Here is a 117,783-nt window from a genome sequence, read left to right as displayed (position 1 = left end):
CTATGTATAAATTTTTAATGAAAATATTATTTTCTTGTTTGAATTAACAAGTTTACAATGATATTTACCATGAAGCTATTATGTGTTTTTACCTCTACATTTACCAGTAGATTTTCTGAATTTTGTCAACACAAAGTTATATAATTAATCACAAAAATGAGTGTTATATCTATTTTCATTTAAGTATTTTTTTATGATGATATATTTTTAATGCAACTGTAGCATTTAATGGACATTAATTTTTAGTAATTAATATAATATGCTTAAAACTTAGTTAACTTATTCGTAGTTCATATAAATTTACATTTATTTAATTATTGTAAGTTTCTTTAAAAAAGACAAAAAAAGTTAAATTATTAAGTCTACATAAAATGAATATTTTAATATAAATAAATATAGAATAAGATCTACAACAAATATATATAAAATAACCAATATTATTTACTGAATATTGAGAACCTTTTTATTATACACAAATGTAAGAGAATATATAGTAAAACAGGTAAAAAAAAATATTAAAAATAAAGTAAAAGTAAAATTCTTCGTTACATATGTATTATTGAACCTAATATTAACCACAAATAGTAAAGTATAAGAATATGTATCATGAAATAGTATTAGTAAATCTACTACAGTATAAAGCGTAATAAAAATAAGCAAAAAAGACGTTTATTTTTTATCTTCTTTTTAAAATAATATAAATGTTGAATACCTTTTTGTGTCTTACATAACATTTTTAGTATTAATTAAACAAAATTTTTCCTAATAATAAAAAGACGTTAAAGCAAAATTGATAAAAATTATCATATATATTATAAGAAATAACATATATGCGTTAATTTATTGTAGTCCTCTGGCTTCCTTTTTTTAAATTTATTCTTATCTCATATAAATTTCCAGTAAAATTAAATGTATGATGATAATACTCTTGCAACGTAAAATACACTTGTTATATATGTTTAAACTAAGCAAAACATAATATTACAGTATAACGATATTCATTCACTCTGTTCATTCATATGCAAAACAAGACGCATTTATCTTTAATTTAAAAATAATAAAACATTTTTTTAATTATGGTAACAAATAGTCATTTTAGACTAGAAGAAAATAAAAAAATAGAAAGTAACATTCTTTACAGTTACAGTATAAATTTCCATACAAATTCAATAAAATTATGTGAAATTCGCTTTTTTACATTTATTTTAATGGATAGATATATTTCATAATAATCTAGTTATATACAAAAATGTAAATGTGAAACCACAATGTTGTATTAAGCTCAGAGAATAATTTAAAATACAAATTAAAAAATATTAAATTATTCAAATGAACATAAAATTTAAAAGAGTATTTTTTTACTGCTTCGGACCAAAAAGGCTATGCACATGCAGGTGACTTATGAAACCTACGTATTTACAGATATGTTTTTTATTCGTGTATATCAATAAAAAAATTACAGAACTTACCACTAATAAATTAGTACTTTACGTAAAGAAGCATAGAATCACTCATTTTATTTTTTCTAAAGGTACCAACTTACTACATATTACAGTTTTTTTCTATATATAAATAATCGCTGCCATAAATATAAACGTGCATATTACTAATCCTATATTGAATGAATGAGATGTCGTTAATAAAAATTTGTTAATATTTATACCATTACATACAATTTAAATATATTACAACCTTTAGTAGTATTATAATTGGTACAAGGAAAATAGTTATAGCATTAAATAAGCCTTCTTAAAATTGTAACTTTTTTGTTAAAAACATAAAATCGGCTTTCATAAAATCTCTAACTTTATATATTTACTTCTCTTGGATGTTCTTGTATAAAAATATGGATCTCCCATGTTATATACAAAAGATTTACTTTTCCTATCTCATTTATGCCTTTCTGCATTATATTAAGAACTTTCAAATGATAGTTTATTTTTTTCTTTGGTTACTTTTTTTACGATTTGATGAATCTTTTTTTTTTGTATAACCCATCATTTGGTACCCCTTCTTTTAATCCTATAATATTTCAATGCTTTTCTATTTTTTGTTTTGCTAGAAATCGATAAGTTCTTACACCTATTTTTTTATAAACAGTGTGCTATTCATCCAAACATTCATTATAAATTCTATAAAAAAACAACTTAAATATTTATTATTTACAAATATATTTGTTTACACAATAAACAAATGTCACTTTTAAAAATAGGACGTAAGGCAACATGCAAAAAAAAAAAAAAAAAAAAAAAAAAATCTTTTGAAATGTTATTGTTAGACCAAACTGTTTTATTAATTGCATACCCCATTTAAAAGCATAAATGTAAAAATTTACAGAAAATGGGAAACATAGAATTTTCTTTCATAGAACACTTTTCCTACATTTCATTTACAGTTACTACATTTTTAACTAAAAATTTAAGGTTTCAATGATTGAAGAGTTGTTTGAGTTATTATTATTATTTTATTATTTTCTTCTATTTCTTAATAATTAATAACTACTTTACATATATATATATATATATACATACATACATAAATATACAGCGAACTAAATTGTAAAAAAGTAATAGCAATATTAAAAATATATATATAAATTTTACATATTAATTATTTATGGATTAGGAACTATAGTTAAAATACATTAATTAGAATTCAAGAATACACATTCTAAATACATAAATTAATCATATTATAGTTAAATGTAAAAATTTTTTTTTGCAATTGTTTCTCAAAAAAAAAAAGAAAAAATTATAAATATTTGTAGAACTGGAAAATATATATATTCAAAGTATGTACCTTTCTCCCATAATGGGAGGTTGTTTCCCCATTGTTATTTGGGTCAGCTTACAATACCTTAAATGAAAGAATAAAATATTTTTGTTATTTAGAAAATATGAAGGATGTTACTAAATTATTTTAAAACAAAAATTATAAAAAGAAAACAACTTAAAGTTACACATTGACATATTTATAGATGGACGTTATAAATGGACGTGCAGACACAATATTTTAATTTTCGTAAAACATAAGTAATATAAAAACAAAATATTTATACTTATATAAAATGGAGATTACTATTATTCTATTATATAATAGTAGAAACGAATTTATAAACATAACAATTATAGCAGAAAAACACAATAATATGAAATTTTCTAATGGAATTTCACACTTATGTTTTGCGGTCTATTATAAAACTAATGTATGAATATTTTCCCTTTTTTCAATTTATACGGTACAGTTAAGGCAAGAAAAAAGGGTTTTAATAATATAATCATAAATAAGTATCCATATTACGAAAAATATTTTTGGAGATTTATATGTTGTGTGCTAATATTTTGATACCTAATTTTGAGACTATTTGTGAAACATCATGTTTATATTTAAAATATAAATTATGAGAGATATATTCGTGTTATTTCCTTAATACATTTTTATTATTGTAACTATTTTATCTAGTTTATTTTTTCTCATTCGTTGCACATAATTTATATGTATTGCATGAGTACATAATAAATAGCACTATTACTATGCATATATATATTTATTTTTTTTCGTAATGACATGTCTTGTTTATACAGTATATGGACCATTCGGATAAAAGGTATTATGAAAATGCGCTCACACTTCTTATTAAAAGTTGGAAATTACGGATATTACATGTCCTTTAATATAAATTATTTTAAAATATTTTATTATCTTATGTAAAAACTTACAAAAATGAAAAATTTTCTCCATTAATAATTTCATATATGATTTATGCTATAAATAATAATGGTAATTGTTTAATATAGTTAAAGGGTCATTAATGCACTTGAACTTTTGTGATATATATGCTTTTTCCATTATAAATTAATCTCAAGTTAGTTTAAAAGTTAATATGGATTAAAATTATTAATTGTTTTTTTATATAATTTAGTATTAACCCCCCGCTTTATATGTGATGTTCATGAAAATGGGAAACATTTTAAATTGCATGAATTCCAGAATCAAACATGGCTATTAAATCCTTGTTATACTTTCTTATATGAAATTTGGATAATCTTCTGAGATTATATATATATATAGCAATTTTGTAGAATTATATGAATAAATATTTTAAACTAACAATAATTTTATCACTACAAAAATTTTATGGAAGATTATCTACTAGTAAATCAAAATTATCATTATCATGAATTGATATTTGTGTATGTACGTATGAAGACATTTTATTTCTATGATAATTCAATGAATATCATTAATATTACGAAATTTACAAATTGTATATCATCGTGGCCCAAGGGTAAATAACAATTTTACGCTGTTCAGATGGTCCTCAGCAAGTTTCGTTCTAATGCAATATTATGCGCGGAAAAACAAATTACCAACATTTTATACATTATTATATCTCCATTATTCATTAATAATTTGGCATTACAAATATAATTTATGGAACAAATGGTCTACTATAATTATTCATTCATTAGCATACAATTATCCGCGTATGGATTCATATAAATGGATTAATTAAACGTATTAAAGCATGATCACTTATAAATGCATTAAAAGAATTAGAAGAGGGTTTTAATTATTCGAATTCCTATATATATATATATATATATACATGAAAAAAAAATTCGTAAACTATAATAATATTAACATTTGTTTAAGAAAATACAAAAAAATATTAATATTTGAATAACCATTGAAAAAAATTTAATATGCTGTTTGTTATTATGTCTAAATGTTCATTAAATTCGCTATATGAATAATTTTTTTTATATTTACTGGTTATTCATTTTTCTTTTCTAAGGTTCCATGAGCCATAATTCAATTTTTTCTAGAGTTATAGTGGAAAATTTTCATTTTTTATATGTATATTTCTTAATAATAATTTGTACATTTTAACAGATATGCATGAAAAAAGATTTACCTAGAGATTTAAAATTATAAATATATTTTCTTTTATAACATCGTCTATTTATATTTATATATATTTATTTATTTATTTTTATTATTATAATTAAATTTTCCTTATGGAATACAAAAATGCTTATAAAAAAAAAATATGAATATAAAAATTTATGGTTTTAACATTTTTTTTCTTTTTTACATTAATAGTTTTGGAATTATTGTATTTATGTATAGACACACATATCTAATCCTTAATATAAATATATTTTGTTAAAGTTCTTTAAAAAAATTAAAAAATAAATGTGTATTATGTAATATATCATTGAAACAAATGTTTATTAAATAGCTAATATTTTATTTTCATTAATTTTAATTAATAATTTTAAATTAAAATATATGCCATTTTTATAATGTGACATTATTATGCACTTCGCCTAAAAGGGATTATTATTATCATTGTATAATTTATATGACTTTCTTAGATAATATTAGCATAAATAGTTTTAAAAAACATTATATTAAATATAACGTTGGAAAAGTTTTTAGAAAGTTAACTTACTATTAATGCTGCTAGGGAATTTAAAAAACATAATTTCCTAATTTAATATATGTATAAAATGACAACAAATATTATCATTTTTTATTACATTAATGCACACCTTAAGAAAAAACAAAAATGTCAATGCGCATGTTATTTTTTCTTTTTCTGAAATAATTTATTCTCAAAAATAATTTGAATTATCCTTATATAATTATTCCTATATTCATAATATTTAATGAATACTATTATATTTAAATTGTAGATAGTAATACACGGATTTATAAACGTAATTCTTTTATATATACATAAATATAATTTTTATATATATATATATTTGTTTTTTGATACCGTATTATACATTATAATTGTACTTAACGTAGCTTCAGAGTAATTTAAATTTTAAAAATTTATAGAGTTAAAGAATATGAATAAAATATTATTAAATATTGTGAAAAAAGTTCCATTTATTTAAAATTATATTTATATGCTAAAGACTTAGTAATTTTAAAGAAGCACAAATATAAAAAATAATTTATTTTCCTTTACAATTAATATATCAATATTTACCCCTTCATTATTCACATGGGAATATTTTTATGAGATTAAATGTGAAATATACTTAAGAAATTTTATACTTTTAATTTATTTTATATTTTCCTTATAAAAGGGAAATTTTATCCTTATAAAAATGAATTTATTTTTTTAAATATATGATTGTTTATTTTGAGTCATTATATTTTGATTAAATTTGGAATAAGAACATAAATCCAAATAGCGCATAGATGGAAGAATTAGCAGATTATTTATGGAAGGAATAAAATATAACAGAATATGCAATTATAAAAGAAAAAATAATATATTTATTTTAATAACATCATAATAATTTGGAAATAATTAAATACATTTATATGTAATACATTTTTCGAAAACCTTATAATGAGTTATTGAATAACGACATATTTGAAAAATATATTAATACATTATACAGTATTATAATTTTGAGAAGCTAATTAGGACATTTAGTTATTATGTCCCTTTTGAAAAGTTATATGAGCCACTCTATTTTAGTGTTAATTTTGAAAAAGCGTTTCACATATTAAACGGTTGTTACTGTTTTGACAAACATTTTATAGTTTTAGTATAGTGTAATAATTTTGGCATAAAAATTGATTCATTAAAATAATAACATAGTTATAATATATCATATGATAGAAAAAAACATAAGTATTTTAAAATGAATAATACAACATAAAAAATATGAGTCATCTTTTAATGCTTCAAGTTCTTATGGAACTTTAGGCGAAAAACCTAAATATAAGAAACGTAAAATTTTTAATTAAAATGAATTCTTAGTTTGAATTACAATTATTATCTTAATTGAAAATTGTTCCAAATGAGAAAGACTATTTTGTTAAACATGAAAATAAATTTAGAAAACGTTTATATTTTATTAAAAGAGTTAGAATGTTTTCTTCGTTTTTATTATCGATATTGTTGCTTATATTTTATACAACTTATTGTAGATATGGATGTTAGTCTTTTATCCGTTATTTTACTTATGTTATTTCCTGTATTTTTCATATATACTTTGATACTTATTTGTAAAATAAGTCTTTAAATGAAATGATCTTATTTGTACAAATTAACAAAATTGTAGTTTATTAGTTTCATTTTTACAAGAGTTTTTGTCATCTTTATAAATATAAACAAAAGCAGCATACTAAAAAGATACTCTTATAAATCTGTAAATTCAGTACAGTAATTTTTATGTAATCTTGGTTATCTATATATAAAAGGAAAAATATATGTTAAAATAATGCATTTGTAACTTTTAAACTTATATTTCTTATTTTTTATCTGAATTATCTTTTCATAAATTTGCATGTCCACTAATATGAGCAGAACTTTTAATTTTTAAATATTAATATTGTTAATTCTGAATAATTATATAAAAAATACGTTCGTTAAAAACGATGTCTTTTTATTTAATTTTTATTTTGTAATATTATGATAATGAATGATAAACTTTTGTTTTAAGTAATATATAAAAGGACATATAATATAACTGTATAATGTAATGTATTCCCCTTGAACAAATCATATCGTAATTTTTATTTTTCCATTTTAAAAAGTTATTTGAGTTTTTATTATTATATATTTATAATTTTTATTAAATTCCGTATAATTATTTATTAAGTAAATATATTAGTACTAATATAAGTATTCAGTCCAATTATCATTATTTTGTAATTTACTACGTATATGTATATTTCTTGGGATCTTTAAACTATAGAACATATGTACTTAATCAATATCTCATCAGTTAAGAATTTGTTTTACTGTAATATATATTATTTATGTACATCAATTTTGTCAATTCCTAAAAATCAATTTATTTTTATGCACATTGTATCTTTATAAATTAATACTTAAATATTTGTTCACATTTAAATAATATATGTATATTTCACGTTTTACACACAAGATAAAACCTTAAATTTGATATATATATCAACCTTGTGCTCTTCCATTTATTTTACGAATTCAACTGTAGAAAATATAATTCATAAAAACTTGTTAACTTTCACACATGCACAACAAAAAAAGTAAGATGTGTAATTATATAACATGGATCAAATAAAACTCAGATATAAATTTTTAACTGTTTTCTTAACAGATCAATATTATGTACAATTTGTAAATACTTGAAAAATAAATATACATAAGTATTTCCTTAATAAAAAATTAATCAATCTTTTTAAATATTTCATTACATTAAGAAACATCTAAACATTTTTCTTTTATTATATATTTTTACATTATTGTTCAGCAGTAACACTTTAACAAGTTTATATATATAATTTTAAATTTAGCAATTATATAAATATAATTCTTTAATTATCTAGTATTGAATCACATATTTTATTATTTACTAAGTAAACGTTTTATTATTACATATATAGTTACGTTGAAGCTTAAACATTTTTGGCTTTCTTTAATATTTAGGATATTTTCCTTACAAATATTTTTACATAATGATATGTACCCGAATAACAGTCATACTACTCCAGTTTTAAATATAGATAAACTATTATAAAAGCAACCCTTCTGTAAGCTTATACAAAAAGTATATGAAAAATGTAGTACACTTTATAATTATGATAGCTCCACACAATAGTAATTCTGTATTATGTAATTGGTATATGTTTTCAAAAAAGTTAATATTATAAAATAATATTATGATAATATTTGTTTAAATCCTTTTTCAGGTATTCATAAAATAAATATTTTAATGTGATAATTTATATATTACATGTATATCATTTAAATCTAAAATGCTTTGGACCTTTCTATTATCTTTAGTTTACAGTATTTAATTTGTATATTTCATATTTTTACGGAGATTTTATTATTTCTATTTAACACTTCTCATTTTTCTTTCTTTTCTTAGATATAAATATAAGCGAAAAATATAAATAAAATTGAAAAATTAAAAGAACTGTTAAAAATTAAATATGCACATCACTACTATAACGAAATAAAATTTAATGTTCTAATAACATAAATGAAAAAAGAAAAAAGAAATTTCAAAAAATAATATATAAATGCAAAAATTAAAAATATATAATTAACAAAAATTATTCTAACAAATTTCTTTAAATTGATATATGTGTATAAATTATTAATTTTTTGACATAACATTATTTTTTTGTAAACAAATTTTTTTATGTAATAAAAAAAAAAAAATGGACATGGGTGCAAATTACTTTTTTTACAATTATTAATTGTTTATATGTATCAATTAAAATATAGATAAGAATACCGAAAAATATTTTATTTTTGAATAATAATTATATTAAACTTTTCTTGTTGAATCGAATTTATAATTTTATAATTTATTACTACTAATTATGAATGCATACTTTCAGAATATTTAATTTAAAAAAGAAGAAAAAATTTTGTTCCTTCTTTTTGTTTATTTTTTAAACGTCTTCACTTTATAGTTTTAGTTATTAATATATATATAATAGTTTAAACTTAATAATGCATTTTTTTAGTTTTAACTAAAACATTTGTTATAGGATATTTCATTTTCTTTATTTTTTCTTTTATATGGTATAATTTTATTTTTTTTTTTTATATGCACTTTTTGGTTTTTGTTTTATCTATATTTAAGAAAATTAGTCCTATAAAATGTGGTCAAACAATGACAAATACAGTATAACACAATAATAGTTTTATAGCTTTAAGTAAAAAATAAACTAATAATATATTTCATAAATAAAATATTTATTCATCATATTTTATAATAATATCCAAAAAAAAAAAAAAAATGGAGAATTGTAGCAAAAAAACGAATTCGGTTTTAACCATAACACCTCCATTTTGGAATATAGAAAAAAGGAAAAATTATGTTAAAAAAACGTTAAATAATAAGGAAACAAAATTTAAAAACAAAAACGTTACAGCATATATTTTTTCTACCTCTTTTTTTAGTGCATTACTTCTGTCTTTGTTTTATCTTTTATTACAAGTATGACAATTTTTAAATTTATCACTATATATATATATATATATATATAAATATATAAATATGTATATTGTTTTTTCCCACCACTATTTTAACCTATTTAAATTAACATGTAGACGGTATTTTTTAAACGGTTCATTTTTTTTTTTAACGTTACGCTTTTTGTAGTATATCCATATATCTAAAGGGAACATATACTTGCAACTGCAGCTAAAAAATAGACATTCAAGGATATTGTATAAATACAATCCCTTGCTAATAAGGGGAATCAAAAATCATAACGCAACAAGTCTAGAGAAGAAGGAAATTTTCTCATCGCACCATGAAGAAAAAGATACTACTTCTAAAAAATTATCTAAAAAGATCAATGAAATGGAAAATACATTTATAAAAGATTATCTCTCGAAAAAAAACATAGGAAATCATGAAACATTTAAAAAAAATGAAAACCTATTTAAATGTAGTAATTTAAAAAAATGTGAAGATGTAACAGATGAAGAATTAAATGAAAAAATAAATAATTTAAAGGGACCCGTGGATCCCAAAACTATGTATCTTGTTTGGAATTTTGTGTATGATCATGAAAAAAAAAAATATATTCGTATGCAAGGAGACACACTAAAGTACTGTAAATCATTAGCAAGCGATTACAAAATACCAATCAATTATGAAAAGAAAACATGGAAAAATATAAATATTAAAATGACAGAAGCTTTCTTGAAAAAAGGACATTCTGATTTTAAAAATATAAAGACTTTCGCTGGTGAAGATTTATGCGCAAGGTGGGAATTTCAAAGGTACATATATATGAAGAGAAAATTATGGACAGAATATCGGGAAAAAATTAAAGAAAAGTGCATAAATAAGTTAAATAATACATTTAAAAAGTATAATGAAAAAAAATAAAAGTGAATATGTTATAAAAGTATAGTACTGTGTGGGTTTATTTATATAAGTACAATGTTCGTCTCATGAATATATATGAATAAAAGTAAAGGTCTAATTAAATAAGGTTTATATATACTAATCATAATAATTTAAATTCTAATAGTTCTTTTTGAATTTACAATGAGCGCAAAAGTAAAATTATTAAAAAATTCATTAACTACAAAATATAAGTATATTGTTACATTACTACACTACATTTTGCAAATATATTATTTATACAGTATGGGTACAAAATTATTTTACTAGAAACATTTAACACATATATTCTTAATCTACATATTTTATTATATGTTTCGTACTATTATTATAATGAGTAAAACAAAATTGTACTCTTTATAATTATTTTTATATATATAAATCATTCGACACTCATACAGCATATACATACAATATAAGGTTATAAAATATTTTATGTACGTAATTTTTGTTGGTTTTTTTAGTTATTGTACACTTTATTATTTTACATTATATAATAAAGAAATAATATGTGTATTATATAAGTGTAAATATTGTATATCTTGTATTAAAATCATAAATTATACATTAATGAAAGAGAACACAAGAACTTACTAAAAATATTTGGCATAACACGTTATTTTAGTAAAAAGTTATTACTTAAGCGTATATGCATTATTGTTGTTACTCTTAAATGTGTTACTTTGCAACTCTTTATTATCTATGCATGTAAATTAATGCCTTATTAAAATTATCGAAACAATTTTTTATTGTATATATGTTTTCTGAACTCTTAAAAATATACTGAAAAATAATTATAAATTTTTTTCTTTTCTTTTTTTTTTGATATTGCAGGAAATATACATTTACTTCAATCTTTTCTTTTGCTTACATATTTATGTGCCTAACATTTATGTTTTTTAATTTCATTCTATCAAAAATACATTCATTCCTATTAATATTCTAATAATTTTTATTTATGATATAATAAATGCCGTAGTTGTATTTTCTAATATGTTTTAATTCTATAAACATTTTTAATAACATAATATGCGTTAAAAACATATTAATAACGTTAACGAGATGTACTCTTTATTTGTACGACGATAATTTTTAATTTCATAATTACACTACTGCAAAAACATCACATTTTATGTAACCACGCATTAATTATTTTGTATACCCATACAAATAAAAAAAATTGTACTTTTATACAAGTTGTTAATTCGTTTTATATTAAATTTTTTTTAAAAAAAATTTTAATTCTTACAACTATTGAGTACCTTCCGCTTTGTACTGATGTAAACTTTTCTAAATTTAATTTGCCAAACATCCAAATTTACATAATTTAACCTATATTTTAAAATAATACACGTCCTCATTTTTTGCTATTTAATGATAATCCCTAAATAATAATATATGAGTATGTGCATAACAAGGATGATGACTCATTTACAATGTATCCATTCAGTTGGTTTTATGCATTATTTTCATTCTAAAGTTTATAAATTTGTTTATACTAATTTAAACCTTAGAAAACTACCTCATTTCATTTTTTACACCTATAAAAGCAGGTTTGTACATATCTAGTTTTCCTATATTATTATACTTTATATATAATGTGTCAATATTCTTTTTCTTCTTTTTTCTTGATATAATATATTCTGCTTCATTACATTTGTTACTCAATAAAAGCGAACTTGTAAAACCTATTTTTATTAGTAGAAATAGCTATTTTTAATGAATTTTTTTTTTTTTTGTTATACATGTTTCTGCATTTTTCTATTTTCACATATTCATTTATGTTATGGGTATATAAATACATTCCTTTAAATATTGTGGCTAATAGTGTTTAGTTTTACAAATTATTTGAAGATACTATAACGCGTACATTTATGTTCTTTTTTAAGGCTTATGTAATAATAGTACTTAATACTTAAATATATAACCTAATAACTCCATTACGAATAAACTAAATAGGCATTTTAAAAAACATATTAAACTGTACAACGAAATAATCACATTAATGGTAATATTTCAAAGGTTCTATCATCATGATACATTTAGAATACAATAAACTAATTACTAACATTTTATTTATCTTACAATATTTGATATAATGTAGCAAAAATTACTAAAGTAATGTGTAAAATATTTTACATAACAAAATTATGTTTACTTTGTATTATATGTAATTATATAAGGTTTTTGAATTATCTGAATGATTCTGTTTATCATTCTAATTTGGGTTTATGTAACTATATAAATATATATTTATATTTATTATTTTTTTTTTTTGTTTTTTCAGTTTTAACATGTTTTTGATATCTCACATACATTGACACTTTAACATTTTAATCCCATTTGTATTCATTATGTAAAATATAAAAGAGCTCCTCAGAATTATCCTAATTTTTTCTATTGTTATATATTTCACTTTATTATAAAATGCATGATTAGAACTTAAATGATCATTGGTAGTCGGTCAAAACATATAACAAAGAATTTCTAATTTAAATGTAATAATAAATAAATACGTAAAAACCAAATGTCTAAGCAAGCATTTTTAAATAAATAATATTAATACATAAGTTCTTAAATATCGTTATCATTTTTTTATATTTTAGAAATGCACGTGACTTCGTTTAAAACATGCTTAAGGAAAGTGATTAAGAAACTTGTAACATTATTTCCTCTGTTTATGAATGATAACCAAAGGGTATTACAATATCAAAAAACATATTAATTATTTTATGATTTATGTTGTTAATTAAATATTATTAAAATTAATTTATTAATTATACTTGTATACTTTTTTCTATAATAGTTAGAATTGTATATCTTTTGTAATATTTCCTTTATGGAATTATTAGCTAGTTCTACCAATGCTTTCTCTTTAAAAATAACTATATTCTCAATTGTATTTAAATTATTATATTTATTTCAATCCCTTAATATATTTCCAATTATACACATATAAAAATTTAACTAATTAATGTTTCTCGTTTAACATCAGCTTTATTATTCCTGTTTTTTTTTTTTTTCCTTTACACTGTTCAACACAAATCACAAGATAAAAAAAAAAAAAATAAAATGACCTAAAAAAATATGGAATATAGCACAATTATTATATTTATTTTTTCTTTTTAAACTATAATAACTGTAAATAAATTTTCTACTGATAACAATAATTAAGAATTACAATACAAGATATTCTATATAATTTATTTAGAGATTATTAATTCTTTTTATTTTTGTTATTTTAACTTATATTTATAAAAAAAGAACATTTTATTTTCTAAGGATGAATAAGTTTTTATGATGATCGTTTTTCCTCTCTTCCATAAATTTCATTATTTTTTTTTTTTTATTGTATATTCCTTGATGTGGAAATTGTACAAATAACTTTTTAATAATTATAGATAATTTATTCACACCAGAACGTATTCATCTACTTCTATTAATTACATATGGAATTTTTTTATAAAAACGCTTATAGTTCAATCTTATAATCAGAAGTTCATAATATATTTCTGAACTTAATATTCATTATTTATTCATGTCTGTCTCCATGTAATGGATTATCACAAATATTAAAAAGCATTTTTCTTATTATTGGATATTATTATACTACTATACTTAATACTTTTTTTTTTAAATATGCATATTATTAATAATTAGCTATTTTGTATAACTCATTATTATTTGTAATCTATATCCATAATATAATTATATTTTTCCTTTCATTAAGCTACCCTATTACATATCTTCGATGTTTTATATTCATATTAATTTAAAATCATCACACATATATTTTCACATAATTATAATTTATTTTTGCCTTTTTTTAGGCTTAATAGTATTACTCTCCTTTGATCACCTTTACACAAATCCAGACAATATAAGAAAAATTTATGTAATATTATGCACTAACAAAAGGGAATGAGGTATTCTAAAAATTTTCTCTTATATTTTAAACACTCAAAATTGGATAACATTACTTACAAAATAGAGTAACAACATCTAATAAATTTATAATATCAAGAGTGAATGAAATAGTATTCTTGTTATCCTGACAAATATATATAAGTAGTCTTCTAATGTAAAAATTACACATAGAACAATCAAGAAATAAAATAATAAAATAATAAAAAACTAGAAAAATAAATAAAAGTTAATATCTTTGAAAATTTTACAACTGTCCTAAAGATATAAAATAGGGTACATAACATAATAATAGACACGTCTATGTATCTTTCTTAAAAGCAAAGAATATATAACAAACATAAAAAATAATATAAAGGGATATTTGGGAAACTCTAAAAACTATATAAAATATTAATAAATGTACTATATATCAAATGAAATATCCTATGAGTTGAATCACTTTAAAGAACTATCACCTACTTATAGTGGCTATAAAATACGAATACACAATAAAAAATATAAACTTTTTTTCTTTTAATAAATTTACTACAGAATACAAATTACACTTCATTTAATAAAAATGTTAATAAGATTATTTATTAGTTTAAATAAGATTTTAATAATTAAAAACAAAAACAATCATGTATTTTTCTAAAGAATACATTAATTATTGGTTAAAATAAGATCTTAAAAATTGAAAACAAAAGCAGTCATGTATATTTTTAAAAGATAAAAAGCATTAATACTTCAATTATAAAAGTAAATTCATATATTTACAAAGATATACATATATATGATACTTTATCAGTAGTTTTCATATAAATTGTACACATAAATTTTACGAAAAAAGAAAAACTAGAATATTTTTGAGAGTATATTTTGTTATAAATGAATGCGCAATAAATAAGCTACTTAAATTAGCAAAAATGTTAAACTGTTTTAAAGAAATATATATACATATATATATATATATATATATATGTTTATAAATAATCCAAAATTTATTATTAAATCATAGGTTTTATTTATTTTTTATTCTCGAATAAATATAATTCGAAGGGCACTCAAAAAATTATATTAATTTTATAAAATTAAAAATACAATTCTTTTACGAAGATACTATATTTTAAAATTATTACTTTTACTAAATTTTTTTAAAATCCTTTTTATTCTATGGCACTTCAGTGATTTAATATTATAATAAATTAATATTACAATAAGTACACATATTAAACCGAACGCTAGTTCTTTATTACCTGTCACCAAAGGCGCACCAGCAACGAAAGGTAATACAAAAATTGGGATAATTATTTTATATTTGCTCAAATAATATAATATTTTTGTAATTCCTGTTTCACCCTTAACCAAAAACAAATCACTTGGTTTATGACGTTTCAATAAATATATAAATTGTAATTCAAAATTTGAATCTAATTTTTTTATAAAATCGTAAGCTCTTAAAACAAGAATTTTTTTTTTTTTTTAAACTTACAATTTTTATCCTCTTCATACATTGGTTCTTTTATTCGTTTTCCCCTTTTAGTATCCCCTCTTATTATTATATTATATGAATTTCCACTACGCTTAGGACTATTTAAATGATCTGATGTTTTCACTGTTTTACCTTCATTCTTTAATTTGGCAGATTTCATTAAATGATCCGGTTGTTTGTCCGAATTATTATAATTTTTTAACGTGGATTGTAAATTTTCAAGTTCACCATCCTCATATTTTAATGAATCATACAGATCGTTAAAATCAGTTTCAGTACATTCTAATGCCTCATAACGTTTCTCAGAAACATCATCCTTTTTTAATTCAGTTGATGGCTTCTCAGAATCAGCTTCTGATGCATCAATTCCATCTTCATAATTTATATCATCTCTTAACCTATCACATTGCCTATTAATAGTATTATCAGTTTGGGGTTTATTATATTTATTCCTATCATTATCATTAAATTGCGAATTATTACTACCGTTCTCTTCATTATCATAAGTTTTTGATTTATTTGGTTGATTCTTATCATTATCATTAGATTTATGTTTATTAAGTTGTATGTTATCCTTATTATCTGGTCTTATTCTACCGACGTTGTTCTTAAAGCCCTCTTCAAGTATTGAGTTATCAACTTCTTTTTTAAACTCTTTATAATAATTTACTGCATCATGTCGTTTGTCATCATCATTAGCATGTTTCATTATCGTTTTATATTCAGCACTAAAGTCAATATCGCATTGTGATTCATCCAATGTTTTAGGTGAGCTCCCGTTCTCTATTAACTCATTATGATTTCTAATGTCATCAAGGCTATATTTAAATTCATCAAATTGCTTCTTCGAATTTTCATTATCATTTAAAGTATCAAATTCACTGCCAAATTCATCATTATTTTCAAAATTATATGATAGATTCTTTACATTTTCTTTATGTTTTTTTTCACCAAATTGATTTTTAAAATCTTCATCAAATTTTGATTCATCAACCTGACTTTTAAATTCATCGTAATGCTTTAATGGTTCAACCTCCCAAACAGAATTGTCATTATGTCTAAATTCATAATCTTCTGTGTCATCATCTTCATTGTGTTTTGTTCTTTTAAATTTATTTTCAAAATCATTGTCCATTTTTGATTTACCTTTTTGATTTTTAAATTCCTTATAGTACCTTAACGCATTATCTTGATTAACCAATTTTATATTGTTTTTTCCCATTACACTTATTCCTTCCTTAAATTGATCACCAGATTTTGATTTATTAAATTCATCATCAGAAATCTTTTTATACTTTAAAAATTCAGAAGATATATCATCATATTTTCCATAATATTTAGATGTTTTAGATGATTTTTTATTATTATTATCAAGAATATGTCTGTTTTCCAAATTATCCTTATTCATAGATTTATTATTATAACTATCCTTAAAATGATCATTTTCTAATGATTCGCATGATTCATTTTTAAAAGTGGAATTATTTTTTAATCTTTTTAAGTTTTTTAAAAGGGAATTATCATCATATTTCAACAACCTTTCTAGTTGTTCGTTTATATATTCATATCTTTTTTCAATATCTGAGATTCCTTCAGTTAACTTTCTGTTACATCTTACATTTAATTCATTATTTAAATTTGTTTTCTTAAACCATGATTTACCATCGTTCGTAGCCTATACAAATTATAATGAACAATTATGTCAAACAAAAACATTTATTTTTATATTAATATAATATTTGTTTTAAAAGGAAAATATACATTTAAGAAATTACGTAAAAATTTTTATGTGTTACTAAAATTATCATATTACTTCATCATCATAATTAGATGAACAAATTAAAACAACAGTAATAACTTTAATAAAAATAAAGAATATTTTGTTCGTTTTATCTTCCATATGATACTTCTTTAAATCTTCTGAATCCTTTTTAATAATAGAGTTTCTATCTATTTGGTAGCTCCTTTGATAACTCTCAATGATTGTTGAGTTATATTTTTTTTTGGTCATTTTTTTTTTCTATTATTTTAAAATTTAAGACATTTTAGATCCCTCGTACAAATATAATTATTATATAAATATTCACGTAAAAAGGAAAAAATTGCATTTAATTAAAAATTTTTTCCTATTTAAGTTACATAATTATATTACTAAAACAATAATTATTAAAAATGTAAAACATATTCTTATTAATTTTAATTCATCAGTACTACTAATAATTCTCTACCAAACAAAAAAGAAAAAATTTCTATAATGCAATTACTAAACAAATTTGAATTTAAAAATAAAAAAAAATGTAGAAATTGTTTCATAGTATTATCCTTCATTATAAAAATTAAAAACAAAATAATTTAATCTTTAACAAAAAATAAAAATTTTTTTTCTTTTAAATTTTATGGGTTTTATCATCTTATAATATGTTATGAAGTTCATTTTCATATACTCATTTATAATATATTTACTATAAATTCAATAAAATATGCAATCATTTATTTATTTAATTACAATTATATCAATAATAAATTAGTACTATTACGAAATAATAACAATATATAATCAAAATATGTATTTTTAAAATAAAATGTAAAGAAATAAAGAATTTAACATTTAAAAATAGGCATATATAATATTACTATTAACGCATTAATATTTGTTTTTTTTTTTTTTGGTAGAACAAAAAAAAATTATGATTTTATATGTTATTACATAATTCAAGGATTTAAATTATGCTCTTTAATTTCTTCAATATAAAAAATACCATTTTGAATAAAGACAAAATATTAAATCTCATATATGGGCAAATTCTACTGTAAAAATAAGAAATCTATGTTTCATTAATATATGCATAAAAAAATAAAAAAGTGGGGTTAAGCATCATAATAAAACTACGATATCATAAAAAAAAATACGTAATAATTCTTAATGTACCCATTTTCATTTTATTTTTAGGATTAATTTAAATTCTAAAAATTTTATAATAAAATGAATAGAAAATAAAATATAATAGAAAAAATATTTTTAAATATAAGATAATAGAACAAAAAATTTTTTTTTTTAATTTTAAATTTTCTATAAAATTATTCAAAATAAATTCACATTTTAAAGTTTTTTTTACATTTTTGTTCCGTTAAAAATGTCGTGTATGTGACATATAATTATTATTATTAGCACATTGAATTTAAATTTATTATATAATTATAAGAAATCGCTACTAAATTATAAAAAAATTTTAATTTTCTTCCCACATATTTATGGGGTTTTTATAATAATTTGTTTTATTAGAAAACGTACATTTTTAATTGGAAAAGTTATTTTCACACATAAAAAATTTGTACGAATAAGAATTTTTCTAATTTTTTCATAAACCAAGATACGAAAATATTTTTATCGTTTTTCTTTTAAAAAATATATATAATTAAAAAATATATATATTTTAATTCTCTTGTTTATGGTTAAATACAAAATTAAAATGAATTTTTTTTTAAGCCTAATATATAATTGTGTGTTGATGCAATATTCTCTAAAAAGATATTTTGCATGAAAGGAAAACTAATTTATTTTTTATAAATATATTTTTTATCCTTTTTTCACTGTTCTTTTTAAAACTACCTCAAAACATCGGAACGTCACAATTTTTATAAAAAAGTATAGTGCTGGAAGCTTAAAAGTTGCTTTTATTTAATAAGATGTATTTTATTAATTTTTTTGCATTTTCATATATCAAAAGTATAAGATACACAGTATACGATTTTTTTTTTTTTTTATTATTTTTAGAAATAAAATTGATGGTAGAATATTTGATTTTAAAAATTTGTCTTCAAAAATATAGAAACCTTATATTACGTCTACCTCCTAACCCTATCGTGCACTCCTAATTTTTAACCATATAAGGCGTACCAAGTTTGGGCATTATATATTGTAGTGTATTTTCTATTACTTTTTAATATTTATCCTTTAAGTACTTCATTTTAATGACAAACCTTATTTAGAAATAGATAAAAATATAACGTTCATAATTTAAAATTTTTCCTGCGAAATTTCTTTTTCAAAAAATCTCCAAATGAAGAAGCTGAACATCACACCAGTTGTAAATTTATAACAAGTATTAAAAGTTAAAATATAACATTTAGTTTATATAACAAAAAATTCATTTTTTAAATTATAATAAAAAATTTGCGATTTTGAACGAAATTTTATTTTTAAATTTCATTTTTCTTTGTACATTTTTTTTTTATTAATATATCCATTTGTTAATGAAGTTATTTTTCTATTCTTCATTTGCTGAATGGAAAAGATTTGCTAAAATATTATATTTACAATAAAATTGATAAACAATGTAATATTTTAAAAGCATACATTTTAAATAACTCCAAAAAAAAAGTAAAATAAAATATGGCACTTTCTACAAATAAAAATTAAATTTCCTTCTTTTATAAGGGTAATTATGACACATACATATGCAGAATTAATCTCATAAATTTTATTTTTTGGTAATGATTACATTATTTTACATTATGTAATTAACATACAGAACTAATAAATTTTTTAATAATCCATATTTTGACAAACTTTATATAAAATTTTAAGTTATGTAAAGCTTATCTTTTTTTAAAAAAATTACACAAATATAATATGAACTATTCGAGTGAATAGTAGGTTTAACATAACTGGATTTCCATATTTTGAAATTACTTGCATTTACTAAGATAGATGTAAGAGCGTAAAAATAAAACATTATTTATCATTGGATATTTTTACTCCTTTCTGTCATATAAAGTCCACTTTTTTTCCCATCTTTGAGCAAGTTTTTAAAAAATCTAAAAAATGAAAAAATTTAGAATTTTTCTTATAGAAATATTACCATATTGTACACTAAAATTAAGCAGATGAGTAATATAAAAAATATATAGTTAAAATTTTAAATTTCACTTCATAGACATTTTATAATACAATGTAGTTTATTATGTCTATAAATCAGTGTGTACAGAGGTACATAAATTAACTACTATTACATATTACTTTCACATAAGTATACATATATATATATATATATATGCAAACATTTTTAATAAGAAGTAGCAAATGTAACCTAAAAAAATAATATAAAAATAATATCTATAAAAGGTAAGAAGATCACACAAAATTGTAATAAATTAATATCTAAACTTAATTATTACTTTAAATACCATATATATTATATATGTACAAATTGTCTACATACTAGGAATAAACATATGTTTTTTCTCTCGAATACTCAAAATACTTAATTATGCTGATACTCAACTTAAAAAATATGTAACAATAATTGTTATTTGGGTAATATAATATTACTAATCCCAAAAAAATTTATAATTACTTAAATTTTCCATAAGATCTGCGGAATATATATATTTTTATATGTTTCAGTGTAATATAAAATATCATCGGATAAGATATTATTCCAAAAAATAAACAACCTCCCCAGAAAATTCAGTATTGAAAATACTACTAACATAATGTCGCATAACAACGTAGGAGAAATGTATCCGTTTCCATATAGACACCTTTTTGATTTTCTATATATATTTTTTTGTGCGTAAAATGCGTACTTACGTTTCCATGCTTCAATGCACGATATAATTCAAATTAAATGCATTTATCGTTTTTCTTTTTAAATTTTATGTAATGGGACATATATTTTATAAATACTTCATAATAAGATTTTATATTTGTTTAATGTTCTAGTATTGATCTATCATATTTTACTTCTAAATATTTTTTAACATTCAGTTCTTATAATTTGCTTATCAGCTTAAAATGTTCATAAAATGTTAAGTATGCAAGCCCATTATACCATAGTTTGTCATTAAACTTTCAATCATTTTTACAAATTAGTTGTCACATTCTTCATCTTACACATTCACCCTATCTTCTACATATTCCGTTAGTACATCTTTTTCTAAAAGTTTATAAAACATACTTCATGTATGTACTCAGCTATGTGATCTGTTACATATCAAAAATAATTCATTATATAGATTGTTTTTGTTGTTCTTCTAATTACGAAGCGCAGTATACTATTTAAATTAATATATCCATTAGTTATTTAAAAAAATATATATTTATTTCCATATTAATAAAATTTCCTTTTTGGAGCTAGTAAATTATAATATAAACAAAAAGTATAAAAACAGTTATTACGCATATAATTGATGTCTTACATTAGTAGAATATTTACACACCCAATTTAAACGTTTTAAAGCAAGAATTTTAAATAAACATAGGGATATGTTATACACCTTTTCTCTCTTATAACACTTCTTTAAAGTGCCCAAAATATCCTGTGTATCCAAAATCCTTTCATTTACGAGACGATGATTACTGATATATGTAGTGGTTGCGCTTATAATTACTTATCTTTATCATTCATTATTTTTACCTAATAAAATATATAAAAAAAATTAAAATTAAATAACTCTTTTTTTAAAAACTATTATTAAATAAAATAAACATTAATGATAAAAACAAGAAAAGGTACCTCTAGGTATTCTGCATTACTAAATATATCTTTTATATTTAACTAAAATAATAAAAAATTTATTCTTAAGTATACTTCTTTAACACATGTAAGAATAATATATATTAATTGTATTGATTAATTTCAATTTTTCATGCTTTGAGTTAATTCAATTTTAAAAAAAAATTGTTTCTATACTTAAAAGTGTGTGCATAAATTTAAAGTAGAAACCCGTTAATCCATTCATTTTTATTCCTTTTATACATTTTTATTTCTATTTTTGTACTTTTAAAAAAAACAAGAAAAAAATTATTTATTATATGGCACCCGGTTAATAATTAAAAAAATTAGTTTAATTTTTCTGTTGAAAATACCAATTTTTTAAATATTACTTGATATTCTTAAATATATATAATTATTATTTTAAAATGTTAGTTGTACATCCAAAAAAAGAAAAAAAAATTCAAAATTTTTTTTCATTAAATTTAATGATAAACAGTAAAAATGTATGATAATGTTATTATAATTATACATACAAATAATATGAACATATATTACATGATATTATAAATTATAAGAATAAATAATTTATTACTATTTTACTTTAACATTATACTATAGAATTAAAAACTAATGCGAATTGTTATTCTTACAATTTTGTTTTTTATTGAAAAGTGTAAACAAAATACATAATTTCAAATTTTGCTGAAAATTGAAGCAAATGAAAATGAAAAAAAATAAAAAATAAAAAAAAAAAATAAAAAATAAAATAATAATAAAAAAAATAATGTTGTAAATAATAATGAAAATAAAAATTTAAAATTTAATTTTTTCATAGAAATAATTTTTATTTTTTACGAAAATAAATTAAATTAATTAATAATACAATTATGTAAATTGAATAATGCAACATATAAAAGTGAAAAAGAAAATATTTAGCCCCCTCTCCACTAAAAAGAAAAGCTGGAAATGTTAAGGGAAAAATAATGAAATAAGAATATAGCTATTTTATGCATAATTTCTTGTGTGAGCAATAAGAAAATTATATTTTTACAAACAAAACATATGAATAAATCTACAGTAAGATAGGAAAGGACAATATAAGTAAAACGTAAAAATTTTAAGTCTGTATATTATTAGATTAAATTCGTTCATACTGAATGCATAATGAAGAATGATTTGTACATTATATTATAAGTTATATATAAACATGTGAATAATCCAGCAAGTACCTATTTTACTTCATAATAGCATTAACTTAAAATATAAGAAGAGTAAACAACAAATAAATACATTATAAAAACGTATTTATATAATTACCTTATTTCTGTCTTTTTATCGTATATAATATTGGTATGTATACAACAAATGATTTTGGTGGTACGTCTGTTATAAGATAGTTTTATATTTATATATAGATATAGACAGATAATTTCGCGAAATACTTTTCTGCCGATACCAAATAAAAATTATGTGCAAGAAATTATAAAATAAATAAATTGTATAATAAAAGTACATACGAAAGGTGACTACTTAAACAAAATATATATAATCTTCGTTTACCTTTTACAGAAAATATTTGTGTAAAAGTAAATATCCAGATATACAACTTTTGGTTGTTTTTTATTACCAACTTAAAAGATAGTGCTTTTCTTTTGTTTTATTTGTCCTTTTAAATTTAATTAATCTCCTTATAACTATATTTTTGTATAAATAATGTATAAAATGTAATAATCTCGAAAATATATAATTTTTTTTTTTTTTTTTTGTTATTAACTCACCACTATATTATATACCATGGATGCTTTAATCTTAAAAAATTTATAACAATAATTTCATTATTATCATATATATATTTCAAATTTTAATATTGTGTATATTTTCTTTTTTTATTTTTAATTGTTTCAAAAGCTGTAAGCTATTAGAAGTATGCATTTAACTAACAAACCTCACATATTAGATAACCATCAATTATCATAACCTTGGTTATTAAATTTTATCTCTTTTTATTTAAAAATTATAAAATTTCTCTAGACAAATCATCTTCTCTAATTCATATAGTATTCATTATGATTTCTTTTCTTATGTCATGAGTTATTTTTTGATTACCAATTTTAAATGTAGTGAACAAATATATGTAAGAGATGATATATAGTCAGGTACTTTTAATAAATTGCACTTCCTCGAAATTCTTATTCAGTGTACACATTAAACTAAAATATTCGTCATGTATGCTTATTCTATAATTTATAATATACAACTTTATAACAGCTTAAAAGGTTTACGTATAATATATATTAGAAAATAAATAAATAAGTAGGTAGCTAGATAAATGAATCTGCTTTAATATAAACACTGTATTCCTGTTCTTTAATTCATTATATATTATATATCAACATAATGTAATACACGATTAGAAGAAAAACAAAAAGAAAGTGTAATCATCTCAAATACCTTTCTTTTATTTACGTATTAAGATATGCACATTCATCAAATTTATTAATAAAAACAAGAGTTCACTTTTCATTTTATAATAAAAAGCGCTGATTCTTCATGAAATGAATATATATTAGATTAATATTCTCATAGAACTATTATGTTTGTTTCTACATTAGGAAATTGTTCTTCATGACGAAAAATAAGGGAGCATTTCTACATAAAATTTATTAAAGTTCTATTTTTTACTAAATATTGTAATGAATTAATATGCCGTTATGAAGATATGCATATTAAAATAGAATATTGAAAAACATTACATTATACTGATATGTGTAATGCTTAAGCTATGTTAAAACTCTATTTTATATAGTGTAAGTAACAGCACCATTAAACGAGTTCTCAAATGAAAGGTTATATATAATTATACAATTTTTAATACGCTAATAAATTATTTATTCGTGGGATAAATAATATTTGAGAAAATAATTTTTTTTAATGTAATCTTCTTAACTTTCTTTTGAAAATATACAAAAACGGTAAAGGTACCTTAATATTTTTCACAAAATATTTTTCACTATCATATTAATATAGCGCACAAATTTTATTCTAAATCATCTTTTTAAGTTAAAACATGTTAAATGGAAAAAAATATGTTTATGTGTTTTTATAATGATATATATAATTAATATTTATATACTATTTTCTAACATGAATTTAAATTAAAGTGTGATATAAAAATTTAACGGAAAAATAACATAACATAAAAGAAAAGGTAAGTGCATTTGTTTATTATTTTTTTTTTAATTTTAAGTGTAAAATGTTACCTTTAATCAAGTATAACTGAATAAGAAACACGAGAGATATTAATTAGAACACAAATACATAAATATATATATATTTATATTTATTTATTTATTCATTACATATAAATAATTGTACATACAAATATGTATATAATGTGAAAATAACTCTCTTAAAAAAAATGGTATATATAATTATGTAGGATCAATATTACTAAATGGACAAAAAATGATAGTATCATGTAAAGGAAACCATAATGATATATTAAATGTATGAATTAAAGTAAAAATAAAAAAAATAAAATAAAAAGAATATTGAATGATGACTTTCAAAAAGTCATAAATTGATCAAATGTTCATATTTTGATTCTTCATTATGAAAAGTATTATATATAAACAAGATAAGATATTAAATTGACTGTTTTACGAAAAAAATATTTTTAGGAATAATACTATTTATAGTAATATTTATCATCAAAATATTCTTTGAATACTTCAAAAAATAAAAAAAATAAAAAAATAAACGTTGTGATTATAAGCATTTATGTAATATATTTTTAATATGTAATTATATATATAATGTATTTTTAAGAAAGAATGTGTTACCATTAAAATAATTACATAAGATGATATTATATAAAATCATATAAATTCCATTCAGCGAAAATATAAATATTGTTATAATATATATAAAATAGGCGCTTATCACATTTTTAAATATGATGGATTATCATTAACTTAATTTTTAATTGTACCTATCATGCATATTTTCTTTTTTCCGTATCTCTTTATATTCCTATATTTACTTCTATATTTTTTGCAACATGTGTACATATCGTTTAATATTTTCGAATGTTCTTATTTCTATTTATATTTATTTTTTTTTTTAATTTCCATTTTCTCTTCTATGATATTTAATATTTTCATTAGCTTCTTCATCTTTGTTAACAATTTCATCACTTTTTACATAAATTCTGTTATCTAAATTATCTCTTATATTTTTTAAATATCTTCAATATTTATTTACACGCTTTTTAAGAGTCGATTTATTTTTAAATTTGATAGAATTTTTAGCTACCGCACCCATATTAAGTTACTGCACCCATATTAAGTTACTGCACCCATATTTAGATGCTGCACCCATATTTAGATAATGCACCCTTTTTATCTTCATATATCATTTTAATTTTCAAATATCTTTTTATCTTCTGCTCCCACTTTAATTCCTAACCCTAAATATCAGCTTAAATATCAGCTTATCCCATTCTATCTTCCAATCCTATTTTATCTTTGGACCACATTTTAGCTAATGCATCCCTTTTAAGTAGTTAGCCAATTTTATATAGTGCACCAATTATATTTATTGCATATATTCTAGCTATATCACTAATTTCTTCTAACATACCCATTATATCGACTGCACGTTTTTTAGCTAACATACATGTTTTATTCAATCTACCCTCTATATATAATGCACATTTTTTAGCAAAATTAACAATATTATATAACTTACTATTTATATATGATGCACCCTTTTTAGCTAATGCACAAATATTATCTAACATAGCATCTATATATAATGCACCTTTTTTAGCTATATCACTTGTTTTTTCTAATATACTCATTATAAATGATTCACCTATGTTTGCTAGTAGTACATTTTTAGTTTTTTCAGATGTTATTTCACCTGCACTTCTGTTTTCTTCTGCTTTTCTATCTTCATTATCTTTTTTGTCATCAGTAATATATGTAAATTCAATAATATTTTTTCTTAAAATTCCCGTTTCTTTTACATTTGTATCTGCATGCTTATTTTTATTTATATTGTCCCCTAAGTAATTTTCTATTATTTTTTTTAAGATATCATATTCCGTCAAACACCAATTTATCATTTTATCTACATACCCTTTTATAATTTTTATATTTCCTTCTATTATATTATAAAATTTCATTTTTTTCACAGATTTACCTCTAAAAAAATTTACAGATATATTTTTTCCACTATCTTCGTCAAAATTTTTATATGTTTCCTTTTCATTATGCTCAGTCATTTCTAATATTGTATCATCAATAACATCTTCTTTTCCTTTTTCTAATTTCTTTTGAATTTCACTATCCTCATTTTTTGTATTAATTGTATTTTCCCCTTTCTCTTCATATAACATATCCTCTCCATTTACTATTGCAGATTCATTTAAAGAATTTTGTTCTCTTAACATTTTTTCCTCTTTTACCTCTTCAACTTCTATCACGTTTGGTTTGTTATATTCATTTTCCGCAATATCGTCATTTTTATCTTTATTTTCCGTGTCATCTGAATTTTCATTCTCATCTTTTTCTTCATCGTTCTTATCATTCGATTCATTATTTTCCTTGTCGTCACCATCTTTATCTTCATTTCCATTTCCATCGTTTTTATTTCCATCTCCATTTCCATTTCCATTTCTATTTCCATCTCCACTTCCATCTCCACTTCCATCTCCACTTCCACCTCCACTTCCACCTCCACTTCCATATACACTATCATTTCTATCTTCATTTGCATCTTCTTCCTTACATTCGTTTCCATTTCCATCTTTTTCCTTATCTTCATTTATATCTCCACTTTCCTCCCCATATTCACTTCCATTTCCATTTTCATCCCCATCACCATCGCCATCGCCATTATCATTTTCATTTCTATGTATATATTCTTTTCCGTTTTGATCATAGTTACTATATCCCACAAACTTTTTATGTTCGTTTGAATATTCCCGTATAATGCGACTCTCATATGAATTTTTATAATCTCCATTATTTTTTACTATGTTCACAATATGTCTCTGAAAAGCAGGAAACATTCTTTCCTCATATGAATTAAAATTATAATTAACATTCCTATTCTTACTATGAGTATTTCCATCAATGTCATAAACATTTATATAACCTTTTCTGTTTTTACACTTCTTACTCTCTCCTTTTCTTTTTAAATTATCCTTAAATTTAACTTTTAATAATTTATATTCAGGTTTCACATTTTCATATTTAGTGCTCAGTTTTTCATTTAATTTTACTTTTAATAATTTGCGTTTAGGTTTCACATTCTCATCTTCGTTTCTCAATTTACTATTTAATTTTAATGTGTTTGTTTTTGGATTTATTTTCCCTTCATTTTCAAGAAATTTATCTTTAAAATTCGCAACTAGTACTTTATAATATGTTTTCACATCGTACTCATTTTCTGTTAATGCTCGAATATTTTTATAATAAAATATATTCTCTAGATGATTATTATTATCCCATGATTTACCGAAGGTATGCTAAAAATTAACAAAACATTGAATGTACAAAAAAAAAAAAAAATATATACATATATATATATATATATATATATATATATTTGTGTGTACATATATGCATTAATTTACGTGCTAACCAAATTTTAAAAATTACAACATAGAAAAAATACGAAGAAAAAATTTGAATAATTAAAAAAATGTACACAATTAAAAGTGCTATTATTATCTTACATCATTAAAGCATAGATCCGTCCATAATAAAAATGTAAAAATAAAAGTTTTAAGAAACAAAACAAGTTCATTTATTTTGTCTCTCCTCCGACACCTTTTTAATGTTTCAAAATGCACATTTAAAAAACTTTTAGATATATTTTTATTTTCCTCATGTATCATGGATATATTCAAGATATTGTATTTCTTATTCATCATTTTCTCTTTTTCTAAAAGTAAAATTAATTGTATTGTGTGTATCCTTAGCTATAATAATAGTTAGTGTGTTAAGGGATAAAAATAACTCTATATATATTTTTAGCAATAAATGAATTAAAATATAAAAAATTGTAAATGTATTTTCTCCACATAAGTAGTTAAAATATATTATATTCAACGAATTTATTAAAATATAAATGAATTATTTATTAATAATTCATCAAAATTTATGGATATTCCTATAAAAAAAAAAAAAAAAAAAAATTCGTTTGAGGATAATTTTTCGTATATTTAAAAAAAAATAATAATAACAAGTAATTAAATAAAGAATAAATAAAATAAAAGGAAATACGAAAATTTAATTTACCATCGTAATGCGAAATATTGACAGAGTTTTAGTCATTTAACTATAGATAAAAATTATGTTAGATTCCACTTGGTAATAATTCATATCATAATTACACATTTTAAAGGAAAATACAATAATGTACAGGGATATTATATATATATAACAATTATATTCTTATATGAAATGGTAAATGTCCTGGTAATAGCATTATATATATATATATTTGCATATTAAAGTTTAAGAATATCGATGTTTTTTTGTTTTATAATAAATTTAAATTAAGCTTTCATTTAGGAGCATACATTAAAAATAAAAAAATTATCTACATTTAATTTAAATAGGTCACTTATACTAAGAAAAAAAAAAAAAATTTAAGAAAGTACAAAAAATATTGCTAATAAAAGATCAGCGTTCCACTATTTCAAATAAATAAATCAATAATGCTGATTTTAATTTCACTTTAAGAAAAAAATACATAGGAAAAAACTGTATTGTTATACATCAAAAGATAAATAAGTCATAAATAATTTGATTTTTATTAAGAGAAATATACAGTACTTATATAGCGAAAAAATTAAGTTTCATATTTTTCAAATATTATTACTCAAATATCCATATATTTCCTTAAAAAAATACCAAAAGGAAAGATAAAATTACACGAAAAAACAGAGCAATCAATTTATTTATAATATTTATTTTTAATATATTCTTTTTTTTTTTTTTTTTTTGATGTTATTTTCCAATAATACATAATAAACGTGGATGTATAACTCAATAAAATAAACATTGAAAAATATGTCCAACAAAAAATATGTGCAAAAAAGAAAAATTAAAAAATTTGTATGTTTTTGCTCATATATATATATATTTATATATGTGTGTGTGTGTTTTTTCTTTTTTTCTTGTCAAATGAATATTTTTCATTATCATTATTTCTTCATTATTTTTTTTATATATTTAAAAATTTTCTTCAACTTTCCTATCCTTTTTGTATTTTAGGAGGAGATCAACATTTCTAATTTCATATTCTTGAAGAATTAAATAATAGATTATAAAATATAAAGATGCATTTAATATCTTATCATATCTATTTCAATATTTAAATCATTTTTCCTTTGATCTTAAGATTATTGTAACAATAAATTTATTAATGGTACCCATAATAATCAGCATTATTTCTTTTTTTCCATATCAATATTTTCTTTTTTTTCTATTCAAATTATAAACACTTTAAAATATATTTCTATGGGTAATGCTTTAAATTTAGATAACTTTCAGAAGTTCTATTACTCTAAGATACATTTATATCTATTTACTACTGAAATCCACAAAATATATTGTAGCTTGTATTTTCCCTGAAGTGTATACAATAAATCTCCTAAAACATACTGTCCATTGTTATTTTATACTTAATGAAATTAACATATATAATTAGATTACAGAAAAATGTATATTTGTATAAACAATGAATCCTTTAGATTGACTTTTCTTCTCTTTAATATAAAACGCATAATTTAAATTATTCTTTATTATATGAGAATTATTTATTCATGTTTTTCATAATGTACAGTAATAGACATTATAAACTCAATAACAAAGTTATACATTTAATGAAAATTTATTGTATTTACATTACCTACGTTAAAACAACAAAGCTAATAATTAAAATACTAGTAGATCGTAATATTGAAAAATCCTTCCCTATTAATTCATAAAAAAAAAAAATATATTAATAATAATAATTAAATTAAGAATATATGTATTATTCTTCACGTTAATGGAATAAAATTTTATTTTTATCATCATAAAAGACACAAAACATATTTACCCCTTAATATTTCTTTACTTGCTTTTTACTTTCTTATTTTTTCTTTTTTCTTTTTTTCTTAGGCACCATATCATATATTTGCACATATAGTAAATGTATTTAGCACATTTCTCATTAATATCTAGTTCTTTATTTTATTCGAGTAATGTGTATATACAAGTGTAATATTCATTAGGTTGTTTTTCATTCAATAATATATGATAACAATTAAATAATATAAATAAATTAATATATATATATATGTGTGTGTATGATCATGTATTTTAAGGCTTGATATAATTTATATTACTATGAAAAGTGATCAATGAAAATAAATCCACATTTGTAAGAAATGTATTCTTTGTATTAACAAAATTTATATTTCTGTTGATACATAAAAAAGAGGCTTTATGCATTTTCTTGTAAGTAATATACGAAGAAATATGTATGCCTATATAAAAAATTTTTATAGAACTTATTATATCCTTTACAAAATATAAATAATTATGTGTTAACATTGTGTACTCTAGTTCTTACTTATGAGTACTACTATATAATTCAACATGTTACGCCTCCTTAAAAAATTTTATATATTCTTGAGTTTTAAAAATTAGTATGAAATATTCAACATATTTTTGTTCTCCGCTTAAATATAAAAAATAAAGAATCAAATTATTATGTATATACATTAGTGTTATATAAATATAATAAAATCAAAATTTTACTTTAAAATAAATAAACTATCAAATGAAAATTAAAACATACAGGTATATTTTAACTAATAATAAAAAGAAACAAAATTAACATAAATAACATATTAAAATGAAAATGACAAAAATTTCCCTACCTCCTTAAATAATTCTAAAAAAGATTTTACACTTTATATAACTATTTCCAAATATTTCCACGATAATATTAAAAAAATTATAAAATACTTAGATATATGGAAAGATAAATGAATATTACAAAAAAATAAAATAAAGGCAAATTTGTCCGATTCATTAAATTAATTTTGTTACGCTTATCACTGTACCATGTGACATCGGGAAATAAAACTCTTAAAAAATTTTTAATTTTTTCACTTTTAAAGTGACATTAATGCGAATATATAATAAAACAATGAGAGAACGATAATATAATATATTCTAATATATATTTGAATATCTAGCTAAAATCAAAATATTTATAAAGAAAAAAAAAACATATTTTTAATTTATGATTTTGTATGTTTTTATTTAAATAAATTTCTTACACTTGTATATGCAAATTTATATTTGTTAATTCTCTTTTTTAGAATGAAAGAAATGAAAATTTACATATATAATATTTCAGTGTAATAAATTTATAACTTCAATTAATTGGTTTTATTTTTGCGTAGATTGAAATTAAAAAAAATAAATCTATTTATCAAGTTGTCGTTGCTATATCTATTTATTTATTTTAATATACGCAATGAAAATTGAACAAGCACCTTATTCAAATTTTTTTTTTTTTACTTTTTGATAAATGTAAAATTTCAATTAATTACAAAAAAAACAAAACAAAAAATAGTAGAATAACAAGAAAGACTAGAAAGATTAGAAGAATTAGAAAGATTAAAAAGACAAAACAAAAAAGAAATGCAACAAATATGAGAAAGGCGATAACAACTGGGAAAAAAAAATATATAGTGAATTACAGTAAATAAACAATTTATAAGAAAATTGATGTTATAACGAACTGATAAATTTAAAACGGGTACAAATGAGATAAAAGTTAACTGCCAACATTTATTTTAAGGCATACTTTCCTTAAAAAAAAACTTTATAGCTCATACTTCATCAATATAAAAAAAAAAAAAATTTTAGTTTGCATATTTTTAACAAAAGAATATGATTATAAAATGAAAAATTAGAATAATTTTTTATATTTTTATAAATAACGAACACATCCATCCTATTAAAATTAATGAAACAGGCAAAGGCCAATTAAATTTTATTGTATAAATTGTTCATTCCCAAAATATAAAAATAACTGCATCTTTCCATATCTCAAAATTTAAGTTATGAATTAAGCTGTTTACACATTATAAAATGTCAAAGTACGCTTCAAAAATTCAACATGAGATATGTACCATCTTATACATTTTTTCGTAAATTTCTCTTTAACAATTAAAAATATAATTCATAAAAAAAATATATATATATACATTTTTTGTATGAATTTCACAAACATTTAATCCAAAAAAATAAATATAAAATAAATGGAAATATTCCAATGATAAGTAAAACAGATTAATGATTTTCCTTGAAAATATACCTTAAATAAGTAGCTTTTTGGAAAATTCATGGAATTCTGAAGTATACTTTCGTTCATAAATACGAAATGGTAAAATATATTTCCTTCACATAACTATGTTAATTTAAATTCTTTGTTACGAGGAAATAATATTTAGCTTACAATAATAATGTATATTATTATAATATTTTAATTCTCCTAATTAATTTTTACTTTTCTTTTTGGTACAAAAAATTACTTTTAAAAATATATACATATAAAAATATAAATAAACAAATATACATATATATATATACCATTAATGCACATAAACATATGTGCACTATCAAAAGGAATCAATGACAGGAAACATATGCCTATAAATAGGACTACACTTAGGCATTTCTGCTTTTGACAACACACGAAACGAACTTAAATGAATGACTCCATTACACAAAAAAATATAACGTAAATTATCAAGTTCTTCCCACATATATATATATAAATATAAATATACATTCAGTGTTTATTCAAACATATAAAGAATAAATGTTTCTTCTGTTATACATAGTAATAAAGAACATTTTTACACGTATACAAACTCTTATTGGAAACCCCAAAAAAAATCAAAAAATTCCTTATAGTTTAAAATGTACCTCCTATTTTTTTCTTATGAAAATCCGAATATGTTTATTATTTTTTTAAAATAATGCAATAAATTAAAATAGAATACTTTATTTTCTACTAACAGCATAACAGTAAACTATTAAAGTTTACACTTGAAATTAAAACGTTTCCTCTAACATGAAGGCTAAAAGCAAAGTATCACAATTATAATACATTAAAACAATTAAAATAATGTACTTTATTATAAAAATTAGTATATTATTTATGTGTCAATAGTATATTTTACACAATATTATTTTAATTGTTAAAAGTGTAAATATAACAAAAAAAAAAATATATGTTTCAAAAAAACATAAAATTCTAATTTATATTTTTGCCATGTAAAAGTGTTTTTATTCATTTACAGACTTTTAATAAGCTGATAGTAAAATTTTCATTTCTAATGTAAATTCCGAATCATTTTTCTGGGAAAATGCACAAAAATTTTCCTACTATATTGTAAAATAACACGATACAGAAATTATGTGAGCTGACGATTTTAACTATATCATATGAAATAATATTAAACAATATAAGCTCACCTTTGTTCACTTCAAACATTGATGAATTTTACTTTGAGCGTTCAGATGATTTACATTCATTGAAACTTTCTTTGTTTATCACATGTTGCTGCGGTTTTAATCACTGTAAGAACCAAGATATCCATCGTTAAAATTATACCCTTAACTTGAAAATGTATAAATATATGTATATATATATATATATAAACATTACTAGTAAATGTATAAATATACACACTTACGCATATTTTATTAAGGAAAAATATTATAGCAACATTATACACCAAATGAAAATAAAAAATAAAAAATAAAAATACAAAAATTCAAAAATATAGAATAACATTTCTTATACAAATCTATTTCCTAATTTTCTTGAATATTTTATCTACTATACATATATTTATTTATTTATTCAACTTGCTAGAAACTGCGCTTATCTCAATTCTTTAAAAAAATATTTAACTCTCATGTAATAATTACATTTTACATTAAGTGGATACATTAAATTTAAAAATATTTATACATAAAATATGAGAATATTTATAAAAATATATAAATTAAAAAAAAATGTTCCACTTAATGATTTTATATTGACATTTTATTTTTCAAATTGAACTTCATTGTCTATATCTTTTCATCTCTAAATATATTCCATTTTAACCTAATAATTTTTAATAAAATTATTTCATTTTAAAAAAGAAATTTATTTTATAACAGAGAAAAAAAAAAAAAAATCTTCGCAAAAAAACATGTAAATACAATAAAATGTTTTCGTAGTAAAATCGTAGTAAAATTTTATTATTAACTATATACTTTACTTCTTATTTTTCAAGTACCCATCTTTTCATCTCAAGTGATATAACATAACAGTTAATCATTTATTTTATTTATAACACCTATAGACATAAGCAGTAATTAATTTGTATTCATATTGTGGAATTCAAAACAAAAAATGCTCATAAAAAACTATTTAAAAAAAAAATGTACTCACCAAAAACTATTAAAAATAAAAAAAAAGTACCCAATAAATTCTATTCAAAAAAAAACTAACCAAAAGATATTAAAAAAAAAATTATTTTAAAAAAAATAACTCACCAAAAATTACAAAAAATTAAGAATAAAAAAAATTGTTGACTAAAAAAATATTCTTAAGGGAAAAAAAAAAAATGCGAGCATATGTCTCATGTGGAACCTTATAATTATCCAAAAAAAGACATCATACTCGTAAAAAGAACGTAAATAACAACAAAATAAAATAAATATTTGAAAAAAAACTCTATTTCATATAGAAATCAAAAAACTATTTGGAACAGCTTAACTTATTCTATAAAATAAAGTAACGTAAAAAGTGCCGTATGCCTATATTCGCTAAATATCTAGCACTTTAAGTTCTACTAATAGCAATAATATATTAAAATAATGAATATATATAATGATTACTACTATTTTCATTCAATTGAGAATAAATGTTTTTCATATAAAATGAACGATCAATAAATCTTGATACAAATGAACTGTAAATCTCTGGTACTCGTCAATTTTTTTACGTGAATAATAGAAAAATGAAACATAAACATAATATATATATATATATATAATAAATGCTAAACATAAAAGTTTATAGCTACATATAGAAGCTTCTTCTAAAAAAATTCTCATATTCTATACACATATTCCTTTTTTTTTTTTTTTTTTTTCTCTTTCAAGAAAATCGACAAAAAATAAAAATATATTTATTGAACTATTTATTATAATATACTCAGCAGATGTGTATATTTTTGTTATCTTAAAATTCTTTGAAAAGTTAAGACATTGCACATATGTAAAAATTGCACTTAAACGAATTTTTCCCATATAATGCTCAAAATATTTTTTTTATTCATATAATAACATATAAATATGAATTTTTATGTTTTTTATGTGAAAATTTAAAAATTATATAAATTCATTATAAACAATTTTTTTTATTATATATGTACATATATGCATATACTTATACATTCATACAAAAATTCATGTGCAGGAAGAAATGTTTGATAGAATACGCTATATAATGTAAAAATCGTGATAGTGGCCAAAGTTTTGCTCTAAATTTAAATATGTTTTATTCTAATTTAAAGTGATTATATAATAATTTAAATAAAATGGAAAAAGAAAAAACTAGCAAAAATAATGAGAGTTACAAAGTTAAAAAAAAATAAATAAATAAATAAAAGATTAGGCAAATGCACGAAAGATTATGCAAATGCACGAAAGATTATGCAAATGTACGAAGGATTATGCAAACGTACGAAGGATTATGCAAACGTACGAAAGATTATTCAAATGTACGAAAGATTATGCAAATGTACGAAGGATTGTGCAAATGTACGAAGGATTGTGCAAATGTACGAAAGATTGTGCAAATGTAGGAAGGACTGTGCAAATGTACGAAAGATTATGCAAATATACGAAAGATTATGCAAACGTACAAAAGATTATGCATATGATTAAGCACAATATAATTCATTCTTTATAAAGCACTCATAACGCACATGTATCTTTTTGCCTTTTCTTTTCTATAAGAACATGGTTGACTGTTATTATTTATTGTTAAAAAAATTCAAGAAAAAAAGCTCTTATGTTATAGATGAATTTTTAATAAAGGTATGTGCGAATTATCGAAAATGCCATATTCATCAAAAATAATCAAAAATATGTAAATATTCAAAATTGCCAAAGTGTCGTATAATGTTAATTATCAATTAATTTCCAATATCAACATTTTTTAATTTGTTTTTTAAAAGGAAAATAAAGACAGTGATTCAGTTTTAACAATTTATGAGGACGTTAATTCAGATGCTTTTTCTTTTTTAATTTTATCTATGATTGATTCCAATTATACCGTAAATATATTTTCAATTAAAATATATTTTCATAAAAAATGAAGTACTAAAAATAATCATTACTACAAATTTTTTTTTTTTTTCTTTTTTTTTTTTGTTATAACAATAGCGAATTAACAAAATAAATATCCTAAATGTACAAAATGCTAATGATGTTATAAGAGCTATATGTTTTTACATGGACAATATACAAATCAGTGAACTTTTAAAAAAAAATATTAAAAATGTAAGAAAAAAGAATGTAAATGTAGAAAATAAGGATAAAGTTAATTTAAAAGTAAAAGAAAAGGAAAAAGAAAAAGAAGAAAAAGATGAAAAAGATGAAAAAAATAATGAAATTAACAACAGAAATAAGTGCAATATAAAATCGTTGAGCATATTTAATAGTAATATAGATATAAGTGCAATAATACTCCTTTCTAAATCCTTATATGATAATAGTTACGCTAAGGTAAACTCCAATTAGTACACGTATATAGATATAGATAGATAGTTGGATAGATATGTGTATATATATATAAACAATACATATTAACAGTAATTTTGAATATTCTACTTGATACAAATTATATTATTATACAAATGTTTAACGTATAATCAAAAGTTTGAAAGAATTTAACTTTTTCTTAACATTTATTAAAGCTAGAAAATTTAGCAATAGATTGTATTCATTTAAATTCTGATTGCCTCAAATATCTGTCCCTTTCACTGTGTAACTATAACAATTTAAAAACCTTAAGTTTTCAAGTAATATTAAAATTTAAATATACATATACATACATGCATACATACATAAATACATACATAATAATGTATAATCAAAAAAATTTAATGATGAGCAAATATTCCATCATTTAAATTTCTTCTTATTCTTAGTATTGCAACTTAAATAACGATTCCATAAAATATATAATAGATATAGTCATATATTTGAACTCCTCTTTATCTAATTTGAATTTATGTGGAAATAATTTTAAAGAAGACGGAATGTGTGAAGTAATAAAAATAATAATTACTTTGAATAAATCAGACTTTTTCGATATATTAACATTTCTAATATTTTATTTTTTTTTAATAGTTCGTACTTTTTTATATTTTTTTTTTTTTTCTATTAGCTTTTTGAAAGCTTTTTACTTAATAATTCTTTAAGTAATATCGATGTTTCTTATAATATGTTTAATTTAAATGACTTATTTGTTGAAACAATTTGCAAGATTATTACTAGTGAAACCGTAAAGAAAAAAAAAAAAAAAAATTTCATGTGCAAAGAGAAACCTTAAAATGATAATATAATACAACCTAATAAACACAAATGTAATTAATACAAATCTAAATAACACATTATCTTAACAATTTACAGAATATTTCGAGTATATATTTAATCGGCAATTTCGTGGAGAATAACAATTTGTCTAAAATAAATAATGCTATGAATTTTAATAAATCTATTTCTATTTTAAAATTACCACATGAGTTAACATATATATTCTATAATTATATAATACATATAATACTCACTTTTTTTGGCCTTTTCTTTTAATTAGATATTTCATAATTTCCTTTTTTTTTTTTTTCCATTTGTTTGGTGTATATTTTGCTTTAATAGTTATGTATTTTTTCTTATGCACATAAAAAATCTTTTTAAATTTTCATTTTTCTTTATTTATTAATTTTTACAGAGTTGATGATGAAATAATGAAGGAAATAAATCTAAAGCTAGTTAAGAAAAAGCGAAAAAAGAAAAAATCAAATAGGAAAAATGTTTAAAAAAACATTTATGCAGCATAAATATTGTAAAAAATTATCTGCAATGATTTAACACATTGTTTTGAGTTATAAAAAGCAGTAAACAAAATGCAATTGAAAAAATTTGCACAATTAGTATGGAACGAAAAAAAGATTAAATAACAAAAAAAAAAAAAAATAATGAAAAACGTGAAAAAAGGATGTAACTAATTTTTTATTGAATCCTAATAAGTGTTTCTCCCAATCTTATAAACTTTTTCCTCTTTTTTGATCTGTATGTTTTCCTTTTCATATTTGTTTGCCACGTTCTTTTTGCGTACAAAACGCCTTAAAAATTAAAAACAAAGTAAATAATGCTATAGTAATATAATTTCATATATATCTTATAATATATATTTTTATATAAAGTGTTAATATATTAAGAAAAAATACTATAAACAATTTATTGTACGTAAAAGAGAAGTAAACATCCCTTTAATCGGATAATCAATATCGATATATATCTATAAACATAATATACGTACTTAAAAAACATCCGTTAATGTACATATAAGTATATAATAAATGTAAATAAAATTATCAGTGTCTTCCTTTCTGTTAGTTTTTTAAAAAATTAATGTAATTGTTTGTTTTTTCTTTCGTTTCTTACCATTAAGTGTTAAGAAATTCCGTCTGATACATTTTAAAAAAGTTGAATTTAAAGAAATGAGCATGTTCTTTTGATATTTTTATACAACGAAAATAGTATGTTTTTATACATAAAATTATTTAATGTGAAGAAAAATACATCTGAAATATATTTAGTTTGTGTATCCTCTGAAAATGTTTTTTTTACCAAATTTAATTTTTTTTTTTTTTGATATTATATTTTTAAATAAAAACAATGAACGCTTATAAATAAATAAAAAAAAAATAGTAGCAAGTTCATGAATAAACAACGTGAGAATTTTATGATATCAGAAAAGAACATATTATTTATTGGCTTCATAATAAAAATATAACGATAATTGGTGATGTAACGCGTGCACTGGTCATTTGCATACATAAATATATACATATGGAATGAAAATACAAAATAAGAAAAAATGCTCAATTTAAATTAATTTCATTATACGTCATAACCTTTTTCTCCTTATGATACACATTTAAAAAAAAAAAAAAATTATAAATATACGTTTTACATGTTACTGTATAGAGAATTAATTTGTCCAATATAATGCTTTATTTTACCGCATTTTGTTTTGTTTTACGTCATTTTGATTATTTTTTACATCTTTCTCCATATAATTTGCTTCACTTCGTTTATTTTTATTCATTCTCTTTATTTTGATTCGTTCTCTCTATTTTGATTCGTTCTCTCTATTTTGATTCGTTCTCTCTATTTTGATTCGTTCTCTCTATTTTGATTCGTTCTCTCTATTTTGATTCGTTCTCTCTATTTTGATTCGTTCTCTTTATTTTGATTCGTTCTCTCTATTTTGATTCGTTCTCTTTATTTTGATTCGTTCTCTCTATTTTGATTCGTTCTCTTTATTTTGATTTTTTTTTTTTTAATTTTTCTAGTACGGTCAAACTTTCCATTTATGCTAAATGGAAGATAGAGAAATCACAACTTTCAACTGCGATATTTTAATATGTGGTACGAGTTTGTTGAATAGTTTACTTTCTTCCTATTTTTCCATCAATAATTACAAAGTAATAAATATTGACAAAAATAATTACTATGGTGACGTTAACTGTTCTCTAAATTTTAATCAATTTCAGGAACAGAAAGTAAACCTTGAAAACTTTTACGAAGAATATTTGCCTTTTTCATCAAACATACAGGATGAGGTGGGCGGGGAAAAAAAAAAACTGATGGAAGAAATAATTCAAAATTATTTTCAATTAAATAATAATAAATTTAATATTGACTTAAACCCAAAGATATTATACAATGAAAGTAATATTGTCAGTTTGCTAGTTAGCCTAAATGCCCATACATATGTCAATTTTGTAGGAATACAGCACTTCTATTTAACATCTAAAAAGGACAACACAAACCAAACAATTATCACTAATTCAGAAAAAACACAAGTTAGTAATACTCAAAAAGAAAAACATAAAAATAAAACGGTAGAAAATATGAATGAAACATGTGTCCATAGTCTTTCTACGATAGATGATGAAAAAGAAGATAATCTAATTTTGCTAAAAATTCCTCTAAACAGATCACAAGTTTTTTTAGACAATAATTTAAATCTTAGTGAAAAAAGAATGATTATGAATTTTATATATAAAAACATTGTTCATGATAAGAATTACACGTTTTCGAATTTTTCTAACTATAATTTTGTAAAAAAGGCAAATGTAACTCAACAAGAATTTTTGCTGCAAAATAATGAATCCGTATCAAGTAAAATAATAAGGAATACCGCAGATAATTACATCTATGAAAAAGGGAAAAATGTATGTAATAAAAAGGAACCATTTCAACATGAAGAGCAAATAGAAGAAAAATGCTTGAATGTCAGCATTTGTGAATTTTTGAAATCATATAACATTAATGATAAAATAACTGATTATATCATTTACGGGATTGGTTTATTTGATTTAGAATTAGGATATAGAAATGATAGAAGCATCTCGCAGTACTACTTGAGTGGTTATACAAAGGATAAAATGTTTGTTATGAATAAAGGGGAGTTTTTACAACGCTTACACATTTTAGTAAATTCTTTAAATAAATTTAAATTACAAAATCTGTTTGAAAATGCTTTTATTTACCCATCTTATGGTTTAAATGATATTATATATGCAATATCAAGAGTAGCCAGTTTAAATAATTCTATATATATGATTAATAGAAAAATAAAAAATATTATACTTTCTGATTTTTACATTAACAATGTTGGAAGAATTGAGAATAATAATAATAATAATAATAATAATAACACTTTTTCCTTTCACACATCATCAAAAATAAAAGAAATCGTCTTAGATAATGGCCATATAATTAGACCCAATTTTGTTATATCGTCCGGATCCAATATAAATTTCTACGAAATGAAAAAGTACCTTTTTTGCAAAAATAAAAGTAACAAAGCTCCTAGAAAAGAAAAAATACAAATTAAAACTAATAGGTTAGTCGTCTTAAGTACTTACTCACTTATTGGAAAAAATGGCCTCTCCTTTTACATACACAAACAACCAAAAATGGAGCAACAACAAGAAAAAGAAGGAGGACAAAAAAAAAAAGAGTTCTATAACATGAATTGCTCGGTACATATATTACAACTAGATCACAGTAGTGGTTCTTGTCCCTTGGGTTTTTTTTTAACGTACTTTACATATTTAGAAATAGAAAAAAAGCAAAACCAAGCTTCTAACATTTCAAATAATGGAAAAAATGAGGATACGAAAAATCAGAAGCCTTTAAATTTCATGTTACTCTTTAATGTCTTAAAATTATTTGTTAAAAAACATAGATTTATTAGTAATACATCTGTTGACTCATACTTACCCGTTAAAATCCCATTTGATGAACAAATTCTGAACAAAATCGCGGACTTCTTTAGCACGCAGAAGACACAAAATATTATTAGCAAAGAAGAAGTAATCAAAGTGAGGGAAACCGAAAATGAGGAAAACAATCAGAAAAACAACCAGAAGAATGACCTGAAAAGTGAAGTGATAAATATGAAGCTCCAAAAGGAAAGTATTAAAAATGGCCCAAAACAGGATGGAGGGAATGAACGAAAACAAGCACAATTTAATGAGACAAAAAGGCAATCCTCTATAAAAGCCTTCAATGACTTACTAACAAACGAAGGAATCATTTATTATGCATATTATGAATATAAACCAGTAGTGTACAGAAAAGATACTATCAAATTAATTAATCAAAATGTACAGAACTATAGAAAAATATTTGAAAATATAAAAAAGCTTAAGGAACAAAATCAAAAACAAAAACTAGAACAAAAACAAGAGATGTGTGAAAATCAAAAAAATGAAGTAAATAAAAGAAAGGTTAATTGTAATAACAATAGTGACATATCTGAAACTACAAACAAAACCAACGAAAACAAAGATGCAAACATACATGAGCGAAATAACAATTGTAATCTTTCTTACAGCAACCAACTTATAGGGATAGACGAAAATAAAAACATTTGCAACTTACTTTTTACAAATGACATCCACAATTACCCCATTTATCCCCTAATTGAAGATATTTCTATGTTTTTTTATATTATTAATAAAATTCATAATACTTTTTTTCAGTCACACCATGGACAAACAATATATGATACATATACCGACGTAATAAAAACATTTTTTAATAATCGAACTGCACATAACAGTTCTTAAAACTCTTACAGAAATACTTTATCATTTATTCCATATTCCTGCTTTTTTTTATCTTTTTTTTTTTGTGCTTAATTTTATCACGAAATTTTGAGGATATTTTTTTATATTTATTATTATAGTTTATATTTAAATTTGACGTTTCTACTTAAGCATAAATTTAAAAAAATATATAAAATAATCACTTGTATATATAATTTATAAAATTTTTATTTTTTCTCATTAAAAAAAAATAAATATTAAAATATTTTTTCTAATCAATTATATATCATCTGTTTTACTCCCCACACTTATTTTCTTATTTATTTATTTTATATTTTTTTTTTTTTTTTTTTGTGTTGTTGCTTTGTTTTTTCCCAATCAACTTAAAAAAATAAGAGCAAAAATTCAAAACACATATTTTGGAAAAATATATAATAATTATATATGCACATACATATATGTGTAAATATATATATAAATGTACATAAACTTATATGTGTATTCCCCTGCATTTCCTTACTTACATTATTTAATATTTACTTTTTCTTTTGAATTCGATCGGAGTCATCACTCTTGTGTGATTCTTCTTTACCTTGGAATCTTTTACATTCCTTTGCAATAAGCTTGCAGTAAAAGCTATAATCAGGTCTACAAGAATAAACAAAAACAAAAATAAGGAGGCGGGAAAAACAAATGCTCTTCATGCATACATTTTAACTATGTAAAATTAAAAACTAACAATAGTATTATATAAAAAAGTTTGTACGAAGAACGCGTTAACCATTCATATAAACATATATATATATATATATATATCACTACAATTAATTATAATTTTTATTAACACGTTCTTCTTTGCAATAATTTTATACGTTCTTTTTGTTTTTGTTTTACTTTAGACTAAGAATAATTATGCATATGGTTAGGAGCAATATGTGCGTCAAGTTGTATTCAAAATTAGCCTAGAACGAAAAAAAAAAATATGATGAATTTTCTTATTTTAAAATTTGGAATATATATAAACAATTAAGCAAAATTTATAAACATATACATATACACCTTAGCAAATTTTTGTTTCCTTATTTTCCAAACATCTTACTTTAAAAGGAAATAAACGCGTTAATACCATACTTATTTTATTGTTTAGTAATTTCTGTTCTATAGATAACGTATAAAATTCCGAAAACATATAAAGGAAGGATGCCGAAATCATCATAGCAAACAAGGATAATACAGCACCTGTAATAGAAAAGATGTTCAAAAATGCATATGTATAAATATTATATGTATATATTGGTATTCATAAAATATTATAGTTTTATGTTCACTCTGCGCAAAACTATCTACATAACTTTACATAAATCATATGCGTACATTAGCACAATAATATATATACACAGTTTTGTGAAAAATATTATATATAAAATCGTGCAATGTACATAAGTATATACATATATATATACATATAAGCACATAATTGAGAGAAAAACGTATAAGGATAAGCAGAATATTATATTGAATATGGTCAAATGTAATAATCAGCATTTCATCATATATATAAGTATTTTACTTCAAGTAATACATATATAACATTATACATTTTAAGCATCTTTAAATTATTGGTATTTTTTCTTTTAAAAAATTAAAATCATTACTATCTAAAAATCTCGATGGTTGAATATGTGACCCCATTTTTTAGTATCTTAAGAATATTAAAATATTTTGCAAGTATCAATTAAAATGATTTTCTTTTTATTTATATTACTTCTTTCCTTTTAGTACTTATATTTTATTATTTTCTTATTTTATTCCTTTTTGTGCTTTTTTTTTCTTTTTTATTGTAATATAAAAAATTTTTATAATTAATCTTTATATTAAAGTTTAAAAATAAAAAATGTTTCTTATTAAAGTTATAAAAATATAAGTGAATCTCGTATAATTTATATTTTAGATAATTAGAAATAAAAATAAGCTCACATTTTTTTTTTATTGAAAGATAACAATATATATATTTAAAAATATTTTTTTTAAATAAAAACTTATATAAAAAAAAAATATCTTTTTTTTATATTTATGTACATATATACATATACTTATATATGTGAACTACGTAAATATATAAAATAAATCGTTATGATATTTATATATTGAATTCTTTTAATAAGAATAATATAAGAATAAAAATTAATAATAAAGTTATACACGATATTTTTTTGAAAAAAAAGAACTACATAAAACTTCATATATATGTAAAAATATATTATGTATCTTTTAAACTTACCTATGCTCATATGCATATAATTATTCATGTATGTGCATTGAATATTATAAGGAAATTTTTTTTTTAATATTTTAAAAATAGCATTAGAAAAAAATAAAAATGAAAATATAGCTATAATCAAGATAATACAAATATTAATTAAAAAACATTGATTTATTTATTTATGTATAATTATTTTTACTTATACATTTATGAATTATATTTATAAATATGTATATATAAATTTTTGTAATATATATATATATATATATATTTTTTTTTTTTACTTCATTAATACTATATAAAATGCAACATTCAGATAAGAACTAAGTTTCACTTTAAAATTTTGTAATTTCAAAATATCTTAACAAATCTTTTGTTTATATAAAAGATATTACACAAAAAAGGAAAAAAAAAAAGAAAATGCATTTAAAAACTCATTTTTTTTCGCGTAATAATGTAAAAATATTTGATAATTATTTTGTGAATAAATTATTTTATTCACCATCCTTAGCTTTTTTTAAAAATGTGAAGTACCTTAACAAATTAAACAATGTGAACCATATTTTTTCGCCGAAAAAGTGTAATACGCATCTCATAGAAAAAAAATATGCTTCACAGCAAGTAATAATTGACACAATCAGAAAAGCAAAAAATAAATTAGATCGTGGTTCTCTGTATTTACTGCAAGAAGTAAACATTTTAACCATATTTGTTTTCCACGGGTTTAAATATACATATATATATATATTTATATATATGTGTATGTGAAAAATATGAAAATATATATGCTTCCATATAGGAAAAGTTAAATCAGCTTAATATATTCATATATATATATGCACACATGTACGCGGAACGGATTTCTTCCATGAGGAAAAAATTAATTGCTGCACATTCTTTACTAAAAAGAAAGCTCATGAATCATAATTAAAATAAAAGCTACACATTTTTTATATTATATCAAATTTCGTAATGATAAAATATTCACATCTATAGTCAATTTCTAATATGAATTTTATTATAAATTACTTTTTATCCTTTTGTTAATTTTTTTTTTTTTTTTTTTATACCTTAGTTAATCAATAATAATTGTAAATCTTTAAATAAAGAAAGGAAAGCGAAAATTCAAAAAATAATTGATGAGTTAAATGTTTTGCTAACTGATAAAACGCGTTTGACGGAAGAAAAAATAAAAGTACAAATTATTGCATCACGCGACGTTTTATTTATTTACTCATTTTTCAGTTTACTCACTTATTTGCTTATTTACCCATTTGTTAATTTTTGCATTTACACATTCACCAATTTACGAACGAACCCTTTGATATATCTCATGTTAGCGAAAGAATTAGAAAATATTAAATTATTTTTACATTCCTTATATTTGTATTCTTACGTTTTTAGATATTAACCGAAAAAAGTTCAAAAAAGTATAAAAATAAAGAAATTCTCGGTTTATTTTTAACGGGTTTTTTTTTTGCTATTGGCTCTGTTACCCATTCTGCTTTATATTTGGTTTTGAAAAAAAAATACATTGAAAAAATGAAAATAACTAAAGACGCGTATAATGAAAATACAAACATAATTAAAAATATGTTTGTATGCACGAATATATTACTTTCGTACGAACGCATATATTTATATTTGCATTTATGAATATATATACTTGCATGTTTTATTCGCATAAGCATGAATGAATAGACGAATGTATACAAGATGAAATATTCAAAGAAACACTTGTGGTTTAGGTAATAACTTTTCCATTTTTTTCTTTTCAAGGTGAGCGTATACGGTCTTTACGTGCTACATAAAGCTTCTAAGGAAAACAATACTAGGCTATATACTGAAAGAAAATTAAGTGATAATAAAAATAGATTATTAATTAATAGAAAAAACATTGATAATCTTTTAACGATTATGGAACAGGATTTCGTAGAAACAAAGTAAAAAAGATTGCCATTTTTGAACATTTATATTTCTTATATATTGCAATAAAATATTACCTTTCCGTAGTGAGTAGGCTACTTCTTTATTATGTAGAAAAAGTATGAATATATGTGTTAATTAGAATATGTGAATAAGTGCTATATATATATATGTACTTTATCTCAAAAAAAAATTTTTTTTTTCTTATCTTGTCGATTGCCACAAAACACGTGCACACAGCAGGCTAATCTTATATAGTTTTGCATTATTATTTTATTATTCTTTTTCTCCTCTTTTATTAATGTATGTTTTAATTTTTACGTAAATGTAAACGTTCATTTTCACATCCCAATGAAAATTTTATATATATATATGGATGTCTACTCATTTTAATTTCGATTTTTATAGTGTTATTTTTCATTTTTTTTGGTCACATCTAACAAGTAAAAAAGCTTAAAATAATAATTTCGTTAAACTTTTATTGAATTATTTTAAAACCTTGTACAATTTAAGGAACGTATTATAAATTTAACACTGCTATAAAACGTTGTGAAAAATCATGAACAACAAAAATAATATTCCTATGGAAAAAAAAAAACAAAAAAAAAAAAAAGACAGTGACAAGGCTGAACATAGAGAGAAAGAACATATAAAGAAAAAAAATGATGTAACAAAAAAAAAATTAACATTAGGTGTTAAAGATAAAATAGAATCAAAAAATAAGAATGAAAATGATATGAAAAAGAAAAACGAAAAAGAAAATGAAGAAAAAAAGAAAATAGCTAATGATACTAAAAAAAGAAATGAAAATGATTCAAAAACAAAAATTATTGGTAATGATAAAAAAAATTATCCTTTAAAAAATAACACACCGTTTGATATAACTGTATTAAACAAGGAAAAGGAAAATTTGTCTGAAGTAAAAGGCCATCATAAAAATGTTAATTCGTTAATAAGGTAAATTTTGATGGAAATTTAAAATATATACAAAGAAAAAAAAATATATAACACAAATAGTAGTAAAAGCACTAGTAGTAGTAACAGCAGTAGTAGTAGTAGTAGTAGTAGTAGTAGTAGTAGTAGTAGTAGTAGTAGAAGAAGTGGAAGGATAAAAAAATAGGATAATTGAAAAAGAAGCATCACAAATATAAATTCAACCTAGTTACATAACGCAAATCTCAGCGTAAAAATTCTAGTAGTTGCTACTTACATTTTTTACTTCTTTCCATCAAATCCACTTTTTATTTTAAATTAATATTTTCCTATATTTTAGTAGAGTAAATATAGATCTGGAAAAAGATGTAAATAATGTAGTGGGGATAGATTTAGTAGATGAAATGAGCAGCTTAATATTTAATGATTCCAATGCTGTCGTTATAAATAAAAATTATCTTTTCACTCTCGCTCAAAAATACCTAGGCTCAGAAGAATATTTGTTAATCAAGAACTCGTTAACTGTATAAATGCAGATTCATGTTCGCATATACATGTTACATGTGTGGGTATATGTATGTAATATTTTTACATATATTGGGGCACTTACTTTTTTTTCTCATTTTTGTGCAAATTTATGTATCTACTTCAATATGCATACTTTATTATAAATAAATTAGTCCCCTCTTATTCCCCCCCAATTGTGGCATTCGTTCAAAAATGCACGGATATAATTAGTCTCCTTCTTTCATTTTTTAAGAAATACAAACTGGATGATGTATTAATTTTTAAAAACATTCAAATATATTACAAGAAAAATCATGCTTTAGTTGTCGACGAAGAAATATTTTCTTATTTCCTAAAGGTGTGTAATATATTTTTTGTTGTCTAATTTATGGTTCATTTTTCTGTATTTATGTTACTCCTTGAATCATATTTAATTTATACTCTCTGTTTCAGAAAAATAAAAATTCCACTGATGGTTCTGATCAAAATGATAGAGTAAATTGCCCCGTGGAAAATTCTGAAGACAAAGAAGAACTAAGTTGCATTTTCATAAAACCAAAAAATTATATTTCATTATATGAAGAAGAAATTGAAAAGGAAATAAATTCAACAAATGTCACTGAAAATAGGAAAAAATTTAAAAAATACATATATATTAGTAAAAAGAAAAAAAAAGAAGTAAAATATGAGTTCACGGACTATGATAATTCCATATCGATTAAAGATAATACAACAGTATAGCATAGAGAAGAAAAAAAAAAAAATAAAATAAAATAAAAATAATAAAAAATAAAAAATAAAATAATAATAATTATTATGACTAAATGGACAGAACAATTTAAAAAAAATACCCATACACATATACGTACATGTGTTTTCATGCAATATTAATGTTACTCCCCCCTTTGCCCACTCTCAAATGCTTAACTTTTTGTTCATTTTTATCAGCCTAATTCTACCGTGCAAGAAAGAACGTTAGACTTTTGCTCCAAAAACTCGATTATACTTAGAGAAAAAAGTTGCCAGACATACAAGACAGTTTACAAAAATTTAGGTGTTCAATATAACATAGATTTTTTAAAAAAAAAAAAAGAAGAAATAATGAAATCAAATAAGTTGCAGAAATTTCTTCATAATGTTTTTCCTATTATTGAAAAGTTCATTATTGAAAATGTCATAATAATAGAGAAAAATGCGCAACCGAATATTCAAAGCATGGATATATTATCTTTTAAAAATATTAAAAATTTAAATAAAATATTTATATATACAGATGTAAAATATACAACAGATAAAGTAGTTTTGTTTACTCTGTATCTGTCTCTAATAAATTACTTAATATTTATTATATATATAAATAATTATAGCAATGACAGTTTCATTGAAGGGGTTAACACAGACAGCTATATACTCGTTTGGTCTTATACAAACTATATTAATCCATTATACGCCTTAATATCTCCATATGTAAGAAACGTTAAAAAGTAAAATTTTTAAGAAATAGAAATAATAAAACATTAACCCAAACAAAATAATATCAATTTATGAAAAAAATTAAATAACAGAAAATTAATGCTTAAATTATTTCTAATCCTTTTGAAAACTTTTCCTGTTCTCATTTTCTTATTAAAAAATACACATATTTTTTTATTTAGCAAATTTCCAGCGCGGTTGTAAATGATAAGGGCTACGATTTGGTCATTGCTGGTTGTAGCAACGGATTGGTTTGTTTCTATTTTATTTAAGAAAGCATAAAAAAAAAAAAAATATAAAAATACAACACGATACGATACAAAGCTTTCCGTTGTGTGTAAATATGCTTGTGCGCATATATTCATGTATACAATGATACTCAATTCCACATTTTTAAAAATCCTTTTTGTGCAGTTAGTTATTTGGAAGTTACCCCCAAATTTTTATGGAACCTCTATCTTACATTCCAAAATAAGTACAAAAAAGAAAATATAAAATAAAATAAAACAAATATTACGACATATATATATATATATATTTATTTAAGCGTATAAAATTTCCCGAGTTAGGCGTATATTAACTCATTTTATTATATTTCTTCCTTTCCAGATAAAAAAACAGTTGACATAGAACCATACTTATTTAGCAGTATAGAATACTCACATAAAAGGGAAGTAACAACCCTTATATTTTTAAACGATAAAAATTTAATATTAAGCGAAAAGAAAATATCTATTAACAATCAGAAAAATTCCCACTTATTGGTGTCTATTTCTGGTGATATAAATATAAATATATATATATGTATTTTTTTTTTTTTTTTCCCTTTATATGTAAGTAAACATATTTAATTGTATATATGAATACAAGTAAAAATATGCACATTTCTTTATCAGTTGATGGGACAATACTAATATGGGATGCAACAAATATTGAAAAAGTTGAAGTAAAAAATAATACAAAGAAGAAAGAAAAAGAATTAACAGATGAACTATATAGTTTCAAGCCACTTTTCAAAATAAATACTACTAGACCAAATACAGGTTACAATATTTGTATAATCTTCTTATTTTATATTATTCATTAAATCTAAATAAATTGATTTTTATTCCTATATTAATAATTCTCTGTTTAGGTAAAACAATTACAACAATTTCAATATTATTTTTAATGTTCTATTTTATTCAGAGTATTCTTTAGGATTCACCTATTTTCATTTTATTGAGATAAACTCTCATGTATCCTCGTTTTTTGCCTTTTCCGTAATTTTCCCTTTAGAAATTACTTCTTCAATTAAACTAATTTTAAACGGTTTCCATAGATTAATTATTTGTGTACTTATTTATATATATATGTACATTTATTTATTTACATATTTATTTATTTTTTTATTTTTATTTTTTTTGCAAATTTATCTCTTCTATATAATGGTATATCTTCATTGCTGTATGTTGCACATAAAAATATACTGCCATTATGTTATCACACTTTTATGCATATTCCGTGCTGAGTTACTAGATCTACAGAAATTTTAAATTTATAAAATTTATTGTTGCAGGAAGAAGGGGAATACATAATTGGTAATATGTATGGATGTATGCAGAAGGAGAAAAATTATTCCATTATTAGTAAAATAAATGATGTAATAAAACAGAAAAAGCAGAAATAATTTGCATAACGTTTGAAGCTGTAATATATATATATATATATACATATATAGACATATGTACGTATGTGCCTGTGTTTACACATTTACAATTTTTCTCATTTTAAATTGACATATCCTTTATTTTCTTTTTTTCAGTAATCCATAGTATGCATTTTTAATTTTTCCAAAATTAAAATCTTATGAAATTTAATTTTTTTTTTTCTTTTTCCTTTTTAAGGATTACAAAAGTTTTAAGACACTACTATGTGTAAAGAGAAATAGAATTATTAAATACTTAATTCTGACTTTAACTGATACCAATTTTTACTTATGGAAAGAAAATGAAGAGCATCCCCTATATGCTTCCCCAAAGTAAGTTGTCAACTTGTTTTAGTATTTGCATACATAATTCCTTTTAAATAGGCAAAATTTAGTAATATAACCACTTTATCGCTTCTCTGATCATTTGTGTTCTTGTCCATTTTCCTATTAGTATGTTTTCCCATTTGCTTATATACTCATGCATATACTAATTTACTCATTTATGCGCTTATTCAATAGCTCATTCATCCGTGTACTCACCTTCAATTTCCCTACTTTTTCTCCTTCTCACAGAAGCAATGAAATATACTCCTGCTGTGAATTTAGTCACACAAAAATAAGTGTCATATTTATAGGGAAAATAAATGGGCATATAGAAATATGGAATTTATTGGAACAAAAAAATCATTGTATATGTTCATTGTCAATTAGCAGTTATAGTTTAACATGTATAAGTATTTTTTACAATTTCGATTCTAATCTATTTAACAATATGGATAAGAAAACTAAAGTTCCCAAGGTTGATAATGATCTTACGACATACGAAAATTTTGATGAGGTTGTAGATACGAATGAATACTTGATGAGCAAAAATGAAGACGGTTAAGGAAAAAATAAAGGAAAATAATATATGAATATATAAATAAATAAATATATATATATATATATATATATATGTATATATGCATATATATAAACTATTAAACCTTCGTCTACTTTTGTTTAATTTTTTCCAGTATTATGATCTTTATGTTTTATTCTTTTAAAACTCTTTTTATTTTGTACTTTTTTCCATATAAAATTTAATACTTCATATTACTTATATAACGCTTACTAATGCGCCTATATAAATGTTTGAAAAGATTTCCATTAAATAATATTTATTATAACATCTTCTTTCCTTTATATATTATTTATTTATTTATTTTTTTTTTTTTTTGTATATGATTCTTTTATTATATAAAGATGTATACATGTATTCCTACAACAAGATAATAATTGGAGATTCGAGTGGATGTGTCTTCGTTTATGAAATGGAAGAAAGCTTATTAAACTCGGTAATTTATTATTACGTACTTTTATTAAAAGGAAAAGTTGGAACAGAACTTAAAAATTTTGGAACACTTGTGTGTGTACATGTAAATATGCATACATATATACATATGAATATATTTATTCTTTTAGTCGAAGGACGAAATTGATGAATTTTTACTATGGGTTGAAAACAGAATATTCGTGAATAAACAAAAAGTAAAGAGACAATTGGAGTTATGCGAAGTAATTATAGTTTTTTTCTTTTTTTTTCTATTTGTTACATTTTTTTCATCTTACTTTTTTGCATTTAATAAAAAAAAAAGTAATTTGACATGCTCCATATAATTAATAAAAATGAAATTTTCGCAGGAAAAAGAAAAAATGAAAAAGAAGAAAGAAAAAAATGTAATATATATATATATATATATATGGTAGAGCATACTTATGCACACAACTGAATATATAATGAAAAGGAAAAATAGGATAAATAAAATAAGGAATAAAAATAACAATAATGTAAAATGCATATTTTCTTCTTTAATTTTTTTGATTTATTGTTTTTCTTTTTGAATAGACAAATGAAAGGAAAGAACAACTCAAAGCTAAACTAGACGAAGATTACAAAAATGTATTAGAGAAATATAAAAGTTATTTATTAGGGAATAAAATATGAAAAGGAGAGTAGTGGTAAACTCAATATGAAGAAGAAACCTTATGATTTCTTCTTTCTTTTCCGCTTAAAAATTTTAAAACAACTTTGAATAAAAACACAAAATGTATCAATACAAACAGCAGCAACGATTACAACTCCAGATAATAAATGAGACAATTTTCTCTTTTTTTATTGGCCAATCTGATCTTTAATATGTTCAACTAATTTTTGCTTTATCCATTTTTTGTCGTGAGGCTTGTACGTCCATGTGGGTTGGTGAAATCTTGAAAAAAAAAAAAAAGAACCAAATTATTAAATATTACTTCAATGTACAACTAAATATGCACGGATTTAATAATACTTATTATGTAACACCATATATATATATTCCATCACTATTTATAAAAAGGTCTCTCTAAATTATTTATTCCATTTTCCTATTGTTCCCCTATTATACTTACAACATTATAGTCATTTTTTGTACGTTATCGATGTATAAAAACAAATCATTCATATTATATGTTATCCTTTGCACTGATGGGTCATTTTCTTTTATTGCTTGTTCATATAGTTGACATATCCCTAAAATGAAAAAATATATACATGAATATTTGCACATATGAATTTACCCAAATATCTATATAGAATAACTGATGTGCATACAACGCATGAATGAGCATAAATATATATAATTACATGAGTACAAACATACATACACACATTAATTGATATATATATACACATACATAAAAATCCACAAGTACGCAATAATTTTATCATTCGTTCATGCTTCTTTATTATCTGTGTACTCAAGTTTTTCTACTATATACTAACCATTTAATGCTAATTTTAAGGAATTATATTCAACAAAAGTTCTACTTTCTATTTTTCTTGAAAACTGTACTAACAATACAACATCGCTATAACCTGGATTCATTTTTCTTTTTCTTCTTCCCTTAATAACAAAATATGCTTTTTCCGATATGTACTTAACGAATTTTTCGTTAATTTTTCTTTCTTTTATATATTTCTATTTTTTTTTTTTTTCTTTGCCTTCCTTTTTACTTTTTGCTTCTTTCTTGCTTTGTTCTCGCCTTTTTCTTCTTAATTACATATGAAAATCCTTAAATTGGTAAGAAAATATAATTTACAATAATATAATTAAAGACGTTTTAATTTTTAATTCCTTACATAGGCATACAAAATATAGCAATAAAATAGTTCATCGTACTGGTGTGACTTACGCAAAATAATATATAAATACAGTACCTACATAATATAAATAAATAAACATGTATATATATGTATATATATATATATATATATTTTTCTGATGCTTATAATTATATAATTTTTTTTTTTGGTGGAGTTTCTTCTATTAGAACAGAAATAAAAATTACATTAAAAATAAGTTTTCAACAAAAAAAATTTTAGTATTTTTATTTTTTTATATTTTCTTCTTCGCCAATTTTGCATAATAGTTTTTTGGAATATAAAAATAAATTAAAAATATTAGAGAAGTTCCTAAAATTACAAAGCCACTGATTATAGTTTTGCAAATAAAAAAAATATTTATGAAATATAATATACATAAAATATATATACTTATTTACGAAAGTGAAAATTTTCAGCTTCCATTAAACAAATAGTTGTATTAGGTAAAATTAATAAATTAAAAACTGATGTTATAAAACTAGAAAGGGGAATGAAAATCATAACAGCGACTCCAAAAAAAATATTAAGATCCCTTTTTGGAGACGAACCTTGTTTATATGTGTGTCGTATGTATATATATATATATATATATATATATATTGTATATATACATATTGTATATTCCATTTTCATAATACAAAAAAAAAAAAAATCGTAATATAAGAAAATTGAATAATATGTTTTAAATTTTAGATAACTTTTTTAATTTGAAAGCATTACGAAAAAAAGTTGGAATTTGTACCATTTATAAACACCGAAACAGCAAATATTTCTCATGTGCGTACACAAATATATATATATATATATATCCACTCATTTATGTATGTTTGTATAAATATCCACGCATTTGGTATATTTGTAGATAGATATATTTGTATAAATATTGAAATACTGAAATGAAATGGACTAAGCAGTAAAGAATATCATTAGGGGAATAATGGTATGAAAAAAAAACCATTGCTCAGGGCAATAATGAGAAAAGGGAATAAATGATATTTATAGTTTTGTAATAGCTAATTATAGAATTTTTAAATCGCTTGCAGTAACGTTCTTACATCTTTTAAAGGGTTCAACAATATGGGTATATCTTCCAGAATATTCAGCAGGAAACGCGAATGCATATGCATAAATGCATACATACATACATACATACATACATACGTAATTTGATAGATAAATATATATAATATTATGATAAACACCCGCTTGGGCACGTTTATTATCGCACCAGACAATGAAACAGTAAACGATAATTATGGCTTATTAATTTATGATGGTAATGAGTGACATGTTAATGATAATTTATCTTATAATTATAAAGCGCTACATTTTAAAAAATATCCATTTCGTGAGTATATAATGTGTTAGTGTCATTAATGAAGGTACTTGAAAACTCTTACTATCACTTTTTTTTTTTTTTTTTTTTTAAGTGTTAAATAGAAAAGAATGAGTTATTATCCCTTAATAAATCTACATTTTTTCTCATACAGGGCCGTGTTATATTATACAGAGAGCATATAATTTAATCATATTGTATGTACAGGCGTGTTCAAATATGTTCCTTAAAATGTTTCTAAATTATATGACAATCCTCATTCGCATAAGTGTGCATACGTGCGAAGGTTACACATATGTAAATATACGCATAAGAAAGGCATAAAAAAAAAATAATAAAATTATTGGATAAGAATTCTAACAAGAACATATCCTTTTCTCAGTTTGACAATTCCTTGATATCCTGAAAAACAGATATGCAATATAAAATATTTTTTGCACAATTGTCAATCAGTTTAGCGATTCTGATTTAAAAACTTCCTAAAGAGAATATGCTTATCCGCATGCTTCTTTTGCGTAGTTTTTTTTTTATCACTAAATATAACATCTATATTGGAAGATAATTTTAGCAAGCTTCCACTGTCCACTTTTTTCAAAGGTTCATCCGCCTTACTTAACGAAGCATTTACATTAGTCTTATTTGTTTTGGAGTTATCTCTTTTAAAATTTGGGTCCTCAAATAAATCATCATCTTCATCATTATTTCCGTCATCGGTGCTAGCTAAAATGCACTTGAGTAAATTTTCTTGTATTTTCTTATTCTTATAAACTAAATTTAATTTATTAAAATCAACAATATTATCACTAAGGACATTATAAGCATACCCTTGATTTATCAGAAACCTTTGTCTTTTATCTGAATAACACATTTCTATGGTATCTTTGCTAACAAGGCTATAAAAAAAAGAATCGGGATCATTGATATTTTTTTTTTCATTGGCTTTATTTTTAGGTCGAATAATTCTTCCTAATCTCTGTGCCTCTTGTCTTCTGGAAGCAAAATTAAAAGAAATTTGAATCACAACATTTGCGATAGGTATATCGATTGCATTATCCCCAACTTTACTTAACAAAATTGTATTAATAGAAGAGTCGTTTTTAAATTTATTTATTATTGCAATTCTTTCAATAGGAGAAAGTTTGCCATATATAAATGGTTTATTTAACGTTTTGGCAATATGTAATAAAGCAAAAATATTATCACTAAATACAATAATTTTATCATTATTTTGTTCATGATATTTAATTAAATATTCACACATCATAAGTTTCCTAGGGTTACATGTATATAACCTTCTTTTAATAAAACTGTTTGATTTCAAATAATATTTATAAAAGGAACTTGGCATACTACACCATATTTCTTTACACAACGCTTTAGCTAAAAATCCTTTATTTTGTAATTCTACCCAATTCGCTTCATATAATTTAGGTCCAATGATCCATTGCAAATCTCTAATTAATAAATCTTCTCTTACTAACGTTGCTGTTAAGCCAAGCTTACAATGCGATTTTACAATGTCATTTATTCTTCTAAAAGATGGTGCAGGTGCAAATTGTACTTCATCAAATACTAATAGACCCCATTCCCTTCTTTTTATATCATTAACTATTTTTAAACTTTGCTCACTTCTTTTACCTGAATATGATAGCATAGTGTACGTTGAAATTAATACACCTGCTTCGTTGATAGGCCATAAATCAAATTTATAATCTGATGTTAAAATTCTTATATGTCTTGGGTGAATATTTGTAAAATCTTCAAATTGTTTTTTCCATTGCTCAACAGCTACTGCTGACGTTGTTAAGAATAACGAAGATTTTTTTATCGTACTAGCTGCTGTAATTCCTGTTAACGTTTTACCTACACCACAAGGTAAAACTATTATACCTGATCTACTTCTTCCATTGCTAAACATTTTTCTCAATGCTTTTTCTTGATAATATCTTATCTGTACATGACTTTTTAAAGAACAAATTAAATTAGGATTCTTCTTATCCCTTCGAAAATCGTATTCCATTAGTAAAGGCCTTTGCATTGTTTGTAATGCTTCTTGCTTGACTTCTTCAATTTTATCACAATTCACTTCAAAGGAATAAACTTCCGATGAATTACCTGGATGCTCAGTTGTGTTTTCGTTGGCATTTCTTTTCTCTTCTAGTATTAGCTGCTTCTCACTCTCGCTTATTTTAAATCCTGTCGTAAGAAGGATTAAATATCATATAAAATATGGTATATCATAATTTAATGAACTGAACGGAATAAAATAATATATCCCGACAATATGTATTTATTGCACTACAAAATCGAGCATGTTAAAATTTAAAGGGGTCACAAAAATATGAAATTATGGGTTAAAATATATAGTACAGGGGGACAAAAAAAATGCATTTCAAAAATTAACGAAAAAAAAAAAAAAAAAGAACACAAAACTAAAAAAAAAATAGTGTATTTCTTTATAACCGAGCTGAGTGGTGTCCAATACAGGGGCTTCATAAGTAACATAAGAATCTTTCTGCTTTTTTTCCTCAACAATATCGCTTAAAAAATTGTTCGCAGTATTAGCTTCGTTGTTCTCACTACTCTGCTTATTTTCTAAAAAGTTATTATTTAAGTTAAATAGATTTTTCATTTTTTGATCATTATTATTAGAACCATTATTATTGTTACTATTATTATTTGAATAAATTCTCGCATTCTTAATAATATTATTATTTAATAAATAATCTAGTTCTGCTTTATCTGTAGCCTCAATATAATACTTATTTTCTCTTAGTACCAATTTCGCTTTACCAAATGATTCAGCACTTTTTGTAATATTATGAACTAATTCATTTGGTAAAATATTCTTGGAAAATTTATCTAAATTTATTAACAATTCATCAAGCGTAATTCCTACAGATATAGCTGCATATAAAGAAAAGATAGTCAACTGAAATTCGTGAATTAATTCAGGTCGACATATAGGTTCAGCTATCGTTATAAGAAAATCGGATGCCTGTTTACTGCAACTATTAAACATTTCTAAATATATAAAACCATCTGAACATATCCATAGTGGTTTGTTCATATGATTTTTCTTTAATTTCATATCTTTGCTATAATCATGAAATCCTCTTTGTTGAACATTTATAGAGTCTGTACTGAACGGTAGGTTTATTACTTTTTTATCAAAACGCATTTCATAATATTCTTTAAGCTTGCTTTTCGTCTTTTTTGTTACCTCTCCATCTTGTTCATCTCTACTAATGAAAAGAAACAAAACGAAGCTAATTCTAAATAAGAAGTATAACAAGGAAAAACGAAATCAAACCAAACCGAAAAAAACAAAAACAAAAACAAAAAAAATAAAATAAAACAAAACAATGTTTAACTAATACATGAATGGGAAATGATGACATTAGTCTATCGCATTATATTATAATGAATATTGTAACAGCTCATTGTTGGAACTTATAAAAAAAAGAGAAAAAAACAAATTTCCTTTGTTTAGAAACATTTAAAATACGGATAGACATTGCTACAGATATATATGTATATATGCATACACATGCGTCGAGCTTTTAACACGCGCATATGTTATAACCATGTCCATGAAATTAATTCTTAAAGAAAAAAAAAAACAGAGAGATAAAAATAAAATGGTAATATTTTTAATATATTTACATTTTTTTGGCCGCCTTTAATTTGCGCTTTTTCACATTTTTCGCATAATAGTCCTCATTTAAAATGTCTGCTCTCCTATTATAACCTTTTTTATAAGAATTCTTTCCAATATAATTATTTGAAGCATCCATATTTTCTACTTTTTAAATCTTCATTTTAAAAGAAATTATTAGTATTATTTTTTTTAAATATTCATTAAACATTATTTTTTCAAAAATGAAAAAAAAAAAAAAAAAAAAAAAGTTTAAAGAACTTTTTCCTAATTTATTAAAATAAAAACAAGATAATCACTAAAAAAAAAGTTTGCCACTAAATAATTTAGCATTCATTTTCAAATTTTGCTAATATTCATAAGTACACAACTTCGATAAAATTTGCTAATGTATGAGAGTTCATTATTGTACAACAAACGCAAATATTCCGAATATGAACTATTACGAAAAAATACCAAAAGCCGTAATTACAACTGAAGTATTATTGAAGAGCTAAAATTGGGTTTTAATCATAGGATATTTTCACTCCTTATAATTACTGATACTGTGAACATTACATGTACAAAAAAAAAAAAAAGATTAAATTAATTTATACAATATTTTACTACATTGCAAAACATTATATTAACTGTGTTTATGTAAAATGATAATTTTTGAAAAAGTTTTCAAAAAAAAAAAAAAATTTAAATGTATATAAGCGCATAATTAATTTCGTTGGTCATCTGATTTTAACTAGCAATATAATTGCTTTCTTCTTAGGGTAATATTACATAAACTTTCATCATCTATTCTTATTTGTCATGTATGTTCATAAGAATATTGTAAATTTCTTAACAAACTGGATCTTTTTATACATGCATAATTCTTTTTACATAATACATAATTATTTTCACAGGTTTAGAATAATCGTGAAGTTTATTAAAATTAAAAAAAACACCTGAATAGTAAAAAAAAAAATTTTTTTTCTTTTTTTTGTTCACTTTTAAAAATAAGAGTTGTAATTATATTAAAACAAAAAAGAAAAATGAAACATATTTCAAATTTAACAAAATATAATATATTTTTTTCTTATTTTTTCTTGGGTATTTACGTCTTTATTTCACTATATGAAATTGTACAAAAAAGCTTAACACAAATGTGTGCGTTATGCGTAAGTACATACATATATACACAGATCTAAACACCCACATATGTACATACATATATGTATACATATACACATAACATGTATAATAATACAAATATACAGCTTCTCAATGTAAAACAGAACATTTTATCTGAGAAACAATTTAATAGTTAAGTGTTCACAACAAAAGCATATATATACGTGGAATAATGTAAAGAAAACGCAAAAAAGGCCATCTCCTTTTTCCCTCCTCTCCATGGTTTATATCATTATATATATATATATGTTTGCCCCTCTCTTAAATCTCTTGATTCCTAATTTCAGCCAACATTTTTATAGCCTGGTTTAACGATTCCAAATTTTTTTTGCAGTTGTTCCTTTTTACCTTAATAGATGAACATTCGTTAAATAAGTTAAAAAGCTCACCATTATGCAAATTGGATATTAGAACTTTCTGCATTGTTTTCCTTGACGTATTAACCATAAAGTGCATAATGGCCTTCGGAACTGCATCCGCTATATGTTTTCGAACGATATTAAAATAATTATTAATTAAAGATTTTATTAAATCTATTTCTATTATTTCCTTAGATGAGGAAGAATATTCTGGTATGATTTTGTCTGGAATAACAGGTAAAACAAAAACATTCTCTCTAGTATCATGAATATTCGTTATTTTTGTTCCTTCCTTATTTTTGAATAATTTCATATCTTCTTTATTTTTCCATGATTTGGTTTCTTCTTTATATGTATGATGATGAATGGTTGAGTAGTTCATATTATTATAATTATTACTACTAGTAGTAGTATAATTTTCTTGATAGTCTCTTTTTTGATTTAGAACTTTATTACTGTTACTCTGAGTATTCATTATATTATCTAATTCATCTACATAATCATTATCTCTGTCATATACATTTTTCATAAAATGTTCATTTAAAAAATCAGGATGACTTGTATTAATATAAGATAATTCAATTAACATTAAATTTTTTATCATTTCTTTAGTTGGTTGTAAACATTCTTTTAATAATATTTTGACTTGTTCATTTATTGCACTCTTTAAATTTGTAAATCGTTCCATATCTGCTATTTTACAATTATCGACAATTTTAATAAGTTCTTCATACACTTGATCTGCACAACGAAGTGAAGGTTCCTTTAGACAGTTTATTAATTTTTTTATTAACGTTTCAAAGGCACTTTCTGGTACAAATAGTGCACCCCTAGGTCCACTAGAATTTCGGATAGCTATTCTAATTTCTTCATCCGTTAGCATTTCCAATGGGGAAAAATCATTTAAAGATTTTATATACCAATCATTAAAAATATAATGTATTCTTGCTCCTCCTTTTAATTCGTCTACTCTATCTTTATAGAATACCTTTCCATCTATGATATCTTGATATTGTTGAGAAAATTTCGTTATATAATTAACAAGAACCGCTAAATATTCTGAACGGTTCATGTTATCCATAGGTTCTCCTAATTCTAATAATTTTTCTTCTTCAATACTTTTTAATGCATCAATTTTGGGTTTTAAATATGGTACAGTATTTTTAATATGTTCTATAAGGATGTTATTTAATTTTTTTGCCAAGTTCTTTATTCCACATTCCATAATGGATTCCATTTGATTAGAAAAGTCTATACATTGATTAAAATATTCTTCTTCTTTCCTTAACGAATTTTCAATACTAATATTATCTTCAACGTCTTTTTGACTTCTACACACAACTGCTACAAAACCTTTCTTTAAAGGATATAAAGAACCGCTAATCATTTTCTTCCATATTTCAGGTTTTTCAACCATATCACATTTTGTTATAACTCCAATTGTTCTTTCATGTTTTGGGTCTACACTTCTAGCCATCTTCAAACTATCAGAATTAGCTAAATCAATATTGGCACAAGAAACAGCTAAAATTATACAGTTTGGATTTTTTATGTATTTATTTACTAAATTAACAATTTGTTCTTCTACATTGTGCGGTTGATTACCAACAGGGACTTTCGTTAACCCTGGTAAATCAATTAAGGTTAAATCTAAAACATCATTTTTGTGTATTTCTATAATAATTGGAGTTTCTTTAATGCATTTATTTCCTCCTGTAATTTCTTCAGTAACATTTACTAACATATCATTTAAAACAGAAAAATCATCTATATGCTTTTCTACTCTATTGTTTTCATAATCACAATACGATAATGTACAATAACAATCATCTGCCTTCGAATTAGTTAACTGTATTATAATAGGAGTTCTAGTTACAATATCTTCTCCTTTAGGCATAAAACTTAAACCAACTAATGATTCTAATAGCGATGTTTTTCCTACTGATTGTGCACCAACAACTGCTATATGTGGCAGACTTAATGTTTCGCTACTAATAAAAGAAGACAGCACGTTTTGCAATTTATTTACTATTGGAACTAGTTTATCCATCCTGTTCTGCTATCAAATCGATATATACCAGTCTGCTGGTGATGTTCTTTCAACTGCTATTATGTGCACTATTATTTTCAATACACTAAAATGTAATTTTTGCTGTCTCTTTTTTGTACTTCTATAATATAAAAAAAGTTTTTGTATTAATTAAACTAACTTTCCAAATATTTAATCAAAAAGGGAAATAAATTTAATTTAAGCCAAACTTGGACAAATGATAAAAAAAAAATGAATTTACATGTACATATCGTACACTTTTGCCATATATGTAAATGTGTATACCAATATATATGTGCACATATACAGATGCATGTATGGGTATACACACGTGTATGCGCGTACATAAATGTATACGTATATGTATATATATATATATATATATATATATATATATATATATATATATATATAAATTAAATATGGGGGAAAACTAACTTGAGATTATACGAAAAAATGTACACATGAAGAAGCTAACCAAAGATATAATATAAATGATAATCAAATTCTAAACACAATAATACTAATCTACAAATAATAAAAAAATATTTGTGAGCAAAATGGAAAAGTTGCATGAAACAAAAAAAAAAATAAAACAAAGCAGAACAGAATGAAGCAGAGAGAAACCAAATAAAATAGACAAAAACATAGAAAAACAGAATAAAAAAGGGTAAAACAAAATAAAATAGAAGAATTTAATGTAAAATTTGTTACGTGTATATATATGTGCATATGCAAGGAACGAACTGAAGAATATATATTAATAATGAACACCTAACTGTACTTTTATTTTTTTTAGCTGATGTTCAAAAGTTAAAGCTACAATAAAATGCAATTTATAAATCCTTTTCCTTAAGTTAATTTTTAACACTATATAAAAAAAAATAAAATAACATATAACTCCCCTATTCCTAAATATTTCAAATAGCATATTTGATGCTACCTTTTACAAATTACGTACAACTGTATAATTTTATTAATGGTAATCTACAACCAACATTTCAAAGAAAAATATATTTGTATTATCCGTTTGATTGAAAATAATATATAAAATATACGTCCCTAAAATTACTATGATACTCCAAATGTGCCTTTTGCTTATGTAATTTCATTTCTTTGTTCTTCCTCCTCTGTTTCACAAATATAAATGAACGAATATATGCATACAAATATATATATATATATATATATATATGTATACAAATATATATGCATATGTTGCACACAGTGGGTGTTACATTCCCATGTTCTTAAATTTAAATACAAAATCTACAAATACTATTCTATTTTATAAAAAAAAAAAAAAAAAAAAAATGGAACGAAAGAAAGAAAGAACGAAGGTACAAAAGTACAAAAAAACAAAACAGTTTTTCCATCATATAAAATGAAAAAGGTGATTAAAAACAAAATCGAAATGTCTTAAACTTTTATTTGCTATTTTTTTATTATGCATGTGAAATATTGTTTAACATTATAATTTACATTTATTCATATTTTTATATGCCTATTTATATACTCATATTTACTTTAGCATATTTATACAATGCATCTTTATATATGTGCACATTTTTATATATATATGCATATATATATACATATTGGGGCACACAATTATAGTCAAATGGTATACAAACAAAAAAAAAGTTTCCTCTTCATTTTTAATAATAAAACCGTAAAAAAAAAAAAAATGCATAAATATGCAACAATGAAATATATTTCTCATATCAAATTTAGCCTTTATATACAAATGTATAAACATAAATTTATAATATTTATGACATTCCCAAAATTTTTTAAAATTTATCAAAAATGGATAAATAAAATGCCTTTGCATGTCTGCATTTTTTCTACATATGATAACATTATAATTTTTTTTTTTTTTTTAATAATACATGTGTTGTACATATATATATTCACATTGCGTATATGGAGTTTTAACTAGTAGAAGGAACATTGGAAAAAATTGTGAAAAAAAGAAAGAAAAAAACGAAATAAAATTTTTTTAAGTTATTTCTAAAAATCAAAAAATTTCAACACTGATTGAAGAAAACATGAAAAAACATAAAAACTATTTCGAAAATATCATTAATAAAACGATTTCCACAATGGAAAAGAAGCATTAAAATTATTTTGGGGACGGAGAAAATACCGAAGTCATTTCGAAAGAAAAAACGTTGAAATTATATCGAGTAAAAGATAAAATTATATTTTACCCCTTTATGCATTTTCGAGTGCCACACAATAAATGAAAAAAAAATAAATAAATAAAAATAAACAATACAAAGAAAGAAACAACAAAGTAACAGCTCAGAATACCATCTTCACTGATTGTAAAATCTATTCCGACACGGAATAATTTACAAGGGATAAAAAGTGAAAAAAGAGAAGCATAAATGTGATACTTTCCCATATATATGAAAAAGTGTGGACTTTTAGTAAATCCCTTAAATATATACATACCAAGGTATACATATAGATACACTTTACACTTTTTGATATCACAATCCCCTTTTTTAAATGTTTTAAAGTCCCTCGTTTTGAGATGTTCGTTTTTATATGCTAAAAATAGACAAAAAAAGAGGATTATATTTTGTCGAATTTTTTTTCTCGAAATTAGATGAAATGTTTAGAGAAATGTACCCATCTAAGTGTAGCAAAGGAGGTAGATATATTTTTAAAAATATATTTTGGAAATCTTAGAAAAATAAATGTTAAGAAATTTGAAACAACCATAAAAAGTAACGCTTCAAATGTAGAATATGGAAATATATTTTTTAATGGTAACATAATTAATGAATATAAGGAATATTTAAATTTACCTGCAACAAAGGGGAAGGTCGTAAATACAGTTCAAACACATGAAAATAGAATAAATGAAAAAGATACAAGTTCATATATCAACCCTTTTGAACAGTCTGAGTTAGTCAGGCAAATAAGAAAATTTTGTAGAAAAGATGATTTATGTAATATATACAAATTTAATGACAGTTTTTTACATCTTCTGAAATTCAAAAAATTGAGTGAAAATGACTTTTCTATTATAATTCATTTATTAAGTAAAAAAAACATTAACGATAATAAATTTTGGAGAAGTATAGTTAATCCGGACAATATAAGTTTCATTTTCAACATGCACTTAAAACAAATAATTCTGTCCTTTTATAGTATTGTAAATTCTTATAAATATATTAATTTGAACTTTTTAAACTTGTTTACCCATAATTTAATTTTCATCTTAAATTGTCAGAAGGGTTTCTTAATACATATCAGAAAAGAGAAGGACGCAGAAAGAAAAAAAAATGATATTACACAGTCTAGCTTTTATCCGTACAGTGATATAGTAATCGCCAATTTTCACTTGAACAAGTTGAAAAATGAAAAAGTGCCTTGCACTACTAACATTGATAATATGAATAATAAGCTGATTACGTATGAAAAAAATGAGATAAAAAACTGGAATAAATTAATGTATAAAAACAATGAAGAGAATGTTAGTTCTCTTTTTAGTAATAGGAGAAATCACTTGAACTTTTTAGATTTAACATTAATATGTAACACATACTCCAAGTTAAATGATCTGGAGCATTTGAAAAATATGCATGAGTTAAAAAATATTATGTACAAGCTTTTTCTTTATTTTTTATTTTTTAACAAAATATGTTACAATCACTTGATATTGTTTATTTATAGCTATACTAAGTTGAAAGGAAATATTCAAAATTGCGTTTTACTTAAAATTAAAAAGATGCTAATGAGCATGCAAAATTGGTTATACTCTGAGGTGTACAATACTCACAATTTACGCAATTTGCATAGTTTAGATATATGTTCCCTGAACATGCTGATGAATGTGTTGCAAAAGTATAATTTTAAAGAAGACAATTTTTTTAAGGAAATTATTTTATCAGTCGTCATTAATCTAAATTTAAAAGAAGAAAAAAAAGTCAAAATAAAAAAAGGTCTACTAAATAATGATGAAACGATTCACAATAAGTCTTTTTCTACTTACGATTATGTAAATAACGTTGATACATATACTCATTTGAATGGAAGTTTTATCTCTAACGAAAGTATTAACAGTAGGATGGATAATGAACAATGTGGAACTTTCTCAAATTTACTAAAAAAAAAAGATACACTCGTTGAATATTTGGAAAAAGGAAAAAATAACAGCTCACATAATATATCAAAAAATGGAACTTTAATTAAATTAAAGAAGAAAGACTTTTGTTTCCTTGTACATAATATAAATAAACTAAGAATCAAAAATTATTATAATATTTATGAATACATTAAAAATGAATTAAATAATCAGTTAAACATTTTTAATGTGTATAATTGTTGTATCATGTTAAATTGTTTAGTAAATTTAAATTTGCTTGATCACGAATTATTTAAAAAAATTTTATTTCGTTTAAAAATTTTATTTAATAAAAATCATTATAATGAAAAAGATATTACTGATATTTTCATGTGTCTATGTAAATATGCTCAGAAAAATTTAAACAGTTATAAAGAAATACAAATATTCTTAAATTCTTTGTATTCAAAAATAAAACTCAAATTAAAAAAATATAACTATAAGAATATCATTTATATTTTTTGTTCATCATCATATTTTAATATTCCTTTTGATGACATTATATTGCAAGATTTATGCATAGATATACTTAATAATTTCCACGCCATAGGCATAAAACCCTTGCTCGTGTTTTTATACTTTTTAAAAAGTGGGAATTATCAAATTAACTTTTTTTTTTTTAATTTAGTCATATATAAAGCTCTTTCTAAAGTAAAAGACGCTCAAATCCTTATTTTTTTCTTGCACATCTTATCTGTATATTCTGTGCAAACGTTACAGAAAGAAGAAAATATTCTAAACAAATTAACACAAGTATTAGATGAAATTAGATTTAATTATATAACAGAAAAAATTATTATATCATTGTACATATATGTAACACCTGTACTCCTATTAAATGAGACATGTTTTTTATTTTTCGAAAAATCGTTGCAATCTGTAATATGTAATAATGGCAAAGAGAAAGGCTACAGTGATAGGACAGAAGACAAGAAAAATGAACTGACACGTACAGCAGAAAATTATTTAGCACACCACAAGAACAACAATAATAAGAGCAAATATTTTTATTCGAGTTTCAGTTATGACTGTGATTACATTGATGTTTTATTTAATGATATATATTGCTATATAAGCAATATAAGCAATATAAACAAAATAAACAATATAAATAATATAAATAATATAAACAACATAAACAATATAAACAGTATAAAAAACGTAAACAATATAAGCAATGTAAACAATGTAAATAATATAAACAACATAAACAATATAAACAGTATAAACAGTATAAAAAACGTAAACAATATAAGCAATGTAAACAATGTAAATAATATGAACAATGTAAATAATATAAACAATGTAAACAATTTAAATATTAATGAATTAAGGATTTTCTTTTTTTTGTTACTAGCAGATTTGTACGAACAAAAAACTCGCCTTTTCCAAAAAAGTGTGTTATCAGAAAAAAATAAAAAGAAAGTAGGTGAAAATGGTAATCACCAAATTTCCAACTTAATAAGAACATGTAAATTAAAAATTCTTTTTGATTCGTTATACTTGCGATTGAATAATGATTGTTTAAATTATTTTTTAAAAACAAGAAAACCATTTGATTACGAAACATGTAGAAAACAACACCTACTTATTAAAAAGATAAGGTGTTATGATACCATTTTAAAATTAAATAAATATTCAGACAACAAAAAAGAAAATGAAAAAAATATTCCACTCGATAATTATTACAGAGAAGTTACGGAGTATTTTAATCACTTCGAAGAAAGCCTTTTTAATGCAGTTAAAATATTTTATGAAGATTTTTTCCTTTATTCATTTTGTCAAAAAAAGGAACAAGAAAAAATTACAAGTTTTATATATCCCTCAAGTAAATCTCACAAGTACGACCCTTTTGTTTTTTGTATTAATGATAATTTAATTATAAAATTAAAAAAAAATATTTTTATTAATTCTTTCCGTATTTCGTATTTATTTGAATTAAGCCAGTAATAATAAAGAAAAAAAAAATTAAAATAAAACAAAACAAAACATACATATTTTCTAAAATTAATTTGAGAATCTCTAAATTTATAATTAATGTTTAATTTTCCATGTAAATACAGAATGCGTGCGCAGGTAAGCTCACTTCTTCCCTTAATTTTATTTATATTTAATTTTTTTAAGTTTCTCATTATTACATTTAAATGACATCATTTTTTTGCTTTTCCTTTTTTTTTCATTATTTTAAATAATTTTATGAAGCATAAATTTATTTTTCCGTATCAACACTTGTTGTCGCTCTTTAATCAGAATTTGCTACTTACATTATTTATTCTAAAAAATATTAAATTTTCTTTCCATTCCTCAGTACAGCTACATCATATATATGTATTCATATATATGTATATATTTATGTAAATAATTAAATCTTTCTCCTAATATTCACTTATGGAAAAAAAAAATTGAACCCAATAATATCCTTTTTATAATACATACATATGCATATGTTAAAAATCTAATTAAATAAAATATAAAAATTTTTAAAAAGGTAAAAAACATATTGCCAAAATTTGCAATTCTACAAATACTATAAAACAAAAACAAGTAAATCGTTTTTAATAAAAGAATTAATGTATTATGTATATATTTGCTACATATTTTGAATATTTTGCAAGATACAATAGAACATTAATGCATTAAAAAGTATATTCCGCATGGAACCTTTTTTTTATTTTACACTAGATTTCATTTGTTATAAATTTATTTACTCTTTCTTATAAAAAATATAGGATATATGAATAAAAAATAATTGTTACCTCTCAAGTTCAATAATATACATATACATACATAAATAAATATACATGTATATGTATATATATAATATATATAACATATACATATAATGTTTAACACAATAAAAAAATAGAATAACCTATTACGTATGCACTATATCTAAATATTTATAAAAAAAGAGGTATAACATGAAATTATTTCTGACCAATTTTTAATATATTCAGAAGAATGTTGTACATACGACTAGCGCTAATAAAGAATTGAACAAAGCACATGTTGTTGAAAAATCAATTAAATACACTGTATTTCTTTATCTCTCTATATAATTGATATGCACAATGTATGTATGTATATCTACATAAAAATATACAAAAAAAAAAAAAAAAAAAAAATGAGCCAATAAAATAAAGAAATATGATTAAAACAACGATACGCTAAAATTAAAAAAAAAAAATAAATTAAAAAGATTTTTTATATAAAATTTAAAAAAGGAATTAAGTTTAAAAAGATATAAAAATTTAAAAATACTTGCAAAGTATACAGGATTTAAAAAATTAAAAATAATAAAAAACAAAATTAAAAAGGAAAATTGTGAACCAAAATTAAAAGTTAAAAACCATGATTCAAAAAAAAAATAATTGAATACAAAATGAGAAAGGCATTATAAACATTACAAAAAGAAGTTAACGAAAATATCAAAGAAAATCTGTAAAAAAAACAATATACAAAAGTTATATAGATACCTTTACGTTTATATATACTGAAGTATAAATGACAAGAGAGAAGAAAAAATTGTAGGAAAAAAGAACATAAGCACATATATATAATATATTACATTTTTTAATACACCAATATATGCATCATACGTAGCAAAAAAGGTTAAGTCGAATAAAAAGTTTTACAGGATTATAGGATCGAGTTAAATTGTATTTGTTATACGTAGAAATATTTCCTTAGCTTTAAAAAGTGTTTTTTCACAGATTTTGATGTATTCTTTTTTCTTTTTTTTTCCCAAGCACTTTTCCTTGAAATTAAGATCTCTTTAATTTTTAAGAGGAAAAAAAACATAAGATATTTGGAAAAATATATTTATAAATTTATATATTACACTTATACGTACTACGTATATGTATAAATATATGTGTATATATATCATATATATACGTATTAGATGCTACTTATAACGTTTTTGCATATTGCATTAGTACATGCTTATTATATGTACATAAATAAATATATATGCATTATATGTGTTTTTCCGTTATGTTTTATAATTTTTTTGTAGTATTCTTAAATAATTTTTTATAATATGTTATATAAGCTTATTGTAGAATAAGAGATATTTTTCCTCCCCAAAGTTAAAATCTCATATTTATTTTTGGAATAATATGAAAAATGAGAACAGATAAAAAAAATTTTTAAAGAAAATATTTTATATAAAACATGATTTGTCTGAACAAATAATATATTATTATTTTTTATATAGTATTATTTATATTTTACATTTTTAAAAACGTTTTTTTACATCAATTTTTTCATTGTTGAGAGAATCTGCGGCCTGAATAACACATTTATATCTATGTATGGGTGTATATATGTATGTTTGTGCGTAAGTAATACTTGCTTATAAATAGGTATCAAATAAATAATTAGCGCATAAATAACGTTGTGTGAACAGTATATATGTAGCATAGCGCATCCTTAATATTGTGTAAACATTACATAGAGTATACTTTGAGTTGTGTGTTCACAACATATCGCATATATTAAATAATATATTACGAAACTATTTGCGAAAATGAGTGGAGGGGATATAAAAACAAATTTTGCCGCAGACTTCCTAATGGGGGGTGTGTCGGCGGCTATATCAAAAACAGTGGTTGCTCCTATAGAAAGAGTAAAAATGTTAATTCAAACACAAGACTCTATACCTGAGATAAAATCAGGACAAGTAGAAAGATATAGTGGTTTAATGAACTGCTTTAAAAGAGTATCACAAGAACAGGGTGTTGCGTCATTATGGAGAGGAAACTTAGCCAATGTTATTCGTTATTTTCCAACACAAGCTTTTAACTTTGCTTTTAAAGATTATTTTAAAAATATATTTCCAAAATATGATCAAAATACAGAGTTCAGTAAATTCTTTTGTGTAAATATTTTGTCAGGTGCAACAGCAGGAGCAATTTCTTTGTTAATAGTATACCCTTTAGATTTCGCAAGAACAAGATTAGCATCAGACATTGGAAAAGGAAAAGACAGACAATTTAGTGGGTTACTAGACTGTTTAGTAAAAATATATAAACAAACAGGATTATTATCCTTATATAGTGGTTTTGGTGTTTCAGTTACTGGAATTATTGTTTACAGAGGATCCTATTTTGGTTTATATGACAGTGCAAAAGCTCTTTTATTCAATAATGATAAAAATACACATATTGTATTTAAATGGGCTGTTGCTCAATCAGTTACCATATTAGCAGGTCTCATTTCCTATCCATTCGATACGGTCAGAAGAAGAATGATGATGATGTCAGGTAGGAAAGCAAAGGAAGAAATTCAATACAAAAATACAATAGATTGTTGGATTAAGATTTTGAAGAATGAAGGCCTTGGAGGGTTCTTTAAAGGGGCATGGGCTAACGTCATTAGAGGCGCTGGGGGAGCACTTGTCCTTGTCTTCTACGATGAATTACAAAAGCTTATTTAATATGAACATTGATAAGACACAAAACTGAATTATGATGAAGGACAAAATGTGCAGAATTGTATCTCGTACACGGTCTGAGTATTTACACATGTGCATATAAATATATATATGTATATTTATATATATAGAAAGAGAGAATAATATCTTGTAATTACAATATACTTATTTTTATTTAAACAGTTCTTAAATTATTGTAATTCTCACACTGTTGTATTAATTTTTATCTTCAACCTTTCAAGTATGAAAGTGAGTATAGCTACATTTTTTTTTTTTTTTACTCGCATTATTACCCATTCATACATAAATATATATTTGTATATATATTTCTCCAACACATATACATATATATATATATATATATACATATACATATACATATATTTGCGCAGTTTTTACATCAACTTTTTTATACATTTAATTCCATTTTCATCAATATTTAGCTGTAAAAAAAACTAATTATTAACACATGTTGCCATTTATTCTTTATTTTTATTTTATTTTTTTTAAAGTTATAATGGAAAAAAATTAGAGTAAAAATAATAATACATTGTTGTTAAATGAGAACATAAACAACATTCGTTAACAGCTAAATTAATGTTTAAGTTATTATTTTTTCTATTTTTGTATATTGAAATAAAAAAAAAAAAAAAAAAAAAAAATTAAAATTAAAATAATAAAGTACACAACTTTAAAGGAAACAACATAAATCCATTATTTAATATGTATTTTTTATATATTCAAAGAAACGAATATACATTATAGCTTTGGCGATCGTAATAAAATATATGAGTATTAACAGACATTAAACAAAACGAAAAAAATACGCATTATTTGTGAACAAAAAATAGAAAAGTGCTTTCTATTTTTTCGTTAACACGTTATGTTGTGATAAGTATGTAATACGAGTGATGAATGTACAAATAGGTATACATATAAGTGCATACATTCACAATCTTCATCATATACATGTAGTTCTTTCCAGTAGGCTTTTTTTTTTTTTCCTACGCAATTACAGATTTACCGTGGCATTTATATAGGACGAAAAATAATTCATTAATTTCTGAAAAGAGGTACTTTCATTGTTCGGGGGGTCTATTATGCTTTTTAAGATATTCTTATCAAATTGAGTTAGTTCATTTTTTTTAGAAGATACAAAAGTGTCGTATAAAAACAGTCCTAACACAACGTGCTCAATGAGGCATTCATTTTTCCCTAATAAAATAGACACACTGATACATAACAATTCGCAAATTCCTATGTGGTATCTGGGAATAAAAAAAAAAGAAAAAAGAGGTAAAGATAAAGATATATATAAAGGTAGAGATAAAGATAAATATAAAGGTAAAGATAAAGATAAATATAAAGGTAAAGATAAAGATAAATATAAATATAAAGGTAAAAATAAAGATAAATGTAAAGGTAAAGATAAAGATAAATATAAAGGTAAAGGTAGAGATAAAGATAAATATAAAGGTAAAGGTAGAGATAAAGATAAATATAAAGGTAAAGATAAAGATAAATATAAATATAAATGTAAAAATAAAGATAAATGTAAAGGTAATTGTATTGTGGAACTCCCTCATCTATGGCCAACCAAAAAACACGTTTTGAGTGATATAGAAAGAATGGAAGTAAAAATAAAACATGTGTACAAATACATATATATATACGTACATAGGTATGTTTTTACGATTTTAAGTATCACTACTTACATAGTTAACGTTGACAAATCCGCAGCCATGTTAAAGTACTTTTGAATGATCGATTTCGTTATATCACTCATTTCGCTAAATTCAAAATTAGATAAATTGCTTTTTTTTAAATAGGAATATTTATTATTTAATTCAAAATAAAAGTCAAAATTTTTGTTTTCAACATCATCTGTTGTTTTCAATATTTCATCGATTAAATCATCAACATCTTCAAAACTTAGTTCAAACAAGAAGTCAAAACGTGCTAACAAATCTTCCTTGATGTATGCATTAAACTCCTATACAGGTTTATTCGTTGTATGCAAGTAACGTTTCTCACGAATATGCATATATATACATATATATACATATATGCATGTGAGTGAGCGTGGGGGTATCCATCCATTATATGCACATGGGAACACATAAAAGTACACATACATATATACATAAATGCACACCAACACATGTCATGTCGTTCACCCGGTTTCTTACCTGCTCATTTCTTATATATGGTTTTACAGCATAGACCCAAAAAGTAGTTGATATCGGAAAAAAACATTTTTTATTCTTGTAAATCCCATTTTTCATTAACTCCACTAATACATTTATTTGAGAATTACTCAAATTATTTATGTTTATGACTAATATGTCGTATTTTTGAGTTAGTAATATATTAAAAGAATCCTTTTTAACGTTGAGTAGTTTAATGTTACAGAAATAATTGCAAAATTTAACTAAGTCCTTCATTATTATTTCATCCAAGCATATAAAAAAACAGTGAGGCGCTCTTACCCCTGCACATGCAACAAATGCAAGTGATGTTCTCATTCCGCGTACGTATGGGCATATATTTGTATATATCTATGTTCAGGTACAATCAGATAAACAACTCTCAACGGAAAAAACTGCTTCTAACAGATTGACTCTTATGAGCATTACATTTTTTTAGATTAAACTTTTTTTTTTTTTTTTATTTTACTTGCTAAGGTATGTCCTTTTGAGCTAGGATTTAGCCATTTGTTCGATTTAATTTTGTTGTATATATCGTACGCAAAAATGTCCATTTTTGAGTATTTTAAAAAGTTACTGCAAATGCTAATTAATATTAAGGTTAATTTGGTCGTTTTACAAATTTTACTCAAACAGGAATTATTATTCGGCATCTTTAATATGTCAACTATAATTTTATTCATGTCTGCTCAGAAATTATGCGGAAAGAGAATATTCTGAGATATACATATATATCCTACTAGAGCATATATATGTGTACATACATGTATATACTAGCGGAAAAAGTAATTATGTACCATCTAAATTTTGGGATTGTAGTAAATCGTTAAATATTTCAGTGGACAACGATGTCTTTTCCTTTTCTGGTAGTGCCAACAGGTTACTTCCAAATTTTTTTGTATTCTTAAATGGTCGCAATAAAAAAAGAAAAAAAAAACTGTAACAATAATAATAATAATAATAATAATAATAATATATATATATATGCAAATTCTTTATCTTTAATTATGAATAATTGATTAAATAGTACGTTAACTCCATTTTATTATAATTACATGTTTCCAATAATTCAATAGCCACAGATTGCTAACTCGTGAACCCTTAATGCTGTTTTTATTTGGCTTTTAAGTGCAAAAATAAATAAAAAAATAATGAAAAATTATACATGCATATTTTCATATGTATATCATTGAAAATTTACATTCTTGAGGTTAATTGCATTTCTATATAATCACTTCTTAACTTGGTTAGGAATGGACACAACAATTAAGTTGTACTTCATTCCAGTTTCAAAGGTTTCTGTTCTTTCAGGGATGTCTTGATATAAAACTTCAAAAGTTGTGCATTCATCTTAATCAAAAAAAAAAAAAAAACAAGCAAACAAACAAAATTTTTTTAAATAATACTAAACGAATATGAAAATTTTACCCCAGAAGTACATAAAATTTATTGAAACTAATTAATGAAAAATTAAATGCAATAATGATGAATAACCTATGTTACTATATTCATCAAGTGTTTTAGTAAAAGAAAACTTCAAAAGAAAAAAATTTTTGAACTGCCTTTTACTCGTTATTTCTTCATATTCCTTTGTAAAACATAATTTACATATCTCCTTACCCTCCTTTTTGCTAAAAAAAGTAAAGAGTTTGTTTGTTCAATTTATTGTTATATGTGCATTGATATGAATACTTTTGTGCCTAGGTGTCTGTATCCGCCAGAGTTATTTTTACTTTTAGTAACTACTTTCGCAGTGGAAACCATATTTCTTAATTTTAAATTAATCTATTAACCATTTTTAACATACATACATACATACATACATATATATATATATATTTTATCTAGTCTCTCATTTTCATAACTGATGTATTCGAACAGGTGCTTACTCAATTATATCTCCGAGTTTGTTCATTTTCACGATTACATTTTGATGAGGCAAGTACTTGTTTGAACATTCGCATATTCTCATATAAATAGATTTATACAAAAAACTTCTTTTATCCTGGCAAATTAATATAGCATTAATTAATTCTATTACATTATAGAAGTTATTTTCCAATTTATATGATTTCGCTAGATTTAAAATACAATCTACCTATATTACATTTAAAAAAAAAAAATAAGTTTATGGATGCCCATATGAGTGAGTATACAATATTTTATAACTTTCATTATTTTCTTTTTTCTAATATGTTTAAATAAGTACTTTTACTGGAGTATTAGTTGGAATAAGGGTTATAGTAAAAAATTTACTCTTAATTAGAACGTTGAGGTATTCTATCATATCACTATTAGGTCTTTCATTCTGCCAATATTAAAACATCGTTTTGGGAAACATGCATATATATGCATCTATGTATATATATATATATATATTCATATATGTGGGAACGCATGTAATATATCACCTATATTACCTTAAAACTTTGCAGAAACTCAGACAACAAACTATATGATATTTCGTTAAAAGAGTTTGCAAATGCAACGAAATTTTTGGTCAAATAGTATCCCAAACAGCTAATGGAATCGACTCTATATTTAAAAAGGGAAAGAATATAAAAATGAAAGAACAAAATAAAATACGCATACTAGTTATATATCTATATAGAAACATCGTTAACGTTATTATTATTGTAATAATAAGAGTTATTTATCTTTATTATTATTATTCTTATATATTATTTATTCATAAAAGATTCACAATTTTATTATGTCCACATATATGAAGACTTCAAAGAAGTAGTTGTTTTTCTGAAAGTTATCATAAACGCTTTCTAAAATTATTTTAAAATAATCCCTTAATATAAGTTCTTTTAATGAATCACTGCCTAAAATAGGAAGGAAGGAATTGTTCCCTTCTTTCCTACTAATTTCGGGTACACCACAATATCGTCTTTTGGTGTTTTTAAATTTCTTTCTATATTTGTTAAAAAACATTGTAGATCAATGTGATGATAGGGAGTTGGTGTGTAGTAAGAGAGAAAAAAAAAAAAAGAAAAAAAAAGAAAGACATACTATTTATGCATGCACCTGTATTTCATGAAGTTTTTTTTATTTTTCCTTTTTTCCTTTTTTTTTTTAAATTTGTTTAGATGTTCACTATTTTGTTTAAATATTTATTTCGCACAAACACAGATGGAAAATAAGTTAATAAAAATGGAAATGATAAAATTGTTTTGCCTTTTTTTTTATTTCTTTTTTATTGCACATGGAATTGCGTTGTTCCATATAAAGAATTTCAAAATTTTTGTACATTCCCCTAAAACGTGCAATGAACAAAAATTTTGCAGAAAAAAAAAAAAAAAAGAAAAAAAAGGTACACCCTCAAAAATGAGGATAAATATACATAGAGTCTTCATTCGTACGTACATATGAATGAACATTTTCTTATTTTCGCGTTAAGGCAATTTATGATAATACAAAAGTGCAACATCATATTCCTCTTAAAAGTATATACACCAAGGAAAATTCAACTTAAAATATGGCAACATCAGTGACACAATTTTGTTATACATTTTGGGGATGTCTTCTTTCACAAGAAAAAAGGGTAGCAGCAGATAAGATGTGCATATGAACGATAATTTTTAAAGTATATTCCCCACTACATTTACATTATTGTAATGCATTTCAATATTTTAAGTTATACTTTATTATATTTTATTACGTTTTATTGTGTTTTATTATGTTTTATTATGTTTTATTATGTTTTATTATGTTTTATTTTATGTTTTATTTTATGTTTTATTACATTTTATTATATTTTATTACATTTTATTACATTTTATTACATTTTATTACATTTTATTATATTTTATTATATTTTATTATATTTTATTATATTTTATTATATTTTATTTTACTTTTCTTCTTGTTACCTTGTTATTGAAAATTTTTTGGTAATCTCAAACAAAAAAAAAATTCATTTATATTTCTAAGCGTAATACACATATGTATAAACTAGGTTTTTTTTTTTTTTTTTTTACGTATAAACAGAAAAAAGCTATTCCCCTTTAACGATTAAAAATTCATTGGTAAATACATTATCTTCAGTGTCCTTTAATGAGTTACGAAAAATGAAGTCGCATGATTTAATATATTATCTTTAACTTGAGGGAGAAAGAAAAAGAAAACGCATGATTAGAGAATACTCTTAATATAAAACAAATGTAAAAATTGGAAGCGAAACTTTTTGGTAAATATGTATATATTTATACATATGTACATATATACATATATATATATATATATATATATATATATATTTATATACATGTGCTCCTTAAGATTTAGAAGTGATATACAAGAATTTTAGTTCTATAACCATTATAGTTTTAAAACGCGAAAGTGGGGGGGCTTTAGGGAAAAAAAAAAAAAAAAAACATCTAACATTCTCATATTCAATTTTGACCTGAGTGAATGTCGAAAAAAAAAAAACGAAAATAAATTTAATAAAATAACAAAGTAGCACTAATCACCAGAAAGGTAACTTTTCATAAGTTGTAACATTCAATACGAATAGGAAGTATAAAAAAATAAAAAAAAAAAGGAAAATTAAAAAAAATAAAGGAAAAAGCAGTGAATTCCACGATTTTTCTGATTTAAATAAGGCACAAAAAAAAAAAAAAAATTAACCACATATATATATATATATATATTCATTTATAAATTTACATATACATAGATAAATTTACAAACACATATACATAGGTAAATACGTACACATATACGTACTTCCTCCTCGTAAAGTACTGTACCATTATTCGCTTTGTATGACACCCCAGACCAAAGGGAAAGAATAAAATGAAAACAATTGGTTTTTACTTTTTCATTAAATTGATAGCAAGTTTTGTTAACGGAATAAAGTACAAAAAAGAGGTCGCTTTTACCAAATGGCATATACAGAATACGGAGGGGGAACGACTATTATTCCTCAATAATGTATACATTAATAAAAATATAGATAAAAAAAAAAAAAACATATTAGCTCATAGTGATATACAAAATTTAAAAAATGGACAAGGAGATAGTAATTTATTGACTAAGAAAAACAAAATATCATTTACAAAAGGCAAGCAAATTGCTACCATAGGACCTGCAACGGAAAATTTCGAAGAATTAGAAAAACTTTATTTAAATGGTATTGATGTATTTAGGTTAAATTTTTCTCATGGACTAAAAAGTATTAAAAAGTACATAATTAATTCTATTAGAATATTAGAGAAGAAATATGATACATCTATTGCAATACTAGGAGATATACAAGGACCTAAAATAAGAATAGGAGAATTCGAAAAAAATGAAAAAAATGCAATGGACAGTAATACTTTTGTTGAATTAAAGGAAGGAGATTCTTTTTCTTTCGATTTGTTGGATAAACTAGGAGATCAAAATAGAGTTTCATTAAATTATCCTGATTTGCTAAAAAATGTAAAAGTAGGTCAGATGATATTATTAGATGATGGAAACTTAAATATGAAAGTTGTTGAAAACAGTTATGATGAACAAAATAAACAAAATAGTTCTATAAAAGTACAAGTTATAACAGGTGGGAAATTGTATAGTAAAAAAGGCTTTTGTGTTCCAAATATGATTATGCCTATCGAAGTATTAAATGAAAAAGATATAAAAGATATTTTATTTTGTTTAAATGAAGAGGTAGACTTTTTAGGTTATTCTTTTGTTCAAACAAAATATGATTTAATCTTTTTAAAAAGTATTATTAATGATTATTATGAAAGTGATTTTTATATAAATAAAAAAAAAGATAGAATTAATTATGACATAAATACTTTAAAGATAAAACAGTATGATGATGAAAATGATTTTTATATAAAAGAAGTAAATGATTACTACAATAATTATTACTTAAAAAATTACCAAAGGTATAAACAAATATACAATATATACAAAAATCAGAACTTAGAAATAAATCATAATCAAAATGAGGAAAAGGATTTTGCCAATTATGATAATGAGAATACTACTCATGACAGTAACATTACACAACATAATGAAAATCATACATCTGCTAATTCGAAAAATGGTGAATATATTGAAAATTATGAAGAAGCCTCAATTAATGCAAACAAAATTTTTATTATCTCCAAGATTGAAAAACCTTCGGCAGTAAAAAATATAGAAAGCATTATAAAATTATCTGATGGTATAATGATAGCAAGAGGGGACTTAGGAATTGAAACAGATTTGTCCAATTTACCTATATTGCAAAAAAAGATTATAAATTCATGTAGAATTAAATATAACAAACCTGTTATTGTAGCAACACAAATGATGGAAAGTATGAGATTTCTCCCAACCCCAACGAGAGCAGAGGTTTCTGACATTGCTACAGCCCTATATGATGGGTGTGACTGCGTAATGTTATCAGCTGAAACAGCCACTGGAAAATATCCTGCTTTAACTGCTTTGACACAAAATAATGTAATTAAGGGTGTAGAAAATGATAATTATTATTATGAATATTCACAAAAAAAAATGGATAACACTAATAATGCTAAGTATGTCCAACAGTTAAATAAAACATTGGTTTATGATAATTCCTATTTTGAGAAATTACTTCATAGTATAAGAGATATAAGTAATAACATAAACTTGAAATCTATTATTTTATTCTCCAATGAGTTTCAAAAAATTCAAAAATTAAGTAATATGAGAGCAAAAGCTCCTATCATTGTTATAACAGAAAATGTTTACCTAGCTAGGAAATTACAACTAACATGGGGAGTATATCCCCACCTTTTTAACTCAAAACAGGTATCCAATGATGATTTCTTATCATTGATCAACTACGGATGTAAGGTCTCAAAAGAAGAGGGTTTTGTTAATTCTCCCGATGAATATTCCCTTGTGACCTTTACAAAAAATATTAACAAGTCAGCTAATTTGCTTTACTTGTGCCAGCCATGTTTGAATGACTCTTAGTGAATTAGAAAACAATAAAGATGTGGCATATTACAGAGTAAAACTAACTAAATTAAAAAAAAAAAAAAAAAAAAAAAAACTCATTTTAAAATCTTATACATATATATGTTTTTATGCATGGATATGTAAGCACATTTCATCTTCGAATAAAAATTTATGACACATCTAGTGATACTCGAAAATAAATTAATTATATGAAGAAGTAATCCATGAGCACATAATATTTCAAAAAGTTACGATAAAAAAAAAAAAGGGACTATTTTAAATTTTATCAAAAGGAAAATTTTTTTATGTTTCTGGGAAAAGTAAAAAAGGAAAAGAATATAATAGATAATAAAAAATTGATATAGGACCCTTAATATATTTGTCTAACCATACAAAATTGTTAACGGACTCTTGATATATTCGTTTGACTACAAAAAATTGTTAACCGACCCTCGGCATATTCGTCTGACGATAAAAAAGTGTTAACGGATCCTCGATATATTTGTCTGACGATAAAAAATAGTTAACGGACTCTCGATATAATTGTCTAACCCATCACATCCCAAACATGAGAAACTTCTCATAAATCACATGTTAAGCTTCCCACTTTTTTATCTAACTTTTTAAAAGACAAATAATTTCCTATCAGTTATATGTATCCATATTTGTATTTATTTTATATGTCAAAATTAATTTGGAATATTTGTATTTTCAAAAAAAAAAAAAAAAAAAATTACTTTCCTTCTAATCTTTTTATAGCATCTTGATTTCTTGAAATATTTTCTTGTAAAATTATTTTTTTAAAATATACTTTGCAGTGTACTGAATATTGGCAAGCCAAAGCTTCCATTTCCGAGTTTGCACATACCAAGCAAATATTATTTAAATGTTTCATCATATTTTGAGATTTGCTCATTTCTACATAACTGTTAATTATTTGTTTTCTAATTTTTAAATTCTCCTCTTCATCAATTTTTATTTTTATTTTTTTTTTACATATTATATTATTATTACTTCTCCACTTCTCCGTCTTTTTCTTCTCCTCCTCCTCTTCATTATTATTGTTAATTTTTTCTGCTCCTTTGTTTTCCTTAAGATATCCATTTTTCCCTTTCAGAATATTTATTATTAAATTATTGTTCTTCATTACATAACCATTATCTTTTAAAGATTGCTTTTCACCACCTTCAAAATTTTTTTGGAACATTTCTAAATTTGCTTTATTCCAGTTATATTTCCTCTTAGTTTTATAAAAGATTTCCTCTAAATTTACAGAGTGAAATGGAAGTAAGTCCAGCATTCTTTTAAGGGGAGGAATTATTAAATTTTGTATATAATAGTCAAAATTTATTTCTTTCAATTTTTTTTTTTTTTTTAAAAAAACATTCTCTGGGAATTATTTTGTTGCCTTCCCTCGGGCCATGTGCATCTCGATCGTAGTTATGTTCATTGTACTTTACGACATTTGAGGCTTTCCCTTCCACTGCTTCGTCTTTTGCCACTTCACCAGTTGTTGCTTCCGATTTTAAAACGAATGTCGCCTTTAGTACATCCTCCTTTTCCTTTTCTCCTCTTGCACTCTTCGTGTCAACTGAATTGGAGTCAAAATTCGTAACATCGCCATAACAGGTTTTCTGTATACCCCTAATAAAAGATGGGTGTGAAACTGAATTATATATTTTATCGCCCTTCAACTTTTTGGTTATTATAAAAGGAATTTTTTCCTTATAAGTAATTAATAAAAGCGGGTATATTTTTAAAAGCTTTTTGGCCACTATTGCCTGAGGTGGTAAGGGAACTTTCCTCTTGTTACCCTCCATTTCACCTTTATAAGTACCTAATTTTACCTTTTTATATATTATAAAGTCGTCATAAGAAATTTGATTATCATATATTTTAGTAAAAAAATTACGTATTACTTCTTTTATATTTAATAATAAATGAGAGTAAAATATTTTCATAGTGAAGACACTCTTGACATTATTATCATTTGATCTATTATGATGAAAAAATAGAGCTTGTTTTATATTACAAAAACATTTGTTTTCTCCACATTTTATATTCTCATTTATTTCTTTTATACATAAACAAGTTTTTAATATATTATGTGGGTTCTTTAAACAACAATCATTTTTCTGATTTCTAATTTTTTCATAATTCTCTTTTAATATATTTTCTATCTCTTTCTTAAAAATAGATTCATTAAAATTGATAAATAAATACATCAGGAAAGAATACTTTTGTTTATATAAAAAGTGCATCATTTTTAATAGAACGTTGTGTTCTTCATAATTTAGTAAATCTGTAAACTGCTTGTACAACGTTACCTTATCATCTTCCTCATTTGAATTTATCGTTCTAATTGATGTGTTTATATCATTAATTGGGAATATAATTTTTTTATACATACACAATACTACTTCTAACATTTTTGATAATATACAAGGATAGGTCTTATGAACATTGGATTCTTTACAAGAACAAATAAAATTAGGGAAAAAGTTCCTACATAAATAACAGCAACAACAGCAATGAGAGAAATAACAGTTATTCTTAAAATAGTAAAAAATAAAATAAATCTGTATCAATACAATCTTTACCAAATTACATTGATCTGATCTTATACTTTCTACTCCCTTTAAATCTAAAGTCGGTTTTTCTTCTTTCTCATTTTTATAAGCAAAACCAAAGTATCTTTTTTTTGTCATTAGTAGAGAAGGGCAATATACCTTTTCAAAATTTAAATACATGGGTGGTGGTAATATACTATTTACATTATATAAAATATCACGAGCTACTTTAAAGGTGTAATTTATATCATCCGTTTCAATTATTAAAAATATAGAGTCTGTATCTCCATAAAGGACTTTAATAAATTTATAATTTTCTTTTATATACTCAATGATATAGAGAAGAAAATTCTTTCCAATACTAATAATACTTTCAGAAATATCAACACATGGCATTCTACCTGAAAAATTAGCTCCAATGTAACCTGTAGCAACATTTAATATCATTTTTAATTTCTCCATCCTTTCGATTAATCTTTTCGCAGTTGTTTTATCATATATATTAATACATCTTTTTAGCATTATTCTTGTTTTCAAAAGATCTTCAAGAAAAAGAGTACAAATACCTTTTCTCTTATTTTTTTTAACATACATAGTGTTGTTGCTGGTTATAATGATTTCCTTACTTGTTAAATTTTTAATTATCTTCCTAACATTTGGAGCCTTTTTCTTTACCCCTAGTCTAATAAATTCAAAACTCGTCTCAACATCGCTAGCATCGTCATCCTTATTTGTATTACTGTTACGTGTATTACTGTTACGTGTATTACTGTTATGTGTATTACTGTTACGTGTATTACTGTCATGTGTATTACTGTTATGTGTATTACTGTTATGTGTATTACTGTTATGTGTATTATTGTTACTTGCATTATTATTTGCATTATTGTTACTTGCATTATTATTTGCATTATTGTTACTTGCATTATTATTTGCATTATTGTTACTTGCATTATTATTTGCATTATTGTTACTTGCATTATTATTTGCATTATTGTTACTTGCATTATTATTTGCATTATTGTTACTTGCATTATTATTTGCATTATTGTTACTTGCATTATTATTTGCATTATTGTTACTTGCTTTATTATTTGCATTATTGAATTCTTTGTCCAAGTTACAATTAAAAAAGTTGCAACCTCCTTGTTGGAAGGATTTACAATTACCCCTCACATGATTCATCTTATCATTATAAGGCACATTTTCACTATTAATAATTCTCTCTGGCAAATATATATTATTTGACGAGTTAACAGCAGTAGATATGCCTTCAGTAAGATTAACCTTATTATTGTAGACATGGGAAATAGATTCACAAAAACCTACTTCATTCATCTGTCTGCGTGAACCTAGAAAAATAGGGCTATCATTACTATATAAATTTATTTTTTCCCTTTTTTTGTTGTTTTTCATAGGACTATTTTTCTCCTTATCTGTTTGTCCCCATTTTCCCATCGCTTTCTTCTTAAGAGATAATGTTCCTATGCATGTAGAATAACAAATATTGAAAGCAATCACAATGGAGGGATATAAGGATTGAAAATCAAATACTAATAAAGGGAAAAAGTTAATCGAGCTTTTCGGTTGTAGTACTAATGGTGTATGTAAAATAGGCCTTTGATCAAATATATCTTTATTTGAAGGAGAATATAAAACATAATCATATTTCATAGATATTTTTAAAAGAAACGATTCAATAATATATTGCGATCCTCTATTAATTAGGGATAATAAATCGACATGTAAATATTTACAAAAATTCATTTTTTTTTTTAAAAATCCTATTTTATCATATATTAAATATAAAAAATGTATTTTCATTAAAAAATATCTTACAGTTATATATCTAAAAGGAAAATATACACGATTACTGTTGTTTTCCTTGCTCAGTACGTTTTTATTATTTCTTGGATAAAAACTATTTGATGATCCTTCTTTCTTCTCATAGCTATACCAATAATACAGTGTATACTTGCTTATGGTAGGTATATTTATATTTAAATAATGTTTACATAAATTTTCAAATGATGTATTGGCTACGTTCGATAATTTATACAAACTCTCAATTATTTTACCTTTTATATTTTTATTATATGAATTATTAAAATCTGTAAAATTCTTTTGATCATTTAACTTACTAATGCGCATATAGAAATTTCCCATATTTAAGGCTAAACATCTTTGATTTAAGTAACTGATATTGTACTTGTCGTTTTCATAAGACACTATACTTAAAGGGGAATAAAAATTAATTTTGTCAACCAACTTTTTGATAAGCTCCTCTTCATTTTCTACAATACATAAATTTATTCTACTATAATCCACAGGAAATGGAAACAGTTTTTCCTCATTACTGTACCCTATGAAGTCATTGCTTCTTCCATTTTTTTTACCTCTCTCGTGTGATGTTTCATTCTCTTGGTTATCTTCTTCTTCTTCACCTGTTAAAATAAAATGGTCCTTACATATGCGAACTCCATTATTACATGTCGTTAGAGTAGTACATTGCTTTAGTGGGCGTTTGTATTTCTTTTTTTTTTTTTCTATATCTTCATTAACTTTATCGAAATGGAATGAAATATCAGGAAACGGCTGAGTAGCTATAATACCTATACAATTGTTATATTCATCATGATAATTTAAAAGTCTTTCATCTCTAGTTAAATAAAATACAGCTTTTATTTCGTCATCATTATAATTTGACATGTCGTAATTCTCAATTTTAATTTCAGTAAGAATTTCAAGAAAAAATATGTTCCCATATTTTATGTTTATTTTTTTCTCCTTCTCTTTCTTTCTCTTCTTTTTCTTCTCGTTATTTAATCCTACAACTTCATTCTTCGCAGAATGTTCATTTTGATGAAATTTATGTTCACAATTATTATTATTAACATGATTTTTCTCCATTTCTTTCATTCTTGTAATGCTCAAGTTGTTGTAAGTTGCATAACATTCTTTTATTTTAGGTGGTTCTTTTTTATAAACATATCTAATAATGTCTTTTCTTTTATTGTTGATTTCAAAAGATGCTATACATTTTCTCTTCTCATCATTAAGTGCGTAGGTTTGTGTTAAATTAATTGGTGCTAATTCCTTGTAGTTCTTATTACTTAAATTCATTCCATATTTATTTCTTGCATTGAAATCATTTTTATTAGTACCTTCATAGCAAATACTTGATACTTCTTCCATCCCTTCTTTTTTCAAATAAACGTTTGTTTCTATGTTCTCCTTAATGTACTGTGCTTCTTCCAAATAAATACCTGCTTCTTTCCCCTCGCTAATCAGTTTTGCTTCTCCAAAATAGATATTTTTCTTGTTCCCCTCGCTGACCACCTCTAATTCCAAATTCATACCTCCGTCTTTCCCTTCACTAATCATATTTACTTCTTCCCTTTCCTGATTCTCCCTTTTCATAAATTTTAAAAACTCGCCAAACGTATTTTTCGTTCTCTCTGTTAGTATATCGAACGAAGCAAAGTTTAAATCTCTATCAAAATCTTCAAAGTTAAAAATGCTTCTAACTAAATCTGGGTTCACATTTTTGCACCTTTTTTTCTCCTTTATCCACAGCTTAGAAAAAGAATCTAAATATTTAACTGGTAAATCAAAATTTAGTTCTTGCTTCCATTTTATTTTATGTTTTTCAAATTCATATGAATAAATACGATCATTCAAAATGTGTTCGTGTTTTATATCACATTCTATATCATACAAAGTTTCTCTTTTTAAATTTGAAAAATTAACATTTGTTGTTTTGCTCGTAAAAAAGAATGGTGCTTCAACATCTAAATATTTGTTCCTCTTGATATTTTCAATAGAATACGCTTTTTGTAAGTTCCATTTTTCTTCTTCCATAAAACACTTAAAATTTATTTCATTGAAAAATTCTTTTCGAAATAGAATATTTTTGTCAATATAAATTTCTGAACAACCATAAATATTTTTCATGCACAAAAAATGTAGCATGTAATTTATGTGAACTTCATACAATTCCCATACTCTATTTTTAAATATATTCTTTTTTAGTAAACTAGCAAAATAATAAATCGTATTAGGGTATAGTAAATAAATTTTCAGGAAGTCTTCTGGTTCTTCATTATAACCGTAAATGCATTTTTTTTTTACTCGTTCGATATTGTATATGCATACATTTTCTCTTTTGTTTTTTTTTATTTTTCCATATTCTCCTTCTAAAAATTCGCATATTTCCAATTCCAATTTTGAGTCTATGAAGTTAAAGAAATTTTCATTAAACATGTATTCTCATAGGAGGTATGCAAGTATATGTAGAGGGTTGTATGGATGTACAGAAATAGATAGAGGACTGATTTCATTTAGTATAATTCAATTTAACTATTTCAACATAATCTTTTCAATTTGAACATTTTAATTCCTATTTTTTCTTTTCTTCTTTTTTCTTTTATATATATATACATATTTGTTACTTGCTTTTTCTTCTGGAGGTATTAATACGTAGAAAAATGGGAAGAACTACAAAAATTTACGTAAGGGAGAAAAAAAAAAAAAATACATTACATTACATATTTGGTTGCAAATTTTTTCTCTTTTTTTATCCTTCTTATTTTATTTTTTATTTTATTTTTTATTTCATTTTTTATTTTATTTTTTTTGTGTCTTAAGAGCTTACGTCATGAATATACAAGCACACGCTTTGCCCATAATAACTTAGACCCAATATTTGAATGATACACACATGAGGAATTTTCTTATTATTTATTTTGCATCTCTAATACCCCCCCCCAAAAAAAAAAAAAAAAAAAAATGTACAATTAGTAACAGTGACATACAGCAAATGATGCATAAACGATGTATAATAATACTGAATAACAGTTGTCAAAAGTGTGAACGAAACGTTAAGAAATTCTTTAAAGCATTTGTGAATATATCTTTTGTCCAGGATACGATCCCATATACGTATTAGTATATGTGTACTTATATGTGCATGTATATATTTCTTTTTTTTTTTTTTTTTAATGTTTCTATAGTACCAATGAATCAAACGGAAAGGAAGGTTTTTTATAAATATAATAAAAAAATAAAAACTTGCAAATGAAGAACGCTGTTGGTTTTTCTATTATATTCATACTTCATTATAATTCAAAAACATGTAAATAATTAACATAATATGCCTAACCTTTTTTATGTTTATGGAAACCATATATTTTTTATATATCAACAGAATATATTTATTTTTTTATTGTTATATATATTAATAAAATATTAAATACATGTTCAATATATACATTTCTGGCAGAAAAAAAAATTTTTAAGGTAAAAGTTATGTTGATGGTATATTCAACATTAAGAATATGAATCCAGAAGAGGGTATATATCGTTGTATTGCATTTGCCTTTCCTCAAATTTATATGTATATATAAATATATATGTATATTTGTACACAAACATTTGTGCACATTTCAGGAACAATTTTTCATCCAGTGCTAATACATTCTGCATTCATTACATTGCGAAAGTGTATATTTTTTTATTTCATTTACCACATTTTATTTTTACTACAATCTTTTTTATTGAATATTTCATGTTCTGTGTTTTTTAAACTTTGTAATTTTTCCTTTTTAAAAGCACACTCATACGAGAATCTATTTTATATGAGTAGAAAAATGTTTTATCATTTCTACATGAGAAAATAGAATAATTTTTTTCAAAACCCATAAGATAATAAAAGTGCTTATGAATAAGTTTTTTTATTACATACCACTTAATATATACAAGCTAAAAAAAAAAAAAATACATATAAAATGTTTATTCCCTTTCTTTTTCTTCTCATTTCAGTATATATTTTCTCATGTATTCTTAAAATTTGTCAATTTTATTTTCCCCCCATTTTTCGTTTACATTAAAAAATTAAGAAAATTTTGGGTTTACTTAAAACAAATTTATATAAGTCTTCTTTTTTCTCTTTAAAATTACAGAAGTACAAAAAAAGCTTAAGATAACCTTATGTTAAATTTTATTCTTTTTACTTCCAAAATTCCCTACGCGGAAATGCAAACATAATGTGTAGATACACGTAAGCATACATATATACACTTATTTTATATGCTAAGTACTTTAATTCATTCTAGTATAGGAACACTAGAACAGTTAATTTTATTAAATAAATTCAAGGTCAAAATGAGCAAATACAAAACACAGAGACCAAAAACGTTCTCGTGTCATATGCTGATACCTTATTTGCAAACATTTCTAACAAATTTAAAATTTACTAAAAAGATATACTTTTTTTTTTTAAGTACTTTTTAATATAGATCAAACAAAAAAAGATTACTAAAAATATATACGTAATTAGATTAATAATATACAATCTTCTATATATTCCAAAAAAAAAAAATTGCAAGTATTTTTTATATAGTGTGCACTTTTATTTTATTATATATATAAATAAATATATATATTGTATATATATGTTTTTTCATTCTTTTAGTAGCCTTATAATATCCTTTTCATAAATGGTGTAATTTTTTTTTTTTCCTTTTTCATTTTAACAAGAAATAATTCTTCTCTCTTAAACTTCCTACTATAAAAAATGCAATTTATAATTTTACATTAAAATTGTATATACACATGTCAATAAATTCAATATATATTAATTAAAAATATAAAAAAAAGAAAAAAAAAAAATTACATAAATTAATTAATCACAATTTTCATAATACAATCTACATATATATATATATATATATATATATATATACATTTACATACATAATGTACACATGTACAATAAAGTTTATATGTTTCATTAAATACTAGGATAAAAAAAAAAAAGAAATAGCAAAATTAAAGTTAGAAAAATATGTGAAATAAAGCTAATAAGGAAAAACAAAAATTGCATATATATCCAATACATAGACTATGTATTTAATGTTTTTTTTTTATTCCATCCACTCAACTCAATCACTTATACCCCCTTTCACATTTTGAAATACCTATAAGAGTATATAAATATATGGTTTACTATAAATATATATAAATATAAATATATATATATATATATATATTCAAGTTCAAACACATATCAAAAAGTTGGCTTTTTTTTTTTTTTTTTTTTTTTTTTGTAAAATAAGTATATAATACAGAAGTACCTATAATTATAAACAATAATGTCAAGAAAAGAGAAAAAAAAAAAAAACCTTTCTTTTCTTTATGCAATAGTGTTATTTTATGTACAATTATTAAAATAGGCAATGCCACAAATATATTATTATAATAATTATATTTTATTGCCAAAAAATATGGAAAAAAATAAAGTATATAAAAATGAAAAAAGAATAAATTGTTAAGCATGTCCACTTATGTAGTTTTACAAATACAAAAAAAAAAAAAAAAAAAAAATCGAATGCTTCCTATTTTTCTTCCTTTTGGCTTTGTAAAATTCTACTAATATAATTATTATATATATATATATATATATATGTACAATATATAATTAAGATCGTGGCCGTAAATAACGATTGGTAATTTAATGTTTTATTTTAGCCATACATAATCATTTATTTTTATATGTATATAAAAAAAAAAAAGAGTATTTATTTCAAAAAAAAACACATGTTATGTATAACCCTCCGGTGAAAAAAATAAATTTTCACATATTAAAATTTAATAGCAAGTGATAATAAAAAAAAAAAGGATAAAAAAAAAGAATAAGAAATGAGTAAAAAAAAAGTATGTTATTACTATATATATTATGTTTATAAAACAAAATAAAAAGTGTTAAATGGATAAAGAATAAATAATACATAAAAATTTATATGTAATTTATATAATATATTATGCATACATATATATATTTTACATACAAGTTTTTTAATTATTATTTATCTGTATTTTACAGTTACAATACGACATAGCCACTTTTTTAATATTTGTAAAGTTTTATTATTCATACAATACATAAAATATACATATATAATACTTAAAATATATATATATATATAATACATAAAATAATATATATAATACATAAAATATATATATATAATACATAAAATATATGTATATAATACATAAAATATATATATATAATACATAAAATATATATATATAATACATAAAATATATATATATAATACATAAAATATATATACATAATACATAAAGTATATGTATATAATACATAAAATATATATATAATACTTAAAATATATATATATATGTATATTTACTGAGAAGGAAAAAAAGTTACATCTTTTTAGTTTATAAGAAAATATCGCAATGAACATACATTTTTTATGAATAGAAAAACCTCTTTCTATTTATTAACATACAATAATGTATATTTATATAATAAAATGCCTATATTATGACATAAAAATGTACATATGATATATTATATGCTTATGTATATAAATATATATATATGTATACTTATGTACTTTTACTTTTTCTTTACCTATTTCGAATAATTAAGTTGTATCATTTTGAAGATGCTTATGAAAAAGAGATTATGTACGTGTATATAACCTTTGTATATTTTTAAACTTTTGTTTATATATCAAACATTGCGCTACATTGTAATTCATTTATTTAAGTATACAATTGATAATGTACGCCTTGCATATTTTTATGTACTTCAACATGTACTTGTAAAAATATTTATATATATATATATAATATATATATATATATATATATATGTAAACATGCATATTATGCATTTTTTTTTTCCACTTGTATAATTATATTTTTAAAAATGAATATTAATTTTACTACATTATCGATTCATGATTAATATTACGTGTAAAAAAATTTAAATGTTTTTTTATATTATGTAGTAAATTTTACTTGGTTTTTATTTCATTACAAGAAATAATTAATGAAGTATAGGAAGAATTATAATCGATACACATATTATATATATATATATTATATATATATATAGTGTTAATATAAGAATTAAATAAAATATATAATGTTAATTTACATACAAGAATAAAAAAATTAGGAACAAATATATATTATATAAAAATAGTAAAAAAAAAAAAAAAAACAAAAACCAAAACAGGATATTTTATAATTAGTAGAAGAAGTTATATATATTTATAGTATCAATTGTTTTATATTTTTTTTCACTTCAGAATACAAGTAATATCTGCTCTATCTCTTTTTTTTTTTTTTAATATTTGTCAAGGACAACATAAAGTAGAATTTTGTGATAAAATACTCAAGGAGAAGGAAAGTTATAAGGGATATGCGAGTAGTACATATATATGTATATGTACACATTACTGGGTACATATGAATTAATTTTAAAGTAAATGTTGTGCCATATATAAAAAATTGGGTTTAAATTATCGCACACGTATATATAGATATACATACACATATATGGGTGTATATATATATACATACTCCTGTATAATCTTATATTCGCAGTTGCGTACACATAGTTTTTATGCAATAATATATATACACTAACAAATACAAAAGAGCACGTAAAAGGAAAAGCAAATAAAAAAAAAAATAAATATGCATATATATATTAATTTAGAATAATGGAAAAGTCAACTACAAACGAAACAATGGTTTTAAGCCTTAAGAACTTAAACAAAAGTAAATGGAGTTCATTGTCCAAAAAGAAAATAGAAGATAAATCATCATGTTATTCACCGAGAACAGAAAAATTAATTGAAATAATATCACCAATTTTAGATTATTATGGATATAATAAGGAAGATGTTTATAATTTTATTAGCTTATATAAATTTGATATAGAAAAAATTCAATTAGAACTATGTAATATTATGGAATCTAAAGAAGGAAATGATGAAGGTTTATGGGAAACAGTAAAAAGTAAAAAAAGTAAGAAACTTACTGAAAAGATTAATAAAAAAAATAATTTAACGCAAAATAATATCGGAAGAAAAAATAATAAGCAATTTGAAAAACTATTTTCAAAAGATTTTAACATAAAAGATAAAGATTTACGAAAAAATAAAAGTACCATAAATTCCAGTTCATTTGGGCAACCAAATAAAACTGTTCCGAAAAATAGTAAAATAACATATTTTATAAATTCCAATACAAAAAACCAAAAAGCATCAACGTTACATGAAATTAGTAAAAATACTCATGAAGAAAGGGGAACTAAAGAAAAAATAGATATCAACGAAAATTCAAGAAAAATTTTGAATATAAAATCAGTAGAAGTAGTGGGAGGGAACAATTATGAGACAAAAAATGAAAAAGTAATAAAAAAAAAGAAAGGAGATATAAAACTAGAAGAAGAAAAAAAAAATGATGTAAATGAATCGCATGATGAGGATTTCTTGAATCATTCAGTGGAAGAAGAAAAAGATGAGCACAAAAAAAATAAAAAAAATTTCAAAGAACCAGATGGTGTAGTAAACGATGAGAGTCTTATGAACAGAAAAAGTAGTAATATAAACGGTTATAATAATAATAGTTATTCTATTAATCATTATGATAAAAAAAAATATTTTAAGTTGGAAGACAGCAGAATAGCGGGATACAAGTTAAATGATGAGCATTTTAGTAAAAAGGATTATAAGAATAAGACAACTCTTATTACAACCACTGCTAATAACAGTAGTAATAATAATAATAATTTTAGTAATAATTACAGTGGCAGTAACAACAATTATTCAGCAAACGTAGGAATGAATTACCTTGGAACGACTACGACTATCTCGAATTTTAGCAGATATAGCAACTTCAATTATCATGATAAATATTTTAATAAAAATTACAATAGATATAACAAACCATTAAATGATTCCATTATTACAAGAAATGGAAAGAAGAGATTTTCTCTTTATAATAGCAGGTTAAATCTATACAATTCTGGTAATAGTTATTTCAATTCGTATGCAAAAGGGAATCAGAAAAAAAATTATTTGAGTAAAAAAAGTTTTAGAAAAAAAAGAAGTTTTAGTAAAAATAACAGTATAGATCAAGAGTACGATCCATATACGGGACAAAAGTTAAATTATGAAGTAAGTACTAACGAACATTCAAACAGTTTTGAAAATAGTGATAAGAAGAAAGTGCTAGATGCTAAAACAGGAAGCGAAAAAATGAATGTTAACACATCGTATGCATCAGTTGTTAATAACAGAATTAAACATTCTTCTTCTGAAGAAACTAAAAGTACAGATGTTAAAAGAAACAATATTATACCTTCCCAAATTGTATTGAATGATAATAATGCAAATGATGAAGAAAAAAAAGAAAAAAAACAAAACAAAATTCATTTGGTTCCTATTAAAAATAGCAAGCCAGAAAAATTATGGGTATCAGTTATTACAAAAGGTAATTGTACTGGTGGGAACACCAACGAGTATAATGAAAAATCAGATAATTCCTGTTCAACCAGAACTGTGGTAAATTCTTCGAAGGAATTGAAAAAAGATCAAAATAATCAGCAGGAAAATAAAAAAGGGATATCGAATAATAAAGCCACAAAAACAAAGAAAAAAGAAATCATTTCTGAGAACATGAACAATCAGAATTTATCTACGGAAGTTGGGGGAAATAATGAGCTTGTGAATAAGAAGTATTCTAAGGATATGGAAAAACTTGAGTCACGTGCTGTAAAAGGTACCATTTTAAGTTGTAGTAAACTAGTGAAAAATGAATCTGTTAACAGTGAGAAAATTAACAGAACATTTGCGGAAGATTACAGTAACAAGGATCAACAACTTGTAGAAAGTAAAAATAAGGTAGAAAAGGATGGGCATGTAAACGATAATAGTAACAATAATAGCAACATTAACAAGAAAGATATAATTTCCAGTAATAAATTGATAGAAGAAGAAAAAAAGGGAAAAGTTAAAGAGGCAAAAATGGATACAGACGAAAAAAAAAAGAAAAAGAAAAAAAAGAGTGATCAAGAGAATATGTTGAATAATAGTGATACCAATTTATCAAACCAAATGAAGTATTCTATTGGAACATCGCTTGATATGAAAAAAGGAAAAAATAAAATGGTCATTAATAATAATAATAATAATATGAAGATAACAATTAGTGGGGAAAAAATAGTCCCAGAAGATGTTACAATTCCAGAATGTCAAGAAGGAATAGACAAGAACAATAATGTTATACCAATATATATGCCCAATTTATCACTGATGGGAAATAATATGAATAAGAAAATATTCTTTGGAAATATAAACATTAGTGGAAATCAAATAGAAAACATCGATGTGTCGGATAATAAAATGGAACAAATGAAAAATAATAACAGTACTCATTATAATAGTAGTACTTATAATAATAATAGATTGATGAATGTAGAAACAAGGAAAAAAAATTATATTAGAAAAAATTATGGTATTGATTCTTCTGCAATTACCATAGGCAGTGATAGCAATAATAATAATAATAACAGTAGTAATAATAGTATTAACAATAGTAATAATAATATTAACAACAACAGTATTAATAACATTAACAACAATAGTAATAATAATATTAACAACAATAGTAATAATAATATTAACAACAATAGTAATAATAATATTAATAGTAACAGTAATAATAATATGAATAACAGTAGCAGTAATAGAAACTCCTCAGCAATGCATAACAATAATAAGGAGGGAACTAATGGAAATTATGACCATAACAACGATATGAGAAATCCAAAAGAAAGAGATATCAAACATTTCGATTTTAAAAATAAGCATCAAAAGAGAGAGGATAATATAAACAGTGATCTATTAAATGATAACAAAACAAAATCAATTTTTTCGTCATCAAATAATAAACATTCACATATTAATACAAGGTCTCACAATATATATGTACCCAAAATGACAACCACAAGTTCAGGAGCAGCAGGAGCATCTTCATCTAGTTATCATCATCAGCAATTACACACTTCTTTAAACAGTACTAACCAAAATACTAGGCATTTACTAAATAATCATTCTTCTTCTATGTTTATCAACCACTCTTCACAAGCGATTCATTCGTCCCAGGATAATTCTTCATCAGCTTTGATAAGTGGAAAGAATAATAAATATATTCAAAGTACATTGAAAAGTAAGAATTATGACCACGACATAGAAGATTCAAGTTCTATACATCTAAATCAAATTTCACAAAAATTCTTGCAGAGTCATCAAAATTCGGGAAATTCTGTAAGTACTAATAATGTATCCGCAAATAATAGTAACAACAGTGGTGCGAATAACAGTAATAGTAACAGCAGTAATAACAACAACAACAACAATAACAATATCAACAACAGCAACAACAACAATAACAATAGTAGTAGTAACAATAATAACAGTGCTACTGTTAATGCTAGTGCTAGTGCAAATGTGAACGCCAGTAATACAGTTAGCAGCATGTCGAATAAGAATACAAACACCGATGTGAGCAACATGAATTTAATTAATATGGGCATGAACAATTTAAGCAGTAGTAGCATATACAATTCATATAATTCCCCACCAGGTTTAGCAAACCAATTTAATTATTCATATACGAATTTGTCCTATCCATACAACAATATGCATTATAATGGATACACTACACAAACCCTAGTTCCTCAATACGGTTTAATTAACAATCATTATAACAAAAATAATAGTATTCATAACAGTAATTATAATTATAATATGAATTATGACAATTTCGATGAGAGTAATTTATATGTACACAATAATAATATGCACATGAATAATTATGTAAATTTTATGAATGTTAATGTAAAAAAAAATCAGTTAAATACAGACGATGACAATTTAAGCAATTCAGGGGATATTTCCATTTCAGGTTCCTTACAACCTCAAAATTTAACACATGAAAATCAAAATAATTCTAATCAAAATTCGACCAATATAAACAACAATTCATGCTTAGACACATCTAACAATGTTATTAACAATTTGTCTCTAACTAATATGAGTAGCAATGTAAACCCAAACTTAAATATTTCATGTACAACGAATACAACTAGCGAATTAAAAAATAAGCAACAAATGAATAAAAATATGAATGACATACAATTACAGTTTCCACCCCCAATCCAATCAATGAAACAAAACCAAAGTGTGCAAAATAAAAATACGACGCATCTGAACAATAATCAGCATTCCAGTAATCAACACAGCCACAATAAACATGCAGAACAACAACATCAGCAAAATTTGGTGAACAACAACAATAATAATAGCAACAATAACAATAACAACAACAATAATAATAGTAGTTCCATAAACCAGTACACTCAAAGTCAAATGAATCCAAATAACTCACAAAACACAGCTTCCTCTACATCCTCTTCCGTAACAGGAAAAGTAGAAACGAATAACTTAAACAGCAGTACTCAAAATAGTTATATAAATAAACAGCTATATCATAATAGTAATTATTATAATAATGTAAACTCCAACAATTACAACATTCCTCCTGGATTTAATATGTCACAAGATAAAGAACAAAACAGTAGTTATTTGAATAATAATGTAGGCACTACTAATGCAAATACAAGTGTTACTGCATATAGGAATAATTGGAATAGTGTTAATGAAAAAAATTTAAATCATTATAACCTAAATTACAATTATAATAGGAACAACAAGAATAATTTTAATTACACCAGTAACTTGTAAGTTTAAGAAAAAAAAAAAAAAAAAAAAAAAAACTAATAAATAGAACCTTTCTGCACGAATGTTTATGTAAGGAGAAATAAGTATGTATGTATATATATATATATATATATATATATATGGATTATACAGCGCGCTCAGTTTGTATTTTCGCATTATGTATTGTATATATATATATGTTTTCGAATTTTATGTAATGTATATATGCATTTTTAATTATTATTATTTTTTTTTTTTTTTTTCAGGAACTACAGCAGTAGCAGTGGATATAATGGAACGAGAGACAACACGAACAACTTTTTTAATTATAACAATTTTAGTTATGCTTTGCAATCTCCTCCAGGTTTACAAAATTATTATCAAAGTACACAATACCAGCAACAAAATAATTATAGTAACAGAAATTACAATTACTCTGCATATAACAACAATTTATCCATGTGGAGTAAGTAGAAAAAAACTATAATTTTATGTTTTTTTGTATAAATAAAGTTGTAATTGAACCTTTTACCGATTCGATTAAGCTTTTGTTGAATGATACCTGTTTGTTTTTTGTTTTTTTACAATTTTTTAACTTCACATATACCATTGCACTTTTTCCCCTTATTTACGTTCTCCTTTTTTTCCTTTTTTAGATAGAGAAGAATGACACCATAAAGAATTAAATTTTAACAGTTATATATATTATTTTACGAAGACTACCCATTCCTATATTTTTTTATGTCTTATAATTTACATTAATTCACAAGTTATAATTTATTTTTTTCTATTGTACTACTTTAGTATACCTCATTATATATTATTACGTTACTTTTTTTATAATCCTCTTTTAACCTTTTTCCCCCTTTTAAATGTATTTTTGATTTACATCTAATGTTATATATATACATATATATTATATATATATGTGTACATATGTGTGCGTATGTTATATATCCTTACGCACTTGCCAATATTTTAAATTAAAATTTTATATTGTTTAATAAGCGCAGTCATCGTAGTTATGTATGATTACTATATGTATACATAAAAGAATACGTATATGTTTACACCTTTACATATATAAATACATTATATATATATATATATATATATTTATATATTTATATATATATACATGTTAAATATATACATATTTATGTACATAAATGTATATATATGGGCACCCATACACATCAAACAAATCAATACTGTTAAAAATATTTTTCAAGTATAAAAATAGTTTTATTTATAACTTATTTTTTTTTTATTTAATTTATTTGTATTTAATTGAAACTGTAAAAAAAACTTTTTTTTAATCATTTTTTCTTAATTTTTTTTTTCTAATTCAAGAAGGAATAAAAAAAGATTAAAAAAAAAATAAGAAACTCTGAAAGGCAAAAAAAAAAAAAAAAAAAAAAAAAAAGCACAAAGAAAAAAAGATGAAAAAACAAGAGTCACTTCAATTAAGGAAAAGTTTCTTTTTTTAAGGTTTATAAGAACAAGCATATATTTAAAATAAGAGAGAAAAAATAAGCCGGAAATAGAAATTAAGATATTTAAAAATTTTAAAATTATACAATATCAATATGACCAAATCTATATGTGAAAATATTGATACTAATTTGAGAGAAAGAATGCAAAAATATGATATAAAAAATGGGAATTATTATAAAGTACCAAAGAAAAACCATGATTTTTATAATGTGATCTTCTTATTGTTGCTATATACTATACAAGGTATTATTTACATTCATAATAATTTTAACGAATTGTTTTTCCGAAGTATACCACGAATAATTAACTAAAGCTAAAGAAAAGGAGGAACAAAGCATGCTAATAAATGCGTGCTTGTTGTTAATAATTAATTGCTTGATATTGACATATATATTTGTATACGTATAATTGAGTATACGCATAAATGTGGGTATATATAATAGAGTATATTTGTAAATGTGTGTATGTATAAATGTGTATATTTGTAAATGTGTGTATGTATAAATGTGTATATTTGTAAATGTGTATGTGTATAAATTTGTATATGCAATAATGAGTATATGCAAACGTGCATAAATAAATATATACATGTATACTTATATATATACACATGTATTTGTATATATATTTCTAAAACGTTTTATTCTCATCATTTAAATCATTGTGCTTAATTTTTCAAGGTGTTCCAATTGGGGTTTCATCGGTGGTTCCCCTAGTAATTCAAGATAAAGTGAGCTACTCCCAATTAAGTATGTTATCTTTAGTTAGTATACCTTTTAGGTTAGTTTATAAATCGCGCAACTATACAAATAATTAATTACATAGTAAAGAATATTTTTTTAAAAATATTTTATTATCGTCCTTTTTCAGTCTAAAATTGTTATGGGCTCCCATTGTAGATTCGGTATATAATAAAAAAATTGGAAGGAGGAAAAGCTGGATAATTCCGTTACAAGTGCTTAAAAAGAGATAATAAACTAAAACCAAGTTTATACGTGTTACGCGCAAATAACAATGTATAGTGTTAACATATTTATATAGAACTTCAAAAAAAAAAAAAAAAAAAAGATAAATTTGAAGATATAATTGTGTACATAACAATGACCTAATAAATGACGGAACATATTTTATTTTCTATTTTATTTGTTTTGTTTTTTTTTATTCAGCTATTTTGTAGTTTATCAATGATGTTGTACAGTAGTCATGTGAGCATTTGGTTAGGGGAAAAGGATAGTAACATAAACTTGTATTTTCTAACCGCTTTTTTTTTCGTTCTCTTTTTTTTAATGGCCACTCAAGATATTGCAGTGGATGGATGGGCATTAACCATGCTGTCAGAGGAAAACAAGGGGTAATAACAAAGAAAACAAAAAATATATATTACCCCAAAATATGATAAAATATCGCTAGTATATAAGAAAGAATTACTATTATCTTGTGACACCGCTAATTAGAACCGCAACGAACAAAACTATCATGTAACAATGTTCACCTGTTCATATTTTATGTATTATTAACAGAAACAAAGGAACGAACCACATAACGATAAATTGTACTTTTCAATAATTTTAAAGAGTCATCCTTTAAATTTATATCTTTTATTCTTTCCGCCTTCCCCTCTATATCTTCTTTACAGGCTAGCATCCACGTGTAATATTTTAGGACAAAACATAGGATATTGCATATCGCAATTGTCGTTTTTGACACTAAATAACAAAAATATATGCTTTTATATATTTAAGAAATATGTGAGATGTATGCACTTAATATTTAATCAATCCGATTATTACAAAACTTTACACAATAATATGGACATAATATACCCATCATTTCAACCTTTTGTTGATATGAGTATTTTTCTAAAATTTTGGGGCACATTCATTTTAATTTTAACCATATGTACTTTTTTTAAAAAAGAAATAAATGATGAAAATGAGAAAAGAAAAACAGAAGAAATGAAATATTTAAATAATAAAAATAAAGACGAAAACGAATTTGCAAATGCAAAAGACACTTATAAAAATTTATACGAATTGTTATTTTTACCACCCATGAAAATATTTATAATTTTATTTTTAATAAATCGTTTACCATTTGCATCAGTTGAAGTTGGAACAAATTTTAAAATGTTAAAAAAAGGCATAACAAAAGAAGAGTTTGCACTTTTTAATCCATTCTTTATACCTATGTCAATTATATCATCAGCAATTATAGGCAGAATAATACAAAATATAAAACCCTTAAAAGTTTATTATTTTGGATATATATTAAGATACTTTTCAAATATCATTTTATCATCTTTATTACCACTCACTCAATATATGTATTCCAACAAATCGGAGCTCTCCCAAATTAACTTTTACTCCTATTACATATACATATTTATAGCTCAACTGTTTAACCATTTTTGTGTAGATTTGATGACAGTTTCCTCGGTAAGAAAAGTCTAAAGCATATGTGAACAACACATTTGAGTTCACCTGCATATTCGTCTCACACTTATATATACATATACTTATGTGTATATATATATATATATATATATATATGTGTATAATCAAATGGCATAATATGCTAAAATGAGAAGAAAGGTACATACTTTGAAATTATAATGCTAAATAAAAATATTACTACACACCTACTTACATATGCACAAATCTATGTGCATCTATATCAAAATTTAAATGTGTATCTATATCTTATTTAATTTTTTTTTTTTTTGTAGATGAGTTTTCAGAATATAATATCCGATCCCCAAATTGGTGGAACGTACATGACCTTTTTAAATACCATAAATAATATTGGGTCTCATGTAATACACGAAAATGCATAATCAAAATTCAATTTTTTTTTTTTTTTTTTTATTTTAAAATATAATTACAGTTTCATTCTTGTGTCTATTTCATCTTTTACTCCTACACCAAACGAAGATCACATTTTTCTTTTTATCTTTTTTTAGTGGTCAACTATATTTTTATGGCTGCTTGATTACACGGACAAAACATTTTGCTATGGAGGTAAAATGTGCCCATATTTTTTTAACTTCAAAGCAAATTATTTCGTATATTTGTGTAGTAATATAAATGGTTTTATCTTTCAGGAGCAGTTTTCTCATACTCTATACACAATATACCCAAGCTCACACATATATTAATATATAACTAAAATGTATCATTTTTTTTAGGGAAGTGTATACTTATTGACGGATTTTACACACAAATGATATTTTCCTTTTTAATTGGCTTATTAATTAATAAATTTATTCTGAGATGCTTAACAAAACTTCAAGTAACCACAATAATTGAGAAAAATAACAAAATTGTAAATATGCACAAATACACATATGTGTTATACTTCCTCAAAGGAGTTTATACTTTTTTCCAAAAAATAACAAAATTAACTCCTTTCATTATTTTGTAATTCCCCTGATTTTTTTATTTATTATTCTGTGCATTTTTTTGTTTCTTTTTTGTTCTCCCATTTTAGGCTTTTCCTCTAGAAGAGTGGAGAACAAGCTTTTCCAGTAGAGAGAAAAAAAAAAAAAATTAACAAAAGATAAGGACATAAGTAATAACATAATTTGTCAAATTAAGAAATTCGTATAATTGATTTGTTTTTTTAAATTCTAAATGTGGTTACCTTTTTTTTTTTTTTAAAAAAAGTTGGCTTTTAATATTCTTTAAAAAAAAAAAGAAAAGAAAAATTGGGACACTTAAAATTTCCTTGGAATACCATATGTTAATAATAATAAAAAAAAATAAATAAAATACATATATATATATATATATACATGCGCATGTATATATATTTGGTCCACCAAATCACACAATTTTTTAAAGGGAATATAATTTATTCAAGCAAATGAAAAAATAATATATTACAGTTATTTAATGTCACAAAATGAAAATTCGCGTGCTAATTATTTTATTTATCATAAAAAATAAATACACTTACAGTTACAATAAGCATTAGTTTAAATATAAAATTCAGAAAATTGTGAAATCGTGAAATTATTTTCCATTATAATACGTATCCTTATTATTGCATACTATATATATAATTTACATTAATCCAAGTTAATCATATGTTTTTTTATTATTGTAGAATTTATTACATAATGAATATCATATAATTATTTAGTGAACTTATGTAGACTTTCTTCCAATTAATTTTTTTATTTTAATTTAATTTCATAGAATTTGAATTTATATATTTATTTTTGCTTCATTTTTCATATCAAACATTTATTATACCACATCTGTTACTTAGCTCTTATATTATTTTATATGTGCATATATTGTATATACATGAACATATACTTTTATATGAGTATATTATATATATATATATATGTATATATGTATGTACAATACATACGTATGTTCGTACATACATCCTTAAGTATGTGCCTTATTACTTTTTTCTTCATTTAACAACGTATACCCCATTTTTTAGTTTAATGACTTTATTTAGTAACAAATACATAATTTAACAATATCAAGATATTTTAATGTTATTACTTTTTTTTTTAAGTATATAATTTTTGTCATTTTCAACAAAAGAAATAAACCTTGAAGAGAAAACATAGATTAGAATTATTTTTATTAAATAAAATAATTTAATTAAATAAAATTAAAAGATGATTCCAAAAAATAAATTAACGGATATATGTGCAACCCTCACATTAGTCATACATAACTATGAATATATATACACACATAAAACATGCACGTACACTTATATGTGTATATATATAATAACATGCAATAACAACTAAAGAAAAAAAAAGTATAGAAACAATTTAGTCGAGGAAATTCCTTATAAACTATTTACCTTCTTTCTTCCTTTAAATATTACAGGAAAAAGCTAAAGAAAACCTTGCAAACGAACGTAAATTCGTTGAAGAGAAAAGACAGCATGTAGATAATGGACTCCATGGACAATGGATGGATGAACAGAAGGACGTAAAGAGTTCATCTTTAAGTATGCAAAAAAAAATTGAAACAACTTGAGAGTATCTCTCATGTACATGTAAACATTTATGTATATACATGTATATATTTTCGTAAATGTACATACGGGTACATGCGGAAGTATGCGGTGTGAAAATAAACTTGACCACAAAGTGAAAAAGCAAAGATTTTCAATGTAAACTTTTGTAGCAAATGAAAATAGTGATGAGGAGGAAATAAGGAAATGGAGGGAAAAAAGATTAACACAACTTAAGGTAAAATGAAGAAAAAATGATCAAAATTGTCAGAATATATAAACAAAATTATAGACAAAATGAAAAGTATGCCGCATACTACAGTACATTCACATTTAATATTCTTATTATATTTTCCTTATTTGTTCTTTTTTTTGTGAATAGAAAAAACAGGAATTAAAAAAAGATGGTGTTTATATCGAAATAAGTGAAAAAGAGTTTATACCAACCGTTCTTAAAAATTACAATGTGGTAAATACTTTTTTTTTTTAAATCATATTATGAATTTCTTCAAATTTTCATTTTATTTTTTATTTGTTTTACGCCTTACCAGGTTTGTCATTTTTATGACAGCAGTTTCAAGCGCTGCAATATTTTACATACCCATTTAATTAAACTAGCCAACATACATTTAGCGACTAAATTTATTAAGTATATATAATAATAAAAAGTAGAAAAATGGACAAATAAAAATTAGAAAGAACTAAATTATTTGTGTAACACCCTCCTTTTATTTTAATTTATTTCGCCCCCTTTTTTTTTTTTTTGTCAGAGTAGAAGCTAATAACTGCCAATTCTTTATGAACAAGTTAAATATTAAGATTCTTCCCAGCTTGTGTTTATTTATCGAAGGGGTTCTCATTAAAACCTGCATTGGTTTTGAAGACTTTGGAAGTGCTTCGAAAAAAAGAAAATGAATATTAATTCTGTATTTACATATATCCATATTTACACATTAATACATGTGTACTTTTACAGATATACCCTTATGTATGCTTATATATCTTTGTGTATATTAAATTTCAATTAATAGACAAAGATAACTTTAAAACAAAGGACTTAGAAGGATTTTTATTTAAAAAGAAACTTATTAACAATATGGTAAAAAAAAAAAAAAAATTAAATTAAAAAAATGACACTTCAAAATGATCATTTTTACAAAAGTTATGTATTAATTTAAAAGTCATAAAAAAAAAAAAAAAAAATGAATTAATATTTCCATGCGCAAAAAGTATAGTGTATTTCTTACAATGATTTTGTATATATATATTTTTTTTTAATTTTGGAAGGAGTACAACGAAAGTGATGAAGACGTTTAAAATTTCCAATTTAATTGTTCATTTGTTTGTTTGATTTTTTTTTTTATTTACAAACTCCTTTGTGTAATTAAACCACATCTACTTTATACTTTTATGCCGTAACATTTTAATGGGTTTGTTTTTTTTTAATTTTGATGTAATCTTATATGTAAAAATATACATATATATATATATATTCGTATAGTTCCATGTGAAATGCAATATCCTTATGTTAAAGTTACCGTCCAATTTTTATTACCCTTTTCCTTTAGACTGTTGATATTATTATATGTGCATGTCTGCATACATATATATATGTACATTAATATATATATATATATGTGCAAATGTTCACTTTGCAACACAACTAAAAAGAATTATTTTTTCTTCAATTTTTTCTTTTGTGCATTAATTTGTTTTTGCCTGCTCACGGCTTTACTTTCACTTATATAAAATAACATGGGGTTCTTTTTTTTTATTAAATAAAATGGGTATCGTAAGTAAAGTAAAATTTTGTAAACATGCAGTAACTTCTTTTTGTAAATATTCAAATGTTTCAATAATTCATTTTCATATTTCAAGCCAAATTGAATTTCCTTATGATCAAATAAGTCTCCTTTTTTAATACTCTCATCATATAACTCCTCTGGTAAATTCTCAATTGATTTATAAACTTTTTCTTTCATTTTTTCTAAGTGCTTTTCATATTTTTTTTCTTCTCTCTGAAAACAATTTTTTAATTTTTAGCAAAATTTGTCTTAACTGCAATCTTATCAAAAAAGAGTAAGTTCATATACAAGAGCATATAAACATGTGTATGCTGTTAAATACGTACGCATATATATACATCATTAAGTAACATTCACGTCTCTTTATTATATTTCTTCACACATAAATAATTATTTTTAACATTTTGCACATTAATGTGCATATGCCCAAGTGCAAAATTGTACATATTACACGTAAAGATATATATATATATATACTAGTATATACTTCATATATATGCATTCATCTGTACGTAGGTATATATATAAAGGTATACAAAATAATGTATTCTCTTAGGGTAAAAAAAAAATTTGTATTCATAAAAACAGTATAGAATTTTTTCATCTTACTTCCTTCAAAATTTGATACATTTCAAACTTCTTCTGATATTCTTTTCTATCTTCATAAGTATCCGTTGAATTTTTTGGACTGAAAATTAGGGACAATAAATTATCAACTTTACTTTTGTCTTTAAAAAAAGATACCGTATCAACAACATATGCGGGTGGGATATAAGGCAAGTACCGTGTTTCACTTAAGTTTTCTTGATTTTCATTACTTAAAAAAAAAAAAAGAAAATAAGGTTCCATACATATAAATTTACCTCATTAAGACTTGTTAAACTGGTGAAAATATATCTTCTAGTTTTACATACAACCATGTGTATATTTATACACATTTGTTAACATTTTGCTAAAGAACTATATATATATATATATGTATACATGTATATATATAATATTACGCTTCTTTTTTCTTTTTCTCTTGTATGCTCTTTTTTTTTGTTGGAGCCCTCATGGGTATAAAAGACAATGAGCAAGAATTTCTATTCCATAATAAGATTCGTGATAGCATTTTTTTTTTTTCCTTAAAATATATATATATAATATTTGTTTATTTCCCTATATTCAACACCCCAAATTTTAATTTTCCTCATGATTGTAAAATATAAAATTTCTGTTCATAATTTACTTCACTGGGGTGTTTCCATAATTTTATTTTGTTTTATTATTTACAGTACTTGTAAGAACCCATACTAAGAAAGCAGAAAAAGTATAAAAAGGTAAAAAAAAGATAAATTAAAAAAAAAAATTAAATAAAGGTAAGCAAATAATGCATTCGAATGAGATTAAAATAAATTACGCTCATGTATAGGGGAAAAACAAATATCATACGCAAGTATGAAAAAAACAAATTATTAACGAATAATTAGTGATCAGTAAAAAAAAAAAAAAATAATAAAGTAATTGATACACTAATTTTATTCGAAGAAAACAAAAATGAATACTTTGACATTTCAGAAGTAACAAATTGACTCCGATACTTAGAATATATAGTTGAGTTACAACAAGCAAACTTATTTATTACAATTTGAAATGAAAATATGATATAACGGTAATAAGAATAAGTAATTTATATACTGTGACATTTAAAGAGAATATAAAAAAAAGTTGTTCATAAAAAGGGATTTAATGTTTCTCTTTTTTTCTCTCTTTCCCTTTATCTTTCACTTTCCTTTTATCTTTCTCCTTCCCTTTATCTTTCTCCTTCCCTTTATCTTTCTCCTTCCCTTTATCTTTCTCCTTCCCTTTATCTTTCTCCTTCCCTTTATCTTTCTCCTTCCCTTTATCTTTCTCTTTCCCTTTCACATTCTCTTTCTCCTTTTTTTTTTTTATTGCAATATGCAACGAACTAAAAGGAACACCTAGTGATCATATACATCGTTTGTATCATATGTATATGCGTTTATACGCATAGTAAAAACAAAGACAGATATAAACAATGATGAATGTTTTTTACATTTATTATGTTGGAGGAGGCTGAAAAAATAGTGCTAAATGTCTTTCTAATAAGAATGTTCATTTTATGAATAAAATTTTGATGCAAGTCAATAACCAACATTTCTTATCATTTTATTACTAAAATTGAAACCCCAAAATGTTCTTAAAATGCTCCTACAGAAAATAATTAAACAAATATAATAAAATGATTATTAATACATTATAACTTCATTATGTTCAACAAGTATAATTATACATCACGATGTTTTTTATTTTGAACCATTCATAGTAGCAATAACAAATTGAAGTAATGTGTATTTATATGTACAAAATATACATCATGAAATAGGGTTAATGTAAATTTTAAATTACAACTATATTACGATAATTTTATTTTCTCAAGCCTAAACTCACAGAAATAGAATGCTGTTCTTTTAAATACAAACAATATTATTAGAATAATTTAAGTGCTTCCTTGAATTGTTTGTCACCATTTATTTTAATTATTATATTTTAAAATACCTGCAACGACCACTTATAAAATGATAAGTAGCATATTATATAAATCAACTTCATTTAATCATGGAATGCAAAAATGGTTGCATGGTGTCACGTAATGCTGTCTTAGAATACCCACGCTTTTCACCATATCAGCTTTATTCATTCATTTGTTTATTACTATTTCAATTTTAATGTGTTAAACTTTCAATTTAAGGTACATAATATATATATATTATATATATATATTATATATATATATTTTTTTTTTTTTTTTTTTATTTTGTTATAAATAGCTCACGCAAAGTAAGGTTTTACATAATAAAATAAACATTTTCCATTTTATATGTAACTGTTTTTTTAATTATTTAATTATAAGTGAATTAGTCTTTTTTTATTAAAAAAAAATTTGTTTTTTTAAAATTGACACATATGATATTTTACATAATATAAAAGAAGCTGTTGTTTTTATTTTACTGTTTTTTATTTATTTTATGATTATTTTTTTTTTATTGCTTTCCATCTCAAATATTCTTGCCAAATACAGTGTATTACGGCAGAAATAATTGAAAAAAATTATTATAAATATATATATAAATATATATATATATATATATATATATGCATATACATGCATTGCGAATATGAACGAGCAATGGCATATACAAATAACTTCAATAAACAAATACTGCAGGTGTTATTTTTCTTTTTAAAAAAGGTAAAAGGGGTTAACAAGACCCATTTCTAATCCCATCAGGGGGTCATTAAGTGCATAATCATGACTTAATGAATTTAATAAATTCCTTAGTAGAATCTTAGTTATTGTTTGCATTATATTCATATTATCGTGTTTGTCATTAGGCGGAAAATATGTGTTACTGTCTTTTTTATTATATATTACACTGTCATGATTTTCCTCATCATCTTCTTCCTCTTCTTCGTCCTCTTCCTCTTCTTCGTCTTCTTCTTCCTCTTCTTCTTCTTCTTCTTCTTCGTCTTCTTCTTCCTCTTCTTCTTCGTCTTCTTCTTCGTCTTCTTCTTCCTCTTCTTCAACACCGTTTTCCCCATTCCTTTGCACCATCTTTTCTACGGAATTATGAGTTCTTTCTTTGGGTTGTTCTTGTGTTTTATCATTATCCAGTCGAGGTTCAAGTACTACTTGAACTTGTTTTTCTCTTCTTGACTCGGAGTCCTCTTTCCGCTGTTCTACTACATTTTCTTTATGTGTGTTCTCTCCAGGATATGGTGGTTCATTTCGTTCTTCAACTCTATTGATTTTTTGTATATCTGTTTTACTTTCCTGTTCTTCTGTCTCTTCCTTATTTACATGTGTCTTTTTATCAAAAACGGATTCTACTTGAGCATCTAGTGCTACGCTGGAATCTTCGCTTTTATTATCATATGTTACAACCACATCACTACTTTGTTCTGCCTGGTCTATTTCATTTTCCTCAAATTCGGATGCAATTTCTTGCTTCCTTATAGTATTATATGTTACATTTCCACCATCAGAATTTTTTTCATTTCTCTCTACTGTTTGACTATCAGAACATATTACATTAGATTCTTTTGATATATTTTCTGATGTTTCCTCATCATTTTCAAAAGTTGATGATTCAATTACTTCTTTATCATGAGATGCTTCGTTTTTGTCTCTCTCAATTGTTTCGTTGTTATGAATTACTACATTCGGTTCTTCTGATTTATATTCCGATGGTGCCTTATCAGATTCAGGAGTTGCTATTTCGTTTACTGCTACATCATCAAATGTTTCAACATTAGGATCTATTACAATAAATTCTTGTGATGTATTTTCTGATGTATCATTATTATATCCAGGAGTTAATGATTCATTTACTCTTTCATTAACAGATGCTGAACTATTTTCTCCTACACTTAGTAATTTGTATGGTGCTTCATCTTCATTCACGTCTCTTAATTCATCTAATTTTTTCTTTTTTTCCGTAACACCACTTATTTTTTCTTTGTATTTTGTTGTATTTTTATTTCCCTTGTTCTCAGGAACGTCATATAAATTATCAGGGACTTTGTTTTGATTCCACTGAGGATAGTAATAAGGAATCCAACTATTTTTCAAATTTTTTTTTTTTTTTTTTCTGGCGTATTTTTTCCGTCATTATTACTTCTCAAATTACCATTTTTTGTATATATATATTTATTTAAAAAAATAAAATAAAAGACAACACCCCAAATTTTTTGCATTTTTGACTCTTAAAAAATTAAAGCAATTTTAAACAACATCAAAAAAAAAAAAAAATTCATAAATTAAGTTCACAAATATGAATATATATATATATTCCAAATACGAAGATAAAATTCAATTTTAGGAAAGATCAAGGAGGGAAATGAGAGAACTTTTACGACATGCACATATATATACGTTTACTTATCTTTTATTATGCTAGGTTCAACGCTGCTTAAATTTTTTACCTTTCCGAAATTTCATAATATTTGACTTATAAAAAATTGAATTAATTAGTAAAGTCCTTTTCACACTATTTAAAGAAAAAAATATACGAAATTTATTTTTGATATTTCTAAAAAATCTAAGAGAAGAATATTTTTGTAAAATTAAAAAAATAGTTTTATTCACATATAATACATAATCCCAACCAATGAAAGAATCGTTCTTTTGGAAAATAATGTAACTCCTTTTTTTTTTTAAAAAAACATTCTTACTTTTTATAAGAAGGAAAATGGTTTTTCCATTTTCACTACAGAACTCATTTTTACGCTGCTCTTACCAAACCTTAAACAAAAAGGAAAAAAAATAATAAGAAAAAATGAAAAAAAAAAAAAATTTTAATATTTAATTATTTCATTATTAGTTAGAATAAATAATTACACTATTTAATTATTCGAAATTTCTTAAATTTTTTTTTTTCACTTCAATTTTACATTAATGGAAAATATATAGCAACGTACACACCCAAAAATGTTTGTAGATTTTTAAAACGTCCTGCTTCATGTAACACTGTAGAGAAATATTTAATAAAAATGAAAAGGTAAAAAATAAAAAATAAAAAAACAAATGAACAAATAAATAAATATCCAAACAAATAAAAATATATACAAATAAATATATATTTGAAGAAAGAATGAAAGAAAAAGGCATTCTTCTATTTTCACTTAACATGTGTATTATTCAAAAATAAATGAAATTTGAGAAAGCTTTTTCATATTATTTACTCATGGATTTGGAACCATGGAGATTCGAAGAATTATTATCCTTGTGTGCAAATTCAAAATGCTCTTAAAAGGAACAGTTGTAATTTCTTTTTTTCCCCTCATTTTATTTATATTACACAAGGAAAGTATTTTTATTAAGATTCTAATTATAATATCATGGATAAAAAGATAGGTACCTTGATTTTTTTTTTTTTTTTTTTTTTTTTTTTTTAGTTTTCCATATCTGTAATACATCTACTGAAACTTTTACAATTCCCAGAGTTGCAAAAGATTAACAGTTACAAACACTTGTGAACTACACAATTTCATTTAAAGAAGGCGAGAAATAGATAACTAAATACATGTTTTCACACATATGTTAAACGTTCAGCAAATATTTTGCGCAGAAAAAGAAATGTATTTTTTTTATGTTGCTCTCATCATTTTTACTAGAAATTTTGTTCAGGGCACTCCAAATACTAACGTGTAATTAAGTATTATATATTTCATTAAAGGGTAAAAAAAAGGTAATTATTATTCAAAATTTTTAGCTAGAAAGGAAGAGAATATATTTCAGCTTATCAGCAAGTCACTAAGTATTTATTTACTGATTACTTTAACACTTTTTTCATAGTTTCATTTTCTGAGTTCCATTACAATTCACCCAAAAAAGGGGAAAAAAAAAAAATGTTTCATAAACATATCTAAGACACCTCAAAAATATATATGTAAAAAAACTTGAAAAATGAAAAATAGAAGAAACAAATATGCTCAATTAAAATATAACTGCACATATTTATTGTCATACTATTTTCGTCAACTACGTTACCTTTTTGAAACTTAGGTAAGGGATAAATTAAAAAAACAAAAAATTAAACAGCTCTCATATTTTATTAAATTTTCAACTTAAGGGTATATTTATGTGAGTATTATTTCAAATGATATACTCTTAGTAATCTTTGTTATTATTATTATTATTATTATTATTTTTTTTTTTTTTTTTTTTTTTTTTTTTTTTTTTTTTTTTTTTTTTTTTTTTTTTGTCTATTTTATTTTATTATTTTATTTATACACCTAAATTATTGGAATATCAACACTGTTTTAATTTATTCCACATTTCAAAAAGTAACACGAGAGACAAGAGAAATATATCAATAGATATATAATAAAAATTATATTTATTATTTAATATTTAGAAATGTAAAACCGTTTTAGATATATTTCCTGCTTGACCTTTAATTATATTTATAACGGCAAGATCACCATCAAGTAAGTTAATAAAATTTTTCACCCCTCTTTCGGGATCCTTTACAATATTATCGACATTTACATGTTCATGATCAGATAAATTGTCCATGTGTTCTTCATCATCATTTTTAAAAAATTGTTTTTTTTTATGTTTTTCTTCTTCCTTTTTGTCGTGTTTTACTTCTACATTTTCATGTGAACTTTCTTTTTCTGAGATATTATTTTCTGATGCGTCTTTTGATACGTTTTCCCCTTCTTCAATTTCATCATGTTCTTCAAGTTCTTCACCTTCTTCCTCTTCTCCTTCTTCTATCCCCTTATCTTCTGATTCAAAATGTTCTTTCTGGCTTCTCTCTTCTTGTTCTTCGTCGCTTTCAATTACTTCATGGTCCTCTTCAGCCCCATTAAATGGTTCAAATAAAGGGGGATTTACTATTAACGATTCATCCACATTTTTATGTGTTGGTACTCCTTCTTCTTCAAGGTGAGATTTTTTCTCTTTATCTAATCCCTCTTTTTCTAGCTCCCTTTGAAGCCTATCCTTTTCTTCTTGTTCTCTCTTTACCGTTTCTTTCTCTAATCCTGATCTAATCTTTTCTTTTTGTTGTTCTCCTCTTAGTCCTTTTTTTTTTTCTTCATCTTTATCTTCTTCTACTTCTTCGCCTTCTGCTCTTTCTTCTACTCCTTCGCTTTCTGCTCTTTCTTCTTCTCCTTCTTCTTCTTTCTTTTGTTTTTCTATAATACCATTAACTTGCAACGGATTTTCTTCGGCTCCCTGGGGATGCACTATTTCTTGGTCTACATGTATATGATCACTTGGAATACCTAACGAGGTTACATCTTCCTTTTTGCTAAGGGAATATCCTTCTTTCTCTTCATCTGAACCACGTAATCTTTTTCCTTTAAGTGAGCGTTCAGGCTTACTCATAAGTTTTCTACCCTTTATTTTAATTGCCTTATTACGATCTCTGGTAAATGGAGAAACAAAATTTTTTTCTTGATTTTCATCAATATTTTCAGGTACACTAGAATCAATTGAATTTTCTGCACTTGAATTCTCTGATTTCAATTTATGCTTGTCTTCTTGTACAGGTGAATCATTATTAGTTGTACCACTTTTCAAACTAGACTTAATCTTCTTCACATTTCCGTTACATGAAACATTAATTTCTTGGAAAAATATAATCAAAAAGAAAAGGTAAAAAATAATGTTCATATTTTTCTTCATCTTGGACATTTTTTTAAGAAAATTACAGAAATTTTATTTTAAAGTATATAAAATAGAATAAAAAAAAAATTGGTGAGATATTATTTTATAATATATGCTAATTTTAACTTGAGGATATTTTATCTAAATAAAAAATTGTAACTATAGTTTCTGGAAAATTTTTTAAAATTTTAAAAAATATTGTTATAAAATATTAAAAAAAAAAAAAAATATATATATACATATATATATATATATGTGTTTGTATTTATACATATAATTATTTTTTTTCATTTATCATTTATAAAAATGTAACACAAATACGTTTGGAAAAATGTCTAAATATACGATCACAAATCTGTACAAACGATCTATGTGTACAGGAAAATATCGATGACGGTATGTAGCTTTGTGCAACTATTTATGTTCATATTTACGTACACATGTATACACATTGATATGTACGCACATATGCATACATACACAAATATAAATACATACGTAAATGGGCATCCATCCATATATATATATGTATATTCTTAAGATTCGAGGAAATGATACTTGTAATGGCGAAGTAA

At 23.1% G+C, this 117,783-nt stretch overlaps 22 protein-coding genes across 22 annotated transcripts; 11 read left to right on the top strand and 11 right to left on the bottom strand.

The window, feature by feature from the left end:
• Nucleotides 1-9,773: 9,773 nt before the first annotated feature.
• On the top strand, nt 9,774-10,877 carry MKS88_003442 (uncharacterized protein; the record flags this gene model as incomplete). The annotated part of the gene is made up of 2 exons (XM_067216533.1): nt 9,774-9,902; nt 10,140-10,877. The coding sequence occupies 2 exons, from the start codon at nt 9,774-9,776 to the stop codon at nt 10,875-10,877; spliced, it is 867 nt and encodes a 288-aa protein (XP_067073171.1).
• A 5,043-nt stretch (nt 10,878-15,920) lies between these two features.
• MKS88_003441 (uncharacterized protein) lies at nt 15,921-18,304 on the bottom strand (the record flags this gene model as incomplete). The annotated part of the gene is made up of 3 exons (XM_067216532.1): nt 15,921-16,057; nt 16,294-17,968; nt 18,107-18,304. 3 exons carry the CDS (start codon nt 18,302-18,304, stop codon nt 15,921-15,923), a joined length of 2,010 nt encoding a protein of 669 aa, XP_067073170.1.
• A 9,053-nt stretch (nt 18,305-27,357) lies between these two features.
• Nucleotides 27,358-29,736, bottom strand: MKS88_003440 (uncharacterized protein; the record flags this gene model as incomplete). The annotated part of the gene is made up of 2 exons (XM_067216531.1): nt 27,358-29,328; nt 29,539-29,736. The coding sequence occupies 2 exons, from the start codon at nt 29,734-29,736 to the stop codon at nt 27,358-27,360; spliced, it is 2,169 nt and encodes a 722-aa protein (XP_067073169.1).
• An 8,167-nt stretch (nt 29,737-37,903) lies between these two features.
• On the top strand, nt 37,904-39,987 carry MKS88_003439 (uncharacterized protein; the record flags this gene model as incomplete). Its single annotated transcript, XM_067216530.1, has 8 exons — nt 37,904-37,981; nt 38,122-38,220; nt 38,330-38,671; nt 38,863-38,967; nt 39,097-39,216; nt 39,336-39,452; nt 39,581-39,693; nt 39,900-39,987. 8 exons carry the CDS (start codon nt 37,904-37,906, stop codon nt 39,985-39,987), a joined length of 1,062 nt encoding a protein of 353 aa, XP_067073168.1.
• Nucleotides 39,988-41,556: 1,569 nt separating this feature from the next.
• On the top strand, nt 41,557-44,319 carry MKS88_003438 (GDP dissociation inhibitor; the record flags this gene model as incomplete). Its single annotated transcript, XM_067216529.1, has 1 exon — nt 41,557-44,319. One exon carries the CDS (start codon nt 41,557-41,559, stop codon nt 44,317-44,319), a length of 2,763 nt encoding a protein of 920 aa, XP_067073167.1.
• Nucleotides 44,320-44,834: 515 nt separating this feature from the next.
• Nucleotides 44,835-45,990, bottom strand: MKS88_003437 (antigen UB05; the record flags this gene model as incomplete). The annotated part of the gene is made up of 4 exons (XM_067216528.1): nt 44,835-44,946; nt 45,193-45,260; nt 45,425-45,537; nt 45,954-45,990. 4 exons carry the CDS (start codon nt 45,988-45,990, stop codon nt 44,835-44,837), a joined length of 330 nt encoding a protein of 109 aa, XP_067073166.1.
• Nucleotides 45,991-46,981: 991 nt separating this feature from the next.
• Nucleotides 46,982-48,508, top strand: MKS88_003436 (uncharacterized protein; the record flags this gene model as incomplete). The annotated part of the gene is made up of 4 exons (XM_067216527.1): nt 46,982-47,251; nt 47,637-47,756; nt 47,966-48,076; nt 48,341-48,508. The coding sequence occupies 4 exons, from the start codon at nt 46,982-46,984 to the stop codon at nt 48,506-48,508; spliced, it is 669 nt and encodes a 222-aa protein (XP_067073165.1).
• Nucleotides 48,509-49,046: 538 nt separating this feature from the next.
• Nucleotides 49,047-55,077, top strand: MKS88_003435 (dynein intermediate chain; the record flags this gene model as incomplete). Its single annotated transcript, XM_067216526.1, has 18 exons — nt 49,047-49,444; nt 49,508-49,587; nt 49,775-49,944; nt 50,181-50,285; nt 50,381-50,662; nt 50,876-51,394; nt 51,583-51,651; nt 51,815-51,875; nt 52,010-52,177; nt 52,297-52,443; nt 52,589-52,662; nt 52,959-53,042; nt 53,287-53,420; nt 53,664-53,971; nt 54,336-54,427; nt 54,555-54,647; nt 54,774-54,809; nt 54,979-55,077. 18 exons carry the CDS (start codon nt 49,047-49,049, stop codon nt 55,075-55,077), a joined length of 2,919 nt encoding a protein of 972 aa, XP_067073164.1.
• A 168-nt stretch (nt 55,078-55,245) lies between these two features.
• MKS88_003434 (enhancer of rudimentary-like protein) lies at nt 55,246-55,993 on the bottom strand (the record flags this gene model as incomplete). The annotated part of the gene is made up of 3 exons (XM_067216524.1): nt 55,246-55,339; nt 55,518-55,638; nt 55,891-55,993. The coding sequence occupies 3 exons, from the start codon at nt 55,991-55,993 to the stop codon at nt 55,246-55,248; spliced, it is 318 nt and encodes a 105-aa protein (XP_067073163.1).
• A 2,068-nt stretch (nt 55,994-58,061) lies between these two features.
• On the bottom strand, nt 58,062-61,404 carry MKS88_003433 (TFIIH basal transcription factor complex helicase XPB subunit; the record flags this gene model as incomplete). The annotated part of the gene is made up of 3 exons (XM_067216523.1): nt 58,062-59,803; nt 60,071-60,882; nt 61,274-61,404. 3 exons carry the CDS (start codon nt 61,402-61,404, stop codon nt 58,062-58,064), a joined length of 2,685 nt encoding a protein of 894 aa, XP_067073162.1.
• Nucleotides 61,405-62,690: 1,286 nt separating this feature from the next.
• Nucleotides 62,691-64,838, bottom strand: MKS88_003432 (dynamin-like protein; the record flags this gene model as incomplete). The annotated part of the gene is made up of 1 exon (XM_067216522.1): nt 62,691-64,838. One exon carries the CDS (start codon nt 64,836-64,838, stop codon nt 62,691-62,693), a length of 2,148 nt encoding a protein of 715 aa, XP_067073161.1.
• A 2,617-nt stretch (nt 64,839-67,455) lies between these two features.
• MKS88_003431 (uncharacterized protein) lies at nt 67,456-70,929 on the top strand (the record flags this gene model as incomplete). Its single annotated transcript, XM_067216521.1, has 1 exon — nt 67,456-70,929. The coding sequence occupies one exon, from the start codon at nt 67,456-67,458 to the stop codon at nt 70,927-70,929; it is 3,474 nt and encodes a 1,157-aa protein (XP_067073160.1).
• A 2,581-nt stretch (nt 70,930-73,510) lies between these two features.
• Nucleotides 73,511-74,419, top strand: MKS88_003430 (uncharacterized protein; the record flags this gene model as incomplete). The annotated part of the gene is made up of 1 exon (XM_067216520.1): nt 73,511-74,419. One exon carries the CDS (start codon nt 73,511-73,513, stop codon nt 74,417-74,419), a length of 909 nt encoding a protein of 302 aa, XP_067073159.1.
• Nucleotides 74,420-75,428: 1,009 nt separating this feature from the next.
• On the bottom strand, nt 75,429-79,563 carry MKS88_003429 (uncharacterized protein; the record flags this gene model as incomplete). Its single annotated transcript, XM_067216519.1, has 12 exons — nt 75,429-75,684; nt 76,132-76,409; nt 76,606-76,907; nt 77,093-77,308; nt 77,421-77,526; nt 77,679-77,744; nt 77,867-77,973; nt 78,118-78,254; nt 78,513-78,721; nt 78,833-78,931; nt 79,044-79,158; nt 79,328-79,563. 12 exons carry the CDS (start codon nt 79,561-79,563, stop codon nt 75,429-75,431), a joined length of 2,127 nt encoding a protein of 708 aa, XP_067073158.1.
• A 1,863-nt stretch (nt 79,564-81,426) lies between these two features.
• On the top strand, nt 81,427-83,568 carry MKS88_003428 (pyruvate kinase 2; the record flags this gene model as incomplete). The annotated part of the gene is made up of 1 exon (XM_067216518.1): nt 81,427-83,568. The coding sequence occupies one exon, from the start codon at nt 81,427-81,429 to the stop codon at nt 83,566-83,568; it is 2,142 nt and encodes a 713-aa protein (XP_067073157.1).
• Nucleotides 83,569-83,856: 288 nt separating this feature from the next.
• MKS88_003427 (DNA polymerase zeta catalytic subunit) lies at nt 83,857-90,386 on the bottom strand (the record flags this gene model as incomplete). The annotated part of the gene is made up of 4 exons (XM_067216517.1): nt 83,857-83,864; nt 84,000-84,100; nt 84,291-84,854; nt 85,009-90,386. The coding sequence occupies 4 exons, from the start codon at nt 90,384-90,386 to the stop codon at nt 83,857-83,859; spliced, it is 6,051 nt and encodes a 2,016-aa protein (XP_067073156.1).
• A 5,279-nt stretch (nt 90,387-95,665) lies between these two features.
• On the top strand, nt 95,666-101,402 carry MKS88_003426 (uncharacterized protein; the record flags this gene model as incomplete). Its single annotated transcript, XM_067216516.1, has 3 exons — nt 95,666-100,752; nt 100,999-101,198; nt 101,389-101,402. 3 exons carry the CDS (start codon nt 95,666-95,668, stop codon nt 101,400-101,402), a joined length of 5,301 nt encoding a protein of 1,766 aa, XP_067073155.1.
• Nucleotides 101,403-102,321: 919 nt separating this feature from the next.
• MKS88_003425 (acetyl-CoA transporter) lies at nt 102,322-105,778 on the top strand (the record flags this gene model as incomplete). Its single annotated transcript, XM_067216515.1, has 9 exons — nt 102,322-102,517; nt 102,910-103,009; nt 103,100-103,184; nt 103,396-103,580; nt 103,866-104,664; nt 104,955-105,041; nt 105,189-105,246; nt 105,414-105,517; nt 105,716-105,778. 9 exons carry the CDS (start codon nt 102,322-102,324, stop codon nt 105,776-105,778), a joined length of 1,677 nt encoding a protein of 558 aa, XP_067073154.1.
• Nucleotides 105,779-106,868: 1,090 nt separating this feature from the next.
• On the top strand, nt 106,869-108,535 carry MKS88_003424 (phosducin-like protein 2; the record flags this gene model as incomplete). Its single annotated transcript, XM_067216513.1, has 8 exons — nt 106,869-106,916; nt 107,089-107,212; nt 107,392-107,456; nt 107,601-107,687; nt 107,770-107,867; nt 107,989-108,110; nt 108,250-108,317; nt 108,506-108,535. 8 exons carry the CDS (start codon nt 106,869-106,871, stop codon nt 108,533-108,535), a joined length of 642 nt encoding a protein of 213 aa, XP_067073153.1.
• A 356-nt stretch (nt 108,536-108,891) lies between these two features.
• On the bottom strand, nt 108,892-110,137 carry MKS88_003423 (uncharacterized protein; the record flags this gene model as incomplete). Its single annotated transcript, XM_067216512.1, has 3 exons — nt 108,892-109,236; nt 109,633-109,840; nt 110,028-110,137. The coding sequence occupies 3 exons, from the start codon at nt 110,135-110,137 to the stop codon at nt 108,892-108,894; spliced, it is 663 nt and encodes a 220-aa protein (XP_067073152.1).
• A 2,133-nt stretch (nt 110,138-112,270) lies between these two features.
• MKS88_003422 (uncharacterized protein) lies at nt 112,271-113,784 on the bottom strand (the record flags this gene model as incomplete). Its single annotated transcript, XM_067216511.1, has 2 exons — nt 112,271-113,607; nt 113,706-113,784. 2 exons carry the CDS (start codon nt 113,782-113,784, stop codon nt 112,271-112,273), a joined length of 1,416 nt encoding a protein of 471 aa, XP_067073151.1.
• A 2,158-nt stretch (nt 113,785-115,942) lies between these two features.
• MKS88_003421 (uncharacterized protein) lies at nt 115,943-117,235 on the bottom strand (the record flags this gene model as incomplete). Its single annotated transcript, XM_067216510.1, has 1 exon — nt 115,943-117,235. The coding sequence occupies one exon, from the start codon at nt 117,233-117,235 to the stop codon at nt 115,943-115,945; it is 1,293 nt and encodes a 430-aa protein (XP_067073150.1).
• Nucleotides 117,236-117,783: the final 548 nt, after the last annotated feature.

Source organism: Plasmodium brasilianum, chromosome 10 (assembly GCF_023973825.1).
Source record: "Plasmodium brasilianum strain Bolivian I chromosome 10, whole genome shotgun sequence".
Lineage (NCBI taxonomy): Eukaryota > Apicomplexa > Aconoidasida > Haemosporida > Plasmodiidae > Plasmodium > Plasmodium brasilianum.
The sequence above is the reverse complement of the archived record's forward strand: the minus strand, read 5'-3'. Positions and strand labels throughout refer to the sequence as shown.